Source organism: Lepisosteus platostomus, chromosome 3, assembly GCF_059453375.1.
Source record: "Lepisosteus platostomus isolate fLepPlt1 chromosome 3, fLepPlt1.hap1, whole genome shotgun sequence".
In the NCBI taxonomy this organism is placed as follows: domain Eukaryota; kingdom Metazoa; phylum Chordata; class Actinopteri; order Semionotiformes; family Lepisosteidae; genus Lepisosteus; species Lepisosteus platostomus.
In genome coordinates, this window is record NC_142613.1 from 26,440,216 (window position 1) to 26,584,394 (window position 144,179).

Consider the following 144,179-nt stretch of genomic DNA (forward strand, 5'->3'; position numbering starts at 1 on the left):
CAAAACGTGTTTTTCAGCAGAAATAAACATGCTTCTGCAAGTTTGGTCAACCCCATGTAACTTATGGGGCAGTAGCAGCACACTTCTCAAAACGTGTTTTTCAGCCCGAAATAAACACGTTTTTTCAGCCTACTGAAACCCAATGTAACTGCAAGGCTCAGAAGAGCCCACACACTCAGCTCTTAACCCCAGTGTGCAGAAAGTGTCAAAACGTGTTTTTCAGCAGAAATAAACATGTTTCTGCAAGTTTGGTCAACCCCATGTAACTTATGGGGCAGTAACAGCACACTTCTCAAAACGTGTTTTTCAGCCCGAAATAAACGCGTTTTTTCAGCCTACTGAAAACCAATGTAACTGCAAGGGTCAGAAGAGCCCACACACTCAGCTCTTAACCCCAGTGTGCAGAAAATGTCAAAACGTGTTTTTCAGCAGAAATAAACATGTTTCTGCAAGTTTGGTCAACCCCATGTAACTTATGGGGCAGTAACAGCACACTTCTCAAAACGTGTTTTTCAGCCCGAAATAAACGCGTTTTTTCAGCCTACTGAAACCCAATGTAACTGCAAGGCTCAGAAGAGCCCACACACTCAGCTCTTAACCCCAGTGTGCAGAAAGTGTCAAAACGTGTTTTTCAGCAGAAATAAACTTGTTTCTGCAAGTTTGGTCAACCCCATGTAACTCATGGGGCAGTAGCAGCACACTTCTCAAAACGTGTTTTTCAGCCCGAAATAAACACGTTTTTTCAGCCTACTGAAACCCAATGTAACTGCAAGGCTCAGAAGAGCCCACACACTCAGCTCTTAACCCCAGTGTGCAGAAAGTGTAAAAAAGTGTTTTTCAGCAGAAATAAACATGTTTCTGCAAGTTTGGTCAACCCCATGTAACTTATGGGGCAGTAGCAGCACACTTCTCAAAACGTGTTTTTCAGCCCGAAATAAACACGTTTTTTCAGCCTACTGAAACCCAATGTAACTGCAAGGCTCAGAAGAGCCCACACACTCAGCTCTTAACCCCAGTGTGCAGAAAGTGTCAAAACGTGTTTTTCAGCAGAAATAAACATGTTTCTGCAAGTTTGGTCAACCCCATGTAACTTATGGGGCAGTAGCAGCACACTTCTCAAAACGTGTTTTTCAGCCCGAAATAAACACTTTTTTTCAGCCTACTGAAACCCAATGTAACTGCAAGGCTCAGAAGAGCCCACACACTCAGCTCTTAACCCCAGTGTGCAGAAAGTGTCAAAACGTGTTTTTCAGCAGAAATAAACATGCTTCTGCAAGTTTGGTCAACCCCATGTAACTTATGGGGCAGTAGCAGCACACTTCTCAAAACGTGTTTTTCAGCCCGAAATAAACACGTTTTTTCAGCCTACTGAAACCCAATGTAACTGCAAGGCTCAGAAGAGCCCACACACTCAGCTCTTAACCCCAGTGTGCAGAAAGTGTCAAAACGTGTTTTTCAGCAGAAATAAACATGTTTCTGCAAGTTTGGTCAACCCCATGTAACTTATGGGGCAGTAACAGCACACTTCTCAAAACGTGTTTTTCAGCCCGAAATAAACGCGTTTTTTCAGCCTACTGAAAACCAATGTAACTGCAAGGGTCAGAAGAGCCCACACACTCAGCTCTTAACCCCAGTGTGCAGAAAGTGTCAAAACGTGTTTTTCAGCAGAAATAAACATGTTTCTGCAAGTTTGGTCAACCCCATGTAACTTATGGGGCAGTAACAGCACACTTCTCAAAACGTGTTTTTCAGCCCGAAATAAACGCGTTTTTTCAGCCTACTGAAACCCAATGTAACTGCAAGGCTCAGAAGAGCCCACACACTCAGCTCTTAACCCCAGTGTGCAGAAAGTGTCAAAACGTGTTTTTCAGCAGAAATAAACATGTTTCTGCAAGTTTGGTCAACCCCATGTAACTTATGGGGCAGTAGGAGCACACTTCTCAAAACGTGTTTTTCAGCCCGAAATAAACGCGTTTTTTCAGCCTACTGAAACCCAATGTAACTGCAAGGTTCAGAAGAGCCCACACACTCAGCTCTTAACCCCAGTGTGCAGAAAGTGTCAAAACGTGTTTTTCAGCAGAAATAAACTTGTTTCTGCAAGTTTGGTCAACCCCATGTAACTTATGGGGCAGTAGGAGCACACTTCTCAAAACGTGTTTTTCAGCCCGAAATAAACACGTTTTTTCAGCCTACTGAAACCCAATGTAACTGCAAGGCTCAGAAGAGCCCACACACTCAGCTCTTAACCCCATTGTGCAGAAAGTTTCAAAACGTGTTTTTCAGCAGAAATAAACATGTTTCTGCAAGTTTGGTCAACCCCATGTAACTTATGGGGCAGTAGCAGCACACTTCTCAAAACGTGTTTTTCAGCCCGAAATAAACACGTTTTTTCAGCCTACTGAAACCCAATGTAACTGCAAGGCTCAGAAGAGCCCACACACTCAGCTCTTAACCCCAGTGTGCAGAAAGTGTCAAAACGTGTTTTTCAGCAGAAATAAACATGTTTCTGCAAGTTTGGTCAACCCCATGTAACTTATGGGGCAGTAGCAGCACACTTCTCAAAACGTGTTTTTCAGCCCGAAATAAACGCGTTTTTTCAGCCTACTGAAACCCAATGTAACTGCAAGGTTCAGAAGAGCCCACACACTCAGCTCTTAACCCCAGTGTGCAGAAAGTGTCAAAACGTGTTTTTCAGCAGAAATAAACTTGTTTCTGCAAGTTTGGTCAACCCCATGTAACTCATGGGGCAGTAGCAGCACACTTCTCAAAACGTGTTTTTCAGCCCGAAATAAACACGTTTTTTCAGCCTACTGAAACCCAATGTAACTGCAAGGCTCAGAAGAGCCCACACACTCAGCTCTTAACCCCAGTGTGCAGAAAGTGTAAAAACGTGTTTTTCAGCAGAAATAAACATGTTTCTGCAAGTCTGGTCAACCCCATGTAACTTATGGGGCAGTAGCAGCACACTTCTCAAAACGTGTTTTTCAGCCCGAAATAAACACGTTTTTTCAGCCTACTGAAACCCAATGTAACTGCAAGGCTCAGAAGAGCCCACACACTCAGCTCTTAACCCCAGTGTGCAGAAAGTGTCAAAACGTGTTTTTCAGCAGAAATAAACATTTTTCTGCAAGTTTGGTCAACCCCATGTAACTTATGGGGCAGTAGCAGCACACTTCTCAAAACGTGTTTTCCAGCCCGAAATAAACACGTTTTTTCAGCCTACTGAAACCCAATGTAACTGCAAGGCTCAGAAGAGCCCACACACTCAGCTCTTAAACCCAGTGTGCAGAAAGTGTCAAAACGTGTTTTTCAGCAGAATTAAACATGTTTCTGCAAGTTTGGTCAACCCCATGTAACTTATGGGGCAGTAGCAGCACACTTCTCAAAACGTGTTTTTCAGCCCGAAATAAACACGTTTTTTCAGCCTACTGAAAACCAATGTAACTGCAAGGCTCAGAAGAGCCCACACACTCAGCTCTTAACCCCAGTGTGCAGAAAGTGTCAAAACGTGTTTTTCAGCAGAAATAAACATGTTTCTGCAAGTTTGGTCAACCCCATGTAACTTATGGGGCAGTAGCAGCACACTTCTCAAAACGTGTTTTTCAGCCCGAAATAAACGCGTTTTTTCAGCCTACTGAAACCCAATGTAACTGCAAGGTTCAGAAGAGCCCACACACTCAGCTCTTAACCCCAGTGTGCAGAAAGTGTCAAAACGTGTTTTTCAGCAGAAATAAACTTGTTTCTGCAAGTTTGGTCAACCCCATGTAACTCATGGGGCAGTAGCAGCACACTTCTCAAAACGTGTTTTTCAGCCCGAAATAAACACGTTTTTTCAGCCTACTGAAACCCAATGTAACTGCAAGGCTCAGAAGAGCCCACACACTCAGCTCTTAACCCCAGTGTGCAGAAAGTGTAAAAAAGTGTTTTTCAGCAGAAATAAACATGTTTCTGCAAGTTTGGTCAACCCCATGTAACTTATGGGGCAGTAGCAGCACACTTCTCAAAACGTGTTTTTCAGCCCGAAATAAACACGTTTTTTCAGCCTACTGAAACCCAATGTAACTGCAAGGCTCAGAAGAGCCCACACACTCAGCTCTTAACCCCAGTGTGCAGAAAGTGTCAAAACGTGTTTTTCAGCAGAAATAAACATGTTTCTGCAAGTTTGGTCAACCCCATGTAACTCATGGGGCAGTAGCAGCACACTTCTCAAAACGTGTTTTTCAGCCCGAAATAAACACGTTTTTTCAGCCTACTGAAACCCAATGTAACTGCAAGGCTCAGAAGAGCCCACACACTCAGCTCTTAACCCCAGTGTGCAGAAAGTGTAAAAACGTGTTTTTCAGCAGAAATAAACATGTTTCTGCAAGTTTGGTCAACCCCATGTAACTTATGGGGCAGTAGCAGCACACTTCTCAAAACGTGTTTTTCAGCCCGAAATAAACATGTTTTTTCAGCCTACTGAAACCCAATGTAACTGCAAGGCTCAGAAGAGCCCACACACTCAGCTCTTAACCCCAGTGTGCAGAAAGTGTCAAAACGTGTTTTTCAGCAGAAATAAACATGTTTCTGCAAGTTTGGTCAACCCCATGTAACTTATGGGGCAGTAACAGCACACTTCTCAAAACGTGTTTTTCAGCCCGAAATAAACGCGTTTTTTCAGCCTACTGAAACCCAATGTAACTGCAAGGCTCAGAAGAGCCCACACACTCAGCTCTTAACCCCAGTGTGCAGAAAGTGTCAAAACGTGTTTTTCAGCAGAAATAAACATGTTTCTGCAAGTTTGGTCAACCCCATGTAACTTATGGGGCAGTAGCAGCACACTTCACAAAACGTGTTTTTCAGCCCGAAATAAACGCGTTTTTTCAGCCTACTGAAACCCAATGTAACTGCAAGGTTCAGAAGAGCCCACACACTCAGCTCTTAACCCCAGTGTGCAGAAAGTGTCAAAACGTGTTTTTCAGCAGAAATAAACTTGTTTCTGCAAGTTTGGTCAACCCCATGTAACTCATGGGGCAGTAGCAGCACACTTCTCAAAACGTGTTTTTCAGCCCGAAATAAACACGTTTTTTCAGCCTACTGAAACCCAATGTAACTGCAAGGCTCAGAAGAGCCCACACACTCAGCTCTTAACCCCAGTGTGCAGAAAGTGTAAAAACGTGTTTTTCAGCAGAAATAAACATGTTTCTGCAAGTTTGGTCAACCCCATGTAACTTATGGGGCAGTAGCAGCACACTTCTCAAAACGTGTTTTTCAGCCCGAAATAAACACGTTTTTTCAGCCTACTGAAACCCAATGTAACTGCAAGGCTCAGAAGAGCCCACACACTCAGCTCTTAACCCCAGTGTGCAGAAAGTGTCAAAACGTGTTTTTCAGCAGAAATAAACATGTTTCTGCAAGTTTGGTCAACCCCATGTAACTTATGGGGCAGTAACAGCACACTTCTCAAAACGTGTTTTTCAGCCCGAAATAAACGCGTTTTTTCAGCCTACTGAAACCCAATGTAACTGCAAGGCTCAGAAGAGCCCACACACTCAGCTCTTAACCCCAGTGTGCAGAAAGTGTCAAAACGTGTTTTTCAGCAGAAATAAACATGTTTCTGCAAGTTTGGTCAACCCCATGTAACTTATGGGGCAGTAGGAGCACACTTCTCAAAACGTGTTTTTCAGCCCGAAATAAACGCGTTTTTTCAGCCTACTGAAACCCAATGTAACTGCAAGGTTCAGAAGAGCCCACACACTCAGCTCTTAACCCCAGTGTGCAGAAAGTGTCAAAACGTGTTTTTCAGCAGAAATAAACTTGTTTCTGCAAGTTTGGTCAACCCCATGTAACTCATGGGGCAGTAGCAGCACACTTCTCAAAACGTGTTTTTCAGCCCGAAATAAACACGTTTTTTCAGCCTACTGAAACCCAATGTAACTGCAAGGCTCAGAAGAGCCCACACACTCAGCTCTTAACCCCAGTGTGCAGAAAGTGTCAAAACGTGTTTTTCAGCAGAAATAAACATGTTTCTGCAAGTTTGGTCAACCCCATGTAACTTATGGGGCAGTAGCAGCACACTTCTCAAAACGTGTTTTTCAGCCCGAAATAAACATGTTTTTTCAGCCTACTGAAACCCAATGTAACTGCAAGGCTCAGAAGAGCCCACACACTCAGCTCTTAACCCCAGTGTGCAGAAAGTGTCAAAACGTGTTTTTCAGCAGAAATAAACATGTTTCTGCAAGTTTGGTCAACCCCATGTAACTTATGGGGCAGTAACAGCACACTTCTCAAAACGTGTTTTTCAGCCCGAAATAAACGCGTTTTTTCAGCCTACTGAAACCCAATGTAACTGCAAGGCTCAGAAGAGCCCACACACTCAGCTCTTAACCCCAGTGTGCAGAAAGTGTCAAAACGTGTTTTTCAGCAGAAATAAACATGTTTCTGCAAGTTTGGTCAACCCCATGTAACTTATGGGGCAGTAGCAGCACACTTCTCAAAACGTGTTTTTCAGCCCGAAATAAACACGTTTTTTCAGCCTACTGAAACCCAATGTAACTGCAAGGCTCAGAAGAGCCCACACACTCAGCTCTTAACCCCAGTGTGCAGAAAGTGTCAAAACGTGTTTTTCAGCAGAAATAAACATTTTTCTGCAAGTTTGGTCAACCCCATGTAACTCATGGGGCAGTAGCAGCACACTTCTCAAAACGTGTTTTTCAGCCCGAAATAAACACGTTTTTTCAGCCTACTGAAACCCAATGTAACTGCAAGGCTCAGAAGAGCCCACACACTCAGCTCTTAACCCCAGTGTGCAGAAAGTGTAAAAAAGTGTTTTTCAGCAGAAATAAACATGTTTCTGCAAGTTTGGTCAACCCCATGTAACTTATGGGGCAGTAGCAGCACACTTCACAAAACGTGTTTTTCAGCCCGAAATAAACGCGTTTTTTCAGCCTACTGAAACCCAATGTAACTGCAAGGTTCAGAAGAGCCCACACACTCAGCTCTTAACCCCAGTGTGCAGAAAGTGTCAAAACGTGTTTTTCAGCAGAAATAAACTTGTTTCTGCAAGTTTGGTCAACCCCATGTAACTCATGGGGCAGTAGCAGCACACTTCTCAAAACGTGTTTTTCAGCCCGAAATAAACACGTTTTTTCAGCCTACTGAAACCCAATGTAACTGCAAGGCTCAGAAGAGCCCACACACTCAGCTCTTAACCCCAGTGTGCAGAAAGTGTAAAAACGTGTTTTTCAGCAGAAATAAACATGTTTCTGCAAGTTTGGTCAACCCCATGTAACTTATGGGGCAGTAGCAGCACACTTCTCAAAACGTGTTTTTCAGCCCGAAATAAACGCGTTTTTTCAGCCTACTGAAACCCAATGTAACTGCAAGGTTCAGAAGAGCCCACACACTCAGCTCTTAACCCCAGTGTGCAGAAAGTGTCAAAACGTGTTTTTCAGCAGAAATAAACTTGTTTCTGCAAGTTTGGTCAACCCCATGTAACTTATGGGGCAGTAGGAGCACACTTCTCAAAACGTTTTTTTCAGCCCGAAATAAACGCGTTTTTTCAGCCTACTGAAACCCAATGTAACTGCAAGGCTCAGAAGAGCCCACACACTCAGCTCTTAACCCCAGTGTGCAGAAAGTGTCAAAACGTGTTTTTCAGCAGAAATAAACATGTTTCTGCAAGTTTGGTCAACCCCATGTAACATATGGGGCAGTAGGAGCACACTTCTCAAAACGTGTTTTTCAGCCCGAAATAAACGCGTTTTTTCAGCCTACTGAAACCCAATGTAACTGCAAGGTTCAGAAGAGCCCACACACTCAGCTCTTAACCCCAGTGTGCAGAAAGTGTCAAAACGTGTTTTTCAGCAGAAATAAACATGTTTCTGCAAGTTTGGTCAACCCCATGTAACTTATGGGGCAGTAGGAGCAAACTTCTCAAAACGTGTTTTTCAGCCCGAAATAAACACGTTTTTTCAGCCTACTGAAACCCAATGTAACTGCAAGGCTCAGAAGAGCCCACACACTCAGCTCTTAACCCCAGTGTGCAGAAAGTGTCAAAACGTGTTTTTCAGCAGAAATAAACATGTTTCTGCAAGTTTGGTCAACCCCATGTAACTTATGGGGCAGTAGCAGCACACTTCTCAAAACGTGTTTTTCAGCCCGAAATAAACGCGTTTTTTCAGCCTACTGAAACCCAATGTAACTGCAAGGTTCAGAAGAGCCCACACACTCAGCTCTTAACCCCAGTGTGCAGAAAGTGTCAAAACGTGTTTTTCAGCAGAAATAAACTTGTTTCTGCAAGTTTGGTCAACCCCATGTAACTTATGGGGCAGTAGCAGCACACTTCTCAAAACGTGTTTTTCAGCCCGAAATAAACACATTTTTTCAGCCTACTGAAACCCAATGTAACTGCAAGGCTCAGAAGAGCCCACACACTCAGCTCTTAACCCCAGTGTGCAGAAAGTGTCAAAACGTGTTTTTCAGCAGAAATAAACATGTTTCTGCAAGTTTGGTCAACCCCATGTAACTTATGGGGCAGTAGCAGCACACTTCTCAAAACGTGTTTTTCAGCCCGAAATAAACACGTTTTTTCAGCCTACTGAAACCCAATGTAACTGCAAGGCTCAGAAGAGCCCACACACTCAGCTCTTAACCCCAGTGTGCAGAAAGTGTCAAAACGTGTTTTTCAGCAGAAATAAACATGTTTCTGCAAGTTTGGTCAACCCCATGTAACTTATGGGGCAGTAGCAGCACACTTCTCAAAACGTGTTTTTCAGCCCGAAATAAACACGTTTTTTCAGCCTACTGAAACCCAATGTAACTGCAAGGCTCAGAAGAGCCCACACACTCAGCTCTTAACCCCAGTGTGCAGAAAGTGTCAAAACGTGTTTTTCAGCAGAAATAAACATGTTTCTGCAAGTTTGGTCACCCCCATGTAAGTTATGGGGCAGTAACAGCACACTTTTGAAAACGTGTTTTTCAGCCCGAAATAAACGCGTTTTTTCAGACAACTGAATACCTATGTAACTGAAAGGCTCAAAAGAGCCCACACACTCAGCTCTTAACCCCAGTGTGCAGAAAGTGTCAAAACGTGTTTTTCAGCAGAAATAAACATGTTTCTGCAAGTTTGGTCAACCCCATGTAACTTATGGGGCAGTAACAGCACACTTCTCAAAACGTGTTTTTCAGCCCGAAATAAACGCGTTTTTTCAGCCTACTGAAAACCAATGTAACTGCAAGGGTCAGAAGAGCCCACACACTCAGCTCTTAACCCCAGTGTGCAGAAAGTGTCAAAACGTGTTTTTCAGCAGAAATAAACATGTTTCTGCAAGTTTGGTCAACCCCATGTAACTTATGGGGCAGTAACAGCACACTTCTCAAAACGTGTTTTTCAGCCCGAAATAAACGCGTTTTTTCAGCCTACTGAAACCCAATGTAACTGCAAGGCTCAGAAGAGCCCACACACTCAGCTCTTAACCCCAGTGTGCAGAAAGTGTCAAAACGTGTTTTTCAGCAGAAATAAACATGTTTCTGCAAGTTTGGTCAACCCCATGTAACTTATGGGGCAGTAGGAGCACACTTCTCAAAACGTGTTTTTCAGCCCGAAATAAACGCGTTTTTTCAGCCTACTGAAACCCAATGTAACTGCAAGGTTCAGAAGAGCCCACACACTCAGCTCTTAACCCCAGTGTGCAGAAAGTGTCAAAACGTGTTTTTCAGCAGAAATAAACTTGTTTCTGCAAGTTTGGTCAACCCCATGTAACTTATGGGGCAGTAGGAGCACACTTCTCAAAACGTGTTTTTCAGCCCGAAATAAACACGTTTTTTCAGCCTACTGAAACCCAATGTAACTGCAAGGCTCAGAAGAGCCCACACACTCAGCTCTTAACCCCAGTGTGCAGAAAGTGTCAAAACGTGTTTTTCAGCAGAAATAAACATGTTTCTGCAAGTTTGGTCAACCCCATGTAACTTATGGGGCAGTAGCAGCACACTTCTCAAAACGTGTTTTTCAGCCCGAAATAAACGCGTTTTTTCAGCCTACTGAAACCCAATGTAACTGCAAGGCTCAGAAGAGCCCACACACTCAGCTCTTAACCCCAGTGTGCAGAAAGTGTCAAAACGTGTTTTTCAGCAGAAATAAACATGTTTCTGCAAGTTTGGTCAACCCCATGTAACTTATGGGGCAGTAGGAGCACACTTCTCAAAACGTGTTTTTCAGCCCGAAATAAACGCGTTTTTTCAGCCTACTGAAACCCAATGTAACTGCAAGGTTCAGAAGAGCCCACACACTCAGCTCTTAACCCCAGTGTGCAGAAAGTGTCAAAACGTGTTTTTCAGCAGAAATAAACTTGTTTCTGCAAGTTTGGTCAACCCCATGTAACTTATGGGGCAGTAGGAGCACACTTCTCAAAACGTGTTTTTCAGCCCGAAATAAACACGTTTTTTCAGCCTACTGAAACCCAATGTAACTGCAAGGCTCAGAAGAGCCCACACACTCAGCTCTTAACCCCAGTGTGCAGAAAGTGTCAAAACGTGTTTTTCAGCAGAAATAAACATGTTTCTGCAAGTTTGGTCAACCCCATGTAACTTATGGGGCAGTAGCAGCACACTTCTCAAAACGTGTTTTTCAGCCCGAAATAAACACGTTTTTTCAGCCTACTGAAACCCAATGTAACTGCAAGGCTCAGAAGAGCCCACACACTCAGCTCTTAACCCCAGTGTGCAGAAAGTGTCAAAACGTGTTTTTCAGCAGAAATAAACATGTTTCTGCAAGTTTGGTCAACCCCATGTAACTTATGGGGCAGTAGCAGCACACTTCTCAAAACGTGTTTTTCAGCCCGAAATAAACGCGTTTTTTCAGCCTACTGAAACCCAATGTAACTGCAAGGTTCAGAAGAGCCCACACACTCAGCTCTTAACCCCAGTGTGCAGAAAGTGTCAAAACGTGTTTTTCAGCAGAAATAAACTTGTTTCTGCAAGTTTGGTCAACCCCATGTAACTCATGGGGCAGTAGCAGCACACTTCTCAAAACGTGTTTTTCAGCCCGAAATAAACACGTTTTTTCAGCCTACTGAAACCCAATGTAACTGCAAGGCTCAGAAGAGCCCACACACTCAGCTCTTAACCCCAGTGTGCAGAAAGTGTAAAAACTTGTTTTTCAGCAGAAATAAACATGTTTCTGCAAGTTTGGTCAACCCCATGTAACTTATGGGGCAGTAGCAGCACACTTCTCAAAACGTGTTTTTCAGCCCGAAATAAACACGTTTTTTCAGCCTACTGAAACCCAATGTAACTGCAAGGCTCAGAAGAGCCCACACACTCAGCTCTTAACCCCAGTGTGCAGAAAGTGTCAAAACGTGTTTTTCAGCAGAAATAAACATGTTTCTGCAAGTTTGGTCAACCCCATGTAACTTATGGGGCAGTAGCAGCACACTTCTCAAAACGTGTTTTTCAGCCCGAAATAAACACGTTTTTTCAGCCTACTGAAACCCAATGTAACTGCAAGGCTCAGAAGAGCCCACACACTCAGCTCTTAACCCCAGTGTGCAGAAAGTGTCAAAACGTGTTTTTCAGCAGAAATAAACATTTTTCTGCAAGTTTGGTCAACCCCATGTAACTTATGGGGCAGTAGCAGCACACTTCTCAAAACGTGTTTTCCAGCCCGAAATAAACACGTTTTTTCAGCCTACTGAAACCCAATGTAACTGCAAGGCTCAGAAGAGCCCACACACTCAGCTCTTAAACCCAGTGTGCAGAAAGTGTCAAAACGTGTTTTTCAGCAGAATTAAACATGTTTCTGCAAGTTTGGTCAACCCCATGTAACTTATGGGGCAGTAGCAGCACACTTCTCAAAACGTGTTTTTCAGCCCGAAATAAACACGTTTTTTCAGCCTACTGAAACCCAATGTAACTGCAAGGCTCCGAAGAGCCCACACACTCAGCTCTTAACCCCAGTGTGCAGAAAGTGTCAAAACGTGTTTTTCAGCAGAAATAAACATGTTTCTGCAAGTTTGGTCAACCCCATGTAACTTATGGGGCAGTAGCAGCACACTTCTCAAAACGTGTTTTTCAGCCCGAAATAAACACGTTTTTTCAGCCTACTGAAACCCAATGTAACTGCAAGGCTCAGAAGAGCCCACACACTCAGCTCTTAACCCCAGTGTGCAGAAAGTGTCAAAACGTGTTTTTCAGCAGAAATAAACATGTTTCTGCAAGTTTGGTCAACCCCATGTAACTTATGGGGCAGTAGCAGCACACTTCTCAAAACGTGTTTTTCAGCCCGAAATAAACGCGTTTTTTCAGCCTACTGAAACCCAATGTAACTGCAAGGTTCAGAAGAGCCCACACACTCAGCTCTTAACCCCAGTGTGCAGAAAGTGTCAAAACGTGTTTTTCAGCAGAAATAAACTTGTTTCTGCAAGTTTGGTCAACCCCATGTAACTCATGGGGCAGTAGCAGCACACTTCTCAAAACGTGTTTTTCAGCCCGAAATAAACACGTTTTTTCAGCCTACTGAAACCCAATGTAACTGCAAGGCTCAGAAGAGCCCACACACTCAGCTCTTAACCCCAGTGTGCAGAAAGTGTAAAAAAGTGTTTTTCAGCAGAAATAAACATGTTTCTGCAAGTTTGGTCAACCCCATGTAACTTATGGGGCAGTAGCAGCACACTTCTCAAAACGTGTTTTTCAGCCCGAAATAAACACGTTTTTTCAGCCTACTGAAACCCAATGTAACTGCAAGGCTCAGAAGAGCCCACACACTCAGCTCTTAACCCCAGTGTGCAGAAAGTGTCAAAACGTGTTTTTCAGCAGAAATAAACATGTTTCTGCAAGTTTGGTCAACCCCATGTAACTTATGGGGCAGTAGCAGCACACTTCTCAAAACGTGTTTTTCAGCCCGAAATAAACGCGTTTTTTCAGCCTACTGAAACCCAATGTAACTGCAAGGTTCAGAAGAGCCCACACACTCAGCTCTTAACCCCAGTGTGCAGAAAGTGTCAAAACGTGTTCTTCAGCAGAAATAAACTTGTTTCTGCAAGTTTGGTCAACCCCATGTAACTCATGGGGCAGTAGCAGCACACTTCTCAAAACGTGTTTTTCAGCCCGAAATAAACACGTTTTTTCAGCCTACTGAAACCCAATGTAACTGCAAGGCTCAGAAGAGCCCACACACTCAGCTCTTAACCCCAGTGTGCAGAAAGTGTCAAAACGTGTTTTTCAGCAGAAATAAACATGTTTCTGCAAGTTTGGTCAACCCCATGTAACTTAAGGGGCAGTAGCAGCACACTTCTCAAAACGTGTTTTTCAGCCCGAAATAAACACGTTTTTTCAGCCTACTGAAACCCAATGTAACTGCAAGGCTCAGAAGAGCCCACACACTCAGCTCTTAACCCCAGTGTGCAGAAAGTGTCAAAACGTGTTTTTCAGCAGAAATAAACGTTTCTGCAAGTTTGGTCAACCCCATGTAACTTATGGGGCAGTAACAGCACACTTCTCAAAACGTGTTTTTCAGCCCGAAATAAACACGTTTTTTCAGCCTACTGAAACCCAATGTAACTGCAAGGCTCAGAAGAGCCCACACACTCAGCTCTTAACCCCAGTGTGCAGAAAGTGTCAAAACGTGTTTTTCAGCAGAAATAAACATGTTTCTGCAAGTTTGGTCAACCCCATGTAACTTATGGGGCAGTAGCAGCACACTTCTCAAAACGTGTTTTTCAGCCCGAAATAAACGCGTTTTTTCAGCCTACTGAAACCCAATGTAACTGCAAGGTTCAGAAGAGCCCACACACTCAGCTCTTAACCCCAGTGTGCAGAAAGTGTCAAAACGTGTTCTTCAGCAGAAATAAACTTGTTTCTGCAAGTTTGGTCAACCCCATGTAACTCATGGGGCAGTAGCAGCACACTTCTCAAAACGTGTTTTTCAGCCCGAAATAAACACGTTTTTTCAGCCTACTGAAACCCAATGTAACTGCAAGGCTCAGAAGAGCCCACACACTCAGCTCTTAACCCCAGTGTGCAGAAAGTGTCAAAACGTGTTTTTCAGCAGAAATAAACATGTTTCTGCAAGTTTGGTCAACCCCATGTAACTTATGGGGCAGTAGCAGCACACTTCTCAAAACGTGTTTTTCAGCCCGAAATAAACACGTTTTTTCAGCCTACTGAAACCCAATGTAACTGCAAGGCTCAGAAGAGCCCACACACTCAGCTCTTAACCCCAGTGTGCAGAAAGTGTCAAAACGTGTTTTTCAGCAGAAATAAACGTTTCTGCAAGTTTGGTCAACCCCATGTAACTTATGGGGCAGTAACAGCACACTTCTCAAAACGTGTTTTTCAGCCCGAAATAAACGCGTTTTTTCAGCCTACTGAAACCCAATGTAACTGCAAGGCTCAGAAGAGCCCACACACTCAGCTCTTAACCCCAGTGTGCAGAAAGTGTCAAAACGTGTTTTTCAGCAGAAATAAACTTGTTTCTGCAAGTTTGGTCAACCCCATGTAACTCATGGGGCAGTAGCAGCACACTTCTCAAAACGTGTTTTTCAGCCCGAAATAAACGCGTTTTTTCAGCCTACTGAAACCCAATGTAACTGCAAGGCTCAGAAGAGCCCACACACTCAGCTCTTAACCCCAGTGTGCAGAAAGTGTAAAAAAGTGTTTTTCAGCAGAAATAAACATGTTTCTGCAAGTTTGGTCAACCCCATGTAACTTATGGGGCAGTAGCAGCACACTTCTCAAAACGTGTTTTTCAGCCCGAAATAAACGCGTTTTTTCAGCCTACTGAAACCCAATGTAACTGCAAGGTTCAGAAGAGCCCACACACTCAGCTCTTAACCCCAGTGTGCAGAAAGTGTCAAAACGTGTTTTTCAGCAGAAATAAACTTGTTTCTGCAAGTTTGGTCAACCCCAGGTAACTCATGGGGCAGTAGCAGCACACTTCTCAAAACGTGTTTTTCAGCCCGAAATAAACACGTTTTTTCAGCCTACTGAAACCCAATGTAACTGCAAGGCTCAGAAGAGCCCACACACTCAGCTCTTAACCACAGTGTGCAGAAAGTGTAAAAACGTGTTTTTCAGCAGAAATAAACATGTTTCTGCAAGTTTGGTCAACCCCATGTAACTTATGGGGCAGTAGCAGCACACTTCTCAAAACGTGTTTTTCAGCCCGAAATAAACACGTTTTTTCAGCCTACTGAAACCCAATGTAACTGCAAGGCTCAGAAGAGCCCACACACTCAGCTCTTAACCCCAGTGTGCAGAAAGTGTCAAAACGTGTTTTTCAGCAGAAATAAACTTGTTTCTGCAAGTTTGGTCAACCCCATGTAACTCATGGGGCAGTAGCAGCACACTTCTCAAAACGTGTTTTTCAGCCCGAAATAAACACGTTTTTTCAGCCTACTGAAACCCAATGTAACTGCAAGGCTCAGAAGAGCCCACACACTCAGCTCTTAACCCCAGTGTGCAGAAAGTGTAAAAAAGTGTTTTTCAGCAGAAATAAACATGTTTCTGCAAGTTTGGTCAACCCCATGTAACTTATGGGGCAGTAGCAGCACACTTCTCAAAACGTGTTTTTCAGCCCGAAATAAACACGTTTTTTCAGCCTACTGAAACCCAATGTAACTGCAAGGCTCAGAAGAGCCCACACACTCAGCTCTTAACCCCAGTGTGCAGAAAGTGTCAAAACGTGTTTTTCAGCAGAAATAAACTTGTTTCTGCAAGTTTGGTCAACCCCATGTAACTCATGGGGCAGTAGCAGCACACTTCTCAAAACGTGTTTTTCAGCCCGAAATAAACACGTTTTTTCAGCCTACTGAAACCCAATGTAACTGCAAGGCTCAGAAGAGCCCACACACTCAGCTCTTAACCCCAGTGTGCAGAAGTGTCAAAACGTGTTTTTCAGCAGAAATAAACATGTTTCTGCAAGTTTGGTCAACCCCATGTAACTTATGGGGCAGTAGCAGCACACTTCTCAAAACGTGTTTTTCAGCCCGAAATAAACGCGTTTTTTCAGCCTACTGAAACCCAATGTAACTGCAAGGTTCAGAAGAGCCCACACACTCAGCTCTTAACCCCAGTGTGCAGAAAGTGTCAAAACGTGTTTTTCAGCAGAAATAAACTTGTTTCTGCAAGTTTGGTCAACCCCATGTAACTCATGGGGCAGTAGCAGCACACTTCTCAAAACGTGTTTTTCAGCCCAAAATAAACACGTTTTTTCAGCCTACTGACACCCAATGTAACTGCAAGGCTCAGAAGAGCCCACACACTCAGCTCTTAACCCCAGTGTGCAGAAAGTGTAAAAAAGTGTTTTTCAGCAGAAATAAACATGTTTCTGCAAGTTTGGTCAACCCCATGTAACTTATGGGGCAGTAGCAGCACACTTCTCAAAACGTGTTTTTCAGCCCGAAATAAACACGTTTTTTCAGCCTACTGAAACCCAATGTAACTGCAAGGCTCAGAAGAGCCCACACACTCAGCTCTTAACCCCAGTGTGCAGAAAGTGTCAAAACGTGTTTTTCAGCAGAAATAAACATGTTTCTGCAAGTTTGGTCAACCCCATGTAACTTATGGGGCAGTAGCAGCACACTTCTCAAAACGTGTTTTTCAGCCCGAAATAAACGCGTTTTTTCAGCCTACTGAAACCCAATGTAACTGCAAGGTTCAGAAGAGCCCACACACTCAGCTCTTAACCCCAGTGTGCAGAAAGTGTCAAAACGTGTTTTTCAGCAGAAATAAACTTGTTTCTGCAAGTTTGGTCAACCCCATGTAACTCATGGGGCAGTAGCAGCACACTTCTCAAAACGTGTTTTTCAGCCCGAAATAAACACGTTTTTTCAGCCTACTGAAACCCAATGTAACTGCAAGGCTCAGAAGAGCCCACACACTCAGCTCTTAACCCCAGTGTGCAGAAAGTGTAAAAACTTGTTTTTCAGCAGAAATAAACATGTTTCTGCAAGTTTGGTCAACCCCATGTAACTTATGGGGCAGTAGCAGCACACTTCTCAAAACGTGTTTTTCAGCCCGAAATAAACACGTTTTTTCAGCCTACTGAAACCCAATGTAACTGCAAGGCTCAGAAGAGCCCACACACTCAGCTCTTAACCCCAGTGTGCAGAAAGTGTCAAAACGTGTTTTTCAGCAGAAATAAACATGTTTCTGCAAGTTTGGTCAACCCCATGTAACTTATGGGGCAGTAGCAGCACACTTCTCAAAACGTGTTTTTCAGCCCGAAATAAACACGTTTTTTCAGCCTACTGAAACCCAATGTAACTGCAAGGCTCAGAAGAGCCCACACACTCAGCTCTTAACCCCAGTGTGCAGAAAGTGTCAAAACGTGTTTTTCAGCAGAAATAAACATTTTTCTGCAAGTTTGGTCAACCCCATGTAACTTATGGGGCAGTAGCAGCACACTTCTCAAAACGTGTTTTCCAGCCCGAAATAAACACGTTTTTTCAGCCTACTGAAACCCAATGTAACTGCAAGGCTCAGAAGAGCCCACACACTCAGCTCTTAAACCCAGTGTGCAGAAAGTGTCAAAACGTGTTTTTCAGCAGAATTAAACATGTTTCTGCAAGTTTGGTCAACCCCATGTAACTTATGGGGCAGTAGCAGCACACTTCTCAAAACGTGTTTTTCAGCCCGAAATAAACACGTTTTTTCAGCCTACTGAAACCCAATGTAACTGCAAGGCTCCGAAGAGCCCACACACTCAGCTCTTAACCCCAGTGTGCAGAAAGTGTCAAAACGTGTTTTTCAGCAGAAATAAACATGTTTCTGCAAGTTTGGTCAACCCCATGTAACTTATGGGGCAGTAGCAGCACACTTCTCAAAACGTGTTTTTCAGCCCGAAATAAACACGTTTTTTCAGCCTACTGAAACCCAATGTAACTGCAAGGCTCAGAAGAGCCCACACACTCAGCTCTTAACCCCAGTGTGCAGAAAGTGTCAAAACGTGTTTTTCAGCAGAAATAAACATGTTTCTGCAAGTTTGGTCAACCCCATGTAACTTATGGGGCAGTAGCAGCACACTTCTCAAAACGTGTTTTTCAGCCCGAAATAAACGCGTTTTTTCAGCCTACTGAAACCCAATGTAACTGCAAGGTTCAGAAGAGCCCACACACTCAGCTCTTAACCCCAGTGTGCAGAAAGTGTCAAAACGTGTTTTTCAGCAGAAATAAACTTGTTTCTGCAAGTTTGGTCAACCCCATGTAACTCATGGGGCAGTAGCAGCACACTTCTCAAAACGTGTTTTTCAGCCCGAAATAAACACGTTTTTTCAGCCTACTGAAACCCAATGTAACTGCAAGGCTCAGAAGAGCCCACACACTCAGCTCTTAACCCCAGTGTGCAGAAAGTGTAAAAAAGTGTTTTTCAGCAGAAATAAACATGTTTCTGCAAGTTTGGTCAACCCCATGTAACTTATGGGGCAGTAGCAGCACACTTCTCAAAACGTGTTTTTCAGCCCGAAATAAACACGTTTTTTCAGCCTACTGAATCCCCATGTAGCAGCAAGGCTCAGAAGAGCCCACACACTCAGATCTTAACCCCAGTGTGCTGAAAGTGTCAAAACTTGTTTTTCAGCAGAAATAAACATGTTTCTGCAAGTTTGGTCAACCCCATGTAAGTTATGGGGCAGTAACAGTACACTTTTCAAAACGTGTTTTTCAGCCCGAAATAAACGCGTTTTTTCAGACAACTGAATACCCATGTAGCAGCAAGGCTCAGAAGAGCCCACACACTCAGATCTTAACCCCAGTGTGCTGAAAGTGTCAAAACATGTTTTTCAGCAGAAATAAACATGTTTCTGCAAGTTTGGTCAACCCCATGTAAGTTATGGGGCAGTAACAGTACACTTTTCAAAACGTGTTTTTCAGCCCGAAATAAACGCGTTTTTTCAGACAACTGAATCCCCATGTAGCAACAAGGCTCAGAAGAGCCCACACACTCAGATCTTAACCCCAGTGTGCTGAAAGTGTCAAAACATGTTTTTCAGCAGAAATAAACATGTTTCTGCAAGTTTGGTCAACCCCATGTAAGTTATGGGGCAGTAACAGTACACTTTTCAAAACGTGTTTTTCAGCCCGAAATAAACGCGTTTTTTCAGACAACTGAATCCCCATGTAGCAGCAAGGCTTGACGAGCCCACACACTCAGATCTTAACCCCAGTGTGCAGAAAGGGTCAAAACGTGTTTTTCAGCAGAAATAAACATGTTTCTGCAAGTTTGGTCAACCCCATGTAAGTTATGGGGCAGTAACAGTACACTCTGCAAAACGTGTTTTTCAGCCCGAAATAAACGCGTTTTTTCAGACAACTGAATCCCCATGTAGCAGCAAGGCTCAGAAGAGCCCACACACTCAGATCTTAACCCCAGTGTGCTGAAAGTGTCAAAACATGTTTTTCAGCAGAAATAAACATGTTTCTGCAAGTTTGGTCAACCCCATGTAAGTTATGGGGCAGTAACAGTACACTTTTCAAAACGTGTTTTTCAGCCCGAAATAAACGCGTTTTTTCAGACAACTGAATCCCCATGTAGCAACAAGGCTCAGAAGAGCCCACACACTCAGATCTTAACCCCAGTGTGCTGAAAGTGTCAAAACATGTTTTTCAGCAGAAATAAACATGTTTCTGCAAGTTTGGTCAACCCCATGTAAGTTATGGGGCAGTAACAGTACACTTTTCAAAACGTGTTTTTCAGCCCGAAATAAACGCGTTTTTTCAGACAACTGAATCCCCATGTAGCAACAAGGCTCAGAAGAGCCCACACACTCAGATCTTAACCCCAGTGTGCTGAAAGTGTCAAAACATGTTTTTCAGCAGAAATAAACATGTTTCTGCAAGTTTGGTCAACCCCATGTAAGTTATGGGGCAGTAACAGTACACTTTTCAAAACGTGTTTTTCAGCCCGAAATAAACGCGTTTTTTCAGACAACTGAATCCCCATGTAGCAGCAAGGCTCAGAAGAGCCCACACACTCAGATCTTAACCCCAGTGTGCTGAAAGTGTCAAAACATGTTTTTCAGCAGAAATAAACATGTTTCTGCAAGTTTGGTCAACCCCATGTAAGTTATGGGGCAGTAACAGTACACTTTTCAAAACGTGTTTTTCAGCCCGAAATAAACGCGTTTTTTCAGACAACTGAATCCCCATGTAGCAACAAGGCTCAGAAGAGCCCACACACTCAGATCTTAACCCCAGTGTGCTGAAAGTGTCAAAACATTTTTTTCAGCAGAAATAAACATGTTTCTGCAAGTTTGGTCAACCCCATGTAAGTTATGGGGCAGTAACAGTACACTTTTCAAAACGTGTTTTTCAGCCCGAAATAAACGCGTTTTTTCAGACAACTGAATCCCCATGCAGCAACAAGGCTCAGAAGAGCCCACACACTCAGATCTTAACCCCAGTGTGCTGAAAGTGTCAAAACTTGTTTTTCAGCAGAAATAAACATGTTTCTGCAAGTTTGGTCAACCCCATGTAAGTTATGGGGCAGTAACAGTACACTTTTCAAAACGTGTTTTTCAGCCCGAAATAAACGCGTTTTTTCAGACAACTGAATACCCATGTAGCAGCAAGGCTCAGAAGAGCCCACACACTCAGATCTTAACCCCAGTGTGCAGAAAGGTTCAAAACATGTTTTTCAGCAGAAATAAACATGTTTCTGCAAGTTTGGTCAACCCCATGTAAGTTATGGGGCAGTAACAGTACACTTTTCAAAACGTGTTTTTCAGCCCGAAATAAACGCGTTTTTTCAGACAACTGAATCCCCATGTAGCAACAAGGCTCAGAAGAGCCCACACACTCAGATCTTAACCCCAGTGTGCTGAAAGTGTCAAAACATGTTTTTCAGCAGAAATAAACATGTTTCTGCAAGTTTGGTCAACCCCATGTAAGTTATGGGGCAGTAACAGTACACTTTTCAAAACGTGTTTTTCAGCCCGAAATAAACGCGTTTTTTCAGACAACTGAATCCCCATGTAGCAGCAAGGCTCAGAAGAGCCCACACACTCAGATCTTAACCCCAGTGTGCTGAAAGTGTCAAAACATGTTTTTCAGCAGAAATAAACATGTTTCTGCAAGTTTGGTCAACCCCATGTAAGTTATGGGGCAGTAACAGTACACTTTTCAAAACGTGTTTTTCAGCCCGAAATAAACGCGTTTTTTCAGACAACTGAATCCACATGTAGCAACAAGGCTCAGAAGAGCCCACACACTCAGATCTTAACCCCAGTGTGCTGAAAGTGTCAAAACATGTTTTTCAGCAGAAATAAACATGTTTCTGCAAGTTTGGTCAACCCCATGTAAGTTATGGGGCAGTAACAGTACACTTTTCAAAACGTGTTTTTCAGCCCGAAATAAACGCGTTTTTTCAGACAACTGAATCCCCATGCAGCAACAAGGCTCAGAAGAGCCCACACACTCAGATCTTAACCCCAGTGTGCTGAAAGTGTCAAAACTTGTTTTTCAGCAGAAATAAACATGTTTCTGCAAGTTTGGTCAACCCCATGTAAGTTATGGGGCAGTAACAGTACACTTTTCAAAACGTGTTTTTCAGCCCGAAATAAACGCGTTTTTTCAGACAACTGAATACCCATGTAGCAGCAAGGCTCAGAAGAGCCCACACACTCAGATCTTAACCCCAGTGTGCTGAAAGTGTCAAAACATGTTTTTCAGCAGAAATAAACATGTTTCTGCAAGTTTGGTCAACCCCATGTAAGTTATGGGGCAGTAACAGTACACTTTTCAAAACGTGTTTTTCAGCCCGAAATAAACGCGTTTTTTCAGACAACTGAATACCCATGTAGCAGCAAGGCTCAGACGAGCCCACACACTCAGATCTTAACCCCAGTGTGCAGAAAGGGTCAAAACGTGTTTTTCAGCAGAAATAAACATGTTTCTGCAAGTTTGGTCAACCCCATGTAAGTTATGGGGCAGTAACAGTACACTCTGCAAAACGTGTTTTTCAGCCCGAAATAAACGCGTTTTTTTCAGACAACTGAATCCCCATGTAGCAGCAAGGCTCAAAAGAGCCCACACACTCAGATCTTAACCCCAGTGTGCTGAAAGTGTCAAAACATGTTTTTCAGCAGAAATAAACATGTTTCTGCAAGTTTGGTCAACCCCATGTAAGTTATGGGGCAGTAACAGTACACTTTTCAAAACGTGTTTTTCAGCCCGAAATAAACGCGTTTTTTCAGACAACTGAATCCCCATGTAGCAACAAGGCTCAGAAGAGCCCACACACTCAGATCTTAACCCCAGTGTGCTGAAAGTGTCAAAACATGTTTTTCAGCAGAAATAAACATGTTTCTGCAAGTTTGGTCAACCCCATGTAAGTTATGGGGCAGTAACAGTACACTCTGCAAAACGTGTTTTTCAGCCCGAAATAAACGCGTTTTTTCAGACAACTGAATACCCATGTAGCAGCAAGGCTCAGAAGAGCCCACACACTCAGATCTTAACCCCAGTGTGCTGAAAGTGTCAAAACATGTTTTTCAGCAGAAATAAACATGTTTCTGCAAGTTTGGTCAACCCCATGTAAGTTATGGGGCAGTAACAGTACACTTTTCAAAACGTGTTTTTCAGCCCGAAATAAACGCGTTTTTTCAGACAACTGAATCCCCATGTAGCAGCAAGGCTCAGAAGAGCCCACACACTCAGATCTTAACCCCAGTGTGCTGAAAGTGTCAAAACATGTTTTTCAGCAGAAATAAACATGTTTCTGCAAGTTTGGTCAACCCCATGTAAGTTATGGGGCAGTAACAGTACACTTTTCAAAACGTGTTTTTCAGCCCGAAATAAACGCGTTTTTTCAGACAACTGAATCCCCATGTAGCAACAAGGCTCAGAAGAGCCCACACACTCAGATCTTAACCCCAGTGTGCTGAAAGTGTCAAAACATGTTTTTCAGCAGAAATAAACATGTTTCTGCAAGTTTGGTCAACCCCATGTAAGTTATGGGGCAGTAACAGTACACTTTTCAAAACGTGTTTTTCAGCCCGAAATAAACGCGTTTTTTCAGACAACTGAATCCCCATGCAGCAACAAGGCTCAGAAGAGCCCACACACTCAGATCTTAACCCCAGTGTGCTGAAAGTGTCAAAACTTGTTTTTCAGCAGAAATAAACATGTTTCTGCAAGTTTGGTCAACCCCATGTAAGTTATGGGGCAGTAACAGTACACTTTTCAAAACGTGTTTTTCAGCCCGAAATAAACGCGTTTTTTCAGACAACTGAATACCCATGTAGCAGCAAGGCTCAGAAGAGCCCACACACTCAGATCTTAACCCCAGTGTGCTGAAAGTGTCAAAACATGTTTTTCAGCAGAAATAAACATGTTTCTGCAAGTTTGGTCAACCCCATGTAAGTTATGGGGCAGTAACAGTACACTTTTCAAAACATGTTTTTCAGCCCGAAATAAACGCGTTTTTTCAGACAACTGAATCCCCATGTAGCAACAAGGCTCAGAAGAGCCCACACACTCAGATCTTAACCCCAGTGTGCTGAAAGTGTCAAAACATGTTTTTCAGCAGAAATAAACATGTTTCTGCAAGTTTGGTCAACCCCATGTAAGTTATGGGGCAGTAACAGTACACTTTTCAAAACGTGTTTTTCAGCCCGAAATAAACGCGTTTTTTCAGACAACTGAATACCCATGTAGCAGCAAGTCTCAGAAGAGCCCACACACTCAGCTCTTAACCCCAGTGTGCAGAAAGGGTCAAAACGTGTTTTTCAGCAGAAATAAACATGTTTCTGCAAGTTTGGTCAACCCCATGTAAGTTATGGGGCAGTAACAGTACACTCTGCAAAACGTGTTTTTCAGCCCGAAATAAACGCGTTTTTTCAGACAACTGAATCCCCATGTAGCAGCAAGGCTCAGAAGAGCCCACACACTCAGATCTTAACCCCAGTGTGCAGAAAGGTTCAAAACATGTTTTTCAGCAGAAATAAACATGTCTCTGCAAGTTTGGTCAACCCCATGTAAGTTATGGGGCAGTAACAGTACACTTTTCAAAACGTGTTTTTCAGCCCGAAATAAACGCGTTTTTCAGACAACTGAATCCCCATGTAGCAACAAGGCTCAGAAGAGCCCACACACTCAGATCTTAACCCCAGTGTGCTGAAAGTGTCAAAACATGTTTTTCAGCAGAAATAAACATGTTTCTGCAAGTTTGGTCAACCCCATGTAAGTTATGGGGCAGTAACAGTACACTTTTCAAAACGTGTTTTTCAGCCCGAAATAAACGCGTTTTTTCAGACAACTGAATCCCCATGTAGCAGCAAGGCTTGACGAGCCCACACACTCAGATCTTAACCCCAGTGTGCAGAAAGGGTCAAAACGTGTTTTTCAGCAGAAATAAACATGTTTCTGCAAGTTTGGTCAACCCCATGTAAGTTATGGGGCAGTAACAGTACACTCTGCAAAACGTGTTTTTCAGCCCGAAATAAACGCGTTTTTTCAGACAACTGAATCCCCATGTAGCAGCAAGGCTCAGAAGAGCCCACACACTCAGATCTTAACCCCAGTGTGCTGAAAGTGTCAAAACATGTTTTTCAGCAGAAATAAACATGTTTCTGCAAGTTTGGTCAACCCCATGTAAGTTATGGGGCAGTAACAGTACACTTTTCAAAACGTGTTTTTCAGCCCGAAATAAACGCGTTTTTTCAGACAACTGAATCCCCATGTAGCAACAAGGCTCAGAAGAGCCCACACACTCAGATCTTAACCCCAGTGTGCTGAAAGTGTCAAAACATGTTTTTCAGCAGAAATAAACATGTTTCTGCAAGTTTGGTCAACCCCATGTAAGTTATGGGGCAGTAACAGTACACTCTGCAAAACGTGTTTTTCAGCCCGAAATAAACGCGTTTTTTCAGACAACTGAATACCCATGTAGCAGCAAGGCTCAGAAGAGCCCACACACTCAGATCTTAACCCCAGTGTGCTGAAAGTGTCAAAACATGTTTTTCAGCAGAAATAAACATGTTTCTGCAAGTTTGGTCAACCCCATGTAAGTTATGGGGCAGTAACAGTACACTTTTCAAAACGTGTTTTTCAGCCCGAAATAAACGCGTTTTTTCAGACAACTGAATCCCCATGTAGCAGCAAGGCTCAGAAGAGCCCACACACTCAGATCTTAACCCCAGTGTGCTGAAAGTGTCAAAACATGTTTTTCAGCAGAAATAAACATGTTTCTGCAAGTTTGGTCAACCCCATGTAAGTTATGGGGCAGTAACAGTACACTTTTCAAAACGTGTTTTTCAGCCCGAAATAAACGCGTTTTTTCAGACAACTGAATCCCCATGTAGCAACAAGGCTCAGAAGAGCCCACACACTCAGATCTTAACCCCAGTGTGCTGAAAGTGTCAAAACATTTTTTTCAGCAGAAATAAACATGTTTCTGCAAGTTTGGTCAACCCCATGTAAGTTATGGGGCAGTAACAGTACACTTTTCAAAACGTGTTTTTCAGCCCGAAATAAACGCGTTTTTTCAGACAACTGAATCCCCATGCAGCAACAAGGCTCAGAAGAGCCCACACACTCAGATCTTAACCCCAGTGTGCTGAAAGTGTCAAAACTTGTTTTTCAGCAGAAATAAACATGTTTCTGCAAGTTTGGTCAACCCCATGTAAGTTATGGGGCAGTAACAGTACACTTTTCAAAACGTGTTTTTCAGCCCGAAATAAACGCGTTTTTTCAGACAACTGAATACCCATGTAGCAGCAAGGCTCAGAAGAGCCCACACACTCAGATCTTAACCCCAGTGTGCAGAAAGGTTCAAAACATGTTTTTCAGCAGAAATAAACATGTTTCTGCAAGTTTGGTCAACCCCATGTAAGTTATGGGGCAGTAACAGTACACTTTTCAAAACGTGTTTTTCAGCCCGAAATAAACGCGTTTTTTCAGACAACTGAATCCCCATGTAGCAACAAGGCTCAGAAGAGCCCACACACTCAGATCTTAACCCCAGTGTGCTGAAAGTGTCAAAACATGTTTTTCAGCAGAAATAAACATGTTTCTGCAAGTTTGGTCAACCCCATGTAAGTTATGGGGCAGTAACAGTACACTTTTCAAAACGTGTTTTTCAGCCCGAAATAAACGCGTTTTTTCAGACAACTGAATCCCCATGTAGCAGCAAGGCTCAGAAGAGCCCACACACTCAGATCTTAACCCCAGTGTGCTGAAAGTGTCAAAACATGTTTTTCAGCAGAAATAAACATGTTTCTGCAAGTTTGGTCAACCCCATGTAAGTTATGGGGCAGTAACAGTACACTTTTCAAAACGTGTTTTTCAGCCCGAAATAAACGCGTTTTTTCAGACAACTGAATCCACATGTAGCAACAAGGCTCAGAAGAGCCCACACACTCAGATCTTAACCCCAGTGTGCTGAAAGTGTCAAAACATGTTTTTCAGCAGAAATAAACATGTTTCTGCAAGTTTGGTCAACCCCATGTAAGTTATGGGGCAGTAACAGTACACTTTTCAAAACGTGTTTTTCAGCCCGAAATAAACGCGTTTTTTCAGACAACTGAATCCCCATGCAGCAACAAGGCTCAGAAGAGCCCACACACTCAGATCTTAACCCCAGTGTGCTGAAAGTGTCAAAACTTGTTTTTCAGCAGAAATAAACATGTTTCTGCAAGTTTGGTCAACCCCATGTAAGTTATGGGGCAGTAACAGTACACTTTTCAAAACGTGTTTTTCAGCCCGAAATAAACGCGTTTTTTCAGACAACTGAATACCCATGTAGCAGCAAGGCTCAGAAGAGCCCACACACTCAGATCTTAACCCCAGTGTGCTGAAAGTGTCAAAACATGTTTTTCAGCAGAAATAAACATGTTTCTGCAAGTTTGGTCAACCCCATGTAAGTTATGGGGCAGTAACAGTACACTTTTCAAAACGTGTTTTTCAGCCCGAAATAAACGCGTTTTTTCAGACAACTGAATACCCATGTAGCAGCAAGGCTCAGACGAGCCCACACACTCAGATCTTAACCCCAGTGTGCAGAAAGGGTCAAAACGTGTTTTTCAGCAGAAATAAACATGTTTCTGCAAGTTTGGTCAACCCCATGTAAGTTATGGGGCAGTAACAGTACACTCTGCAAAACGTGTTTTTCAGCCCGAAATAAACGCGTTTTTTTCAGACAACTGAATCCCCATGTAGCAGCAAGGCTCAAAAGAGCCCACACACTCAGATCTTAACCCCAGTGTGCTGAAAGTGTCAAAACATGTTTTTCAGCAGAAATAAACATGTTTCTGCAAGTTTGGTCAACCCCATGTAAGTTATGGGGCAGTAACAGTACACTTTTCAAAACGTGTTTTTCAGCCCGAAATAAACGCGTTTTTTCAGACAACTGAATCCCCATGTAGCAACAAGGCTCAGAAGAGCCCACACACTCAGATCTTAACCCCAGTGTGCTGAAAGTGTCAAAACATGTTTTTCAGCAGAAATAAACATGTTTCTGCAAGTTTGGTCAACCCCATGTAAGTTATGGGGCAGTAACAGTACACTCTGCAAAACGTGTTTTTCAGCCCGAAATAAACGCGTTTTTTCAGACAACTGAATACCCATGTAGCAGCAAGGCTCAGAAGAGCCCACACACTCAGATCTTAACCCCAGTGTGCTGAAAGTGTCAAAACATGTTTTTCAGCAGAAATAAACATGTTTCTGCAAGTTTGGTCAACCCCATGTAAGTTATGGGGCAGTAACAGTACACTTTTCAAAACGTGTTTTTCAGCCCGAAATAAACGCGTTTTTTCAGACAACTGAATCCCCATGTAGCAGCAAGGCTCAGAAGAGCCCACACACTCAGATCTTAACCCCAGTGTGCTGAAAGTGTCAAAACATGTTTTTCAGCAGAAATAAACATGTTTCTGCAAGTTTGGTCAACCCCATGTAAGTTATGGGGCAGTAACAGTACACTTTTCAAAACGTGTTTTTCAGCCCGAAATAAACGCGTTTTTTCAGACAACTGAATCCCCATGTAGCAACAAGGCTCAGAAGAGCCCACACACTCAGATCTTAACCCCAGTGTGCTGAAAGTGTCAAAACATGTTTTTCAGCAGAAATAAACATGTTTCTGCAAGTTTGGTCAACCCCATGTAAGTTATGGGGCAGTAACAGTACACTTTTCAAAACGTGTTTTTCAGCCCGAAATAAACGCGTTTTTTCAGACAACTGAATCCCCATGCAGCAACAAGGCTCAGAAGAGCCCACACACTCAGATCTTAACCCCAGTGTGCTGAAAGTGTCAAAACTTGTTTTTCAGCAGAAATAAACATGTTTCTGCAAGTTTGGTCAACCCCATGTAAGTTATGGGGCAGTAACAGTACACTTTTCAAAACGTGTTTTTCAGCCCGAAATAAACGCGTTTTTTCAGACAACTGAATACCCATGTAGCAGCAAGGCTCAGAAGAGCCCACACACTCAGATCTTAACCCCAGTGTGCTGAAAGTGTCAAAACATGTTTTTCAGCAGAAATAAACATGTTTCTGCAAGTTTGGTCAACCCCATGTAAGTTATGGGGCAGTAACAGTACACTTTTCAAAACGTGTTTTTCAGCCCGAAATAAACGCGTTTTTTCAGACAACTGAATCCCCATGTAGCAACAAGGCTCAGAAGAGCCCACACACTCAGATCTTAACCCCAGTGTGCTGAAAGTGTCAAAACATGTTTTTCAGCAGAAATAAACATGTTTCTGCAAGTTTGGTCAACCCCATGTAAGTTATGGGGCAGTAACAGTACACTTTTCAAAACGTGTTTTTCAGCCCGAAATAAACGCGTTTTTTCAGACAACTGAATACCCATGTAGCAGCAAGTCTCAGAAGAGCCCACACACTCAGCTCTTAACCCCAGTGTGCAGAAAGGGTCAAAACGTGTTTTTCAGCAGAAATAAACATGTTTCTGCAAGTTTGGTCAACCCCATGTAAGTTATGGGGCAGTAACAGTACACTCTGCAAAACGTGTTTTTCAGCCCGAAATAAACGCGTTTTTTCAGACAACTGAATCCCCATGTAGCAGCAAGGCTCAGAAGAGCCCACACACTCAGATCTTAACCCCAGTGTGCAGAAAGGTTCAAAACATGTTTTTCAGCAGAAATAAACATGTCTCTGCAAGTTTGGTCAACCCCATGTAAGTTATGGGGCAGTAACAGTACACTTTTCAAAACGTGTTTTTCAGCCCGAAATAAACGCGTTTTTCAGACAACTGAATCCCCATGTAGCAACAAGGCTCAGAAGAGCCCACACACTCAGATCTTAACCCCAGTGTGCTGAAAGTGTCAAAACATGTTTTTCAGCAGAAATAAACATGTTTCTGCAAGTTTGGTCAACCCCATGTAAGTTATGGGGCAGTAACAGTACACTTTTCAAAACGTGTTTTTCAGCCCGAAATAAACGCGTTTTTTCAGACAACTGAATCCCCATGTAGCAGCAAGGCTTGACGAGCCCACACACTCAGATCTTAACCCCAGTGTGCAGAAAGGGTCAAAACGTGTTTTTCAGCAGAAATAAACATGTTTCTGCAAGTTTGGTCAACCCCATGTAAGTTATGGGGCAGTAACAGTACACTCTGCAAAACGTGTTTTTCAGCCCGAAATAAACGCGTTTTTTCAGACAACTGAATCCCCATGTAGCAGCAAGGCTCAGAAGAGCCCACACACTCAGATCTTAACCCCAGTGTGCTGAAAGTGTCAAAACATGTTTTTCAGCAGAAATAAACATGTTTCTGCAAGTTTGGTCAACCCCATGTAAGTTATGGGGCAGTAACAGTACACTTTTCAAAACGTGTTTTTCAGCCCGAAATAAACGCGTTTTTTCAGACAACTGAATCCCCATGTAGCAACAAGGCTCAGAAGAGCCCACACACTCAGATCTTAACCCCAGTGTGCTGAAAGTGTCAAAACATGTTTTTCAGCAGAAATAAACATGTTTCTGCAAGTTTGGTCAACCCCATGTAAGTTATGGGGCAGTAACAGTACACTCTGCAAAACGTGTTTTTCAGCCCGAAATAAACGCGTTTTTTCAGACAACTGAATACCCATGTAGCAGCAAGGCTCAGAAGAGCCCACACACTCAGATCTTAACCCCAGTGTGCTGAAAGTGTCAAAACATGTTTTTCAGCAGAAATAAACATGTTTCTGCAAGTTTGGTCAACCCCATGTAAGTTATGGGGCAGTAACAGTACACTTTTCAAAACGTGTTTTTCAGCCCGAAATAAACGCGTTTTTTCAGACAACTGAATCCCCATGTAGCAGCAAGGCTCAGAAGAGCCCACACACTCAGATCTTAACCCCAGTGTGCTGAAAGTGTCAAAACATGTTTTTCAGCAGAAATAAACATGTTTCTGCAAGTTTGGTCAACCCCATGTAAGTTATGGGGCAGTAACAGTACACTTTTCAAAACGTGTTTTTCAGCCCGAAATAAACGCGTTTTTTCAGACAACTGAATCCCCATGTAGCAGCAAGGCTTGACGAGCCCACACACTCAGATCTTAACCCCAGTGTGCAGAAAGGGTCAAAACGTGTTTTTCAGCAGAAATAAACATGTTTCTGCAAGTTTGGTCAACCCCATGTAAGTTATGGGGCAGTAACAGTACACTCTGCAAAACGTGTTTTTCAGCCCGAAATAAACGCGTTTTTTCAGACAACTGAAATCCCCATGTAGCAGCAAGGCTCAGAAGAGCCCACACACTCAGATCTTAACCCCAGTGTGCTGAAAGTGTCAAAACATGTTTTTCAGCAGAAATAAACATGTTTCTGCAAGTTTGGTCAACCCCATGTAAGTTATGGGGCAGTAACAGTACACTTTTCAAAACGTGTTTTTCAGCCCGAAATAAACGCGTTTTTTCAGACAACTGAATCCCCATGTAGCAACAAGGCTCAGAAGAGCCCACACACTCAGATCTTAACCCCAGTGTGCTGAAAGTGTCAAAACATGTTTTTCAGCAGAAATAAACATGTTTCTGCAAGTTTGGTCAACCCCATGTAAGTTATGGGGCAGTAACAGTACACTCTGCAAAACGTGTTTTTCAGCCCGAAATAAACGCGTTTTTTCAGACAACTGAATACCCATGTAGCAGCAAGGCTCAGAAGAGCCCACACACTCAGATCTTAACCCCAGTGTGCTGAAAGTGTCAAAACATGTTTTTCAGCAGAAATAAACATGTTTCTGCAAGTTTGGTCAACCCCATGTAAGTTATGGGGCAGTAACAGTACACTTTTCAAAACGTGTTTTTCAGCCCGAAATAAACGCGTTTTTTCAGACAACTGAATCCCCATGTAGCAGCAAGGCTCAGAAGAGCAAACACACTCAGATCTTAACCCCAGTGTGCTGAAAGTGTCAAAACATGTTTTTCAGCAGAAATAAACATGTTTCTGCAAGTTTGGTCAACCCCATGTAAGTTATGGGGCAGTAACAGTACACTCTGCAAAACGTGTTTTTCAGCCCGAAATAAACGCGTTTTTTCAGACAACTGAAATCCCCATGTAGCAGCAAGGCTTGACGAGCCCACACACTCAGATCTTAACCCCAGTGTGCTGAAAGTGTCAAAACATGTTTTTCAGCAGAAATAAACATGTTTCTGCAAGTTTGGTCAACCCCATGTAAGTTATGGGGCAGTAACAGTACACTCTGCAAAACGTGTTTTTCAGCCCGAAATAAACGCGTTTTTTCAGACAACTGAATCCCCATGTAGCAGCAAGGCTTGACGAGCCCACACACTCAGATCTTAACCCCAGTGTGCAGAAAGGGTCAAAACGTGTTTTTCAGCAGAAATAAACATGTTTCTGCAAGTTTGGTCAACCCCATGTAAGTTATGGGGCAGTAACAGTACACTCTGCAAAACGTGTTTTTCAGCCCGAAATAAACGCGTTTTTTCAGACAACTGAAATCCCCATGTAGCAGCAAGGCTCAGAAGAGCCCACACACTCAGATCTTAACCCCAGTGTGCTGAAAGTGTCAAAACATGTTTTTCAGCAGAAATAAACATGTTTCTGCAAGTTTGGTCAACCCCATGTAAGTTATGGGGCAGTAACAGTACACTTTTCAAAACGTGTTTTTCAGCCCGAAATAAACGCGTTTTTTCAGACAACTGAATCCCCATGTAGCAACAAGGCTCAGAAGAGCCCACACACTCAGATCTTAACCCCAGTGTGCTGAAAGTGTCAAAACATGTTTTTCAGCAGAAATAAACATGTTTCTGCAAGTTTGGTCAACCCCATGTAAGTTATGGGGCAGTAACAGTACACTCTGCAAAACGTGTTTTTCAGCCCGAAATAAACGCGTTTTTTCAGACAACTGAATACCCATGTAGCAGCAAGGCTCAGAAGAGCCCACACACTCAGATCTTAACCCCAGTGTGCTGAAAGTGTCAAAACATGTTTTTCAGCAGAAATAAACATGTTTCTGCAAGTTTGGTCAACCCCATGTAAGTTATGGGGCAGTAACAGTACACTTTTCAAAACGTGTTTTTCAGCCCGAAATAAACGCGTTTTTTCAGACAACTGAATCCCCATGTAGCAGCAAGGCTCAGAAGAGCCCACACACTCAGATCTTAACCCCAGTGTGCTGAAAGTGTCAAAACATGTTTTTCAGCAGAAATAAACATGTTTTTGCAAGTTTGGTCAACCCCATGTAAGTTATGGGGCAGTAACAGTACACTTTTCAAAACGTGTTTTTCAGCCCGAAATAAACGCGTTTTTTCAGACAACTGAATCCCCATGTAGCAACAAGGCTCAGAAGAGCCCACACACTCAGATCTTAACCCCAGTGTGCTGAAAGTGTCAAAACATGTTTTTCAGCAGAAATAAACATGTTTCTGCAAGTTTGGTCAACCCCATGTAAGTTATGGGGCAGTAACAGTACACTTTTCAAAACGTGTTTTTCAGCCCGAAATAAACGCGTTTTTTCAGACAACTGAATCCCCATGCAGCAACAAGGCTCAGAAGAGCCCACACACTCAGATCTTAACCCCAGTGTGCTGAAAGTGTCAAAACTTGTTTTTCAGCAGAAATAAACATGTTTCTGCAAGTTTGGTCAACCCCATGTAAGTTATGGGGCAGTAACAGTACACTTTTCAAAACGTGTTTTTCAGCCCGAAATAAACGCGTTTTTTCAGACAACTGAATACCCATGTAGCAGCAAGGCTCAGAAGAGCCCACACACTCAGATCTTAACCCCAGTGTGCTGAAAGTGTCAAAACATGTTTTTCAGCAGAAATAAACATGTTTCTGCAAGTTTGGTCAACCCCATGTAAGTTATGGGGCAGTAACAGTACACTTTTCAAAACGTGTTTTTCAGCCCGAAATAAACGCGTTTTTTCAGACAACTGAATCCCCATGTAGCAACAAGGCTCAGAAGAGCCCACACACTCAGATCTTAACCCCAGTGTGCTGAAAGTGTCAAAACATGTTTTTCAGCAGAAATAAACATGTTTCTGCAAGTTTGGTCAACCCCATGTAAGTTATGGGGCAGTAACAGTACACTTTTCAAAACGTGTTTTTCAGCCCGAAATAAACGCGTTTTTTCAGACAACTGAATACCCATGTAGCAGCAAGTCTCAGAAGAGCCCACACACTCAGCTCTTAACCCCAGTGTGCAGAAAGGGTCAAAACGTGTTTTTCAGCAGAAATAAACATGTTTCTGCAAGTTTGGTCAACCCCATGTAAGTTATGGGGCAGTAACAGTACACTCTGCAAAACGTGTTTTTCAGCCCGAAATAAACGCGTTTTTTCAGACAACTGAATCCCCATGTAGCAGCAAGGCTCAGAAGAGCCCACACACTCAGATCTTAACCCCAGTGTGCAGAAAGGTTCAAAACATGTTTTTCAGCAGAAATAAACATGTTTCTGCAAGTTTGGTCAACCCCATGTAAGTTATGGGGCAGTAACAGTACACTTTTCAAAACGTGTTTTTCAGCCCGAAATAAACGCGTTTTTTCAGACAACTGAATCCCCATGTAGCAACAAGGCTCAGAAGAGCCCACACACTCAGATCTTAACCCCAGTGTGCTGAAAGTGTCAAAACATGTTTTTCAGCAGAAATAAACATGTTTCTGCAAGTTTGGTCAACCCCATGTAAGTTATGGGGCAGTAACAGTACACTTTTCAAAACGTGTTTTTCAGCCCGAAATAAACGCGTTTTTTCAGACAACTGAATCCCCATGTAGCAACAAGGCTCAGAAGAGCCCACACACTCAGATCTTAACCCCAGTGTGCTGAAAGTGTCAAAACATGTTTTTCAGCAGAAATAAACATGTTTCTGCAAGTTTGGTCAACCCCATGTAAGTTATGGGGCAGTAACAGTACACTTTTCAAAACGTGTTTTTCAGCCCGAAATAAACGCGTTTTTTCAGACAACTGAATCCCCATGCAGCAACAAGGCTCAGAAGAGCCCACAAACTCAGATCTTAACCCCAGTGTGCTGAAAGTGTCAAAACTTGTTTTTCAGCAGAAATAAACATGTTTCTGCAAGTTTGGTCAACCCCATGTAAGTTATGGGGCAGTAACAGTACACTTTTCAAAACGTGTTTTTCAGCCCGAAATAAACGCGTTTTTTCAGACAACTGAATACCCATGTAGCAGCAAGGCTCAGAAGAGCCCACACACTCAGATCTTAACCCCAGTGTGCTGAAAGTGTCAAAACATGTTTTTCAGCAGAAATAAACATGTTTCTGCAAGTTTGGTCAACCCCATGTAAGTTATGGGGCAGTAACAGTACACTTTTCAAAACGTGTTTTTCAGCCCGAAATAAACGCGTTTTTTCAGACAACTGAATACCCATGCAGCAGCAAGTCTCAGAAGAGCCCACACACTCAGCTCTTAACCCCAGTGTGCAGAAAGGGTCAAAACGTGTTTTTCAGCAGAAATAAACATGTTTCTGCAAGTTTGGTCAACCCCATGTAAGTTATGGGGCAGTAACAGTACACTCTGCAAAACGTGTTTTTCAGCCCGAAATAAACGCGTTTTTTCAGACAACTGAATCCCCATGTAGCAGCAAGGCTCAGAAGAGCCCACACACTCAGATCTTAACCCCAGTGTGCAGAAAGGTTCAAAACATGTTTTTCAGCAGAAATAAACATGTCTCTGCAAGTTTGGTCAACCCCATGTAAGTTATGGGGCAGTAACAGTACACTTTTCAAAACGTGTTTTTCAGCCCGAAATAAACGCGTTTTTTCAGACAACTGAATCCCCATGTAGCAACAAGGCTCAGAAGAGCCCACACACTCAGATCTTAACCCCAGTGTGCTGAAAGTGTCAAAACATGTTTTTCAGCAGAAATAAACATGTTTCTGCAAGTTTGGTCAACCCCATGTAAGTTATGGGGCAGTAACAGTACACTTTTCAAAACGTGTTTTTCAGCCCGAAATAAACGCGTTTTTTCAGACAACTGAATCCCCATGTAGCAGCAAGGCTTGACGAGCCCACACACTCAGATCTTAACCCCAGTGTGCAGAAAAGGTCAAAACGTGTTTTTCAGCAGAAATAAACATGTTTCTGCAAGTTTGGTCAACCCCATGTAAGTTATGGGGCAGTAACAGTACACTCTGCAAAACGTGTTTTTCAGCCCGAAATAAACGCGTTTTTTCAGACAACTGAAATCCCCATGTAGCAGCAAGGCTCAGAAGAGCCCACACACTCAGATCTTAACCCCAGTGTGCTGAAAGTGTCAAAACATGTTTTTCAGCAGAAATAAACATGTTTCTGCAAGTTTGGTCAACCCCATGTAAGTTATGGGGCAGTAACAGTACACTTTTCAAAACGTGTTTTTCAGCCCGAAATAAACGCGTTTTTTCAGACAACTGAATCCCCATGTAGCAACAAGGCTCAGAAGAGCCCACACACTCAGATCTTAACCCCAGTGTGCTGAAAGTGTCAAAACATGTTTTTCAGCAGAAATAAACATGTTTCTGCAAGTTTGGTCAACCCCATGTAAGTTATGGGGCAGTAACAGTACACTCTGCAAAACGTGTTTTTCAGCCCGAAATAAACGCGTTTTTTCAGACAACTGAATACCCATGTAGCAGCAAGGCTCAGAAGAGCCCACACACTCAGATCTTAACCCCAGTGTGCTGAAAGTGTCAAAACATGTTTTTCAGCAGAAATAAACATGTTTCTGCAAGTTTGGTCAACCCCATGTAAGTTATGGGGCAGTAACAGTACACTTTTCAAAACGTGTTTTTCAGCCCGAAATAAACGCGTTTTTTCAGACAACTGAATCCCCATGTAGCAGCAAGGCTCAGAAGAGCCCACACACTCAGATCTTAACCCCAGTGTGCTGAAAGTGTCAAAACATGTTTTTCAGCAGAAATAAACATGTTTCTGCAAGTTTGGTCAACCCCATGTAAGTTATGGGGCAGTAACAGTACACTTTTCAAAACGTGTTTTTCAGCCCGAAATAAACGCGTTTTTTCAGACAACTGAATCCCCATGTAGCAACAAGGCTCAGAAGAGCCCACACACTCAGATCTTAACCCCAGTGTGCTGAAAGTGTCAAAACATGTTTTTCAGCAGAAATAAACATGTTTCTGCAAGTTTGGTCAACCCCATGTAAGTTATGGGGCAGTAACAGTACACTTTTCAAAACGTGTTTTTCAGCCCGAAATAAACGCGTTTTTTCAGACAACTGAATCCCCATGCAGCAACAAGGCTCAGAAGAGCCCACAAACTCAGATCTTAACCCCAGTGTGCTGAAAGTGTCAAAACTTGTTTTTCAGCAGAAATAAACATGTTTCTGCAAGTTTGGTCAACCCCATGTAAGTTATGGGGCAGTAACAGTACACTTTTCAAAACGTGTTTTTCAGCCCGAAATAAACGCGTTTTTTCAGACAACTGAATACCCATGTAGCAGCAAGGCTCAGAAGAGCCCACACACTCAGATCTTAACCCCAGTGTGCTGAAAGTGTCAAAACATGTTTTTCAGCAGAAATAAACATGTTTCTGCAAGTTTGGTCAACCCCATGTAAGTTATGGGGCAGTAACAGTACACTTTTCAAAACGTGTTTTTCAGCCCGAAATAAACGCGTTTTTTCAGACAACTGAATACCCATGTAGCAGCAAGTCTCAGAAGAGCCCACACACTCAGCTCTTAACCCCAGTGTGCAGAAAGGGTCAAAACGTGTTTTTCAGCAGAAATAAACATGTTTCTGCAAGTTTGGTCAACCCCATGTAAGTTATGGGGCAGTAACAGTACACTCTGCAAAACGTGTTTTTCAGCCCGAAATAAACGCGTTTTTTCAGACAACTGAATCCCCATGTAGCAGCAAGGCTCAGAAGAGCCCACACACTCAGATCTTAACCCCAGTGTGCAGAAAGGTTCAAAACATGTTTTTCAGCAGAAATAAACATGTCTCTGCAAGTTTGGTCAACCCCATGTAAGTTATGGGGCAGTAACAGTACACTTTTCAAAACGTGTTTTTCAGCCCGAAATAAACGCGTTTTTTCAGACAACTGAATCCCCATGTAGCAACAAGGCTCAGAAGAGCCCACACACTCAGATCTTAACCCCAGTGTGCTGAAAGTGTCAAAACATGTTTTTCAGCAGAAATAAACATGTTTCTGCAAGTTTGGTCAACCCCATGTAAGTTATGGGGCAGTAACAGTACACTTTTCAAAACGTGTTTTTCAGCCCGAAATAAACGCGTTTTTTCAGACAACTGAATCCCCATGTAGCAGCAAGGCTTGACGAGCCCACACACTCAGATCTTAACCCCAGTGTGCAGAAAAGGTCAAAACGTGTTTTTCAGCAGAAATAAACATGTTTCTGCAAGTTTGGTCAACCCCATGTAAGTTATGGGGCAGTAACAGTACACTCTGCAAAACGTGTTTTTCAGCCCGAAATAAACGCGTTTTTTCAGACAACTGAAATCCCCATGTAGCAGCAAGGCTCAGAAGAGCCCACACACTCAGATCTTAACCCCAGTGTGCTGAAAGTGTCAAAACATGTTTTTCAGCAGAAATAAACATGTTTCTGCAAGTTTGGTCAACCCCATGTAAGTTATGGGGCAGTAACAGTACACTTTTCAAAACGTGTTTTTCAGCCCGAAATAAACGCGTTTTTTCAGACAACTGAATCCCCATGTAGCAACAAGGCTCAGAAGAGCCCACACACTCAGATCTTAACCCCAGTGTGCTGAAAGTGTCAAAACATGTTTTTCAGCAGAAATAAACATGTTTCTGCAAGTTTGGTCAACCCCATGTAAGTTATGGGGCAGTAACAGTACACTCTGCAAAACGTGTTTTTCAGCCCGAAATAAACGCGTTTTTTCAGACAACTGAATACCCATGTAGCAGCAAGGCTCAGAAGAGCCCACACACTCAGATCTTAACCCCAGTGTGCTGAAAGTGTCAAAACATGTTTTTCAGCAGAAATAAACATGTTTCTGCAAGTTTGGTCAACCCCATGTAAGTTATGGGGCAGTAACAGTACACTTTTCAAAACGTGTTTTTCAGCCCGAAATAAACGCGTTTTTTCAGACAACTGAATCCCCATGTAGCAGCAAGGCTCAGAAGAGCCCACACACTCAGATCTTAACCCCAGTGTGCTGAAAGTGTCAAAACATGTTTTTCAGCAGAAATAAACATGTTTCTGCAAGTTTGGTCAACCCCATGTAAGTTATGGGGCAGTAACAGTACACTTTTCAAAACGTGTTTTTCAGCCCGAAATAAACGCGTTTTTTCAGACAACTGAATCCCCATGCAGCAACAAGGCTCAGAAGAGCCCACACACTCAGATCTTAACCCCAGTGTGCTGAAAGTGTCAAAACTTGTTTTTCAGCAGAAATAAACATGTTTCTGCAAGTTTGGTCAACCCCATGTAAGTTATGGGGCAGTAACAGTACACTTTTCAAAACGTGTTTTTCAGCCCGAAATAAACGCGTTTTTTCAGACAACTGAATCCCCATGTAGCAGCAAGGCTTGACGAGCCCACACACTCAGATCTTAACCCCAGTGTGCAGAAAGGGTCAAAACGTGTTTTTCAGCAGAAATAAACATGTTTCTGCAAGTTTGGTCAACCCCATGTAAGTTATGGGGCAGTAACAGTACACTCTGCAAAACGTGTTTTTCAGCCCGAAATAAACGCGTTTTTTCAGACAACTGAAATCCCCATGTAGCAGCAAGGCTCAGAAGAGCCCACACACTCAGATCTTAACCCCAGTGTGCTGAAAGTGTCAAAACATGTTTTTCAGCAGAAATAAACATGTTTCTGCAAGTTTGGTCAACCCCATGTAAGTTATGGGGCAGTAACAGTACACTTTTCAAAACGTGTTTTTCAGCCCGAAATAAACGCGTTTTTTCAGACAACTGAATCCCCATGTAGCAACAAGGCTCAGAAGAGCCCACACACTCAGATCTTAACCCCAGTGTGCTGAAAGTGTCAAAACATGTTTTTCAGCAGAAATAAACATGTTTCTGCAAGTTTGGTCAACCCCATGTAAGTTATGGGGCAGTAACAGTACACTCTGCAAAACGTGTTTTTCAGCCCGAAATAAACGCGTTTTTTCAGACAACTGAATACCCATGTAGCAGCAAGGCTCAGAAGAGCCCACACACTCAGATCTTAACCCCAGTGTGCTGAAAGTGTCAAAACATGTTTTTCAGCAGAAATAAACATGTTTCTGCAAGTTTGGTCAACCCCATGTAAGTTATGGGGCAGTAACAGTACACTTTTCAAAACGTGTTTTTCAGCCCGAAATAAACGCGTTTTTTCAGACAACTGAATCCCCATGTAGCAGCAAGGCTCAGAAGAGCCCACACACTCAGATCTTAACCCCAGTGTGCTGAAAGTGTCAAAACATGTTTTTCAGCAGAAATAAACATGTTTTTGCAAGTTTGGTCAACCCCATGTAAGTTATGGGGCAGTAACAGTACACTTTTCAAAACGTGTTTTTCAGCCCGAAATAAACGCGTTTTTTCAGACAACTGAATCCCCATGTAGCAACAAGGCTCAGAAGAGCCCACACACTCAGATCTTAACCCCAGTGTGCTGAAAGTGTCAAAACATGTTTTTCAGCAGAAATAAACATGTTTCTGCAAGTTTGGTCAACCCCATGTAAGTTATGGGGCAGTAACAGTACACTTTTCAAAACGTGTTTTTCAGCCCGAAATAAACGCGTTTTTTCAGACAACTGAATCCCCATGCAGCAACAAGGCTCAGAAGAGCCCACACACTCAGATCTTAACCCCAGTGTGCTGAAAGTGTCAAAACTTGTTTTTCAGCAGAAATAAACATGTTTCTGCAAGTTTGGTCAACCCCATGTAAGTTATGGGGCAGTAACAGTACACTTTTCAAAACGTGTTTTTCAGCCCGAAATAAACGCGTTTTTTCAGACAACTGAATACCCATGTAGCAGCAAGGCTCAGAAGAGCCCACACACTCAGATCTTAACCCCAGTGTGCTGAAAGTGTCAAAACATGTTTTTCAGCAGAAATAAACATGTTTCTGCAAGTTTGGTCAACCCCATGTAAGTTATGGGGCAGTAACAGTACACTTTTCAAAACGTGTTTTTCAGCCCGAAATAAACGCGTTTTTTCAGACAACTGAATCCCCATGTAGCAACAAGGCTCAGAAGAGCCCACACACTCAGATCTTAACCCCAGTGTGCTGAAAGTGTCAAAACATGTTTTTCAGCAGAAATAAACATGTTTCTGCAAGTTTGGTCAACCCCATGTAAGTTATGGGGCAGTAACAGTACACTTTTCAAAACGTGTTTTTCAGCCCGAAATAAACGCGTTTTTTCAGACAACTGAATACCCATGTAGCAGCAAGTCTCAGAAGAGCCCACACACTCAGCTCTTAACCCCAGTGTGCAGAAAGGGTCAAAACGTGTTTTTCAGCAGAAATAAACATGTTTCTGCAAGTTTGGTCAACCCCATGTAAGTTATGGGGCAGTAACAGTACACTCTGCAAAACGTGTTTTTCAGCCCGAAATAAACGCGTTTTTTCAGACAACTGAATCCCCATGTAGCAGCAAGGCTCAGAAGAGCCCACACACTCAGATCTTAACCCCAGTGTGCAGAAAGGTTCAAAACATGTTTTTCAGCAGAAATAAACATGTTTCTGCAAGTTTGGTCAACCCCATGTAAGTTATGGGGCAGTAACAGTACACTTTTCAAAACGTGTTTTTCAGCCCGAAATAAACGCGTTTTTTCAGACAACTGAATCCCCATGTAGCAACAAGGCTCAGAAGAGCCCACACACTCAGATCTTAACCCCAGTGTGCTGAAAGTGTCAAAACATGTTTTTCAGCAGAAATAAACATGTTTCTGCAAGTTTGGTCAACCCCATGTAAGTTATGGGGCAGTAACAGTACACTTTTCAAAACGTGTTTTTCAGCCCGAAATAAACGCGTTTTTTCAGACAACTGAATCCCCATGTAGCAGCAAGGCTCAGACGAGCCCACACACTCAGATCTTAACCCCAGTGTGCAGAAAGGGTCAAAACGTGTTTTTCAGCAGAAATAAACATGTTTCTGCAAGTTTGGTCAACCCCATGTAAGTTATGGGGCAGTAACAGTACACTCTGCAAAACGTGTTTTTCAGCCCGAAATAAACGCGTTTTTTCAGACAACTGAATCCCCATGTAGCAGCAAGGCTCAGAAGAGCCCACACACTCAGATCTTAACCCCAGTGTGCTGAAAGTGTCAAAACATGTTTTTCAGCAGAAATAAACATGTTTCTGCAAGTTTGGTCAACCCCATGTAAGTTATGGGGCAGTAACTGTACACTTTTCAAAACGTGTTTTTCAGCCCGAAATAAACGCGTTTTTTCAGACAACTGAATCCCCATGTAGCAACAAGGCTCAGAAGAGCCCACACACTCAGATCTTAACCCCAGTGTTCTGAAAGTGTCAAAACATGTTTTTCAGCAGAAATAAACATGTTTCTGCAAGTTTGGTCAACCCCATGTAAGTTATGGGGCAGTAACAGTACACTTTTCAAAACGTGTTTTTCAGCCCGAAATAAACGCGTTTTTTCAGACAACTGAATCCCCATGTAGCAACAAGGCTCAGAAGAGCCCACACACTCAGATCTTAACCCCAGTGTGCTGAAAGTGTCAAAACATGTTTTTCAGCAGAAATAAACATGTTTCTGCAAGTTTGGTCAACCCCATGTAAGTTATGGGGCAGTAACAGTACACTTTTCAAAACGTGTTTTTCAGCCCGAAATAAACGCGTTTTTTCAGACAACTGAATCCCCATGCAGCAACAAGGCTCAGAAGAGCCCACAAACTCAGATCTTAACCCCAGTGTGCTGAAAGTGTCAAAACTTGTTTTTCAGCAGAAATAAACATGTTTCTGCAAGTTTGGTCAACCCCATGTAAGTTATGGGGCAGTAACAGTACACTTTTCAAAACGTGTTTTTCAGCCCGAAATAAACGCGTTTTTTCAGACAACTGAATACCCATGTAGCAGCAAGGCTCAGAAGAGCCCACACACTCAGATCTTAACCCCAGTGTGCTGAAAGTGTCAAAACATGTTTTTCAGCAGAAATAAACATGTTTCTGCAAGTTTGGTCAACCCCATGTAAGTTATGGGGCAGTAACAGTACACTTTTCAAAACGTGTTTTTCAGCCCGAAATAAACGCGTTTTTTCAGACAACTGAATACCCATGTAGCAGCAAGTCTCAGAAGAGCCCACACACTCAGCTCTTAACCCCAGTGTGCAGAAAGGGTCAAGACGTGTTTTTCAGCAGAAATAAACATGTTTCTGCAAGTTTGGTCAACCCCATGTAAGTTATGGGGCAGTAACAGTACACTCTGCAAAACGTGTTTTTCAGCCCGAAATAAACGCGTTTTTTCAGACAACTGAATCCCCATGTAGCAGCAAGGCTCAGAAGAGCCCACACACTCAGATCTTAACCCCAGTGTGCAGAAAGGTTCAAAACATGTTTTTCAGCAGAAATAAACATGTCTCTGCAAGTTTGGTCAACCCCATGTAAGTTATGGGGCAGTAACAGTACACTTTTCAAAACGTGTTTTTCAGCCCGAAATAAACGCGTTTTTTCAGACAACTGAATCCCCATGTAGCAACAAGGCTCAGAAGAGCCCACACACTCAGATCTTAACCCCAGTGTGCTGAAAGTGTCAAAACATGTTTTTCAGCAGAAATAAACATGTTTCTGCAAGTTTGGTCAACCCCATGTAAGTTATGGGGCAGTAACAGTACACTTTTCAAAACGTGTTTTTCAGCCCGAAATAAACGCGTTTTTTCAGACAACTGAATCCCCATGTAGCAGCAAGGCTTGACGAGCCCACACACTCAGATCTTAACCCCAGTGTGCAGAAAAGGTCAAAACGTGTTTTTCAGCAGAAATAAACATGTTTCTGCAAGTTTGGTCAACCCCATGTAAGTTATGGGGCAGTAACAGTACACTCTGCAAAACGTGTTTTTCAGCCCGAAATAAACGCGTTTTTTCAGACAACTGAAATCCCCATGTAGCAGCAAGGCTCAGAAGAGCCCACACACTCAGATCTTAACCCCAGTGTGCTGAAAGTGTCAAAACATGTTTTTCAGCAGAAATAAACATGTTTCTGCAAGTTTGGTCAACCCCATGTAAGTTATGGGGCAGTAACAGTACACTTTTCAAAACGTGTTTTTCAGCCCGAAATAAACGCGTTTTTTCAGACAACTGAATCCCCATGTAGCAACAAGGCTCAGAAGAGCCCACACACTCAGATCTTAACCCCAGTGTGCTGAAAGTGTCAAAACATGTTTTTCAGCAGAAATAAACATGTTTCTGCAAGTTTGGTCAACCCCATGTAAGTTATGGGGCAGTAACAGTACACTCTGCAAAACGTGTTTTTCAGCCCGAAATAAACGCGTTTTTTCAGACAACTGAATACCCATGTAGCAGCAAGGCTCAGAAGAGCCCACACACTCAGATCTTAACCCCAGTGTGCTGAAAGTGTCAAAACATGTTTTTCAGCAGAAATAAACATGTTTCTGCAAGTTTGGTCAACCCCATGTAAGTTATGGGGCAGTAACAGTACACTTTTCAAAACGTGTTTTTCAGCCCGAAATAAACGCGTTTTTTCAGACAACTGAATCCCCATGTAGCAGCAAGGCTCAGAAGAGCCCACACACTCAGATCTTAACCCCAGTGTGCTGAAAGTGTCAAAACATGTTTTTCAGCAGAAATAAACATGTTTCTGCAAGTTTGGTCAACCCCATGTAAGTTATGGGGCAGTAACAGTACACTTTTCAAAACGTGTTTTTCAGCCCGAAATAAACGCGTTTTTTCAGACAACTGAATCCCCATGTAGCAGCAAGGCTTGACGAGCCCACACACTCAGATCTTAACCCCAGTGTGCAGAAAGGGTCAAAACGTGTTTTTCAGCAGAAATAAACATGTTTCTGCAAGTTTGGTCAACCCCATGTAAGTTATGGGGCAGTAACAGTACACTCTGCAAAACGTGTTTTTCAGCCCGAAATAAACGCGTTTTTTCAGACAACTGAAATCCCCATGTAGCAGCAAGGCTCAGAAGAGCCCACACACTCAGATCTTAACCCCAGTGTGCTGAAAGTGTCAAAACATGTTTTTCAGCAGAAATAAACATGTTTCTGCAAGTTTGGTCAACCCCATGTAAGTTATGGGGCAGTAACAGTACACTTTTCAAAACGTGTTTTTCAGCCCGAAATAAACGCGTTTTTTCAGACAACTGAATCCCCATGTAGCAACAAGGCTCAGAAGAGCCCACACACTCAGATCTTAACCCCAGTGTGCTGAAAGTGTCAAAACATGTTTTTCAGCAGAAATAAACATGTTTCTGCAAGTTTGGTCAACCCCATGTAAGTTATGGGGCAGTAACAGTACACTCTGCAAAACGTGTTTTTCAGCCCGAAATAAACGCGTTTTTTCAGACAACTGAATACCCATGTAGCAGCAAGGCTCAGAAGAGCCCACACACTCAGATCTTAACCCCAGTGTGCTGAAAGTGTCAAAACATGTTTTTCAGCAGAAATAAACATGTTTCTGCAAGTTTGGTCAACCCCATGTAAGTTATGGGGCAGTAACAGTACACTTTTCAAAACGTGTTTTTCAGCCCGAAATAAACGCGTTTTTTCAGACAACTGAATCCCCATGTAGCAGCAAGGCTCAGAAGAGCCCACACACTCAGATCTTAACCCCAGTGTGCTGAAAGTGTCAAAACATGTTTTTCAGCAGAAATAAACATGTTTCTGCAAGTTTGGTCAACCCCATGTAAGTTATGGGGCAGTAACAGTACACTTTTCAAAACGTGTTTTTCAGCCCGAAATAAACGCGTTTTTTCAGACAACTGAATCCCCATGTAGCAACAAGGCTCAGAAGAGCCCACACACTCAGATCTTAACCCCAGTGTGCTGAAAGTGTCAAAACATGTTTTTCAGCAGAAATAAACATGTTTCTGCAAGTTTGGTCAACCCCATGTAAGTTATGGGGCAGTAACAGTACACTTTTCAAAACGTGTTTTTCAGCCCGAAATAAACGCGTTTTTTCAGACAACTGAATCCCCATGCAGCAACAAGGCTCAGAAGAGCCCACACACTCAGATCTTAACCCCAGTGTGCTGAAAGTGTCAAAACTTGTTTTTCAGCAGAAATAAACATGTTTCTGCAAGTTTGGTCAACCCCATGTAAGTTATGGGGCAGTAACAGTACACTTTTCAAAACGTGTTTTTCAGCCCGAAATAAACGCGTTTTTTCAGACAACTGAATACCCATGTAGCAGCAAGGCTCAGAAGAGCCCACACACTCAGATCTTAACCCCAGTGTGCTGAAAGTGTCAAAACATGTTTTTCAGCAGAAATAAACATGTTTCTGCAAGTTTGGTCAACCCCATGTAAGTTATGGGGCAGTAACAGTACACTTTTCAAAACGTGTTTTTCAGCCCGAAATAAACGCGTTTTTTCAGACAACTGAATCCCCATGTAGCAACAAGGCTCAGAAGAGCCCACACACTCAGATCTTAACCCCAGTGTGCTGAAAGTGTCAAAACATGTTTTTCAGCAGAAATAAACATGTTTCTGCAAGTTTGGTCAACCCCATGTAAGTTATGGGGCAGTAACAGTACACTTTTCAAAACGTGTTTTTCAGCCCGAAATAAACGCGTTTTTTCAGACAACTGAATACCCATGTAGCAGCAAGTCTCAGAAGAGCCCACACACTCAGCTCTTAACCCCAGTGTGCAGAAAGGGTCAAAACGTGTTTTTCAGCAGAAATAAACATGTTTCTGCAAGTTTGGTCAACCCCATGTAAGTTATGGGGCAGTAACAGTACACTCTGCAAAACGTGTTTTTCAGCCCGAAATAAACGCGTTTTTTCAGACAACTGAATCCCCATGTAGCAGCAAGGCTCAGAAGAGCCCACACACTCAGATCTTAACCCCAGTGTGCAGAAAGGTTCAAAACATGTTTTTCAGCAGAAATAAACATGTTTCTGCAAGTTTGGTCAACCCCATGTAAGTTATGGGGCAGTAACAGTACACTTTTCAAAACGTGTTTTTCAGCCCGAAATAAACGCGTTTTTTCAGACAACTGAATCCCCATGTAGCAACAAGGCTCAGAAGAGCCCACACACTCAGATCTAACCCCAGTGTGCTGAAAGTGTCAAAACATGTTTTTCAGCAGAAATAAACATGTTTCTGCAAGTTTGGTCAACCCCATGTAAGTTATGGGGCAGTAACAGTACACTTTTCAAAACGTGTTTTTCAGCCCGAAATAAACGCGTTTTTTCAGTCAACTGAATCCCCATGTAGCAGCAAGGCTCAGAAGAGCCCACACACTCAGATCTTAACCCCAGTGTGCTGAAAGTGTCAAAACATGTTTTTCAGCAGAAATAAACATGTTTCTGCAAGTTTGGTCAACCCCATGTAAGTTATGGGGCAGTAACAGTACACTTTTCAAAACGTGTTTTTCAGCCCGAAATAAACGCGTTTTTTCAGACAACTGAATCCCCATGTAGCAACAAGGCTCAGAAGAGCCCACACACTCAGATCTTAACCCCAGTGTGCTGAAAGTGTCAAAACATGTTTTTCAGCAGAAATAAACATGTTTCTGCAAGTTTGGTCAACCCCATGTAAGTTATGGGGCAGTAACAGTACACTTTTCAAAACGTGTTTTTCAGCCCGAAATAAACGCGTTTTTTCAGACAACTGAATCCCCATGCAGCAACAAGGCTCAGAAGAGCCCACACACTCAGATCTTAACCCCAGTGTGCTGAAAGTGTCAAAACTTGTTTTTCAGCAGAAATAAACATGTTTCTGCAAGTTTGGTCAACCCCATGTAAGTTATGGGGCAGTAACAGTACACTTTTCAAAACGTGTTTTTCAGCCCGAAATAAACGCGTTTTTTCAGACAACTGAATACCCATGTAGCAGCAAGGCTCAGAAGAGCCCACACACTCAGATCTTAACCCCAGTGTGCTGAAAGTGTCAAAACATGTTTTTCAGCAGAAATAAACATGTTTCTGCAAGTTTGGTCAACCCCATGTAAGTTATGGGGCAGTAACAGTACACTTTTCAAAACGTGTTTTTCAGCCCGAAATAAACGCGTTTTTTCAGACAACTGAATACCCATGTAGCAGCAAGGCTCAGAAGAGCCCACACACTCAGATCTTAACCCCAGTGTGCTGAAAGTGTCAAAACATGTTTTTCAGCAGAAATAAACATGTTTCTGCAAGTTTGGTCAACCCCATGTAAGTTATGGGGCAGTAACAGTACACTTTTCAAAACGTGTTTTTCAGCCCGAAATAAACGCGTTTTTTCAGACAACTGAATCCCCATGTAGCAACAAGGCTCAGAAGAGCCCACACACTCAGATCTTAACCCCAGTGTGCTGAAAGTGTCAAAACATGTTTTTCAGCAGAAATAAACATGTTTCTGCAAGTTTGGTCAACCCCATGTAAGTTATGGGGCAGTAACAGTACACTTTTCAAAACGTGTTTTTCAGCCCGAAATAAACGCGTTTTTTCAGACAACTGAATACCCATGTAGCAGCAAGTCTCAGAAGAGCCCACACACTCAGCTCTTAACCCCAGTGTGCAGAAAGGGTCAAAACGTGTTTTTCAGCAGAAATAAACATGTTTCTGCAAGTTTGGTCAACCCCATGTAAGTTATGGGGCAGTAACAGTACACTCTGCAAAACGTGTTTTTCAGCCCGAAATAAACGCGTTTTTTCAGACAACTGAATCCCCATGTAGCAGCAAGGCTCAGAAGAGCCCACACACTCAGATCTTAACCCCAGTGTGCAGAAAGGTTCAAAACATGTTTTTCAGCAGAAATAAACATGTTTCTGCAAGTTTGGTCAACCCCATGTAAGTTATGGGGCAGTAACAGTACACTTTTCAAAACGTGTTTTTCAGCCCGAAATAAACGCGTTTTTTCAGACAACTGAATCCCCATGTAGCAACAAGGCTCAGAAGAGCCCACACACTCAGATCTAACCCCAGTGTGCTGAAAGTGTCAAAACATGTTTTTCAGCAGAAATAAACATGTTTCTGCAAGTTTGGTCAACCCCATGTAAGTTATGGGGCAGTAACAGTACACTTTTCAAAACGTGTTTTTCAGCCCGAAATAAACGCGTTTTTTCAGTCAACTGAATCCCCATGTAGCAGCAAGGCTCAGAAGAGCCCACACACTCAGATCTTAACCCCAGTGTGCTGAAAGTGTCAAAACATGTTTTTCAGCAGAAATAAACATGTTTCTGCAAGTTTGGTCAACCCCATGTAAGTTATGGGGCAGTAACAGTACACTTTTCAAAACGTGTTTTTCAGCCCGAAATAAACGCGTTTTTTCAGACAACTGAATCCCCATGTAGCAACAAGGCTCAGAAGAGCCCACACACTCAGATCTTAACCCCAGTGTGCTGAAAGTGTCAAAACATGTTTTTCAGCAGAAATAAACATGTTTCTGCAAGTTTGGTCAACCCCATGTAAGTTATGGGGCAGTAACAGTACACTTTTCAAAACGTGTTTTTCAGCCCGAAATAAACGCGTTTTTTCAGACAACTGAATCCCCATGCAGCAACAAGGCTCAGAAGAGCCCACACACTCAGATCTTAACCCCAGTGTGCTGAAAGTGTCAAAACTTGTTTTTCAGCAGAAATAAACATGTTTCTGCAAGTTTGGTCAACCCCATGTAAGTTATGGGGCAGTAACAGTACACTTTTCAAAACGTGTTTTTCAGCCCGAAATAAACGCGTTTTTTCAGACAACTGAATACCCATGTAGCAGCAAGGCTCAGAAGAGCCCACACACTCAGATCTTAACCCCAGTGTGCTGAAAGTGTCAAAACATGTTTTTCAGCAGAAATAAACATGTTTCTGCAAGTTTGGTCAACCCCATGTAAGTTATGGGGCAGTAACAGTACACTTTTCAAAACGTGTTTTTCAGCCCGAAATAAACGCGTTTTTTCAGACAACTGAATACCCATGTAGCAGCAAGTCTCAGAAGAGCCCACACACTCAGCTCTTAACCCCAGTGTGCAGAAAGGGTCAAAACGTGTTTTACAGCAGAAATAAACATGTTTCTGCAAGTTTGGTCAACCCCATGTAAGTTATGGGGCAGTAACAGTACACTCTGCAAAACGTGTTTTTCAGCCCGAAATAAACGCGTTTTTTCAGACAACTGAATCCCCATGTAGCAACAAGGCTCAGAAGAGCCCACACACTCAGATCTTAACCCCAGTGTGCTGAAAGTGTCAAAACATGTTTTTCAGCAGAAATAAACATGTTTCTGCAAGTTTGGTCAACCCCATGTAAGTTATGGGGCAGTAACAGTACACTTTTCAAAACGTGTTTTTCAGCCCGAAATAAACGCGTTTTTTCAGACAACTGAATCCCCATGCAGCAACAAGGCTCAGAAGAGCCCACAAACTCAGATCTTAACCCCAGTGTGCTGAAAGTGTCAAAACTTGTTTTTCAGCAGAAATAAACATGTTTCTGCAAGTTTGGTCAACCCCATGTAAGTTATGGGGCAGTAACAGTACACTTTTCAAAACGTGTTTTTCAGCCCGAAATAAACGCGTTTTTTCAGACAACTGAATACCCATGTAGCAGCAAGGCTCAGAAGAGCCCACACACTCAGATCTTAACCCCAGTGTGCTGAAAGTGTCAAAACATGTTTTTCAGCAGAAATAAACATGTTTCTGCAAGTTTGGTCAACCCCATGTAAGTTATGGGGCAGTAACAGTACACTTTTCAAAACGTGTTTTTCAGCCCGAAATAAACGCGTTTTTTCAGACAACTGAATACCCATGTAGCAGCAAGTCTCAGAAGAGCCCACACACTCAGCTCTTAACCCCAGTGTGCAGAAAGGGTCAAAACGTGTTTTTCAGCAGAAATAAACATGTTTCTGCAAGTTTGGTCAACCCCATGTAAGTTATGGGGCAGTAACAGTACACTCTGCAAAACGTGTTTTTCAGCCCGAAATAAACGCGTTTTTTCAGACAACTGAATCCCCATGTAGCAGCAAGGCTCAGAAGAGCCCACACACTCAGATCTTAACCCCAGTGTGCAGAAAGGTTCAAAACATGTTTTTCAGCAGAAATAAACATGTCTCTGCAAGTTTGGTCAACCCCATGTAAGTTATGGGGCAGTAACAGTACACTTTTCAAAACGTGTTTTTCAGCCCGAAATAAACGCGTTTTTTCAGACAACTGAATCCCCATGTAGCAACAAGGCTCAGAAGAGCCCACACACTCAGATCTTAACCCCAGTGTGCTGAAAGTGTCAAAACATGTTTTTCAGCAGAAATAAACATGTTTCTGCAAGTTTGGTCAACCCCATGTAAGTTATGGGGCAGTAACAGTACACTTTTCAAAACGTGTTTTTCAGCCCGAAATAAACGCGTTTTTTCAGACAACTGAATCCCCATGTAGCAGCAAGGCTTGACGAGCCCACACACTCAGATCTTAACCCCAGTGTGCAGAAAAGGTCAAAACGTGTTTTTCAGCAGAAATAAACATGTTTCTGCAAGTTTGGTCAACCCCATGTAAGTTATGGGGCAGTAACAGTACACTCTGCAAAACGTGTTTTTCAGCCCGAAATAAACGCGTTTTTTCAGACAACTGAAATCCCCATGTAGCAGCAAGGCTCAGAAGAGCCCACACACTCAGATCTTAACCCCAGTGTGCTGAAAGTGTCAAAACATGTTTTTCAGCAGAAATAAACATGTTTCTGCAAGTTTGGTCAACCCCATGTAAGTTATGGGGCAGTAACAGTACACTTTTCAAAACGTGTTTTTCAGCCCGAAATAAACGCGTTTTTTCAGACAACTGAATCCCCATGTAGCAACAAGGCTCAGAAGAGCCCACACACTCAGATCTTAACCCCAGTGTGCTGAAAGTGTCAAAACATGTTTTTCAGCAGAAATAAACATGTTTCTGCAAGTTTGGTCAACCCCATGTAAGTTATGGGGCAGTAACAGTACACTCTGCAAAACGTGTTTTTCAGCCCGAAATAAACGCGTTTTTTCAGACAACTGAATACCCATGTAGCAGCAAGGCTCAGAAGAGCCCACACACTCAGATCTTAACCCCAGTGTGCTGAAAGTGTCAAAACATGTTTTTCAGCAGAAATAAACATGTTTCTGCAAGTTTGGTCAACCCCATGTAAGTTATGGGGCAGTAACAGTACACTTTTCAAAACGTGTTTTTCAGCCCGAAATAAACGCGTTTTTTCAGACAACTGAATCCCCATGTAGCAGCAAGGCTCAGAAGAGCCCACACACTCAGATCTTAACCCCAGTGTGCTGAAAGTGTCAAAACATGTTTTTCAGCAGAAATAAACATGTTTCTGCAAGTTTGGTCAACCCCATGTAAGTTATGGGGCAGTAACAGTACACTTTTCAAAACGTGTTTTTCAGCCCGAAATAAACGCGTTTTTTCAGACAACTGAATCCCCATGTAGCAGCAAGGCTTGACGAGCCCACACACTCAGATCTTAACCCCAGTGTGCAGAAAGGGTCAAAACGTGTTTTTCAGCAGAAATAAACATGTTTCTGCAAGTTTGGTCAACCCCATGTAAGTTATGGGGCAGTAACAGTACACTCTGCAAAACGTGTTTTTCAGCCCGAAATAAACGCGTTTTTTCAGACAACTGAAATCCCCATGTAGCAGCAAGGCTCAGAAGAGCCCACACACTCAGATCTTAACCCCAGTGTGCTGAAAGTGTCAAAACATGTTTTTCAGCAGAAATAAACATGTTTCTGCAAGTTTGGTCAACCCCATGTAAGTTATGGGGCAGTAACAGTACACTTTTCAAAACGTGTTTTTCAGCCCGAAATAAACGCGTTTTTTCAGACAACTGAATCCCCATGTAGCAACAAGGCTCAGAAGAGCCCACACACTCAGATCTTAACCCCAGTGTGCTGAAAGTGTCAAAACATGTTTTTCAGCAGAAATAAACATGTTTCTGCAAGTTTGGTCAACCCCATGTAAGTTATGGGGCAGTAACAGTACACTCTGCAAAACGTGTTTTTCAGCCCGAAATAAACGCGTTTTTTCAGACAACTGAATACCCATGTAGCAGCAAGGCTCAGAAGAGCCCACACACTCAGATCTTAACCCCAGTGTGCTGAAAGTGTCAAAACATGTTTTTCAGCAGAAATAAACATGTTTCTGCAAGTTTGGTCAACCCCATGTAAGTTATGGGGCAGTAACAGTACACTTTTCAAAACGTGTTTTTCAGCCCGAAATAAACGCGTTTTTTCAGACAACTGAATCCCCATGTAGCAGCAAGGCTCAGAAGAGCCCACACACTCAGATCTTAACCCCAGTGTGCTGAAAGTGTCAAAACATGTTTTTCAGCAGAAATAAACATGTTTCTGCAAGTTTGGTCAACCCCATGTAAGTTATGGGGCAGTAACAGTACACTTTTCAAAACGTGTTTTTCAGCCCGAAATAAACGCGTTTTTTCAGACAACTGAATCCCCATGTAGCAACAAGGCTCAGAAGAGCCCACACACTCAGATCTTAACCCCAGTGTGCTGAAAGTGTCAAAACATGTTTTTCAGCAGAAATAAACATGTTTCTGCAAGTTTGGTCAACCCCATGTAAGTTATGGGGCAGTAACAGTACACTTTTCAAAACGTGTTTTTCAGCCCGAAATAAACGCGTTTTTTCAGACAACTGAATCCCCATGCAGCAACAAGGCTCAGAAGAGCCCACACACTCAGATCTTAACCCCAGTGTGCTGAAAGTGTCAAAACTTGTTTTTCAGCAGAAATAAACATGTTTCTGCAAGTTTGGTCAACCCCATGTAAGTTATGGGGCAGTAACAGTACACTTTTCAAAACGTGTTTTTCAGCCCGAAATAAACGCGTTTTTTCAGACAACTGAATCCCCATGTAGCAGCAAGGCTCAGAAGAGCCCACACACTCAGATCTTAACCCCAGTGTGCTGAAAGTGTCAAAACATGTTTTTCAGCAGAAATAAACATGTTTCTGCAAGTTTGGTCAACCCCATGTAAGTTATGGGGCAGTAACAGTACACTTTTCAAAACGTGTTTTTCAGCCCGAAATAAACGCGTTTTTTCAGACAACTGAATCCCCATGTAGCAACAAGGCTCAGAAGAGCCCACACACTCAGATCTTAACCCCAGTGTGCTGAAAGTGTCAAAACATGTTTTTCAGCAGAAATAAACATGTTTCTGCAAGTTTGGTCAACCCCATGTAAGTTATGGGGCAGTAACAGTACACTTTTCAAAACGTGTTTTTCAGCCCGAAATAAACGCGTTTTTTCAGACAACTGAATCCCCATGTAGCAGCAAGGCTCAGAAGAGCCCACACACTCAGATCTTAACCCCAGTGTGCAGAAAGGTTCAAAACATGTTTTTCAGCAGAAATAAACATGTTTCTGCAAGTTTGGTCAACCCCATGTAAGTTATGGGGCAGTAACAGTACACTTTTCAAAACGTGTTTTTCAGCCCGAAATAAACGCGTTTTTTCAGACAACTGAATCCCCATGTAGCAACAAGGCTCAGAAGAGCCCACACACTCAGATCTTAACCCCAGTGTGCTGAAAGTGTCAAAACATGTTTTTCAGCAGAAATAAACATGTTTCTGCAAGTTTGGTCAACCCCATGTAAGTTATGGGGCAGTAACAGTACACTTTTCAAAACGTGTTTTTCAGCCCGAAATAAACGCGTTTTTTCAGACAACTGAATACCCATGTAGCAGCAAGTCTCAGAAGAGCCCACACACTCAGCTCTTAACCCCAGTGTGCAGAAAGGGTCAAAACGTGTTTTTCAGCAGAAATAAACATGTTTCTGCAAGTTTGGTCAACCCCATGTAAGTTATGGGGCAGTAACAGTACACTCTGCAAAACGTGTTTTTCAGCCCGAAATAAACGCGTTTTTTCAGACAACTGAATCCCCATGTAGCAGCAAGGCTCAGAAGAGCCCACACACTCAGATCTTAACCCCAGTGTGCTGAAAGTGTCAAAACATGTTTTTCAGCAGCAATAAACATGTTTCTGCAAGTTTGGTCAACCCCATGTAAGTTATGGGGCAGTAACAGTACACTTTTCAAAACGTGTTTTTCAGCCCGAAATAAACGCGTTTTTTCAGACAACTGAATACCCATGTAGCAGCAAGGCTCAGAAGAGCCCACACACTCAGATCTTAACCCCAGTGTGCTGAAAGTGTCAAAACATGTTTTTCAGCAGAAATAAACGTTTCTGCAAGTTTGGTCAACCCCATGTAAGTTATGGGGCAGTAACAGTACACTTTTCAAAACGTGTTTTTCAGCCCGAAATAAACGCGTTTTTTCAGACAACTGAATCCCCATGTAGCAACAAGGCTCAGAAGAGCCCACACACTCAGATCTTAACCCCAGTGTGCTGAAAGTGTCAAAACATGTTTTTCAGCAGAAATAAACATGTTTCTGCAAGTTTGGTCAACCCCATGTAAGTTATGGGGCAGTAACAGTACACTTTTCAAAACGTGTTTTTCAGCCCAAAATAAACGCGTTTTTTCAGACAACTGAATCCCCATGCAGCAACAAGGCTCAGAAGAGCCCACACACTCAGATCTTAACCCCAGTGTGCTGAAAGTGTCAAAACTTGTTTTTCAGCAGAAATAAACATGTTTCTGCAAGTTTGGTCAACCCCATGTAAGTTATGGGGCAGTAACAGTACACTTTTCAAAACGTGTTTTTCAGCCCGAAATAAACGCGTTTTTTCAGACAACTGAATACCCATGTAGCAGCAAGTCTCAGAAGAGCCCACACACTCAGCTCTTAACCCCAGTGTGCAGAAAGGGTCAAAACGTGTTTTTCAGCAGAAATAAACATGTTTCTGCAAGTTTGGTCAACCCCATGTAAGTTATGGGGCAGTAACAGTACACTCTGCAAAACGTGTTTTTCAGCCCGAAATAAACGCGTTTTTTCAGACAACTGAATCCCCATGTAGCAGCAAGGCTCAGAAGAGCCCACACACTCAGATCTTAACCCCAGTGTGCTGAAAGTGTCAAAACATGTTTTTCAGCAGCAATAAACATGTTTCTGCAAGTTTGGTCAACCCCATGTAAGTTATGGGGCAGTAACAGTACACTTTTCAAAACGTGTTTTTCAGCCCGAAATAAACGCGTTTTTTCAGACAACTGAATACCCATGTAGCAGCAAGGCTCAGAAGAGCCCACACACTCAGATCTTAACCCCAGTGTGCTGAAAGTGTCAAAACATGTTTTTCAGCAGAAATAAACGTTTCTGCAAGTTTGGTCAACCCCATGTAAGTTATGGGGCAGTAACAGTACACTTTTCAAAACGTGTTTTTCAGCCCGAAATAAACGCGTTTTTTTCAGACAACTGAATCCCCATGTAGCAACAAGGCTCAGAAGAGCCCACACACTCAGATCTTAACCCCAGTGTGCTGAAAGTGTCAAAACATGTTTTTCAGCAGAAATAAACATGTTTCTGCAAGTTTGGTCAACCCCATGTAAGTTATGGGGCAGTAACAGTACACTTTTCAAAACGTGTTTTTCAGCCCGAAATAAACGCGTTTTTTCAGACAACTGAATCCCCATGCAGCAACAAGGCTCAGAAGAGCCCACACACTCAGATCTTAACCCCAGTGTGCTGAAAGTGTCAAAACTTGTTTTTCAGCAGAAATAAACATGTTTCTGCAAGTTTGGTCAACCCCATGTAAGTTATGGGGCAGTAACAGTACACTTTTCAAAACGTGTTTTTCAGCCCGAAATAAACGCGTTTTTTCAGACAACTGAATACCCATGTAGCAGCAAGGCTCAGAAGAGCCCACACACTCAGATCTTAACCCCAGTGTGCTGAAAGTGTCAAAACATGTTTTTCAGCAGAAATAAACATGTTTCTGCAAGTTTGGTCAACCCCATGTAAGTTATGGGGCAGTAACAGTACACTTTTCAAAACGTGTTTTTCAGCCCGAAATAAACGCGTTTTTTCAGACAACTGAATCCCCCTGTAGCAACAAGGCTCAGAAGAGCCCACACACTCAGATCTTAACCCCAGTGTGCTGAAAGTGTCAAAACATGTTTTTCAGCAGAAATAAACATGTTTCTGCAAGTTTGGTCAACCCCATGTAAGTTATGGGGCAGTAACAGTACACTTTTCAAAACGTGTTTTTCAGCCCGAAATAAACGCGTTTTTTCAGACAACTGAATCCCCATGCAGCAACAAGGCTCAGAAGAGCCCACACACTCAGATCTTAACCCCAGTGTGCTGAAAGTGTCAAAACTTGTTTTTCAGCAGAAATAAACATGTTTCTGCAAGTTTGGTCAACCCCATGTAAGTTATGGGGCAGTAACAGTACACTCTGCAAAACGTGTTTTTCAGCCCGAAATAAACGCGTTTTTTCAGACAACTGAATACCCATGTAGCAGCAAGGCTCAGAAGAGCCCACACACTCAGATCTTAACCCCAGTGTGCTGAAAGTGTCAAAACATGTTTTTCAGCAGAAATAAACATGTTTCTGCAAGTTTGGTCAACCCCATGTAAGTTATGGGGCAGTAACAGTACACTTTTCAAAACGTGTTTTTCAGCCCGAAATAAACGCGTTTTTTCAGACAACTGAATCCCCATGTAGCAACAAGGCTCAGAAGAGCCCACACACTCAGATCTTAACCCCAGTGTGCTGAAAGTGTCAAAACATGTTTTTCAGCAGAAATAAACATGTTTCTGCAAGTTTGGTCAACCCCATGTAAGTTATGGGGCAGTAACAGTACACTTTTCAAAACGTGTTTTTCAGCCCGAAATAAACGCGTTTTTTCAGCCAACTGAATCCCCATGTAGCAACAAGGCTCAGAAGAGCCCACACACTCAGATCTTAACCCCAGTGTGCTGAAAGTGTCAAAACATGTTTTTCAGCAGAAATAAACATGTTTCTGCAAGTTTGGTCAACCCCATGTAAGTTATGGGGCAGTAACAGTACACTTTTCAAAACGTGTTTTTCAGCCCGAAATAAACGCGTTTTTTCAGACAACTGAATACCCATGTAGCAGCAAGTCTCAGAAGAGCCCACACACTCAGCTCTTAACCCCAGTGTGCAGAAAGGGTCAAAACGTGTTTTTCAGCAGACATAAACATGTTTCTGCAAGTTTGGTCAACCCCATGTAAGTTATGGGGCAGTAACAGTACACTCTGCAAAACGTGTTTTTCAGCCCGAAATAAACGCGTTTTTTCAGACAACTGAATCCCCATGTAGCAGCAAGGCTCAGAAGAGCCCACACACTCAGATCTTAACCCCAGTGTGCTGAAAGTGTCAAAACATGTTTTTCAGCAGAAATAAACATGTTTCTGCAAGTTTGGTCAACCCCATGTAAGTTATGGGGCAGTAACAGTACACTTTTCAAAACGTGTTTTTCAGCCCGAAATAAACGCGTTTTTTCAGACAACTGAATACCCATGTAGCAGCAAGTCTCAGAAGAGCCCACACAGTCAGCTCTTAACCCCAGTGTGCAGAAAGGGTCAAAACGTGTTTTTCAGCAGAAATAAACATGTTTCTGCAAGTTTGGTCAACCCCATGTAAGTTATGGGGCAGTAACAGTACACTCTGCAAAACGTGTTTTTCAGCCCGAAATAAATGCGTTTTTTCAGACAACTGAATCCCCATGTAGCAGCAAGGCTCAGAAGAGCCCACACACTCAGATCTTAACCCCAGTGTGCAGAAAGGTTCAAAACATGTTTTTCAGCAGAAATAAACATGTTTCTGCAAGTTTGGTCAACCCCATGTAAGTTATGGGGCAGTAACAGTACACTTTTCAAAACGTGTTTTTCAGCCCGAAATAAACGCGTTTTTTCAGACAACTGAATCCCCATGTAGCAACAAGGCTCAGAAGAGCCCACACACTCAGATCTTAACCCCAGTGTGCAGAAAGGGTCAAAACTTGTTTTTCAGCAGAAATAAACATGTTTCTGCAAGTTTGGTCAACCCCATGTAAGTTATGGGGCAGTAACAGTACACTTTTCAAAACGTGTTTTTCAGCCCGAAATAAACGCGTTTTTTCAGACAACTGAATCCCCATGTAGCAGCAAGGCTCAGAAGAGCCCACACACTCAGATCTTAACCCCAGTGTGCAGAAAGGTTCAAAACATGTTTTTCAGCAGAAATAAACATGTTTCTGCAAGTTTGGTCAACCCCATGTAAGTTATGGGGCAGTAACAGTACACTTTTCAAAACGTGTTTTTCAGCCCGAAATAAACGCGTTTTTTCAGACAACTGAATCCCCATGTAGCAACAAGGCTCAGAAGAGCCCACACACTCAGATCTTAACCCCAGTGTGCTGAAAGTGTCAAAACATGTTTTTCAGCAGAAATAAACATGTTTCTGCAAGTTTGGTCAACCCCATGTAAGTTATGGGGCAGTAACAGTACACTTTTCAAAACGTGTTTTTCAGCCCGAAATAAACGCGTTTTTTCAGACAACTGAATCCCCATGTAGCAACAAGGCTCAGAAGAGCCCACACACTCAGATCTTAACCCCAGTGTGCTGAAAGTGTCAAAACATGTTTTTCAGCAGAAATAAACATGTTTCTGCAAGTTTGGTCAACCCCATGTAAGTTATGGGGCAGTAACAGTACACTTTTCAAAACGTGTTTTTCAGCCCGAAATAAACGCGTTTTTTCAGACAACTGAATCCCCATGTAGCAACAAGGCTCAGAAGAGCCCACACACTCAGATCTTAACCCCAGTGTGCTGAAAGTGTCAAAACATGTTTTTCAGCAGAAATAAACATGTTTCTGCAAGTTTGGTCAACCCCATGTAAGTTATGGGGCAGTAACAGTACACTTTTCAAAACGTGTTTTTCAGCCCAAAATAAACGCGTTTTTTCAGACAACTGAATACCCATGTAGCAGCAAGTCTCAGAAGAGCCCACACACTCAGCTCTTAACCCTAGTGTGCAGAAAGGGTCAAAACGTGTTTTTCAGCAGAAATAAACATGTTTCTGCAAGTTTGGTCAACCCCATGTAAGTTATGGGGCAGTAACAGTACACTCTGCAAAACGTGTTTTTCAGCCCGAAATAAACGCGTTTTTTCAGACAACTGAATCCCCATGTAGCAGCAAGGCTCAGAAGAGCCCACACACTCAGCTCTTAACCCCAGTGTGCAGAAAGGGTCAAAACGTGTTTTTCAGCAGAAATAAACATGTTTCTGCAAGTTTGGTCAACCCCATGTAAGTTATGGGGCAGTAACAGTACACTCTGCAAAACGTGTTTTTCAGCCCGAAATAAACGCGTTTTTTCAGACAACTGAATCCCCATGTAGCAGCAAGGCTCAGAAGAGCCCACACACTCAGATCTTAACCCCAGTGTGCAGAAAGGTTCAAAACATGTTTTTCAGCAGAAATAAACATGTTTCTGCAAGTTTGGTCAACCCCATGTAAGTTATGGGGCAGTAACAGTACACTTTTCAAAACGTGTTTTTCAGCCCGAAATAAACGTGTTTTTTCAGACAACTGAATCCCCATGTAGCAACAAGGCTCAGAAGAGCCCACACACTCAGATCTTAACCCCAGTGTGCTGAAAGTGTCAAAACATGTTTTTCAGCAGAAATAAACATGTTTCTGCAAGTTTGGTCAACCCCATGTAAGTTATGGGGCAGTAACAGTACACTTTTCAAAACGTGTTTTTCAGCCCGAAATAAACGCGTTTTTTCAGACAACTGAATCCCCATGTAGCAACAAGGCTCAGAAGAGCCCACGCACTCAGATCATAACCCCAGTGTGCTGAAGGTGTCAAAACATGTTTTTCAGCAGAAATAAACATGTTTCTGCAAGTTTGGTCAACCCCATGTAAGTTATGGGGCAGTAACAGTACACTTTTCAAAACGTGTTTTTCAGCCCGAAATAAACGCGTTTTTTCAGACAACTGAATCCCCATGTAGCAACAAGGCTCAGAAGAGCCCACACACTCAGATCTTAACCCCAGTGTGCTGAAAGTGTCAAAACATGTTTTTCAGCAGAAATAAACATGTTTCTGCAAGTTTGGTCAACCCCATGTAAGTTATGGGGCAGTAACAGTACACTTTTCAAAACGTGTTTTTCAGCCCGAAATAAACGCGTTTTTTCAGCCAACTGAATCCCCATGTAGCAACAAGGCTCAGAAGAGCCCACACACTCAGATCTTAACCCCAGTGTGCTGAAAGTGTCAAAACATGTTTTTCAGCAGAAATAAACATGTTTCTGCAAGTTTGGTCAACCCCATGTAAGTTATGGGGCAGTAACAGTACACTTTTCAAAACGTGTTTTTCAGCCCGAAATAAACGCGTTTTTTCAGACAACTGAATACCCATGTAGCAGCAAGTCTCAGAAGAGCCCACACACTCAGCTCTTAACCCCAGTGTGCAGAAAGGGTCAAAACGTGTTTTTCAGCAGACATAAACATGTTTCTGCAAGTTTGGTCAACCCCATGTAAGTTATGGGGCAGTAACAGTACACTCTGCAAAACGTGTTTTTCAGCCCGAAATAAACGCGTTTTTTCAGACAACTGAATCCCCATGTAGCAGCAAGGCTCAGAAGAGCCCACACACTCAGATCTTAACCCCAGTGTGCTGAAAGTGTCAAAACATGTTTTTCAGCAGAAATAAACATGTTTCTGCAAGTTTGGTCAACCCCATGTAAGTTATGGGGCAGTAACAGTACACTTTTCAAAACGTGTTTTTCAGCCCGAAATAAACGCGTTTTTTCAGACAACTGAATCCCCATGCAGCAACAAGGCTCAGAAGAGCCCACACACTCAGATCTTAACCCCAGTGTGCTGAAAGTGTCAAAACTTGTTTTTCAGCAGAAATAAACATGTTTCTGCAAGTTTGGTCAACCCCATGTAAGTTATGGGGCAGTAACAGTACACTTTTCAAAACGTGTTTTTCAGCCCGAAATAAACGCGTTTTTTCAGACAACTGAATACCCATGTAGCAGCAAGGCTCAGAAGAGCCCACACACTCAGATCTTAACCCCAGTGTGCTGAAAGTGTCAAAACATGTTTTTCAGCAGAAATAAACATGTTTCTGCAAGTTTGGTCAACCCCATGTAAGTTATGGGGCAGTAACAGTACACTTTTCAAAACGTGTTTTTCAGCCCGAAATAAACGCGTTTTTTCAGACAACTGAATCCCCATGTAGCAACAAGGCTCAGAAGAGCCCACACACTCAGATCTTAACCCCAGTGTGCTGAAAGTGTCAAAACATGTTTTTCAGCAGAAATAAACATGTTTCTGCAAGTTTGGTCAACCCCATGTAAGTTATGGGGCAGTAACAGTACACTTTTCAAAACGTGTTTTTCAGCCCGAAATAAACGCGTTTTTTCAGACAACTGAATCCCCATGCAGCAACAAGGCTCAGAAGAGCCCACACACTCAGATCTTAACCCCAGTGTGCTGAAAGTGTCAAAACTTGTTTTTCAGCAGAAATAAACATGTTTCTGCAAGTTTGGTCAACCCCATGTAAGTTATGGGGCAGTAACAGTACACTTTTCAAAACGTGTTTTTCAGCCCGAAATAAACGCGTTTTTTCAGACAACTGAATCCCCATGTAGCAGCAAGGCTCAGAAGAGCCCACACACTCAGATCTTAACCCCAGTGTGCTGAAAGTGTCAAAACATGTTTTTCAGCAGCAATAAACATGTTTCTGCAAGTTTGGTCAACCCCATGTAAGTTATGGGGCAGTAACAGTACACTTTTCAAAACGTGTTTTTCAGCCCGAAATAAACGCGTTTTTTCAGACAACTGAATACCCATGTAGCAGCAAGGCTCAGAAGAGCCCACACACTCAGATCTTAACCCCAGTGTGCTGAAAGTGTCAAAACATGTTTTTCAGCAGAAATAAACGTTTCTGCAAGTTTGGTCAACCCCATGTAAGTTATGGGGCAGTAACAGTACACTTTTCAAAACGTGTTTTTCAGCCCGAAATAAACGCGTTTTTTCAGACAACTGAATCCCCATGTAGCAACAAGGCTCAGAAGAGCCCACACACTCAGATCTTAACCCCAGTGTGCTGAAAGTGTCAAAACATGTTTTTCAGCAGAAATAAACATGTTTCTGCAAGTTTGGTCAACCCCATGTAAGTTATGGGGCAGTAACAGTACACTTTTCAAAACGTGTTTTTCAGCCCGAAATAAACGCGTTTTTTCAGACAACTGAATCCCCATGCAGCAACAAGGCTCAGAAGAGCCCACACACTCAGATCTTAACCCCAGTGTGCTGAAAGTGTCAAAACTTGTTTTTCAGCAGAAATAAACATGTTTCTGCAAGTTTGGTCAACCCCATGTAAGTTATGGGGCAGTAACAGTACACTTTTCAAAACGTGTTTTTCAGCCCGAAATAAACGCGTTTTTTCAGACAACTGAATACCCATGTAGCAGCAAGTCTCAGAAGAGCCCACACACTCAGCTCTTAACCCCAGTGTGCAGAAAGGGTCAAAACGTGTTTTTCAGCAGAAATAAACATGTTTCTGCAAGTTTGGTCAACCCCATGTAAGTTATGGGGCAGTAACAGTACACTCTGCAAAACGTGTTTTTCAGCCCGAAATAAACGCGTTTTTTCAGACAACTGAATCCCCATGTAGCAGCAAGGCTCAGAAGAGCCCACACACTCAGATCTTAACCCCAGTGTGCTGAAAGTGTCAAAACATGTTTTTCAGCAGCAATAAACATGTTTCTGCAAGTTTGGTCAACCCCATGTAAGTTATGGGGCAGTAACAGTACACTTTTCAAAACGTGTTTTTCAGCCCGAAATAAACGCGTTTTTTCAGACAACTGAATACCCATGTAGCAGCAAGGCTCAGAAGAGCCCACACACTCAGATCTTAACCCCAGTGTGCTGAAAGTGTCAAAACATGTTTTTCAGCAGAAATAAACGTTTCTGCAAGTTTGGTCAACCCCATGTAAGTTATGGGGCAGTAACAGTACACTTTTCAAAACGTGTTTTTCAGCCCGAAATAAACGCGTTTTTTCAGACAACTGAATCCCCATGTAGCAACAAGGCTCAGAAGAGCCCACACACTCAGATCTTAACCCCAGTGTGCTGAAAGTGTCAAAACATGTTTTTCAGCAGAAATAAACATGTTTCTGCAAGTTTGGTCAACCCCATGTAAGTTATGGGGCAGTAACAGTACACTTTTCAAAACGTGTTTTTCAGCCCGAAATAAACGCGTTTTTTCAGACAACTGAATCCCCATGCAGCAACAAGGCTCAGAAGAGCCCACACACTCAGATCTTAACCCCAGTGTGCTGAAAGTGTCAAAACTTGTTTTTCAGCAGAAATAAACATGTTTCTGCAAGTTTGGTCAACCCCATGTAAGTTATGGGGCAGTAACAGTACACTTTTCAAAACGTGTTTTTCAGCCCGAAATAAACGCGTTTTTTCAGACAACTGAATACCCATGTAGCAGCAAGGCTCAGAAGAGCCCACACACTCAGATCTTAACCCCAGTGTGCTGAAAGTGTCAAAACATGTTTTTCAGCAGAAATAAACATGTTTCTGCAAGTTTGGTCAACCCCATGTAAGTTATGGGGCAGTAACAGTACACTTTTCAAAACGTGTTTTTCAGCCCGAAATAAACGCGTTTTTTCAGACAACTGAATCCCCATGTAGCAACAAGGCTCAGAAGAGCCCACACACTCAGATCTTAACCCCAGTGTGCTGAAAGTGTCAAAACATGTTTTTCAGCAGAAATAAACATGTTTCTGCAAGTTTGGTCAACCCCATGTAAGTTATGGGGCAGTAACAGTACACTTTTCAAAACGTGTTTTTCAGCCCGAAATAAACGCGTTTTTTCAGACAACTGAATCCCCATGCAGCAACAAGGCTCAGAAGAGCCCACACACTCAGATCTTAACCCCAGTGTGCTGAAAGTGTCAAAACTTGTTTTTCAGCAGAAATAAACATGTTTCTGCAAGTTTGGTCAACCCCATGTAAGTTATGGGGCAGTAACAGTACACTTTTCAAAACGTGTTTTTCAGCCCGAAATAAACGCGTTTTTTCAGACAACTGAATACCCATGTAGCAGCAAGGCTCAGAAGAGCCCACACACTCAGATCTTAACCCCAGTGTGCTGAAAGTGTCAAAACATGTTTTTCAGCAGAAATAAACATGTTTCTGCAAGTTTGGTCAACCCCATGTAAGTTATGGGGCAGTAACAGTACACTTTTCAAAACGTGTTTTTCAGCCCGAAATAAACGCGTTTTTTCAGACAACTGAATCCCCATGTAGCAACAAGGCTCAGAAGAGCCCACACACTCAGATCTTAACCCCAGTGTGCTGAAAGTGTCAAAACATGTTTTTCAGCAGAAATAAACATGTTTCTGCAAGTTTGGTCAACCCCATGTAAGTTATGGGGCAGTAACAGTACACTTTTCAAAACGTGTTTTTCAGCCCGAAATAAACGCGTTTTTTCAGACAACTGAATCCCCATGCAGCAACAAGGCTCAGAAGAGCCCACACACTCAGATCTTAACCCCAGTGTGCTGAAAGTGTCAAAACTTGTTTTTCAGCAGAAATAAACATGTTTCTGCAAGTTTGGTCAACCCCATGTAAGTTATGGGGCAGTAACAGTACACTTTTCAAAACGTGTTTTTCAGCCCGAAATAAACGCGTTTTTTCAGACAACTGAATACCCATGTAGCAGCAAGTCTCAGAAGAGCCCACACACTCAGCTCTTAACCCCAGTGTGCAGAAAGGGTCAAAACGTGTTTTTCAGCAGAAATAAACATGTTTCTGCAAGTTTGGTCAACCCCATGTAAGTTATGGGGCAGTAACAGTACACTCTGCAAAACGTGTTTTTCAGCCCGAAATAAACGCGTTTTTTCAGACAACTGAATCCCCATGTAGCAGCAAGGCTCAGAAGAGCCCACACACTCAGATCTTAACCCCAGTGTGCTGAAAGTGTCAAAACATGTTTTTCAGCAGCAATAAACATGTTTCTGCAAGTTTGGTCAACCCCATGTCAGTTATGGGGCAGTAACAGTACACTTTTCAAAACGTGTTTTTCAGCCCGAAATAAACGCGTTTTTTCAGACAACTGAATACCCATGTAGCAGCAAGGCTCAGAAGAGCCCACACACTCAGATCTTAACCCCAGTGTGCTGAAAGTGTCAAAACATGTTTTTCAGCAGAAATAAACGTTTCTGCAAGTTTGGTCAACCCCATGTAAGTTATGGGGCAGTAACAGTACACTTTTCAAAACGTGTTTTTCAGCCCGAAATAAACGCGTTTTTTCAGACAACTGAATCCCCATGTAGCAACAAGGCTCAGAAGAGCCCACACACTCAGATCTTAACCCCAGTGTGCTGAAAGTGTCAAAACATGTTTTTCAGCAGAAATAAACATGTTTCTGCAAGTTTGGTCAACCCCATGTAAGTTATGGGGCAGTAACAGTACACTTTTCAAAACGTGTTTTTCAGCCCGAAATAAACGCGTTTTTTCAGACAACTGAATCCCCATGCAGCAACAAGGCTCAGAAGAGCCCACACACTCAGATCTTAACCCCAGTGTGCTGAAAGTGTCAAAACTTGTTTTTCAGCAGAAATAAACATGTTTCTGCAAGTTTGGTCAACCCCATGTAAGTTATGGGGCAGTAACAGTACACTTTTCAAAACGTGTTTTTCAGCCCGAAATAAACGCGTTTTTTCAGACAACTGAATACCCATGTAGCAGCAAGTCTCAGAAGAGCCCACACACTCAGCTCTTAACCCCAGTGTGCAGAAAGGGTCAAAACGTGTTTTTCAGCAGAAATAAACATGTTTCTGCAAGTTTGGTCAACCCCATGTAAGTTATGGGGCAGTAACAGTACACTCTGCAAAACGTGTTTTTCAGCCCGAAATAAACGCGTTTTTTCAGACAACTGAATCCCCATGTAGCAGCAAGGCTCAGAAGAGCCCACACACTCAGATCTTAACCCCAGTGTGCTGAAAGTGTCAAAACATGTTTTTCAGCAGCAATAAACATGTTTCTGCAAGTTTGGTCAACCCCATGTAAGTTATGGGGCAGTAACAGTACACTTTTCAAAACGTGTTTTTCAGCCCGAAATAAACGCGTTTTTTCAGACAACTGAATACCCATGTAGCAGCAAGGCTCAGAAGAGCCCACACACTCAGATCTTAACCCCAGTGTGCTGAAAGTGTCAAAACATGTTTTTCAGCAGAAATAAACGTTTCTGCAAGTTTGGTCAACCCCATGTAAGTTATGGGGCAGTAACAGTACACTTTTCAAAACGTGTTTTTCAGCCCGAAATAAACGCTTTTTTCAGACAACTGAATCCCCATGTAGCAACAAGGCTCAGAAGAGCCCACACACTCAGATCTTAACCCCAGTGTGCTGAAAGTGTCAAAACATGTTTTTCAGCAGAAATAAACATGTTTCTGCAAGTTTGGTCAACCCCATGTAAGTTATGGGGCAGTAACAGTACACTTTTCAAAACGTGTTTTTCAGCCCGAAATAAACGCGTTTTTTCAGACAACTGAATCCCCATGCAGCAACAAGGCTCAGAAGAGCCCACACACTCAGATCTTAACCCCAGTGTGCTGAAAGTGTCAAAACTTGTTTTTCAGCAGAAATAAACATGTTTCTGCAAGTTTGGTCAACCCCATGTAAGTTATGGGGCAGTAACAGTACACTTTTCAAAACGTGTTTTTCAGCCCGAAATAAACGCGTTTTTTCAGACAACTGAATACCCATGTAGCAGCAAGGCTCAGAAGAGCCCACACACTCAGATCTTAACCCCAGTGTGCTGAAAGTGTCAAAACATGTTTTTCAGCAGAAATAAACATGTTTCTGCAAGTTTGGTCAACCCCATGTAAGTTATGGGGCAGTAACAGTACACTTTTCAAAACGTGTTTTTCAGCCCGAAATAAACGCGTTTTTTCAGACAACTGAATCCCCATGTAGCAACAAGGCTCAGAAGAGCCCACACACTCAGATCTTAACCCCAGTGTGCTGAAAGTGTCAAAACATGTTTTTCAGCAGAAATAAACATGTTTCTGCAAGTTTGGTCAACCCCATGTAAGTTATGGGGCAGTAACAGTACACTTTTCAAAACGTGTTTTTCAGCCCGAAATAAACGCGTTTTTTCAGACAACTGAATCCCCATGCAGCAACAAGGCTCAGAAGAGCCCACACACTCAGATCTTAACCCCAGTGTGCTGAAAGTGTCAAAACTTGTTTTTCAGCAGAAATAAACATGTTTCTGCAAGTTTGGTCAACCCCATGTAAGTTATGGGGCAGTAACAGTACACTTTTCAAAACGTGTTTTTCAGCCCGAAATAAACGCGTTTTTTCAGACAACTGAATACCCATGTAGCAGCAAGGCTCAGAAGAGCCCACACACTCAGATCTTAACCCCAGTGTGCTGAAAGTGTCAAAACTTGTTTTTCAGCAGAAATAAACATGTTTCTGCAAGTTTGGTCAACCCCATGTAAGTTATGGGGCAGTAACAGTACACTTTTCAAAACGTGTTTTTCAGCCCGAAATAAACGCGTTTTTTCAGACAACTGAATACCCATGTAGCAGCAAGGCTCAGAAGAGCCCACACACTCAGATCTTAACCCCAGTGTGCTGAAAGTGTCAAAACATGTTTTTCAGCAGAAATAAACATGTTTCTGCAAGTTTGGTCAACCCCATGTAAGTTATGGGGCAGTAACAGTACACTTTTCAAAACGTGTTTTTCAGCCCGAAATAAACGCGTTTTTTCAGACAACTGAATCCCCATGTAGCAACAAGGCTCAGAAGAGCCCACACACTCAGATCTTAACCCCAGTGTGCTGAAAGTGTCAAAACATGTTTTTCAGCAGAAAAAACATGTTTCTGCAAGTTTGGTCAACCCCATGTAAGTTATGGGACAGTAACAGTACACTTTTCAAAACGTGTTTTTCAGCCCGAAATAAACGCGTTTTTTCAGACAGCTGAATACCCATGTAGCAGCAAGTCTCAGAAGAGCCCACACACTCAGCTCTTAACCCCAGTGTGCAGAAAGGGTCAAAACGTGTTTTTCAGCAGAAATAAACATGTTTCTGCAAGTTTGGTCAACCCCATGTAAGTTATGGGGCAGTAACAGTACACTCTGCAAAACGTGTTTTTCAGCCCGAAATAAACGCGTTTTTTCAGACAACTGAATCCCCATGTAGCAGCAAGGCTCAGAAGAGCCCACACACTCAGCTCTTAACCCCAGTGTGCAGAAAGGGTCAAAACGTGTTTTTCAGCAGAAATAAACATGTTTCTGCAAGTTTGGTCAACCCCATGTAAGTTATGGGGCAGTAACAGTACACTCTGCAAAACGTGTTTTTCAGCCCGAAATAAACGCGTTTTTTCAGACAACTGAATCCCCATGTAGCAACAAGGCTCAGAAGAGCCCACACACTCAGATCTTAACCCCAGTGTGCAGAAAGGGTCAAAACTTGTTTTTCAGCAGAAATAAACATGTTTCTGCAAGTTTGGTCAACCCCATGTAAGTTATGGGGCAGTAACAGTACACTTTTCAAAACGTGTTTTTCAGCCCGAAATAAACGCGTTTTTTCAGACAACTGAATCCCCATGTAGCAGCAAGGCTCAGAAGAGCCCACACACTCAGATCTTAACCCCAGTGTGCAGAAAGGTTCAAAACATGTTTTTCAGCAGAAATAAACATGTTTCTGCAAGTTTGGTCAACCCCATGTAAGTTATGGGGCAGTAACAGTACACTTTTCAAAACGTGTTTTTCAGCCCGAAATAAACGCGTTTTTTCAGACAACTGAATCCCCATGTAGCAACAAGGCTCAGAAGAGCCCACACACTCAGATCTTAACCCCAGTGTGCTGAAAGTGTCAAAACATGTTTTTCAGCAGAAATAAACATGTTTCTGCAAGTTTGGTCAACCCCATGTAAGTTATGGGGCAGTAACAGTACACTTTTCAAAACGTGTTTTTCAGCCCGAAATAAACGCGTTTTTTCAGACAACTGAATCCCCATGTAGCAACAAGGCTCAGAAGAGCCCACACACTCAGATCTTAACCCCAGTGTGCTGAAAGTGTCAAAACATGTTTTTCAGCAGAAATAAACATGTTTCTGCAAGTTTGGTCAACCCCATGTAAGTTATGGGGCAGTAACAGTACACTTTTCAAAACGTGTTTTTCAGCCCGAAATAAACGCGTTTTTTCAGACAACTGAATCCCCATGTAGCAACAAGGCTCAGAAGAGCCCACACACTCAGATCTTAACCCCAGTGTGCTGAAAGTGTCAAAACATGTTTTTCAGCAGAAATAAACATGTTTCTGCAAGTTTGGTCAACCCCATGTAAGTTATGGGGCAGTAACAGTACACTTTTCAAAACGTGTTTTTCAGCCCGAAATAAACGCGTTTTTTCAGACAACTGAATACCCATGTAGCAGCAAGTCTCAGAAGAGCCCACACACTCAGCTCTTAACCCTAGTGTGCAGAAAGGGTCAAAACGTGTTTTTCAGCAGAAATAAACATGTTTCTGCAAGTTTGGTCAACCCCATGTAAGTTATGGGGCAGTAACAGTACACTCTGCAAAACGTGTTTTTCAGCCCGAAATAAACGCGTTTTTTCAGACAACTGAATCCCCATGTAGCAGCAAGGCTCAGAAGAGCCCACACACTCAGCTCTTAACCCCAGTGTGCAGAAAGGGTCAAAACGTGTTTTTCAGCAGAAATAAACATGTTTCTGCACTTTTGGTCAACCCCATGTAAGTTATGGGGCAGTAACAGTACACTCTGCAAAACGTGTTTTTCAGCCCGAAATAAACGCGTTTTTTCAGACAACTGAATCCCCATGTACCAGCAAGGCTCAGAAGAGCCCACACACTCAGATCTTAACCCCAGTGTGCAGAAAGGTTCAAAACATGTTTTTCAGCAGAAATAAACATGTTTCTGCAAGTTTGGTCAACCCCATGTAAGTTATGGGGCAGTAACAGTACACTTTTCAAAACGTGTTTTTCAGCCCGAAATAAACGTGTTTTTTCAGACAACTGAATCCCCATGTAGCAACAAGGCTCAGAAGAGCCCACACACTCAGATCTTAACCCCAGTGTGCTGAAAGTGTCAAAACATGTTTTTCAGCAGAAATAAACATGTTTCTGCAAGTTTGGTCAACCCCATGTAAGTTATGGGGCAGTAACAGTACACTTTTCAAAACGTGTTTTTCAGCCCGAAATAAACGCGTTTTTTCAGACAACTGAATCCCCATGTAGCAACAAGGCTCAGAAGAGCCCACACACTCAGATCTTAACCCCAGTGTGCTGAAGGTGTCAAAACATGTTTTTCAGCAGAAATAAACATGTTTCTGCAAGTTTGGTCAACCCCATGTAAGTTATGGGGCAGTAACAGTACACTTTTCAAAACGTGTTTTTCAGCCCGAAATAAACGCGTTTTTTCAGACAACTGAATCCCCATGTAGCAACAAGGCTCAGAAGAGCCCACACACTCAGATCTTAACCCCAGTGTGCTGAAAGTGTCAAAACATGTTTTTCAGCAGAAATAAACATGTTTCTGCAAGTTTGGTCAACCCCATGTAAGTTATGGGGCAGTAACAGTACACTTTTCAAAACGTGTTTTTCAGCCCGAAATAAACGCGTTTTTTCAGACAACTGAATCCCCATGTAGCAACAAGGCTCAGAAGAGCCCACACACTCAGATCTTAACCCCAGTGTGCTGAAAGTGTCAAAACATGTTTTTCAGCAGAAATAAACATGTTTCTGCAAGTTTGGTCAACCCCATGTAAGTTATGGGGCAGTAACAGTACACTTTTCAAAACGTGTTTTTCAGCCCGAAATAAACGCGTTTTTTCAGACAACTGAATACCCATGTAGCAGCAAGTCTCAGAAGAGCCAACACACTCAGCTCTTAACCCCAGTGTGCAGAAAGGGTCAAAACGTGTTTTTCAGCAGACATAAACATGTTTCTGCAAGTTTGGTCAACCCCATGTAAGTTATGGGGCAGTAACAGTACACTCTGCAAAACGTGTTTTTCAGCACGAAATAAACGCGTTTTTTCAGACAACTGAATCCCCATGTAGCAGCAAGGCTCAGAAGAGCCCACACACTCAGATCTTAACCCCAGTGTGCTGAAAGTGTCAAAACATGTTTTTCAGCAGAAATAAACATGTTTCTGCAAGTTTGGTCAACCCCATGTAAGTTATGGGGCAGTAACAGTACACTTTTCAAAACGTGTTTTTCAGCCCGAAATAAACGCGTTTTTTCAGACAACTGAATCCCCATGTAGCAGCAAGGCTCAGAAGAGCCCACACACTCAGATCTTAACCCCAGTGTGCTGAAAGTGTCAAAACATGTTTTTCAGCAGAAATAAACATGTTTCTGCAAGTTTGGTCAACCCCATGTAAGTTATGGGGCAGTAACAGTACACTTTTCAAAACGTGTTTTTCAGCCCGAAATAAACGCGTTTTTTCAGACAACTGAATACCCATGTAGCAGCAAGGCTCAGAAGAGCCCACACACTCAGATCTTAACCCCAGTGTGCTGAAAGTGTCAAAACATGTTTTTCAGCAGAAATAAACGTTTCTGCAAGTTTGGTCAACCCCATGTAAGTTATGGGGCAGTAACAGTACACTTTTCAAAACGTGTTTTTCAGCCCGAAATAAACGCGTTTTTTCAGACAACTGAATCCCCATGTAGCAACAAGGCTCAGAAGAGCCCACACACTCAGATCTTAACCCCAGTGTGCTGAAAGTGTCAAAACATGTTTTTCAGCAGAAATAAACATGTTTCTGCAAGTTTGGTCAACCCCATGTAAGTTATGGGGCAGTAACAGTACACTTTTCAAAACGTGTTTTTCAGCCCGAAATAAACGCGTTTTTTCAGACAACTGAATCCCCATGCAGCAACAAGGCTCAGAAGAGCCCACACACTCAGATCTTAACCCCAGTGTGCTGAAAGTGTCAAAACTTGTTTTTCAGCAGAAATAAACATGTTTCTGCAAGTTTGGTCAACCCCATGTAAGTTATGGGGCAGTAACAGTACACTTTTCAAAACGTGTTTTTCAGCCCGAAATAAACGCGTTTTTTCAGACAACTGAATACCCATGTAGCAGCAAGGCTCAGAAGAGCCCACACACTCAGATCTTAACCCCAGTGTGCTGAAAGTGTCAAAACATGTTTTTCAGCAGAAATAAACATGTTTCTGCAAGTTTGGTCAACCCCATGTAAGTTATGGGGCAGTAACAGTACACTTTTCAAAACGTGTTTTTCAGCCCGAAATAAACGCGTTTTTTCAGACAACTGAATCCCCATGTAGCAACAAGGCTCAGAAGAGCCCACACACTCAGATCTTAACCCCAGTGTGCTGAAAGTGTCAAAACATGTTTTTCAGCAGAAATAAACATATTTCTGCAAGTTTGGTCAACCCCATGTAAGTTATGGGGCAGTAACAGTACACTTTTCAAAACGTGTTTTTCAGCCCGAAATAAACGCGTTTTTTCAGACAACTGAATCCCCATGCAGCAACAAGGCTCAGAAGAGCCCACACACTCAGATCTTAACCCCAGTGTGCTGAAAGTGTCAAAACTTGTTTTTCAGCAGAAATAAACATGTTTCTGCAAGTTTGGTCAACCCCATGTAAGTTATGGGGCAGTAACAGTACACTTTTCAAAACGTGTTTTTCAGCCCGAAATAAACGCGTTTTTTCAGACAACTGAATACCCATGTAGCAGCAAGGCTCAGAAGAGCCCACACACTCAGATCTTAACCCCAGTGTGCTGAAAGTGTCAAAACTTGTTTTTCAGCAGAAATAAACATGTTTCTGCAAGTTTGGTCAACCCCATGTAAGTTATGGGGCAGTAACAGTACACTTTTCAAAACGTGTTTTTCAGCCCGAAATAAACGCGTTTTTTCAGACAACTGAATACCCATGTAGCAGCAAGGCTCAGAAGAGCCCACACACTCAGATCTTAACCCCAGTGTGCTGAAAGTGTCAAAACATGTTTTTCAGCAGAAATAAACATGTTTCTGCAAGTTTGGTCAACCCCATGTAAGTTATGGGGCAGTAACAGTACACTTTTCAAAACGTGTTTTTCAGCCCGAAATAAACGCGTTTTTTCAGACAACTGAATCCCCATGTAGCAACAAGGCTCAGAAGAGCCCACACACTCAGATCTTAACCCCAGTGTGCTGAAAGTGTCAAAACATGTTTTTCAGCAGAAAAAACATGTTTCTGCAAGTTTGGTCAACCCCATGTAAGTTATGGGACAGTAACAGTACACTTTTCAAAACGTGTTTTTCAGCCCGAAATAAACGCGTTTTTTCAGACAGCTGAATACCCATGTAGCAGCAAGTCTCAGAAGAGCCCACACACTCAGCTCTTAACCCCAGTGTGCAGAAAGGGTCAAAACGTGTTTTTCAGCAGAAATAAACATGTTTCTGCAAGTTTGGTCAACCCCATGTAAGTTATGGGGCAGTAACAGTACACTCTGCAAAACGTGTTTTTCAGCCCGAAATAAACGCGTTTTTTCAGACAACTGAATCCCCATGTAGCAGCAAGGCTCAGAAGAGCCCACACACTCAGATCTTAACCCCAGTGTGCAGAAAGGTTCAAAACATGTTTTTCAGCAGAAATAAACATGTTTCTGCAAGTTTGGTCAACCCCATGTAAGTTATGGGGCAGTAACAGTACACTTTTCAAAACGTGTTTTTCAGCCCGAAATAAACGCGTTTTTTCAGACAACTGAATCCCCATGTAGCAACAAGGCTCAGAAGAGCCCACACACTCAGATCTTAACCCCAGTGTGCAGAAAGGGTCAAAACTTGTTTTTCAGCAGAAATAAACATGTTTCTGCAAGTTTGGTCAACCCCATGTAAGTTATGGGGCAGTAACAGTACACTTTTCAAAACGTGTTTTTCAGCCCGAAATAAACGCGTTTTTTCAGACAACTGAATCCCCATGTAGCAGCAAGGCTCAGAAGAGCCCACACACTCAGATCTTAACCCCAGTGTGCAGAAAGGTTCAAAACATGTTTTTCAGCAGAAATAAACATGTTTCTGCAAGTTTGGTCAACCCCATGTAAGTTATGGGGCAGTAACAGTACACTTTTCAAAACGTGTTTTTCAGCCCGAAATAAACGCGTTTTTTCAGACAACTGAATCCCCATGTAGCAACAAGGCTCAGAAGAGCCCACACACTCAGATCTTAACCCCAGTGTGCTGAAAGTGTCAAAACATGTTTTTCAGCAGAAATAAACATGTTTCTGCAAGTTTGGTCAACCCCATGTAAGTTATGGGGCAGTAACAGTACACTTTTCAAAACGTGTTTTTCAGCCCGAAATAAACGCGTTTTTTCAGACAACTGAATCCCCATGTAGCAACAAGGCTCAGAAGAGCCCACACACTCAGATCTTAACCCCAGTGTGCTGAAAGTGTCAAAACATGTTTTTCAGCAGAAATAAACATGTTTCTGCAAGTTTGGTCAACCCCATGTAAGTTATGGGGCAGTAACAGTACACTTTTCAAAACGTGTTTTTCAGCCCGAAATAAACGCGTTTTTTCAGACAACTGAATCCCCATGTAGCAACAAGGCTCAGAAGAGCCCACACACTCAGATCTTAACCCCAGTGTGCTGAAAGTGTCAAAACATGTTTTTCAGCAGAAATAAACATGTTTCTGCAAGTTTGGTCAACCCCATGTAAGTTATGGGGCAGTAACAGTACACTTTTCAAAACGTGTTTTTCAGCCCGAAATAAACGCGTTTTTTCAGACAACTGAATACCCATGTAGCAGCAAGTCTCAGAAGAGCCCACACACTCAGCTCTTAACCCTAGTGTGCAGAAAGGGTCAAAACGTGTTTTTCAGCAGAAATAAACATGTTTCTGCAAGTTTGGTCAACCCCATGTAAGTTATGGGGCAGTAACAGTACACTCTGCAAAACGTGTTTTTCAGCCCGAAATAAACGCGTTTTTTCAGACAACTGAATCCCCATGTAGCAGCAAGGCTCAGAAGAGCCCACACACTCAGCTCTTAACCCCAGTGTGCAGAAAGGGTCAAAACGTGTTTTTCAGCAGAAATAAACATGTTTCTGCACTTTTGGTCAACCCCATGTAAGTTATGGGGCAGTAACAGTACACTCTGCAAAACGTGTTTTTCAGCCCGAAATAAACGCGTTTTTTCAGACAACTGAATCCCCATGTACCAGCAAGGCTCAGAAGAGCCCACACACTCAGATCTTAACCCCAGTGTGCAGAAAGGTTCAAAACATGTTTTTCAGCAGAAATAAACATGTTTCTGCAAGTTTGGTCAACCCCATGTAAGTTATGGGGCAGTAACAGTACACTTTTCAAAACGTGTTTTTCAGCCCGAAATAAACGTGTTTTTTCAGACAACTGAATCCCCATGTAGCAACAAGGCTCAGAAGAGCCCACACACTCAGATCTTAACCCCAGTGTGCTGAAAGTGTCAAAACATGTTTTTCAGCAGAAATAAACATGTTTCTGCAAGTTTGGTCAACCCCATGTAAGTTATGGGGCAGTAACAGTACACTTTTCAAAACGTGTTTTTCAGCCCGAAATAAACGCGTTTTTTCAGACAACTGAATCCCCATGTAGCAACAAGGCTCAGAAGAGCCCACACACTCAGATCTTAACCCCAGTGTGCTGAAGGTGTCAAAACATGTTTTTCAGCAGAAATAAACATGTTTCTGCAAGTTTGGTCAACCCCATGTAAGTTATGGGGCAGTAACAGTACACTTTTCAAAACGTGTTTTTCAGCCCGAAATAAACGCGTTTTTTCAGACAACTGAATCCCCATGTAGCAACAAGGCTCAGAAGAGCCCACACACTCAGATCTTAACCCCAGTGTGCTGAAAGTGTCAAAACATGTTTTTCAGCAGAAATAAACATGTTTCTGCAAGTTTGGTCAACCCCATGTAAGTTATGGGGCAGTAACAGTACACTTTTCAAAACGTGTTTTTCAGCCCGAAATAAACGCGTTTTTTCAGACAACTGAATCCCCATGTAGCAACAAGGCTCAGAAGAGCCCACACACTCAGATCTTAACCCCAGTGTGCTGAAAGTGTCAAAACATGTTTTTCAGCAGAAATAAACATGTTTCTGCAAGTTTGGTCAACCCCATGTAAGTTATGGGGCAGTAACAGTACACTTTTCAAAACGTGTTTTTCAGCCCGAAATAAACGCGTTTTTTCAGACAACTGAATACCCATGTAGCAGCAAGTCTCAGAAGAGCCCACACACTCAGCTCTTAACCCCAGTGTGCAGAAAGGGTCAAAACGGGTTTTTCAGCAGAAATAAACATGTTTCTGCAAGTTTGGTCAACCCCATGTAAGTTATGGGGCAGTAACAGTACACTCTGCAAAACGTGTTTTTCAGCCCGAAATAAACGCGTTTTTTCAGACAACTGAATCCCCATGTAGCAGCAAGGCTCAGAAGAGCCCACACACTCAGATCTTAACCCCAGTGTGCTGAAAGTGTCAAAACATGTTTTTCAGCAGCAATAAACATGTTTCTGCAAGTTTGGTCAACCCCATGTAAGCTATGGGGCAGTAACAGTACACTTTTCAAAACGTGTTTTTCAGCCCGAAATAAACGCGTTTTTTCAGACAACTGAATACCCATGTAGCAGCAAGGCTCAGAAGAGCCCACACACTCAGATCTTAACCCCAGTGTGCTGAAAGTGTCAAAACATGTTTTTCAGCAGAAATAAACATGTTTCTGCAAGTTTGGTCAACCCCATGTAAGTTATGGGGCAGTAACAGTACACTTTTCAAAACGTGTTTTTCAGCCCGAAATAAACGCGTTTTTTCAGACAACTGAATCCCCATGTAGCAACAAGGCTCAGAAGAGCCCACACACTCAGATCTTAACCCCAGTGTGCTGAAAGTGTCAAAACATGTTTTTCAGCAGAAATAAACATGTTTCTGCAAGTTTGGTCAACCCCATGTAAGTTATGGGGCAGTAACAGTACACTTTTCAAAACGTGTTTTTCAGCCCGAAATAAACGCGTTTTTTCAGACAACTGAATCCCCATGCAGCAACAAGGCTCAGAAGAGCCCACACACTCAGATCTTAACCCCAGTGTGCTGAAAGTGTCAAAACTTGTTTTTCAGCAGAAATAAACATGTTTCTGCAAGTTTGGTCAACCCCATGTAAGTTATGGGGCAGTAACAGTACACTTTTCAAAACGTGTTTTTCAGCCCGAAATAAACGCGTTTTTTCAGACAACTGAATACCCATGTAGCAGCAAGGCTCAGAAGAGCCCACACACTCAGATCTTAACCCCAGTGTGCTGAAAGTGTCAAAACATGTTTTTCAGCAGAAATAAACATGTTTCTGCAAGTTTGGTCAACCCCATGTAAGTTATGGGGCAGTAACAGTACACTTTTCAAAACGTGTTTTTCAGCCCGAAATAAACGCGTTTTTTCAGACAACTGAATCCCCATGTAGCAACAAGGCTCAGAAGAGCCCACACACTCAGATCTTAACCCCAGTGTGCTGAAAGTGTCAAAACATGTTTTTCAGCAGAAATAAACATGTTTCTGCAAGTTTGGTCAACCCCATGTAAGTTATGGGACAGTAACAGTACACTTTTCAAAACGTGTTTTTCAGCCCGAAATAAACGCGTTTTTTCAGACAGCTGAATACCCATGTAGCAGCAAGTCTCAGAAGAGCCCACACACTCAGCTCTTAACCCCAGTGTGCAGAAAGGGTCAAAACGTGTTTTTCAGCAGAAATAAACATGTTTCTGCAAGTTTGGTCAACCCCATGTAAGTTATGGGGCAGTAACAGTACACTCTGCAAAACGTGTTTTTCAGCCCGAAATAAACGCGTTTTTTCAGACAACTGAATCCCCATGTAGCAGCAAGGCTCAGAAGAGCCCACACACTCAGATCTTAACCCCAGTGTGCAGAAAGGTTCAAAACATGTTTTTCAGCAGAAATAAACATGTTTCTGCAAGTTTGGTCAACCCCATGTAAGTTATGGGGCAGTAACAGTACACTTTTCAAAACGTGTTTTTCAGCCCGAAATAAACGCGTTTTTTCAGACAACTGAATCCCCATGTAGCAACAAGGCTCAGAAGAGCCCACACACTCAGATCTTAACCCCAGTGTGCAGAAAGGGTCAAAACTTGTTTTTCAGCAGAAATAAACATGTTTCTGCAAGTTTGGTCAACCCCATGTAAGTTATGGGGCAGTAACAGTACACTTTTCAAAACGTGTTTTTCAGCCCGAAATAAACGCGTTTTTTCAGACAACTGAATCCCCATGTAGCAGCAAGGCTCAGAAGAGCCCACACACTCAGATCTTAACCCCAGTGTGCAGAAAGGTTCAAAACATGTTTTTCAGCAGAAATAAACATGTTTCTGCAAGTTTGGTCAACCCCATGTAAGTTATGGGGCAGTAACAGTACACTTTTCAAAACGTGTTTTTCAGCCCGAAATAAACGCGTTTTTTCAGACAACTGAATCCCCATGTAGCAACAAGGCTCAGAAGAGCCCACACACTCAGATCTTAACCCCAGTGTGCTGAAAGTGTCAAAACATGTTTTTCAGCAGAAATAAACATGTTTCTGCAAGTTTGGTCAACCCCATGTAAGTTATGGGGCAGTAACAGTACACTTTTCAAAACGTGTTTTTCAGCCCGAAATAAACGCGTTTTTTCAGACAACTGAATCCCCATGTAGCAACAAGGCTCAGAAGAGCCCACACACTCAGATCTTAACCCCAGTGTGCTGAAAGTGTCAAAACATGTTTTTCAGCAGAAATAAACATGTTTCTGCAAGTTTGGTCAACCCCATGTAAGTTATGGGGCAGTAACAGTACACTTTTCCAAACGTGTTTTTCAGCCCGAAATAAACGCGTTTTTTCAGACAACTGAATCCCCATGTAGCAACAAGGCTCAGAAGAGCCCACACACTCAGATCTTAACCCCAGTGTGCTGAAAGTGTCAAAACATGTTTTTCAGCAGAAATAAACATGTTTCTGCAAGTTTGGTCAACCCCATGTAAGTTATGGGGCAGTAACAGTACACTTTTCAAAACGTGTTTTTCAGCCCGAAATAAACGCGTTTTTTCAGACAACTGAATACCCATGTAGCAGCAAGTCTCAGAAGAGCCCACACACTCAGCTCTTAACCCTAGTGTGCAGAAAGGGTCAAAACGTGTTTTTCAGCAGAAATAAACATGTTTCTGCAAGTTTGGTCAACCCCATGTAAGTTATGGGGCAGTAACAGTACACTCTGCAAAACGTGTTTTTCAGCCCGAAATAAACGCGTTTTTTCAGACAACTGAATCCCCATGTAGCAGCAAGGCTCAGAAGAGCCCACACACTCAGCTCTTAACCCCAGTGTGCAGAAAGGGTCAAAACGTGTTTTTCAGCAGAAATAAACATGTTTCTGCAAGTTTGGTCAACCCCATGTAAGTTATGGGGCAGTAACAGTACACTCTGCAAAACGTGTTTTTCAGCCCGAAATAAACGCGTTTTTTCAGACAACTGAATCCCCATGTACCAGCAAGGCTCAGAAGAGCCCACACACTCAGATCTTAACCCCAGTGTGCAGAAAGGTTCAAAACATGTTTTTCAGCAGAAATAAACATGTTTCTGCAAGTTTGGTCAACCCCATGTAAGTTATGGGGCAGTAACAGTACACTTTTCAAAACGTGTTTTTCAGCCCGAAATAAACGTGTTTTTTCAGACAACTGAATCCCCATGTAGCAACAAGGCTCAGAAGAGCCCACACACTCAGATCTTAACCCCAGTGTGCTGAAAGTGTCAAAACATGTTTTTCAGCAGAAATAAACATGTTTCTGCAAGTTTGGTCAACCCCATGTAAGTTATGGGGCAGTAACAGTACACTTTTCAAAACGTGTTTTTCAGCCCGAAATAAACGCGTTTTTTCAGACAACTGAATCCCCATGTAGCAACAAGGCTCAGAAGAGCCCACACACTCAGATCTTAACCCCAGTGTGCTGAAGGTGTCAAAACATGTTTTTCAGCAGAAATAAACATGTTTCTGCAAGTTTGGTCAACCCCATGTAAGTTATGGGGCAGTAACAGTACACTTTTCAAAACGTGTTTTTCAGCCCGAAATAAACGCGTTTTTTCAGACAACTGAATCCCCATGTAGCAACAAGGCTCAGAAGAGCCCACACACTCAGATCTTAACCCCAGTGTGCTGAAAGTGTCAAAACATGTTTTTCAGCAGAAATAAACATGTTTCTGCAAGTTTGGTCAACCCCATGTAAGTTATGGGGCAGTAACAGTACACTTTTCAAAACGTGTTTTTCAGCCCGAAATAAACGCGTTTTTTCAGACAACTGAATCCCCATGTAGCAACAAGGCTCAGAAGAGCCCACACACTCAGATCTTAACCCCAGTGTGCTGAAAGTGTCAAAACATGTTTTTCAGGAGAAATAAACATGTTTCTGCAAGTTTGGTCAACCCCATGTAAGTTATGGGGCAGTAACAGTACACTTTTCAAAACGTGTTTTTCAGCCCGAAATAAACGCGTTTTTTCAGACAACTGAATACCCATGTAGCAGCAAGTCTCAGAAGAGCCAACACACTCAGCTCTTAACCCCAGTGTGCAGAAAGGGTCAAAACGTGTTTTTCAGCAGACATAAACATGTTTCTGCAAGTTTGGTCAACCCCATGTAAGTTATGGGGCAGTAACAGTACACTCTGCAAAACGTGTTTTTCAGCACGAAATAAACGCGTTTTTTCAGACAACTGAATCCCCATGTAGCAGCAAGGCTCAGAAGAGCCCACACACTCAGATCTTAACCCCAGTGTGCTGAAAGTGTCAAAACATGTTTTTCAGCAGAAATAAACATGTTTCTGCAAGTTTGGTCAACCCCATGTAAGTTATGGGGCAGTAACAGTACACTTTTCAAAACGTGTTTTTCAGCCCGAAATAAACGCGTTTTTTCAGACAACTGAATCCCCATGTAGCAGCAAGGCTCAGAAGAGCCCACACACTCAGATCTTAACCCCAGTGTGCTGAAAGTGTCAAAACATGTTTTTCAGCAGAAATAAACATGTTTCTGCAAGTTTGGTCAACCCCATGTAAGTTATGGGGCAGTAACAGTACACTTTTCAAAACGTGTTTTTCAGCCCGAAATAAACGCGTTTTTTCAGACATCTGAATCCCCATGTAGCAGCAAGGCTCAGAAGAGCCCACACACTCAGATCTTAACCCCAGTGTGCAGAAAGGTTCAAAACATGTTTTTCAGCAGAAATAAACATGTTTCTGCAAGTTTGGTCAACCCCATGTAAGTTATGGGGCAGTAACAGTACACTTTTCAAAACGTGTTTTTCAGCCCGAAATAAACGCGTTTTTTCAGACAACTGAATCCCCATGTAGCAACAAGGCTCAGAAGAGCCCACACACTCAGATCTTAACCCCAGTGTGCTGAAAGTGTCAAAACATGTTTTTCAGCAGAAATAAACATGTTTCTGCAAGTTTGGTCAACCCCATGTAAGTTATGGGGCAGTAACAGTACACTTTTCAAAACGTGTTTTTCAGCCCGAAATAAACGCGTTTTTTCAGACAACTGAATACCCATGTAGCAGCAAGTCTCAGAAGAGCCCACACACTCAGCTCTTAACCCCAGTGTGCAGAAAGGGTCAAAACGTGTTTTTCAGCAGAAATAAACATGTTTCTGCAAGTTTGGTCAACCCCATGTAAGTTATGGGGCAGTAACAGTACACTCTGCAAAACGTGTTTTTCAGCCCGAAATAAACGCGTTTTTTCAGACAACTGAATCCCCATGTAGCAGCAAGGCTCAGAAGAGCCCACACACTCAGATCTTAACCCCAGTGTGCTGAAAGTGTCAAAACATGTTTTTCAGCAGCAATAAACATGTTTCTGCAAGTTTGGTCAACCCCATGTAAGTTATGGGGCAGTAACAGTACACTTTTCAAAACGTGTTTTTCAGCCCGAAATAAACGCGTTTTTTCAGACAACTGAATCCCCATGTAGCAACAAGGCTCAGAAGAGCCCACACACTCAGATCTTAACCCCAGTGTGCTGAAAGTGTCAAAACATGTTTTTCAGCAGAAATAAACATGTTTCTGCAAGTTTGGTCAACCCCATGTAAGTTATGGGGCAGTAACAGTACACTTTTCAAAACGTGTTTTTCAGCCCGAAATAAACGCGTTTTTTCAGACAACTGAATCCCCATGCAGCAACAAGGCTCAGAAGAGCCCACACACTCAGATCTTAACCCCAGTGTGCTGAAAGTGTCAAAACTTGTTTTTCAGCAGAAATAAACATGTTTCTGCAAGTTTGGTCAACCCCATGTAAGTTATGGGGCAGTAACAGTACACTTTTCAAAACGTGTTTTTCAGCCCGAAATAAACGCGTTTTTTCAGACAACTGAATACCCATGTAGCAGCAAGGCTCAGAAGAGCCCACACACTCAGATCTTAACCCCAGTGTGCTGAAAGTGTCAAAACATGTTTTTCAGCAGAAATAAACATGTTTCTGCAAGTTTGGTCAACCCCATGTAAGTTATGGGGCAGTAACAGTACACTTTTCAAAACGTGTTTTTCAGCCCGAAATAAGCGCGTTTTTTCAGACAACTGAATCCCCATGTAGCAACAAGGCTCAGAAGAGCCCACACACTCAGATCTTAACCCCTGTGTGCTGAAAGTGTCAAAACATGTTTTTCAGCAGAAATAAACATGTTTCTGCAAGTTTGGTCAACCCCATGTAAGTTATGGGGCAGTAACAGTACACTTTTCAAAACGTGTTTTTCAGCCCGAAATAAACGCGTTTTTTCAGACAACTGAATACCCATGTAGCAGCAAGTCTCAGAAGAGCCCACACACTCAGCTCTTAACCCCAGTGTGCAGAAAGGGTCAAAACGTGTTTTTCAGCAGAAATAAACATGTTTCTGCAAGTTTGGTCAACCCCATGTAAGTTATGGGGCAGTAACAGTACACTCTGCAAAACGTGTTTTTCAGCCCGAAATAAACGCGTTTTTTCAGACAACTGAATCCCCATGTAGCAGCAAGGCTCAGAAGAGCCCACACACTCAGATCTTAACCCCAGTGTGCAGAAAGGTTCAAAACATGTTTTTCAGCAGAAATAAACATGTTTCTGCAAGTTTGGTCAACCCCATGTAAGTTATGGGGCAGTAACAGTACACTTTTCAAAACGTGTTTTTCAGTCCGAAATAAACGCGTTTTTTCAGACAACTGAATCCCCATATAGCAACAAGGCTCAGAAGAGCCCACACACTCAGATCTTAACCCCAGTGTGCAGAAAGGGTCAAAACTTGTTTTTCAGCAGAAATAAACATGTTTCTGCAAGTTTGGTCAACCCCATGTAAGTTATGGGGCAGTAACAGTACACTTTTCAAAACGTGTTTTTCAGCCCGAAATAAACGCGTTTTTTCAGACAACTGAATACCCATGTAGCAGCAAGGCTCAGAAGAGCCCACACACTCAGATCTTAACCCCAGTGTGCTGAAAGTGTCAAAACATGTTTTTCAGCAGAAATAAACATGTTTCTGCAAGTTTGGTCAACCCCATGTAAGTTATGGGGCAGTAACAGTACACTTTTCAAAACGTGTTTTTCAGCCCGAAATAAACGCGTTTTTTCAGACAACTGAATCCCCATGTAGCAGCAAGGCTCAGAAGAGCCCACACACTCAGATCTTAACCCCAGTGTGCTGAAAGTGTCAAAACATGTTTTTCAGCAGAAATAAACATGTTTCTGCAAGTTTGGTCAACCCCATGTAAGTTATGGGGCAGTAACAGTACACTTTTCAAAACGTGTTTTTCAGCCCGAAATAAACGCGTTTTTTCAGACAACTGAATCCCCATGTAGCAACAAGGCTCAGAAGAGCCCACACACTCAGATCTTAACCCCAGTGTGCTGAAAGTGTCAAAACATGTTTTTCAGCAGAAATAAACATGTTTCTGCAAGTTTGGTCAACCCCATGTAAGTTATGGGGCAGTAACAGTACACTTTTCAAAACGTGTTTTTCAGCCCGAAATAAACGCGTTTTTTCAGACAACTGAATCCCCATGCAGCAACAAGGCTCAGAAGAGCCCACACACTCAGATCTTAACCCCAGTGTGCTGAAAGTGTCAAAACTTGTTTTTCAGCAGAAATAAACATGTTTCTGCAAGTTTGGTCAACCCCATGTAAGTTATGGGGCAGTAACAGTACACTTTTCAAAACGTGTTTTTCAGCCCGAAATAAACGCGTTTTTTCAGACAACTGAATACCCATGTAGCAGCAAGGCTCAGAAGAGCCCACACACTCAGATCTTAACCCAAGTGTGCTGAAAGTGTCAAAACATGTTTTTCAGCAGAAATAAACATGTTTCTGCAAGTTTGGTCAACCCCATGTAAGTTATGGGGCAGTAACAGTACACTTTTCAAAACGTGTTTTTCAGCCCGAAATAAACGCGTTTTTTCAGACACCTGAATCCCCATGTAGCAACAAGGCTCAGAAGAGCCCACACACTCAGATCTTAACCCCAGTGTGCTGAAAGTGTCAAAACGTTTTTCAGCAGAAATAAACATGTTTCTGCAAGTTTGGTCAACCCCATGTAAGTTATGGGGCAGTAACAGTACACTTTTCAAAACGTGTTTTTCAGCCCGAAATAAACGCGTTTTTTCAGACAACTGAATCCCCATGTAGCAGCAAGGCTCAGAAGAGCCCACACACTCAGATCTTAACCCCAGTGTGCTGAAAGTGTCAAAACATGTTTTTCAGCAGAAATAAACATGTTTCTGCAAGTTTGGTCAACCCCATGTAAGTTATGGGGCAGTAACAGTACACTTTTCAAAACGTGTTTTTCAGCCCGAAATAAACGCGTTTTTTCAGACAACTGAATCCCCATGTAGCAGCAAGGCTCAGAAGAGCCCACACACTCAGATCTTAACCCCAGTGTGCTGAAAGTGTCAAAACATGTTTTTCAGCAGAAATAAACATGTTTCTGCAAGTTTGGTCAACCCCATGTAAGTTAAGGGGCAGTAACAGTACACTTTTCAAAACGTGTTTTTCAGCCCGAAATAAACGCGTTTTTTCAGACAACTGAATCCCCATGTAGCAACAAGGCTCAGAAGAGCCCACACACTCAGATCTTAACCCCAGTGTGCTGACAGTGTCAAAACATGTTTTTCAGCAGAAATAAACATGTTTCTGCAAGTTTGGTCAACCCCATGTAAGTTATGGGGCAGTAACAGTACACTTTTCAAAACGTGTTTTTCAGCCCGAAATAAACGCGTTTTTTCAGACAACTGAATCCCCATGCAGCAACAAGGCTCAGAAGAGCCCACACACTCAGATCTTAACCCCAGTGTGCTGAAAGTGTCAAAACTTGTTTTTCAGCAGAAATAAACATGTTTCTGCAAGTTTGGTCAACCCCATGTAAGTTATGGGGCAGTAACAGTACACTTTTCAAAACGTGTTTTTCAGCCCGAAATAAACGCGTTTTTTCAGACAACTGAATACCCATGTAGCAGCAAGGCTCAGAAGAGCCCACACACTCAGATCTTAACCCCAGTGTGCTGAAAGTGTCAAAACATGTTTTTCAGCAGAAATAAACGTTTCTGCAAGTTTGGTCAACCCCATGTAAGTTATGGGGCAGTAACAGTACACTTTTCAAAACGTGTTTTTCAGCCCGAAATAAACGCGTTTTTTCAGACAACTGAATCCCCATGTAGCAACAAGGCTCAGAAGAGCCCACACACTCAGATCTTAACCCCAGTGTGCTGAAAGTGTCAAAACATGTTTTTCAGCAGAAATAAACATGTTTCTGCAAGTTTGGTCAACCCCATGTAAGTTATGGGGCAGTAACAGTACACTTTTCAAAACGTGTTTTTCAGCCCGAAATAAACGCGTTTTTTCAGACAACTGAATCCCCATGCAGCAACAAGGCTCAGAAGAGCCCACACACTCAGATCTTAACCCCAGTGTGCTGAAAGTGTCAAAACTTGTTTTTCAGCAGAAATAAACATGTTTCTGCAAGTTTGGTCAACCCCATGTAAGTTATGGGGCAGTAACAGTACACTTTTCAAAACGTGTTTTTCAGCCCGAAATAAACGCGTTTTTTCAGACAACTGAATACCCATGTAGCAGCAAGGCTCAGAAGAGCCCACACACTCAGATCTTAACCCCAGTGTGCTGAAAGTGTCAAAACATGTTTTTCAGCAGAAATAAACATGTTTCTGCAAGTTTGGTCAACCCCATGTAAGTTATGGGGCAGTAACAGTACACTTTTCAAAACGTGTTTTTCAGCCCGAAATAAACGCGTTTTTTCAGACAACTGAATCCCCATGTAGCAACAAGGCTCAGAAGAGCCCACACACTCAGATCTTAACCCCAGTGTGCTGAAAGTGTCAAAACATGTTTTTCAGCAGAAATAAACATATTTCTGCAAGTTTGGTCAACCCCATGTAAGTTATGGGGCAGTAACAGTACACTTTTCAAAACGTGTTTTTCAGCCCGAAATAAACGCGTTTTTTCAGACAACTGAATCCCCATGCAGCAACAAGGCTCAGAAGAGCCCACACACTCAGATCTTAACCCCAGTGTGCTGAAAGTGTCAAAACTTGTTTTTCAGCAGAAATAAACATGTTTCTGCAAGTTTGGTCAACCCCATGTAAGTTATGGGGCAGTAACAGTACACTTTTCAAAACGTGTTTTTCAGCCCGAAATAAACGCGTTTTTTCAGACAACTGAATACCCATGTAGCAGCAAGGCTCAGAAGAGCCCACACACTCAGATCTTAACCCCAGTGTGCTGAAAGTGTCAAAACTTGTTTTTCAGCAGAAATAAACATGTTTCTGCAAGTTTGGTCAACCCCATGTAAGTTATGGGGCAGTAACAGTACACTTTTCAAAACGTGTTTTTCAGCCCGAAATAAACGCGTTTTTTCAGACAACTGAATACCCATGTAGCAGCAAGGCTCAGAAGAGCCCACACACTCAGATCTTAACCCCAGTGTGCTGAAAGTGTCAAAACATGTTTTTCAGCAGAAATAAACATGTTTCTGCAAGTTTGGTCAACCCCATGTAAGTTATGGGGCAGTAACAGTACACTTTTCAAAACGTGTTTTTCAGCCCGAAATAAACGCGTTTTTTCAGACAACTGAATCCCCATGTAGCAACAAGGCTCAGAAGAGCCCACACACTCAGATCTTAACCCCAGTGTGCTGAAAGTGTCAAAACATGTTTTTCAGCAGAAAAAACATGTTTCTGCAAGTTTGGTCAACCCCATGTAAGTTATGGGACAGTAACAGTACACTTTTCAAAACGTGTTTTTCAGCCCGAAATAAACGCGTTTTTTCAGACAGCTGAATACCCATGTAGCAGCAAGTCTCAGAAGAGCCCACACACTCAGCTCTTAACCCCAGTGTGCAGAAAGGGTCAAAACGTGTTTTTCAGCAGAAATAAACATGTTTCTGCAAGTTTGGTCAACCCCATGTAAGTTATGGGGCAGTAACAGTACACTCTGCAAAACGTGTTTTTCAGCCCGAAATAAACGCGTTTTTTCAGACAACTGAATCCCCATGTAGCAGCAAGGCTCAGAAGAGCCCACACACTCAGATCTTAACCCCAGTGTGCAGAAAGGTTCAAAACATGTTTTTCAGCAGAAATAAACATGTTTCTGCAAGTTTGGTCAACCCCATGTAAGTTATGGGGCAGTAACAGTACACTTTTCAAAACGTGTTTTTCAGCCCGAAATAAACGCGTTTTTTCAGACAACTGAATCCCCATGTAGCAACAAGGCTCAGAAGAGCCCACACACTCAGATCTTAACCCCAGTGTGCAGAAAGGGTCAAAACTTGTTTTTCAGCAGAAATAAACATGTTTCTGCAAGTTTGGTCAACCCCATGTAAGTTATGGGGCAGTAACAGTACACTTTTCAAAACGTGTTTTTCAGCCCGAAATAAACGCGTTTTTTCAGACAACTGAATCCCCATGTAGCAGCAAGGCTCAGAAGAGCCCACACACTCAGATCTTAACCCCAGTGTGCAGAAAGGTTCAAAACATGTTTTTCAGCAGAAATAAACATGTTTCTGCAAGTTTGGTCAACCCCATGTAAGTTATGGGGCAGTAACAGTACACTTTTCAAAACGTGTTTTTCAGCCCGAAATAAACGCGTTTTTTCAGACAACTGAATCCCCATGTAGCAACAAGGCTCAGAAGAGCCCACACACTCAGATCTTAACCCCAGTGTGCTGAAAGTGTCAAAACATGTTTTTCAGCAGAAATAAACATGTTTCTGCAAGTTTGGTCAACCCCATGTAAGTTATGGGGCAGTAACAGTACACTTTTCAAAACGTGTTTTTCAGCCCGAAATAAACGCGTTTTTTCAGACAACTGAATCCCCATGTAGCAACAAGGCTCAGAAGAGCCCACACACTCAGATCTTAACCCCAGTGTGCTGAAAGTGTCAAAACATGTTTTTCAGCAGAAATAAACATGTTTCTGCAAGTTTGGTCAACCCCATGTAAGTTATGGGGCAGTAACAGTACACTTTTCAAAACGTGTTTTTCAGCCCGAAATAAACGCGTTTTTTCAGACAACTGAATCCCCATGTAGCAACAAGGCTCAGAAGAGCCCACACACTCAGATCTTAACCCCAGTGTGCTGAAAGTGTCAAAACATGTTTTTCAGCAGAAATAAACATGTTTCTGCAAGTTTGGTCAACCCCATGTAAGTTATGGGGCAGTAACAGTACACTTTTCAAAACGTGTTTTTCAGCCCGAAATAAACGCGTTTTTTCAGACAACTGAATACCCATGTAGCAGCAAGTCTCAGAAGAGCCCACACACTCAGCTCTTAACCCTAGTGTGCAGAAAGGGTCAAAACGTGTTTTTCAGCAGAAATAAACATGTTTCTGCAAGTTTGGTCAACCCCATGTAAGTTATGGGGCAGTAACAGTACACTCTGCAAAACGTGTTTTTCAGCCCGAAATAAACGCGTTTTTTCAGACAACTGAATCCCCATGTAGCAGCAAGGCTCAGAAGAGCCCACACACTCAGCTCTTAACCCCAGTGTGCAGAAAGGGTCAAAACGTGTTTTTCAGCAGAAATAAACATGTTTCTGCACTTTTGGTCAACCCCATGTAAGTTATGGGGCAGTAACAGTACACTCTGCAAAACGTGTTTTTCAGCCCGAAATAAACGCGTTTTTTCAGACAACTGAATCCCCATGTACCAGCAAGGCTCAGAAGAGCCCACACACTCAGATCTTAACCCCAGTGTGCAGAAAGGTTCAAAACATGTTTTTCAGCAGAAATAAACATGTTTCTGCAAGTTTGGTCAACCCCATGTAAGTTATGGGGCAGTAACAGTACACTTTTCAAAACGTGTTTTTCAGCCCGAAATAAACGTGTTTTTTCAGACAACTGAATCCCCATGTAGCAACAAGGCTCAGAAGAGCCCACACACTCAGATCTTAACCCCAGTGTGCTGAAAGTGTCAAAACATGTTTTTCAGCAGAAATAAACATGTTTCTGCAAGTTTGGTCAACCCCATGTAAGTTATGGGGCAGTAACAGTACACTTTTCAAAACGTGTTTTTCAGCCCGAAATAAACGCGTTTTTTCAGACAACTGAATCCCCATGTAGCAACAAGGCTCAGAAGAGCCCACACACTCAGATCTTAACCCCAGTGTGCTGAAGGTGTCAAAACATGTTTTTCAGCAGAAATAAACATGTTTCTGCAAGTTTGGTCAACCCCATGTAAGTTATGGGGCAGTAACAGTACACTTTTCAAAACGTGTTTTTCAGCCCGAAATAAACGCGTTTTTTCAGACAACTGAATCCCCATGTAGCAACAAGGCTCAGAAGAGCCCACACACTCAGATCTTAACCCCAGTGTGCTGAAAGTGTCAAAACATGTTTTTCAGCAGAAATAAACATGTTTCTGCAAGTTTGGTCAACCCCATGTAAGTTATGGGGCAGTAACAGTACACTTTTCAAAACGTGTTTTTCAGCCCGAAATAAACGCGTTTTTTCAGACAACTGAATCCCCATGTAGCAACAAGGCTCAGAAGAGCCCACACACTCAGATCTTAACCCCAGTGTGCTGAAAGTGTCAAAACATGTTTTTCAGCAGAAATAAACATGTTTCTGCAAGTTTGGTCAACCCCATGTAAGTTATGGGGCAGTAACAGTACACTTTTCAAAACGTGTTTTTCAGCCCGAAATAAACGCGTTTTTTCAGACAACTGAATACCCATGTAGCAGCAAGTCTCAGAAGAGCCCACACACTCAGCTCTTAACCCCAGTGTGCAGAAAGGGTCAAAACGGGTTTTTCAGCAGAAATAAACATGTTTCTGCAAGTTTGGTCAACCCCATGTAAGTTATGGGGCAGTAACAGTACACTCTGCAAAACGTGTTTTTCAGCCCGAAATAAACGCGTTTTTTCAGACAACTGAATCCCCATGTAGCAGCAAGGCTCAGAAGAGCCCACACACTCAGATCTTAACCCCAGTGTGCTGAAAGTGTCAAAACATGTTTTTCAGCAGCAATAAACATGTTTCTGCAAGTTTGGTCAACCCCATGTAAGCTATGGGGCAGTAACAGTATACTTTTCAAAACGTGTTTTTCAGCCCGAAATAAACGCGTTTTTTCAGACAACTGAATACCCATGTAGCAGCAAGGCTCAGAAGAGCCCACACACTCAGATCTTAACCCCAGTGTGCTGAAAGTGTCAAAACATGTTTTTCAGCAGAAATAAACATGTTTCTGCAAGTTTGGTCAACCCCATGTAAGTTATGGGGCAGTAACAGTACACTTTTCAAAACGTGTTTTTCAGCCCGAAATAAACGCGTTTTTTCAGACAACTGAATCCCCATGTAGCAACAAGGCTCAGAAGAGCCCACACACTCAGATCTTAACCCCAGTGTGCTGAAAGTGTCAAAACATGTTTTTCAGCAGAAATAAACATGTTTCTGCAAGTTTGGTCAACCCCATGTAAGTTATGGGGCAGTAACAGTACACTTTTCAAAACGTGTTTTTCAGCCCGAAATAAACGCGTTTTTTCAGACAACTGAATCCCCATGCAGCAACAAGGCTCAGAAGAGCCCACACACTCAGATCTTAACCCCAGTGTGCTGAAAGTGTCAAAACTTGTTTTTCAGCAGAAATAAACATGTTTCTGCAAGTTTGGTCAACCCCATGTAAGTTATGGGGCAGTAACAGTACACTTTTCAAAACGTGTTTTTCAGCCCGAAATAAACGCGTTTTTTCAGACAACTGAATACCCATGTAGCAGCAAGGCTCAGAAGAGCCCACACACTCAGATCTTAACCCCAGTGTGCTGAAAGTGTCAAAACATGTTTTTCAGCAGAAATAAACATGTTTCTGCAAGTTTGGTCAACCCCATGTAAGTTATGGGGCAGTAACAGTACACTTTTCAAAACGTGTTTTTCAGCCCGAAATAAACGCGTTTTTTCAGACAACTGAATCCCCATGTAGCAACAAGGCTCAGAAGAGCCCACACACTCAGATCTTAACCCCAGTGTGCTGAAAGTGTCAAAACATGTTTTTCAGCAGAAATAAACATGTTTCTGCAAGTTTGGTCAACCCCATGTAAGTTATGGGACAGTAACAGTACACTTTTCAAAACGTGTTTTTCAGCCCGAAATAAACGCGTTTTTTCAGACAGCTGAATACCCATGTAGCAGCAAGTCTCAGAAGAGCCCACACACTCAGCTCTTAACCCCAGTGTGCAGAAAGGGTCAAAACGTGTTTTTCAGCAGAAATAAACATGTTTCTGCAAGTTTGGTCAACCCCATGTAAGTTATGGGGCAGTAACAGTACACTCTGCAAAACGTGTTTTTCAGCCCGAAATAAACGCGTTTTTTCAGACAACTGAATCCCCATGTAGCAGCAAGGCTCAGAAGAGCCCACACACTCAGATCTTAACCCCAGTGTGCAGAAAGGTTCAAAACATGTTTTTCAGCAGAAATAAACATGTTTCTGCAAGTTTGGTCAACCCCATGTAAGTTATGGGGCAGTAACAGTACACTTTTCAAAACGTGTTTTTCAGCCCGAAATAAACGCGTTTTTTCAGACAACTGAATCCCCATGTAGCAACAAGGCTCAGAAGAGCCCACACACTCAGATCTTAACCCCAGTGTGCAGAAAGGGTCAAAACTTGTTTTTCAGCAGAAATAAACATGTTTCTGCAAGTTTGGTCAACCCCATGTAAGTTATGGGGCAGTAACAGTACACTTTTCAAAACGTGTTTTTCAGCCCGAAATAAACGCGTTTTTTCAGACAACTGAATCCCCATGTAGCAGCAAGGCTCAGAAGAGCCCACACACTCAGATCTTAACCCCAGTGTGCAGAAAGGTTCAAAACATGTTTTTCAGCAGAAATAAACATGTTTCTGCAAGTTTGGTCAACCCCATGTAAGTTATGGGGCAGTAACAGTACACTTTTCAAAACGTGTTTTTCAGCCCGAAATAAACGCGTTTTTTCAGACAACTGAATCCCCATGTAGCAACAAGGCTCAGAAGAGCCCACACACTCAGATCTTAACCCCAGTGTGCTGAAAGTGTCAAAACATGTTTTTCAGCAGAAATAAACATGTTTCTGCAAGTTTGGTCAACCCCATGTAAGTTATGGGGCAGTAACAGTACACTTTTCAAAACGTGTTTTTCAGCCCGAAATAAACGCGTTTTTTCAGACAACTGAATCCCCATGTAGCAACAAGGCTCAGAAGAGCCCACACACTCAGATCTTAACCCCAGTGTGCTGAAAGTGTCAAAACATGTTTTTCAGCAGAAATAAACATGTTTCTGCAAGTTTGGTCAACCCCATGTAAGTTATGGGGCAGTAACAGTACACTTTTCCAAACGTGTTTTTCAGCCCGAAATAAACGCGTTTTTTCAGACAACTGAATCCCCATGTAGCAACAAGGCTCAGAAGAGCCCACACACTCAGATCTTAACCCCAGTGTGCTGAAAGTGTCAAAACATGTTTTTCAGCAGAAATAAACATGTTTCTGCAAGTTTGGTCAACCCCATGTAAGTTATGGGGCAGTAACAGTACACTTTTCAAAACGTGTTTTTCAGCCCGAAATAAACGCGTTTTTTCAGACAACTGAATACCCATGTAGCAGCAAGTCTCAGAAGAGCCCACACACTCAGCTCTTAACCCTAGTGTGCAGAAAGGGTCAAAACGTGTTTTTCAGCAGAAATAAACATGTTTCTGCAAGTTTGGTCAACCCCATGTAAGTTATGGGGCAGTAACAGTACACTCTGCAAAACGTGTTTTTCAGCCCGAAATAAACGCGTTTTTTCAGACAACTGAATCCCCATGTAGCAGCAAGGCTCAGAAGAGCCCACACACTCAGCTCTTAACCCCAGTGTGCAGAAAGGGTCAAAACGTGTTTTTCAGCAGAAATAAACATGTTTCTGCAAGTTTGGTCAACCCCATGTAAGTTATGGGGCAGTAACAGTACACTCTGCAAAACGTGTTTTTCAGCCCGAAATAAACGCGTTTTTTCAGACAACTGAATCCCCATGTACCAGCAAGGCTCAGAAGAGCCCACACACTCAGATCTTAACCCCAGTGTGCAGAAAGGTTCAAAACATGTTTTTCAGCAGAAATAAACATGTTTCTGCAAGTTTGGTCAACCCCATGTAAGTTATGGGGCAGTAACAGTACACTTTTCAAAACGTGTTTTTCAGCCCGAAATAAACGTGTTTTTTCAGACAACTGAATCCCCATGTAGCAACAAGGCTCAGAAGAGCCCACACACTCAGATCTTAACCCCAGTGTGCTGAAAGTGTCAAAACATGTTTTTCAGCAGAAATAAACATGTTTCTGCAAGTTTGGTCAACCCCATGTAAGTTATGGGGCAGTAACAGTACACTTTTCAAAACGTGTTTTTCAGCCCGAAATAAACGCGTTTTTTCAGACAACTGAATCCCCATGTAGCAACAAGGCTCAGAAGAGCCCACACACTCAGATCTTAACCCCAGTGTGCTGAAGGTGTCAAAACATGTTTTTCAGCAGAAATAAACATGTTTCTGCAAGTTTGGTCAACCCCATGTAAGTTATGGGGCAGTAACAGTACACTTTTCAAAACGTGTTTTTCAGCCCGAAATAAACGCGTTTTTTCAGACAACTGAATCCCCATGTAGCAACAAGGCTCAGAAGAGCCCACACACTCAGATCTTAACCCCAGTGTGCTGAAAGTGTCAAAACATGTTTTTCAGCAGAAATAAACATGTTTCTGCAAGTTTGGTCAACCCCATGTAAGTTATGGGGCAGTAACAGTACACTTTTCAAAACGTGTTTTTCAGCCCGAAATAAACGCGTTTTTTCAGACAACTGAATCCCCATGTAGCAACAAGGCTCAGAAGAGCCCACACACTCAGATCTTAACCCCAGTGTGCTGAAAGTGTCAAAACATGTTTTTCAGGAGAAATAAACATGTTTCTGCAAGTTTGGTCAACCCCATGTAAGTTATGGGGCAGTAACAGTACACTTTTCAAAACGTGTTTTTCAGCCCGAAATAAACGCGTTTTTTCAGACAACTGAATACCCATGTAGCAGCAAGTCTCAGAAGAGCCAACACACTCAGCTCTTAACCCCAGTGTGCAGAAAGGGTCAAAACGTGTTTTTCAGCAGACATAAACATGTTTCTGCAAGTTTGGTCAACCCCATGTAAGTTATGGGGCAGTAACAGTACACTCTGCAAAACGTGTTTTTCAGCACGAAATAAACGCGTTTTTTCAGACAACTGAATCCCCATGTAGCAGCAAGGCTCAGAAGAGCCCACACACTCAGATCTTAACCCCAGTGTGCTGAAAGTGTCAAAACATGTTTTTCAGCAGAAATAAACATGTTTCTGCAAGTTTGGTCAACCCCATGTAAGTTATGGGGCAGTAACAGTACACTTTTCAAAACGTGTTTTTCAGCCCGAAATAAACGCGTTTTTTCAGACAACTGAATCCCCATGTAGCAGCAAGGCTCAGAAGAGCCCACACACTCAGATCTTAACCCCAGTGTGCTGAAAGTGTCAAAACATGTTTTTCAGCAGAAATAAACATGTTTCTGCAAGTTTGGTCAACCCCATGTAAGTTATGGGGCAGTAACAGTACACTTTTCAAAACGTGTTTTTCAGCCCGAAATAAACGCGTTTTTTCAGACATCTGAATCCCCATGTAGCAGCAAGGCTCAGAAGAGCCCACACACTCAGATCTTAACCCCAGTGTGCAGAAAGGTTCAAAACATGTTTTTCAGCAGAAATAAACATGTTTCTGCAAGTTTGGTCAACCCCATGTAAGTTATGGGGCAGTAACAGTACACTTTTCAAAACGTGTTTTTCAGCCCGAAATAAACGCGTTTTTTCAGACAACTGAATCCCCATGTAGCAACAAGGCTCAGAAGAGCCCACACACTCAGATCTTAACCCCAGTGTGCTGAAAGTGTCAAAACATGTTTTTCAGCAGAAATAAACATGTTTCTGCAAGTTTGGTCAACCCCATGTAAGTTATGGGGCAGTAACAGTACACTTTTCAAAACGTGTTTTTCAGCCCGAAATAAACGCGTTTTTTCAGACAACTGAATACCCATGTAGCAGCAAGTCTCAGAAGAGCCCACACACTCAGCTCTTAACCCCAGTGTGCAGAAAGGGTCAAAACGTGTTTTTCAGCAGAAATAAACATGTTTCTGCAAGTTTGGTCAACCCCATGTAAGTTATGGGGCAGTAACAGTACACTCTGCAAAACGTGTTTTTCAGCCCGAAATAAACGCGTTTTTTCAGACAACTGAATCCCCATGTAGCAGCAAGGCTCAGAAGAGCCCACACACTCAGATCTTAACCCCAGTGTGCTGAAAGTGTCAAAACATGTTTTTCAGCAGCAATAAACATGTTTCTGCAAGTTTGGTCAACCCCATGTAAGTTATGGGGCAGTAACAGTACACTTTTCAAAACGTGTTTTTCAGCCCGAAATAAACGCGTTTTTTCAGACAACTGAATCCCCATGTAGCAACAAGGCTCAGAAGAGCCCACACACTCAGATCTTAACCCCAGTGTGCTGAAAGTGTCAAAACATGTTTTTCAGCAGAAATAAACATGTTTCTGCAAGTTTGGTCAACCCCATGTAAGTTATGGGGCAGTAACAGTACACTTTTCAAAACGTGTTTTTCAGCCCGAAATAAACGCGTTTTTTCAGACAACTGAATCCCCATGCAGCAACAAGGCTCAGAAGAGCCCACACACTCAGATCTTAACCCCAGTGTGCTGAAAGTGTCAAAACTTGTTTTTCAGCAGAAATAAACATGTTTCTGCAAGTTTGGTCAACCCCATGTAAGTTATGGGGCAGTAACAGTACACTTTTCAAAACGTGTTTTTCAGCCCGAAATAAACGCGTTTTTTCAGACAACTGAATACCCATGTAGCAGCAAGGCTCAGAAGAGCCCACACACTCAGATCTTAACCCCAGTGTGCTGAAAGTGTCAAAACATGTTTTTCAGCAGAAATAAACATGTTTCTGCAAGTTTGGTCAACCCCATGTAAGTTATGGGGCAGTAACAGTACACTTTTCAAAACGTGTTTTTCAGCCCGAAATAAGCGCGTTTTTTCAGACAACTGAATCCCCATGTAGCAACAAGGCTCAGAAGAGCCCACACACTCAGATCTTAACCCCTGTGTGCTGAAAGTGTCAAAACATGTTTTTCAGCAGAAATAAACATGTTTCTGCAAGTTTGGTCAACCCCATGTAAGTTATGGGGCAGTAACAGTACACTTTTCAAAACGTGTTTTTCAGCCCGAAATAAACGCGTTTTTTCAGACAACTGAATACCCATGTAGCAGCAAGTCTCAGAAGAGCCCACACACTCAGCTCTTAACCCCAGTGTGCAGAAAGGGTCAAAACGTGTTTTTCAGCAGAAATAAACATGTTTCTGCAAGTTTGGTCAACCCCATGTAAGTTATGGGGCAGTAACAGTACACTCTGCAAAACGTGTTTTTCAGCCCGAAATAAACGCGTTTTTTCAGACAACTGAATCCCCATGTAGCAGCAAGGCTCAGAAGAGCCCACACACTCAGATCTTAACCCCAGTGTGCAGAAAGGTTCAAAACATGTTTTTCAGCAGAAATAAACATGTTTCTGCAAGTTTGGTCAACCCCATGTAAGTTATGGGGCAGTAACAGTACACTTTTCAAAACGTGTTTTTCAGTCCGAAATAAACGCGTTTTTTCAGACAACTGAATCCCCATATAGCAACAAGGCTCAGAAGAGCCCACACACTCAGATCTTAACCCCAGTGTGCAGAAAGGGTCAAAACTTGTTTTTCAGCAGAAATAAACATGTTTCTGCAAGTTTGGTCAACCCCATGTAAGTTATGGGGCAGTAACAGTACACTTTTCAAAACGTGTTTTTCAGCCCGAAATAAACGCGTTTTTTCAGACAACTGAATACCCATGTAGCAGCAAGGCTCAGAAGAGCCCACACACTCAGATCTTAACCCCAGTGTGCTGAAAGTGTCAAAACATGTTTTTCAGCAGAAATAAACATGTTTCTGCAAGTTTGGTCAACCCCATGTAAGTTATGGGGCAGTAACAGTACACTTTTCAAAACGTGTTTTTCAGCCCGAAATAAACGCGTTTTTTCAGACAACTGAATCCCCATGTAGCAGCAAGGCTCAGAAGAGCCCACACACTCAGATCTTAACCCCAGTGTGCTGAAAGTGTCAAAACATGTTTTTCAGCAGAAATAAACATGTTTCTGCAAGTTTGGTCAACCCCATGTAAGTTATGGGGCAGTAACAGTACACTTTTCAAAACGTGTTTTTCAGCCCGAAATAAACGCGTTTTTTCAGACAACTGAATCCCCATGTAGCAACAAGGCTCAGAAGAGCCCACACACTCAGATCTTAACCCCAGTGTGCTGAAAGTGTCAAAACATGTTTTTCAGCAGAAATAAACATGTTTCTGCAAGTTTGGTCAACCCCATGTAAGTTATGGGGCAGTAACAGTACACTTTTCAAAACGTGTTTTTCAGCCCGAAATAAACGCGTTTTTTCAGACAACTGAATCCCCATGCAGCAACAAGGCTCAGAAGAGCCCACACACTCAGATCTTAACCCCAGTGTGCTGAAAGTGTCAAAACTTGTTTTTCAGCAGAAATAAACATGTTTCTGCAAGTTTGGTCAACCCCATGTAAGTTATGGGGCAGTAACAGTACACTTTTCAAAACGTGTTTTTCAGCCCGAAATAAACGCGTTTTTTCAGACAACTGAATACCCATGTAGCAGCAAGGCTCAGAAGAGCCCACACACTCAGATCTTAACCCAAGTGTGCTGAAAGTGTCAAAACATGTTTTTCAGCAGAAATAAACATGTTTCTGCAAGTTTGGTCAACCCCATGTAAGTTATGGGGCAGTAACAGTACACTTTTCAAAACGTGTTTTTCAGCCCGAAATAAACGCGTTTTTTCAGACACCTGAATCCCCATGTAGCAACAAGGCTCAGAAGAGCCCACACACTCAGATCTTAACCCCAGTGTGCTGAAAGTGTCAAAACGTTTTTCAGCAGAAATAAACATGTTTCTGCAAGTTTGGTCAACCCCATGTAAGTTATGGGGCAGTAACAGTACACTTTTCAAAACGTGTTTTTCAGCCCGAAATAAACGCGTTTTTTCAGACAACTGAATCCCCATGTAGCAGCAAGGCTCAGAAGAGCCCACACACTCAGATCTTAACCCCAGTGTGCTGAAAGTGTCAAAACATGTTTTTCAGCAGAAATAAACATGTTTCTGCAAGTTTGGTCAACCCCATGTAAGTTATGGGGCAGTAACAGTACACTTTTCAAAACGTGTTTTTCAGCCCGAAATAAACGCGTTTTTTCAGACAACTGAATCCCCATGTAGCAGCAAGGCTCAGAAGAGCCCACACACTCAGATCTTAACCCCAGTGTGCTGAAAGTGTCAAAACATGTTTTTCAGCAGAAATAAACATGTTTCTGCAAGTTTGGTCAACCCCATGTAAGTTAAGGGGCAGTAACAGTACACTTTTCAAAACGTGTTTTTCAGCCCGAAATAAACGCGTTTTTTCAGACAACTGAATCCCCATGTAGCAACAAGGCTCAGAAGAGCCCACACACTCAGATCTTAACCCCAGTGTGCTGACAGTGTCAAAACATGTTTTTCAGCAGAAATAAACATGTTTCTGCAAGTTTGGTCAACCCCATGTAAGTTATGGGGCAGTAACAGTACACTTTTCAAAACGTGTTTTTCAGCCCGAAATAAACGCGTTTTTTCAGACAACTGAATCCCCATGCAGCAACAAGGCTCAGAAGAGCCCACACACTCAGATCTTAACCCCAGTGTGCTGAAAGTGTCAAAACTTGTTTTTCAGCAGAAATAAACATGTTTCTGCAAGTTTGGTCAACCCCATGTAAGTTATGGGGCAGTAACAGTACACTTTTCAAAACGTGTTTTTCAGCCCGAAATAAACGCGTTTTTTCAGACAACTGAATACCCATGTAGCAGCAAGGCTCAGAAGAGCCCACACACTCAGATCTTAACCCCAGTGTGCTGAAAGTGTCAAAACATGTTTTTCAGCAGAAATAAACATGTTTCTGCAAGTTTGGTCAACCCCATGTAAGTTATGGGGCAGTAACAGTACACTTTTCAAAACGTGTTTTTCAGCCCGAAATAAACGCGTTTTTTCAGACAACTGAATACCCATGTAGCAGCAAGTCTCAGAAGAGCCCACACACTCAGCTCTTAACCCCAGTGTGCAGAAAGGGTCAAAACGTGTTTTTCAGCAGAAATAAACATGTTTCTGCAAGTTTGGTCAACCCCATGTAAGTTATGGGGCAGTAACAGTACACTCTGCAAAACGTGTTTTTCAGCCCGAAATAAACGCGTTTTTTCAGACAACTGAATCCCCATGTAGCAGCAAGGCTCAGAAGAGCCCACACACTCAGATCTTAACCCCAGTGTGCAGAAAGGTTCAAAACATGTTTTTCAGCAGAAATAAACATGTCTCTGCAAGTTTGGTCAACCCCATGTAAGTTATGGGGCAGTAACAGTACACTTTTCAAAACGTGTTTTTCAGCCCGAAATAAACGCGTTTTTTCAGACAACTGAATCCCCATGTAGCAACAAGGCTCAGAAGAGCCCACACACTCAGATCTTAACCCCAGTGTGCTGAAAGTGTCAAAACATGTTTTTCAGCAGAAATAAACATGTTTCTGCAAGTTTGGTCAACCCCATGTAAGTTATGGGGCAGTAACAGTACACTTTTCAAAACGTGTTTTTCAGCCCGAAATAAACGCGTTTTTTCAGACAACTGAATCCCCATGTAGCAGCAAGGCTCAGACGAGCCCACACACTCAGATCTTAACCCCAGTGTGCAGAAAGGGTCAAAACGTGTTTTTCAGCAGAAATAAACATGTTTCTGCAAGTTTGGTCAACCCCATGTAAGTTATGGGGCAGTAACAGTACACTTTTCAAAACGTGTTTTTCAGCCCGAAATAAACGCGTTTTTTCAGACAACTGAATACCCATGTAGCAGCAAGGCTCAGAAGAGCCCACACACTCAGATCTTAACCCCAGTGTGCTGAAAGTGTCAAAACATGTTTTTCAGCAGAAATAAACATGTTTCTGCAAGTTTGGTCAACCCCATGTAAGTTATGGGGCAGTAACAGTACACTTTTCAAAACGTGTTTTTCAGCCCGAAATAAACGCGTTTTTTCAGACAACTGAATCCCCATGTAGCAACAAGGCTCAGAAGAGCCCACACACTCAGATCTTAACCCCAGTGTGCTGAAAGTGTCAAAACATGTTTTTCAGCAGAAATAAACATGTTTCTGCAAGTTTGGTCAACCCCATGTAAGTTATGGGGCAGTAACAGTACACTTTTCAAAACGTGTTTTTCAGCCCGAAATAAACGCGTTTTTTCAGACAACTGAATCCCCATGCAGCAACAAGGCTCAGAAGAGCCCACACACTCAGATCTTAACCCCAGTGTGCTGAAAGTGTCAAAACTTGTTTTTCAGCAGAAATAAACATGTTTCTGCAAGTTTGGTCAACCCCATGTAAGTTATGGGGCAGTAACAGTACACTTTTCAAAACGTGTTTTTCAGCCCGAAATAAACGCGTTTTTTCAGACAACTGAATCCCCATGCAGCAACAAGGCTCAGAAGAGCCCACACACTCAGATCTTAACCCCAGTGTGCTGAAAGTGTCAAAACTTGTTTTTCAGCAGAAATAAACATGTTTCTGCAAGTTTGGTCAACCCCATGTAAGTTATGGGGCAGTAACAGTACACTTTTCAAAACGTGTTTTTCAGCCCGAAATAAACGCGTTTTTTCAGACAACTGAATACCCATGTAGCAGCAAGGCTCAGAAGAGCCCACACACTCAGATCTTAACCCAAGTGTGCTGAAAGTGTCAAAACATGTTTTTCAGCAGAAATAAACATGTTTCTGCAAGTTTGGTCAACCCCATGTAAGTTATGGGGCAGTAACAGTACACTTTTCAAAACGTGTTTTTCAGCCCGAAATAAACGCGTTTTTTCAGACACCTGAATCCCCATGTAGCAACAAGGCTCAGAAGAGCCCACACACTCAGATCTTAACCCCAGTGTGCTGAAAGTGTCAAAACGTTTTTCAGCAGAAATAAACATGTTTCTGCAAGTTTGGTCAACCCCATGTAAGTTATGGGGCAGTAACAGTACACTTTTCAAAACGTGTTTTTCAGCCCGAAATAAACGCGTTTTTTCAGACAACTGAATCCCCATGTAGCAGCAAGGCTCAGAAGAGCCCACACACTCAGATCTTAACCCCAGTGTGCTGAAAGTGTCAAAACATGTTTTTCAGCAGAAATAAACATGTTTCTGCAAGTTTGGTCAACCCCATGTAAGTTATGGGGCAGTAACAGTACACTTTTCAAAACGTGTTTTTCAGCCCGAAATAAACGCGTTTTTTCAGACAACTGAATCCCCATGTAGCAGCAAGGCTCAGAAGAGCCCACACACTCAGATCTTAACCCTAGTGTGCTGAAAGTGTCAAAACATGTTTTTCAGCAGAAATAAACATGTTTCTGCAAGTTTGGTCAACCCCATGTAAGTTATGGGGCAGTAACAGTACACTTTTCAAAACGTGTTTTTCAGGCCGAAATAAACGCGTTTTTTCAGACAACTGAATCCCCATGTAGCAACAAGGCTCAGAAGAGCCCACACACTCAGATCTTAACCCCAGTGTGCTGACAGTGTCAAAACATGTTTTTCAGCAGAAATAAACATGTTTCTGCAAGTTTGGTCAACCCCATGTAAGTTATGGGGCAGTAACAGTACACTTTTCAAAACGTGTTTTTCAGCCCGAAATAAACGCGTTTTTTCAGACAACTGAATCCCCATGCAGCAACAAGGCTCAGAAGAGCCCACACACTCAGATCTTAACCCCAGTGTGCTGAAAGTGTCAAAACTTGTTTTTCAGCAGAAATAAACATGTTTCTGCAAGTTTGGTCAACCCCATGTAAGTTATGGGGCAGTAACAGTACACTTTTCAAAACGTGTTTTTCAGCCCGAAATAAACGCGTTTTTTCAGACAACTGAATACCCATGTAGCAGCAAGGCTCAGAAGAGCCCACACACTCAGATCTTAACCCCAGTGTGCTGAAAGTGTCAAAACATGTTTTTCAGCAGAAATAAACATGTTTCTGCAAGTTTGGTCAACCCCATGTAAGTTATGGGGCAGTAACAGTACACTTTTCAAAACGTGTTTTTCAGCCCGAAATAAACGCGTTTTTTCAGACAACTGAATACCCATGTAGCAGCAAGTCTCAGAAGAGCCCACACACTCAGCTCTTAACCCCAGTGTGCAGAAAGGGTCAAAACGTGTTTTTCAGCAGAAATAAACATGTTTCTGCAAGTTTGGTCAACCCCATGTAAGTTATGGGGCAGTAACAGTACACTCTGCAAAACGTGTTTTTCAGCCCGAAATAAACGCGTTTTTTCAGACAACTGAATCCCCATGTAGCAGCAAGGCTCAGAAGAGCCCACACACTCAGATCTTAACCCCAGTGTGCAGAAAGGTTCAAAACATGTTTTTCAGCAGAAATAAACATGTCTCTGCAAGTTTGGTCAACCCCATGTAAGTTATGGGGCAGTAACAGTACACTTTTCAAAACGTGTTTTTCAGCCCGAAATAAACGCGTTTTTTCAGACAACTGAATCCCCATGTAGCAACAAGGCTCAGAAGAGCCCACACACTCAGATCTTAACCCCAGTGTGCTGAAAGTGTCAAAACATGTTTTTCAGCAGAAATAAACATGTTTCTGCAAGTTTGGTCAACCCCATGTAAGTTATGGGGCAGTAACAGTACACTTTTCAAAACGTGTTTTTCAGCCCGAAATAAACGCGTTTTTTCAGACAACTGAATCCCCATGTAGCAGCAAGGCTCAGACGAGCCCACACACTCAGATCTTAACCCCAGTGTGCAGAAAGGGTCAAAACGTGTTTTTCAGCAGAAATAAACATGTTTCTGCAAGTTTGGTCAACCCCATGTAAGTTATGGGGCAGTAACAGTACACTCTGCAAAACGTGTTTTTCAGCCCGAAATAAACGCGTTTTTTCAGACAACTGAATCCCCATGTAGCAGCAAGGCTCAGAAGAGCCCACACACTCAGATCTTAACCCCAGTGTGCTGAAAGTGTCAAAACATGTTTTTCAGCAGAAATAAACATGTTTCTGCAAGTTTGGTCAACCCCATGTAAGTTATGGGGCAGTAACAGTACACTTTTCAAAACGTGTTTTTCAGCCCGAAATAAACGCGTTTTTTCAGACAACTGAATCCCCATGTAGCAACAAGGCTCAGAAGAGCCCACACACTCAGATCTTAACCCCAGTGTGCTGAAAGTGTCAAAACATGTTTTTCAGCAGAAATAAACATGTTTCTGCAAGTTTGGTCAACCCCATGTAAGTTATGGGGCAGTAACAGTACACTATGCAAAACGTGTTTTTCAGCCCGAAATAAACGCGTTTTTTCAGACAACTGAATACCCATGTAGCAGCAAGGCTCAGAAGAGCCCACACACTCAGATCTTAACCCCAGTGTGCTGAAAGTGTCAAAACATGTTTTTCAGCAGAAATAAACATGTTTCTGCAAGTTTGGTCAACCCCATGTAAGTTATGGGGCAGTAACAGTACACTTTTCAAAACGTGTTTTTCAGCCCGAAATAAACGCGTTTTTTCAGACAACTGAATCCCCATGTAGCAACAAGGCTCAGAAGAGCCCACACACTCAGATCTTAACCCCAGTGTGCTGAAAGTGTCAAAACATGTTTTTCAGCAGAAATAAACATGTTTCTGCAAGTTTGGTCAACCCCATGTAAGTTATGGGGCAGTAACAGTACACTTTTCAAAACGTGTTTTTCAGCCCGAAATAAACGCGTTTTTTCAGACAACTGAATACCCATGTAGCAGCAAGTCTCAGAAGAGCCCACACACTCAGCTCTTAACCCCAGTGTGCAGAAAGGGTCAAAACGTGTTTTTCAGCAGAAATAAACATGTTTCTGCAAGTTTGGTCAACCCCATGTAAGTTATGGGGCAGTAACAGTACACTCTGCAAAACGTGTTTTTCAGCCCGAAATAAACGCGTTTTTTCAGACAACTGAATCCCCATGTAGCAGCAAGGCTCAGAAGAGCCCACACACTCAGATCTTAACCCCAGTGTGCTGAAAGTGTCAAAACATGTTTTTCAGCAGCAATAAACATGTTTCTGCAAGTTTGGTCAACCCCATGTAAGTTATGGGGCAGTAACAGTACACTTTTCAAAACGTGTTTTTCAGCCCGAAATAAACGCGTTTTTTCAGACAACTGAATCCCCATGTAGCAACAAGGCTCAGAAGAGCCCACACACTCAGATCTTAACCCCAGTGTGCTGAAAGTGTCAAAACATGTTTTTCAGCAGAAATAAACATGTTTCTGCAAGTTTGGTCAACCCCATGTAAGTTATGGGGCAGTAACAGTACACTTTTCAAAACGTGTTTTTCAGCCCGAAATAAACGCGTTTTTTCAGACAACTGAATCCCCATGCAGCAACAAGGCTCAGAAGAGCCCACACACTCAGATCTTAACCCCAGTGTGCTGAAAGTGTCAAAACTTGTTTTTCAGCAGAAATAAACATGTTTCTGCAAGTTTGGTCAACCCCATGTAAGTTATGGGGCAGTAACAGTACACTTTTCAAAACGTGTTTTTCAGCCCGAAATAAACGCGTTTTTTCAGACAACTGAATACCCATGTAGCAGCAAGGCTCAGAAGAGCCCACACACTCAGATCTTAACCCCAGTGTGCTGAAAGTGTCAAAACATGTTTTTCAGCAGAAATAAACATGTTTCTGCAAGTTTGGTCAACCCCATGTAAGTTATGGGGCAGTAACAGTACACTTTTCAAAACGTGTTTTTCAGCCCGAAATAAGCGCGTTTTTTCAGACAACTGAATCCCCATGTAGCAACAAGGCTCAGAAGAGCCCACACACTCAGATCTTAACCCCTGTGTGCTGAAAGTGTCAAAACATGTTTTTCAGCAGAAATAAACATGTTTCTGCAAGTTTGGTCAACCCCATGTAAGTTATGGGGCAGTAACAGTACACTTTTCAAAACGTGTTTTTCAGCCCGAAATAAACGCGTTTTTTCAGACAACTGAATACCCATGTAGCAGCAAGTCTCAGAAGAGCCCACACACTCAGCTCTTAACCCCAGTGTGCAGAAAGGGTCAAAACGTGTTTTTCAGCAGAAATAAACATGTTTCTGCAAGTTTGGTCAACCCCATGTAAGTTATGGGGCAGTAACAGTACACTCTGCAAAACGTGTTTTTCAGCCCGAAATAAACGCGTTTTTTCAGACAACTGAATCCCCATGTAGCAGCAAGGCTCAGAAGAGCCCACACACTCAGATCTTAACCCCAGTGTGCAGAAAGGTTCAAAACATGTTTTTCAGCAGAAATAAACATGTTTCTGCAAGTTTGGTCAACCCCATGTAAGTTATGGGGCAGTAACAGTACACTTTTCAAAACGTGTTTTTCAGTCCGAAATAAACGCGTTTTTTCAGACAACTGAATCCCCATATAGCAACAAGGCTCAGAAGAGCCCACACACTCAGATCTTAACCCCAGTGTGCAGAAAGGGTCAAAACTTGTTTTTCAGCAGAAATAAACATGTTTCTGCAAGTTTGGTCAACCCCATGTAAGTTATGGGGCAGTAACAGTACACTTTTCAAAACGTGTTTTTCAGCCCGAAATAAACGCGTTTTTTCAGACAACTGAATACCCATGTAGCAGCAAGGCTCAGAAGAGCCCACACACTCAGATCTTAACCCCAGTGTGCTGAAAGTGTCAAAACATGTTTTTCAGCAGAAATAAACATGTTTCTGCAAGTTTGGTCAACCCCATGTAAGTTATGGGGCAGTAACAGTACACTTTTCAAAACGTGTTTTTCAGCCCGAAATAAACGCGTTTTTTCAGACAACTGAATCCCCATGTAGCAGCAAGGCTCAGAAGAGCCCACACACTCAGATCTTAACCCCAGTGTGCTGAAAGTGTCAAAACATGTTTTTCAGCAGAAATAAACATGTTTCTGCAAGTTTGGTCAACCCCATGTAAGTTATGGGGCAGTAACAGTACACTTTTCAAAACGTGTTTTTCAGCCCGAAATAAACGCGTTTTTTCAGACAACTGAATCCCCATGTAGCAGCAAGGCTCAGACGAGCCCACACACTCAGATCTTAACCCCAGTGTGCAGAAAGGGTCAAAACGTGTTTTTCAGCAGAAATAAACATGTTTCTGCAAGTTTGGTCAACCCCATGTAAGTTATGGGGCAGTAACAGTACACTTTTCAAAACGTGTTTTTCAGCCCGAAATAAACGCGTTTTTTCAGACAACTGAATACCCATGTAGCAGCAAGGCTCAGAAGAGCCCACACACTCAGATCTTAACCCCAGTGTGCTGAAAGTGTCAAAACATGTTTTTCAGCAGAAATAAACATGTTTCTGCAAGTTTGGTCAACCCCATGTAAGTTATGGGGCAGTAACAGTACACTTTTCAAAACGTGTTTTTCAGCCCGAAATAAACGCGTTTTTTCAGACAACTGAATCCCCATGTAGCAACAAGGCTCAGAAGAGCCCACACACTCAGATCTTAACCCCAGTGTGCTGAAAGTGTCAAAACATGTTTTTCAGCAGAAATAAACATGTTTCTGCAAGTTTGGTCAACCCCATGTAAGTTATGGGGCAGTAACAGTACACTTTTCAAAACGTGTTTTTCAGCCCGAAATAAACGCGTTTTTTCAGACAACTGAATCCCCATGCAGCAACAAGGCTCAGAAGAGCCCACACACTCAGATCTTAACCCCAGTGTGCTGAAAGTGTCAAAACTTGTTTTTCAGCAGAAATAAACATGTTTCTGCAAGTTTGGTCAACCCCATGTAAGTTATGGGGCAGTAACAGTACACTTTTCAAAACGTGTTTTTCAGCCCGAAATAAACGCGTTTTTTCAGACAACTGAATCCCCATGCAGCAACAAGGCTCAGAAGAGCCCACACACTCAGATCTTAACCCCAGTGTGCTGAAAGTGTCAAAACTTGTTTTTCAGCAGAAATAAACATGTTTCTGCAAGTTTGGTCAACCCCATGTAAGTTATGGGGCAGTAACAGTACACTTTTCAAAACGTGTTTTTCAGCCCGAAATAAACGCGTTTTTTCAGACAACTGAATACCCATGTAGCAGCAAGGCTCAGAAGAGCCCACACACTCAGATCTTAACCCAAGTGTGCTGAAAGTGTCAAAACATGTTTTTCAGCAGAAATAAACATGTTTCTGCAAGTTTGGTCAACCCCATGTAAGTTATGGGGCAGTAACAGTACACTTTTCAAAACGTGTTTTTCAGCCCGAAATAAACGCGTTTTTTCAGACACCTGAATCCCCATGTAGCAACAAGGCTCAGAAGAGCCCACACACTCAGATCTTAACCCCAGTGTGCTGAAAGTGTCAAAACGTTTTTCAGCAGAAATAAACATGTTTCTGCAAGTTTGGTCAACCCCATGTAAGTTATGGGGCAGTAACAGTACACTTTTCAAAACGTGTTTTTCAGCCCGAAATAAACGCGTTTTTTCAGACAACTGAATCCCCATGTAGCAGCAAGGCTCAGAAGAGCCCACACACTCAGATCTTAACCCCAGTGTGCTGAAAGTGTCAAAACATGTTTTTCAGCAGAAATAAACATGTTTCTGCAAGTTTGGTCAACCCCATGTAAGTTATGGGGCAGTAACAGTACACTTTTCAAAACGTGTTTTTCAGCCCGAAATAAACGCGTTTTTTCAGACAACTGAATCCCCATGTAGCAGCAAGGCTCAGAAGAGCCCACACACTCAGATCTTAACCCTAGTGTGCTGAAAGTGTCAAAACATGTTTTTCAGCAGAAATAAACATGTTTCTGCAAGTTTGGTCAACCCCATGTAAGTTATGGGGCAGTAACAGTACACTTTTCAAAACGTGTTTTTCAGGCCGAAATAAACGCGTTTTTTCAGACAACTGAATCCCCATGTAGCAACAAGGCTCAGAAGAGCCCACACACTCAGATCTTAACCCCAGTGTGCTGACAGTGTCAAAACATGTTTTTCAGCAGAAATAAACATGTTTCTGCAAGTTTGGTCAACCCCATGTAAGTTATGGGGCAGTAACAGTACACTTTTCAAAACGTGTTTTTCAGCCCGAAATAAACGCGTTTTTTCAGACAACTGAATCCCCATGCAGCAACAAGGCTCAGAAGAGCCCACACACTCAGATCTTAACCCCAGTGTGCTGAAAGTGTCAAAACTTGTTTTTCAGCAGAAATAAACATGTTTCTGCAAGTTTGGTCAACCCCATGTAAGTTATGGGGCAGTAACAGTACACTTTTCAAAACGTGTTTTTCAGCCCGAAATAAACGCGTTTTTTCAGACAACTGAATACCCATGTAGCAGCAAGGCTCAGAAGAGCCCACACACTCAGATCTTAACCCCAGTGTGCTGAAAGTGTCAAAACATGTTTTTCAGCAGAAATAAACATGTTTCTGCAAGTTTGGTCAACCCCATGTAAGTTATGGGGCAGTAACAGTACACTTTTCAAAACGTGTTTTTCAGCCCGAAATAAACGCGTTTTTTCAGACAACTGAATACCCATGTAGCAGCAAGTCTCAGAAGAGCCCACACACTCAGCTCTTAACCCCAGTGTGCAGAAAGGGTCAAAACGTGTTTTTCAGCAGAAATAAACATGTTTCTGCAAGTTTGGTCAACCCCATGTAAGTTATGGGGCAGTAACAGTACACTCTGCAAAACGTGTTTTTCAGCCCGAAATAAACGCGTTTTTTCAGACAACTGAATCCCCATGTAGCAGCAAGGCTCAGAAGAGCCCACACACTCAGATCTTAACCCCAGTGTGCAGAAAGGTTCAAAACATGTTTTTCAGCAGAAATAAACATGTCTCTGCAAGTTTGGTCAACCCCATGTAAGTTATGGGGCAGTAACAGTACACTTTTCAAAACGTGTTTTTCAGCCCGAAATAAACGCGTTTTTTCAGACAACTGAATCCCCATGTAGCAACAAGGCTCAGAAGAGCCCACACACTCAGATCTTAACCCCAGTGTGCTGAAAGTGTCAAAACATGTTTTTCAGCAGAAATAAACATGTTTCTGCAAGTTTGGTCAACCCCATGTAAGTTATGGGGCAGTAACAGTACACTTTTCAAAACGTGTTTTTCAGCCCGAAATAAACGCGTTTTTTCAGACAACTGAATCCCCATGTAGCAGCAAGGCTCAGACGAGCCCACACACTCAGATCTTAACCCCAGTGTGCAGAAAGGGTCAAAACGTGTTTTTCAGCAGAAATAAACATGTTTCTGCAAGTTTGGTCAACCCCATGTAAGTTATGGGGCAGTAACAGTACACTCTGCAAAACGTGTTTTTCAGCCCGAAATAAACGCGTTTTTTCAGACAACTGAATCCCCATGTAGCAGCAAGGCTCAGAAGAGCCCACACACTCAGATCTTAACCCCAGTGTGCTGAAAGTGTCAAAACATGTTTTTCAGCAGAAATAAACATGTTTCTGCAAGTTTGGTCAACCCCATGTAAGTTATGGGGCAGTAACAGTACACTTTTCAAAACGTGTTTTTCAGCCCGAAATAAACGCGTTTTTTCAGACAACTGAATCCCCATGTAGCAACAAGGCTCAGAAGAGCCCACACACTCAGATCTTAACCCCAGTGTGCTGAAAGTGTCAAAACATGTTTTTCAGCAGAAATAAACATGTTTCTGCAAGTTTGGTCAACCCCATGTAAGTTATGGGGCAGTAACAGTACACTATGCAAAACGTGTTTTTCAGCCCGAAATAAACGCGTTTTTTCAGACAACTGAATACCCATGTAGCAGCAAGGCTCAGAAGAGCCCACACACTCAGATCTTAACCCCAGTGTGCTGAAAGTGTCAAAACATGTTTTTCAGCAGAAATAAACATGTTTCTGCAAGTTTGGTCAACCCCATGTAAGTTATGGGGCAGTAACAGTACACTTTTCAAAACGTGTTTTTCAGCCCGAAATAAACGCGTTTTTTCAGACAACTGAATCCCCATGTAGCAACAAGGCTCAGAAGAGCCCACACACTCAGATCTTAACCCCAGTGTGCTGAAAGTGTCAAAACATGTTTTTCAGCAGAAATAAACATGTTTCTGCAAGTTTGGTCAACCCCATGTAAGTTATGGGGCAGTAACAGTACACTTTTCAAAACGTGTTTTTCAGCCCGAAATAAACGCGTTTTTTCAGACAACTGAATACCCATGTAGCAGCAAGTCTCAGAAGAGCCCACACACTCAGCTCTTAACCCCAGTGTGCAGAAAGGGTCAAAACGTGTTTTTCAGCAGAAATAAACATGTTTCTGCAAGTTTGGTCAACCCCATGTAAGTTATGGGGCAGTAACAGTACACTCTGCAAAACGTGTTTTTCAGCCCGAAATAAACGCGTTTTTTCAGACAACTGAATCCCCATGTAGCAGCAAGGCTCAGAAGAGCCCACACACTCAGATCTTAACCCCAGTGTGCTGAAAGTGTCAAAACATGTTTTTCAGCAGCAATAAACATGTTTCTGCAAGTTTGGTCAACCCCATGTAAGTTATGGGGCAGTAACAGTACACTTTTCAAAACGTGTTTTTCAGCCCGAAATAAACGCGTTTTTTCAGACAACTGAATCCCCATGTAGCAACAAGGCTCAGAAGAGCCCACACACTCAGATCTTAACCCCAGTGTGCTGAAAGTGTCAAAACATGTTTTTCAGCAGAAATAAACATGTTTCTGCAAGTTTGGTCAACCCCATGTAAGTTATGGGGCAGTAACAGTACACTTTTCAAAACGTGTTTTTCAGCCCGAAATAAACGCGTTTTTTCAGACAACTGAATCCCCATGCAGCAACAAGGCTCAGAAGAGCCCACACACTCAGATCTTAACCCCAGTGTGCTGAAAGTGTCAAAACTTGTTTTTCAGCAGAAATAAACATGTTTCTGCAAGTTTGGTCAACCCCATGTAAGTTATGGGGCAGTAACAGTACACTTTTCAAAACGTGTTTTTCAGCCCGAAATAAACGCGTTTTTTCAGACAACTGAATACCCATGTAGCAGCAAGGCTCAGAAGAGCCCACACACTCAGATCTTAACCCCAGTGTGCTGAAAGTGTCAAAACATGTTTTTCAGCAGAAATAAACATGTTTCTGCAAGTTTGGTCAACCCCATGTAAGTTATGGGGCAGTAACAGTACACTTTTCAAAACGTGTTTTTCAGCCCGAAATAAGCGCGTTTTTTCAGACAACTGAATCCCCATGTAGCAACAAGGCTCAGAAGAGCCCACACACTCAGATCTTAACCCCTGTGTGCTGAAAGTGTCAAAACATGTTTTTCAGCAGAAATAAACATGTTTCTGCAAGTTTGGTCAACCCCATGTAAGTTATGGGGCAGTAACAGTACACTTTTCAAAACGTGTTTTTCAGCCCGAAATAAACGCGTTTTTTCAGACAACTGAATACCCATGTAGCAGCAAGTCTCAGAAGAGCCCACACACTCAGCTCTTAACCCCAGTGTGCAGAAAGGGTCAAAACGTGTTTTTCAGCAGAAATAAACATGTTTCTGCAAGTTTGGTCAACCCCATGTAAGTTATGGGGCAGTAACAGTACACTCTGCAAAACGTGTTTTTCAGCCCGAAATAAACGCGTTTTTTCAGACAACTGAATCCCCATGTAGCAGCAAGGCTCAGAAGAGCCCACACACTCAGATCTTAACCCCAGTGTGCAGAAAGGTTCAAAACATGTTTTTCAGCAGAAATAAACATGTTTCTGCAAGTTTGGTCAACCCCATGTAAGTTATGGGGCAGTAACAGTACACTTTTCAAAACGTGTTTTTCAGTCCGAAATAAACGCGTTTTTTCAGACAACTGAATCCCCATATAGCAACAAGGCTCAGAAGAGCCCACACACTCAGATCTTAACCCCAGTGTGCAGAAAGGGTCAAAACTTGTTTTTCAGCAGAAATAAACATGTTTCTGCAAGTTTGGTCAACCCCATGTAAGTTATGGGGCAGTAACAGTACACTTTTCAAAACGTGTTTTTCAGCCCGAAATAAACGCGTTTTTTCAGACAACTGAATACCCATGTAGCAGCAAGGCTCAGAAGAGCCCACACACTCAGATCTTAACCCCAGTGTGCTGAAAGTGTCAAAACATGTTTTTCAGCAGAAATAAACATGTTTCTGCAAGTTTGGTCAACCCCATGTAAGTTATGGGGCAGTAACAGTACACTTTTCAAAACGTGTTTTTCAGCCCGAAATAAACGCGTTTTTTCAGACAACTGAATCCCCATGTAGCAGCAAGGCTCAGAAGAGCCCACACACTCAGATCTTAACCCCAGTGTGCTGAAAGTGTCAAAACATGTTTTTCAGCAGAAATAAACATGTTTCTGCAAGTTTGGTCAACCCCATGTAAGTTATGGGGCAGTAACAGTACACTTTTCAAAACGTGTTTTTCAGCCCGAAATAAACGCGTTTTTTCAGACAACTGAATCCCCATGTAGCAACAAGGCTCAGAAGAGCCCACACACTCAGATCTTAACCCCAGTGTGCTGAAAGTGTCAAAACATGTTTTTCAGCAGAAATAAACATGTTTCTGCAAGTTTGGTCAACCCCATGTAAGTTATGGGGCAGTAACAGTACACTTTTCAAAACGTGTTTTTCAGCCCGAAATAAACGCGTTTTTTCAGACAACTGAATCCCCATGCAGCAACAAGGCTCAGAAGAGCCCACACACTCAGATCTTAACCCCAGTGTGCTGAAAGTGTCAAAACTTGTTTTTCAGCAGAAATAAACATGTTTCTGCAAGTTTGGTCAACCCCATGTAAGTTATGGGGCAGTAACAGTACACTTTTCAAAACGTGTTTTTCAGCCCGAAATAAACGCGTTTTTTCAGACAACTGAATACCCATGTAGCAGCAAGGCTCAGAAGAGCCCACACACTCAGATCTTAACCCAAGTGTGCTGAAAGTGTCAAAACATGTTTTTCAGCAGAAATAAACATGTTTCTGCAAGTTTGGTCAACCCCATGTAAGTTATGGGGCAGTAACAGTACACTTTTCAAAACGTGTTTTTCAGCCCGAAATAAACGCGTTTTTTCAGACACCTGAATCCCCATGTAGCAACAAGGCTCAGAAGAGCCCACACACTCAGATCTTAACCCCAGTGTGCTGAAAGTGTCAAAACGTTTTTCAGCAGAAATAAACATGTTTCTGCAAGTTTGGTCAACCCCATGTAAGTTATGGGGCAGTAACAGTACACTTTTCAAAACGTGTTTTTCAGCCCGAAATAAACGCGTTTTTTCAGACAACTGAATCCCCATGTAGCAGCAAGGCTCAGAAGAGCCCACACACTCAGATCTTAACCCCAGTGTGCTGAAAGTGTCAAAACATGTTTTTCAGCAGAAATAAACATGTTTCTGCAAGTTTGGTCAACCCCATGTAAGTTATGGGGCAGTAACAGTACACTTTTCAAAACGTGTTTTTCAGCCCGAAATAAACGCGTTTTTTCAGACAACTGAATCCCCATGTAGCAGCAAGGCTCAGAAGAGCCCACACACTCAGATCTTAACCCCAGTGTGCTGAAAGTGTCAAAACATGTTTTTCAGCAGAAATAAACATGTTTCTGCAAGTTTGGTCAACCCCATGTAAGTTAAGGGGCAGTAACAGTACACTTTTCAAAACGTGTTTTTCAGCCCGAAATAAACGCGTTTTTTCAGACAACTGAATCCCCATGTAGCAACAAGGCTCAGAAGAGCCCACACACTCAGATCTTAACCCCAGTGTGCTGACAGTGTCAAAACATGTTTTTCAGCAGAAATAAACATGTTTCTGCAAGTTTGGTCAACCCCATGTAAGTTATGGGGCAGTAACAGTACACTTTTCAAAACGTGTTTTTCAGCCCGAAATAAACGCGTTTTTTCAGACAACTGAATCCCCATGCAGCAACAAGGCTCAGAAGAGCCCACACACTCAGATCTTAACCCCAGTGTGCTGAAAGTGTCAAAACTTGTTTTTCAGCAGAAATAAACATGTTTCTGCAAGTTTGGTCAACCCCATGTAAGTTATGGGGCAGTAACAGTACACTTTTCAAAACGTGTTTTTCAGCCCGAAATAAACGCGTTTTTTCAGACAACTGAATACCCATGTAGCAGCAAGGCTCAGAAGAGCCCACACACTCAGATCTTAACCCCAGTGTGCTGAAAGTGTCAAAACATGTTTTTCAGCAGAAATAAACATGTTTCTGCAAGTTTGGTCAACCCCATGTAAGTTATGGGGCAGTAACAGTACACTTTTCAAAACGTGTTTTTCAGCCCGAAATAAACGCGTTTTTTCAGACAACTGAATACCCATGTAGCAGCAAGTCTCAGAAGAGCCCACACACTCAGCTCTTAACCCCAGTGTGCAGAAAGGGTCAAAACGTGTTTTTCAGCAGAAATAAACATGTTTCTGCAAGTTTGGTCAACCCCATGTAAGTTATGGGGCAGTAACAGTACACTCTGCAAAACGTGTTTTTCAGCCCGAAATAAACGCGTTTTTTCAGACAACTGAATCCCCATGTAGCAGCAAGGCTCAGAAGAGCCCACACACTCAGATCTTAACCCCAGTGTGCAGAAAGGTTCAAAACATGTTTTTCAGCAGAAATAAACATGTCTCTGCAAGTTTGGTCAACCCCATGTAAGTTATGGGGCAGTAACAGTACACTTTTCAAAACGTGTTTTTCAGCCCGAAATAAACGCGTTTTTTCAGACAACTGAATCCCCATGTAGCAACAAGGCTCAGAAGAGCCCACACACTCAGATCTTAACCCCAGTGTGCTGAAAGTGTCAAAACATGTTTTTCAGCAGAAATAAACATGTTTCTGCAAGTTTGGTCAACCCCATGTAAGTTATGGGGCAGTAACAGTACACTTTTCAAAACGTGTTTTTCAGCCCGAAATAAACGCGTTTTTTCAGACAACTGAATCCCCATGTAGCAGCAAGGCTCAGACGAGCCCACACACTCAGATCTTAACCCCAGTGTGCAGAAAGGGTCAAAACGTGTTTTTCAGCAGAAATAAACATGTTTCTGCAAGTTTGGTCAACCCCATGTAAGTTATGGGGCAGTAACAGTACACTTTTCAAAACGTGTTTTTCAGCCCGAAATAAACGCGTTTTTTCAGACAACTGAATACCCATGTAGCAGCAAGGCTCAGAAGAGCCCACACACTCAGATCTTAACCCCAGTGTGCTGAAAGTGTCAAAACATGTTTTTCAGCAGAAATAAACATGTTTCTGCAAGTTTGGTCAACCCCATGTAAGTTATGGGGCAGTAACAGTACACTTTTCAAAACGTGTTTTTCAGCCCGAAATAAACGCGTTTTTTCAGACAACTGAATCCCCATGTAGCAACAAGGCTCAGAAGAGCCCACACACTCAGATCTTAACCCCAGTGTGCTGAAAGTGTCAAAACATGTTTTTCAGCAGAAATAAACATGTTTCTGCAAGTTTGGTCAACCCCATGTAAGTTATGGGGCAGTAACAGTACACTTTTCAAAACGTGTTTTTCAGCCCGAAATAAACGCGTTTTTTCAGACAACTGAATCCCCATGCAGCAACAAGGCTCAGAAGAGCCCACACACTCAGATCTTAACCCCAGTGTGCTGAAAGTGTCAAAACTTGTTTTTCAGCAGAAATAAACATGTTTCTGCAAGTTTGGTCAACCCCATGTAAGTTATGGGGCAGTAACAGTACACTTTTCAAAACGTGTTTTTCAGCCCGAAATAAACGCGTTTTTTCAGACAACTGAATCCCCATGCAGCAACAAGGCTCAGAAGAGCCCACACACTCAGATCTTAACCCCAGTGTGCTGAAAGTGTCAAAACTTGTTTTTCAGCAGAAATAAACATGTTTCTGCAAGTTTGGTCAACCCCATGTAAGTTATGGGGCAGTAACAGTACACTTTTCAAAACGTGTTTTTCAGCCCGAAATAAACGCGTTTTTTCAGACAACTGAATACCCATGTAGCAGCAAGGCTCAGAAGAGCCCACACACTCAGATCTTAACCCAAGTGTGCTGAAAGTGTCAAAACATGTTTTTCAGCAGAAATAAACATGTTTCTGCAAGTTTGGTCAACCCCATGTAAGTTATGGGGCAGTAACAGTACACTTTTCAAAACGTGTTTTTCAGCCCGAAATAAACGCGTTTTTTCAGACACCTGAATCCCCATGTAGCAACAAGGCTCAGAAGAGCCCACACACTCAGATCTTAACCCCAGTGTGCTGAAAGTGTCAAAACGTTTTTCAGCAGAAATAAACATGTTTCTGCAAGTTTGGTCAACCCCATGTAAGTTATGGGGCAGTAACAGTACACTTTTCAAAACGTGTTTTTCAGCCCGAAATAAACGCGTTTTTTCAGACAACTGAATCCCCATGTAGCAGCAAGGCTCAGAAGAGCCCACACACTCAGATCTTAACCCCAGTGTGCTGAAAGTGTCAAAACATGTTTTTCAGCAGAAATAAACATGTTTCTGCAAGTTTGGTCAACCCCATGTAAGTTATGGGGCAGTAACAGTACACTTTTCAAAACGTGTTTTTCAGCCCGAAATAAACGCGTTTTTTCAGACAACTGAATCCCCATGTAGCAGCAAGGCTCAGAAGAGCCCACACACTCAGATCTTAACCCTAGTGTGCTGAAAGTGTCAAAACATGTTTTTCAGCAGAAATAAACATGTTTCTGCAAGTTTGGTCAACCCCATGTAAGTTATGGGGCAGTAACAGTACACTTTTCAAAACGTGTTTTTCAGGCCGAAATAAACGCGTTTTTTCAGACAACTGAATCCCCATGTAGCAACAAGGCTCAGAAGAGCCCACACACTCAGATCTTAACCCCAGTGTGCTGACAGTGTCAAAACATGTTTTTCAGCAGAAATAAACATGTTTCTGCAAGTTTGGTCAACCCCATGTAAGTTATGGGGCAGTAACAGTACACTTTTCAAAACGTGTTTTTCAGCCCGAAATAAACGCGTTTTTTCAGACAACTGAATCCCCATGCAGCAACAAGGCTCAGAAGAGCCCACACACTCAGATCTTAACCCCAGTGTGCTGAAAGTGTCAAAACTTGTTTTTCAGCAGAAATAAACATGTTTCTGCAAGTTTGGTCAACCCCATGTAAGTTATGGGGCAGTAACAGTACACTTTTCAAAACGTGTTTTTCAGCCCGAAATAAACGCGTTTTTTCAGACAACTGAATACCCATGTAGCAGCAAGGCTCAGAAGAGCCCACACACTCAGATCTTAACCCCAGTGTGCTGAAAGTGTCAAAACATGTTTTTCAGCAGAAATAAACATGTTTCTGCAAGTTTGGTCAACCCCATGTAAGTTATGGGGCAGTAACAGTACACTTTTCAAAACGTGTTTTTCAGCCCGAAATAAACGCGTTTTTTCAGACAACTGAATAGCCATGTAGCAGCAAGTCTCAGAAGAGCCCACACACTCAGCTCTTAACCCCAGTGTGCAGAAAGGGTCAAAACGTGTTTTTCAGCAGAAATAAACATGTTTCTGCAAGTTTGGTCAACCCCATGTAAGTTATGGGGCAGTAACAGTACACTCTGCAAAACGTGTTTTTCAGCCCGAAATAAACGCGTTTTTTCAGACAACTGAATCCCCATGTAGCAGCAAGGCTCAGAAGAGCCCACACACTCAGATCTTAACCCCAGTGTGCAGAAAGGTTCAAAACATGTTTTTCAGCAGAAATAAACATGTCTCTGCAAGTTTGGTCAACCCCATGTAAGTTATGGGGCAGTAACAGTACACTTTTCAAAACGTGTTTTTCAGCCCGAAATAAACGCGTTTTTTCAGACAACTGAATCCCCATGTAGCAACAAGGCTCAGAAGAGCCCACACACTCAGATCTTAACCCCAGTGTGCTGAAAGTGTCAAAACATGTTTTTCAGCAGAAATAAACATGTTTCTGCAAGTTTGGTCAACCCCATGTAAGTTATGGGGCAGTAACAGTACACTTTTCAAAACGTGTTTTTCAGCCCGAAATAAACGCGTTTTTTCAGACAACTGAATCCCCATGTAGCAGCAAGGCTCAGACGAGCCCACACACTCAGATCTTAACCCCAGTGTGCAGAAAGGGTCAAAACGTGTTTTTCAGCAGAAATAAACATGTTTCTGCAAGTTTGGTCAACCCCATGTAAGTTATGGGGCAGTAACAGTACACTCTGCAAAACGTGTTTTTCAGCCCGAAATAAACGCGTTTTTTCAGACAACTGAATCCCCATGTAGCAGCAAGGCTCAGAAGAGCCCACACACTCAGATCTTAACCCCAGTGTGCTGAAAGTGTCAAAACATGTTTTTCAGCAGAAATAAACATGTTTCTGCAAGTTTGGTCAACCCCATGTAAGTTATGGGGCAGTAACAGTACACTTTTCAAAACGTGTTTTTCAGCCCGAAATAAACGCGTTTTTTCAGACAACTGAATCCCCATGTAGCAACAAGGCTCAGAAGAGCCCACACACTCAGATCTTAACCCCAGTGTGCTGAAAGTGTCAAAACATGTTTTTCAGCAGAAATAAACATGTTTCTGCAAGTTTGGTCAACCCCATGTAAGTTATGGGGCAGTAACAGTACACTATGCAAAACGTGTTTTTCAGCCCGAAATAAACGCGTTTTTTCAGACAACTGAATACCCATGTAGCAGCAAGGCTCAGAAGAGCCCACACACTCAGATCTTAACCCCAGTGTGCTGAAAGTGTCAAAACATGTTTTTCAGCAGAAATAAACGTTTCTGCAAGTTTGGTCAACCCCATGTAAGTTATGGGGCAGTAACAGTACACTTTTCAAAACGTGTTTTTCAGCCCGAAATAAACGCGTTTTTTCAGACAACTGAATCCCCATGTAGCAGCAAGGCTCAGAAGAGCCCACACACTCAGATCTTAACCCCAGTGTGCTGAAAGTGTCAAAACATGTTTTTCAGCAGAAATAAACATGTTTCTGCAATTTTGGTCAACCCCATGTAAGTTATGGGGCAGTAACAGTACACTTTTCAAAACGTGTTTTTCAGCCCGAAATAAACGCGTTTTTTCAGACAACTGAATCCCCATGTAGCAGCAAGGCTCAGAAGAGCCCACACACTCAGATCTTAACCCCAGTGTGCTGAAAGTGTCAAAACATGTTTTTCAGCAGAAATAAACATGTTTCTGCAATTTTGGTCAACCCCATGTAAGTTATGGGGCAGTAACAGTACACTTTTCAAAACGTGTTTTTCAGCCCGAAATAAACGCGTTTTTTCAGACAACTGAATCCCCATGTAGCAACAAGGCTCAGAAGAGCCCACACACTCAGATCTTAACCCCAGTGTGCTGAAAGTGTCAAAACATGTTTTTCAGCAGAAATAAACATGTTTCTGCAAGTTTGGTCAACCCCATGTAAGTTATGGGGCAGTAACAGTACACTTTTCAAAACGTGTTTTTCAGCCCGAAATAAACGCGTTTTTTCAGACAACTGAATCCCCATGCAGCAACAAGGCTCAGAAGAGCCCACACACTCAGATCTTAACCCCAGTGTGCTGAAAGTGTCAAAACTTGTTTTTCAGCAGAAATAAACATGTTTCTGCAAGTTTGGTCAACCCCATGTAAGTTATGGGGCAGTAACAGTACACTTTTCAAAACGTGTTTTTCAGCCCGAAATAAACGCGTTTTTTCAGACAACTGAATACCCATGTAGCAGCAAGGCTCAGAAGAGCCCACACACTCAGATCTTAACCCCAGTGTGCTGAAAGTGTCAAAACATGTTTTTCAGCAGAAATAAACATGTTTCTGCAAGTTTGGTCAACCCCATGTAAGTTATGGGGCAGTAACAGTACACTTTTCAAAACGTGTTTTTCAGCCCGAAATAAACGCGTTTTTTCAGACAACTGAATCCCCATGTAGCAACAAGGCTCAGAAGAGCCCACACACTCAGATCTTAACCCCAGTGTGCTGAAAGTGTCAAAACATGTTTTTCAGCAGAAATAAACATGTTTCTGCAAGTTTGGTCAACCCCATGTAAGTTATGGGGCAGTAACAGTACACTTTTCAAAACGTGTTTTTCAGCCCGAAATAAACGCGTTTTTTCAGACAACTGAATACCCATGTAGCAGCAAGTCTCAGAAGAGCCCACACACTCAGCTCTTAACCCCAGTGTGCAGAAAGGGTCAAAACGTGTTTTTCAGCAGAAATAAACATGTTTCTGCAAGTTTGGTCAACCCCATGTAAGTTATGGGGCAGTAACAGTACACTCTGCAAAACGTGTTTTTCAGCCCGAAATAAACGCGTTTTTTCAGACAACTGAATCCCCATGTAGCAGCAAGGCTCAGAAGAGCCCACACACTCAGATCTTAACCCCAGTGTGCAGAAAGGTTCAAAACATGTTTTTCAGCAGAAATAAACATGTTTCTGCAAGTTTGGTCAACCCCATGTAAGTTATGGGGCAGTAACAGTACACTTTTCAAAACGTGTTTTTCAGCCCGAAATAAACGCGTTTTTTCAGACAACTGAATCCCCATGTAGCAACAAGGCTCAGCAGAGCCCACACACTCAGATCTTAACCCCAGTGTGCAGAAAGGGTCAAAACTTGTTTTTCAGCAGAAATAAACATGTTTCTGCAAGTCTGGTCAACCCCATGTAAGTTATGGGGCAGTAACAGTACACTCTGCAAAACGTGTTTTTCAGCCCGAAATAAACGCGTTTTTTCAGACAACTGAATCCCCATGTAGCAACAAGGCTCAGAAGAGCCCACACACTCAGATCTTAACCCCAGTGTGCTGAAAGTGTCAAAACATGTTTTTCAGCAGAAATAAACATGTTTCTGCAAGTTTGGTCAACCCCATGTAAGTTATGGGGCAGTAACAGTACACTTTTCAAAACGTGTTTTTCAGCCCGAAATAAACGCGTTTTTTCAGACAACTGAATACCCATGTAGCAGCAAGTCTCAGAAGAGCCCACACACTCAGCTCTTAACCCCAGTGTGCAGAAAGGGTCAAAACGTGTTTTTCAGCAGACATAAACATGTTTCTGCAAGTTTGGTCAACCCCATGTAAGTTATGGGGCAGTAACAGTACACTCTGCAAAACGTGTTTTTCAGCCCGAAATAAACGCGTTTTTTCAGACAACTGAATCCCCATGTAGCAGCAAGGCTCAGAAGAGCCCACACACTCAGATCTTAACCCCAGTGTGCTGAAAGTGTCAAAACATGTTTTTCAGCAGAAATAAACATGTTTCTGCAAGTTTGGTCAACCCCATGTAAGTTATGGGGCAGTAACAGTACACTTTTCAAAACGTGTTTTTCAGCCCGAAATAAACGCGTTTTTTCAGACAACTGAATCCCCATGTAGCAGCAAGGCTCAGAAGAGCCCACACACTCAGATCTTAACCCCAGTGTGCTGAAAGTGTCAAAACATGTTTTTCAGCAGAAATAAACATGTTTCTGCAAGTTTGGTCAACCCCATGTAAGTTATGGGGCAGTAACAGTACACTTTTCAAAACGTGTTTTTCAGCCCGAAATAAACGCGTTTTTTCAGACAACTGAATCCCCATGTAGCAACAAGGCTCAGAAGAGCCCACACACTCAGATCTTAACCCCAGTGTGCTGAAAGTGTCAAAACATGTTTTTCAGCAGAAATAAACATGTTTCTGCAAGTTTGGTCAACCCCATGTAAGTTATGGGGCAGTAACAGTACACTTTTCAAAACGTGTTTTTCAGCCCGAAATAAACGCGTTTTTTCAGACAACTGAATCCCCATGTAGCAACAAGGCTCAGAAGAGCCCACACACTCAGATCTTAACCCCAGTGTGCTGAAAGTGTCAAAACATGTTTTTCAGCAGAAATAAACATGTTTCTGCAAGTTTGGTCAACCCCATGTAAGTTATGGGGCAGTAACAGTACACTTTTCAAAACGTGTTTTTCAGCCCGAAATAAACGCGTTTTTTCAGACAACTGAATACCCATGTAGCAGCAAGTCTCAGAAGAGCCCACACACTCAGCTCTTAACCCCAGTGTGCAGAAAGGGTCAAAACGTGTTTTTCAGCAGACATAAACATGTTTCTGCAAGTTTGGTCAACCCCATGTAAGTTATGGGGCAGTAACAGTACACTCTGCAAAACGTGTTTTTCAGCCCGAAATAAACGCGTTTTTTCAGACAACTGAATCCCCATGTAGCAGCAAGGCTCAGAAGAGCCCACACACTCAGATCTTAACCCCAGTGTGCTGAAAGTGTCAAAACATGTTTTTCAGCAGAAATAAACATGTTTCTGCAAGTTTGGTCAACCCCATGTAAGTTATGGGGCAGTAACAGTACACTTTTCAAAACGTGTTTTTCAGCCCGAAATAAACGCGTTTTTTCAGACAACTGAATCCCCATGTAGCAGCAAGGCTCAGAAGAGCCCACACACTCAGATCTTAACCCCAGTGTGCTGAAAGTGTCAAAACATGTTTTTCAGCAGAAATAAACATGTTTCTGCAAGTTTGGTCAACCCCATGTAAGTTATGGGGCAGTAACAGTACACTTTTCAAAACGTGTTTTTCAGCCCGAAATAAACGCGTTTTTTCAGACAACTGAATCCCCATGTAGCAACAAGGCTCAGAAGAGCCCACACACTCAGATCTTAACCCCAGTGTGCTGAAAGTGTCAAAACATGTTTTTCAGCAGAAATAAACATGTTTCTGCAAGTTTGGTCAACCCCATGTAAGTTATGGGGCAGTAACAGTACACTTTTCAAAACGTGTTTTTCAGCCCGAAATAAACGCGTTTTTTCAGACAACTGAATCCCCATGTAGCAGCAAGGCTCAGAAGAGCCCACACACTCAGATCTTAACCCCAGTGTGCAGAAAGGTTCAAAACATGTTTTTCAGCAGAAATAAACATGTTTCGTCAACCCCATGTAAGTTATGGGGCAGTAACAGTACACTTTTCAAAACGTGTTTTTCAGCCCGAAATAAACGCGTTTTTTCAGACAACTGAATCCCCATGTAGCAACAAGGCTCAGAAGAGCCCACACACTCAGATCTTAACCCCAGTGTGCTGAAAGTGTCAAAACATGTTTTTCAGCAGAAATAAACATGTTTCTGCAAGTTTGGTCAACCCCATGTAAGTTATGGGGCAGTAACAGTACACTTTTCAAAACGTGTTTTTCAGCCCGAAATAAACGCGTTTTTTCAGACAACTGAATACCCATGTAGCAGCAAGTCTCAGAAGAGCCCACACACTCAGCTCTTAACCCCAGTGTGCAGAAAGGGTCAAAACGTGTTTTTCAGCAGAAATAAACATGTTTCTGCAAGTTTGGTCAACCCCATGTAAGTTATGGGGCAGTAACAGTACACTCTGCAAAACGTGTTTTTCAGCCCGAAATAAACGCGTTTTTTCAGACAACTGAATCCCCATGTAGCAGCAAGGCTCAGAAGAGCCCACACACTCAGATCTTAACCCCAGTGTGCTGAAAGTGTCAAAACATGTTTTTCAGCAGCAATAAACATGTTTCTGCAAGTTTGGTCAACCCCATGTAAGTTATGGGGCAGTAACAGTACACTTTTCAAAACGTGTTTTTCAGCCCGAAATAAACGCGTTTTTTCAGACAACTGAATACCCATGTAGCAGCAAGGCTCAGAAGAGCCCACACACTCAGATCTTAACCCCAGTGTGCTGAAAGTGTCAAAACATGTTTTTCAGCAGAAATAAACGTTTCTGCAAGTTTGGTCAACCCCATGTAAGTTATGGGGCAGTAACAGTACACTTTTCAAAACGTGTTTTTCAGCCCGAAATAAACGCGTTTTTTCAGACAACTGAATCCCCATGTAGCAACAAGGCTCAGAAGAGCCCACACACTCAGATCTTAACCCCAGTGTGCTGAAAGTGTCAAAACATGTTTTTCAGCAGAAATAAACATGTTTCTGCAAGTTTGGTCAACCCCATGTAAGTTATGGGGCAGTAACAGTACACTTTTCAAAACGTGTTTTTCAGCCCGAAATAAACGCGTTTTTTCAGACAACTGAATCCCCATGCAGCAACAAGGCTCAGAAGAGCCCACACACTCAGATCTTAACCCCAGTGTGCTGAAAGTGTCAAAACTTGTTTTTCAGCAGAAATAAACATGTTTCTGCAAGTTTGGTCAACCCCATGTAAGTTATGGGGCAGTAACAGTACACTTTTCAAAACGTGTTTTTCAGCCCGAAATAAACGCGTTTTTTCAGACAACTGAATCCCCATGTAGCAGCAAGGCTCAGAAGAGCCCACACACTCAGATCTTAACCCCAGTGTGCAGAAAGGTTCAAAACATGTTTTTCAGCAGAAATAAACATGTTTCGTCAACCCCATGTAAGTTATGGGGCAGTAACAGTACACTTTTCAAAACGTGTTTTTCAGCCCGAAATAAACGCGTTTTTTCAGACAACTGAATCCCCATGTAGCAACAAGGCTCAGAAGAGCCCACACACTCAGATCTTAACCCCAGTGTGCTGAAAGTGTCAAAACATGTTTTTCAGCAGAAATAAACATGTTTCTGCAAGTTTGGTCAACCCCATGTAAGTTATGGGGCAGTAACAGTACACTTTTCAAAACGTGTTTTTCAGCCCGAAATAAACGCGTTTTTTCAGACAACTGAATACCCATGTAGCAGCAAGTCTCAGAAGAGCCCACACACTCAGCTCTTAACCCCAGTGTGCAGAAAGGGTCAAAACGTGTTTTTCAGCAGAAATAAACATGTTTCTGCAAGTTTGGTCAACCCCATGTAAGTTATGGGGCAGTAACAGTACACTCTGCAAAACGTGTTTTTCAGCCCGAAATAAACGCGTTTTTTCAGACAACTGAATCCCCATGTAGCAGCAAGGCTCAGAAGAGCCCACACACTCAGATCTTAACCCCAGTGTGCTGAAAGTGTCAAAACATGTTTTTCAGCAGCAATAAACATGTTTCTGCAAGTTTGGTCAACCCCATGTAAGTTATGGGGCAGTAACAGTACACTTTTCAAAACGTGTTTTTCAGCCCGAAATAAACGCGTTTTTTCAGACAACTGAATACCCATGTAGCAGCAAGGCTCAGAAGAGCCCACACACTCAGATCTTAACCCCAGTGTGCTGAAAGTGTCAAAACATGTTTTTCAGCAGAAATAAACGTTTCTGCAAGTTTGGTCAACCCCATGTAAGTTATGGGGCAGTAACAGTACACTTTTCAAAACGTGTTTTTCAGCCCGAAATAAACGCGTTTTTTCAGACAACTGAATCCCCATGTAGGAACAAGGCTCAGAAGAGCCCACACACTCAGATCTTAACCCCAGTGTGCTGAAAGTGTCAAAACATGTTTTTCAGCAGAAATAAACATGTTTCTGCAAGTTTGGTCAACCCCATGTAAGTTATGGGGCAGTAACAGTACACTTTTCAAAACGTGTTTTTCAGCCCGAAATAAACGCGTTTTTTCAGACAACTGAATCCCCATGCAGCAACAAGGCTCAGAAGAGCCCACACACTCAGATCTTAACCCCAGTGTGCTGAAAGTGTCAAAACTTGTTTTTCAGCAGAAATAAACATGTTTCTGCAAGTTTGGTCAACCCCATGTAAGTTATGGGGCAGTAACAGTACACTTTTCAAAACGTGTTTTTCAGCCCGAAATAAACGCGTTTTTTCAGACAACTGAATACCCATGTAGCAGCAAGGCTCAGAAGAGCCCACACACTCAGATCTTAACCCCAGTGTGCTGAAAGTGTCAAAACATGTTTTTCAGCAGAAATAAACATGTTTCTGCAAGTTTGGTCAACCCCATGTAAGTTATGGGGCAGTAACAGTACACTTTTCAAAACGTGTTTTTCAGCCCGAAATAAGCGCGTTTTTTCAGACAACTGAATCCCCATGTAGCAACAAGGCTCAGAAGAGCCCACACACTCAGATCTTAACCCCAGTGTGCTGAAAGTGTCAAAACATGTTTTTCAGCAGAAATAAACATGTTTCTGCAAGTTTGGTCAACCCCATGTAAGTTATGGGGAAGTAACAGTACACTTTTCAAAACGTGTTTTTCAGCCCGAAATAAACGCGTTTTTTCAGACAACTGAATCCCCATGTAGCAACAAGGCTCAGAAGAGCCCACACACTCAGATCTTAACCCCAGTGTGCTGAAAGTGTCAAAACATGTTTTTCAGCAGAAATAAACATGTTTCTGCAAGTTTGGTCAACCCCATGTAAGTTATGGGGCAGTAACAGTACACTTTTCAAAACGTGTTTTTCAGCCCGAAATAAACGCGTTTTTTCAGACAACTGAATCCCCATGCAGCAACAAGGCTCAGAAGAGCCCACACACTCAGATCTTAACCCCAGTGTGCTGAAAGTGTCAAAACTTGTTTTTCAGCAGAAATAAACATGTTTCTGCAAGTTTGGTCAACCCCATGTAAGTTATGGGGCAGTAACAGTACACTTTTCAAAACGTGTTTTTCAGCCCGAAATAAACGCGTTTTTTCAGACAACTGAATCCCCATGTAGCAGCAAGGCTCAGAAGAGCCCACACACTCAGATCTTAACCCCAGTGTGCAGAAAGGTTCAAAACATGTTTTTCAGCAGAAATAAACATGTTTCTGCAAGTTTGGTCAACCCCATGTAAGTTATGGGGCAGTAACAGTACACTTTTCAAAACGTGTTTTTCAGCCCGAAATAAACGCGTTTTTTCAGACAACTGAATCCCCATGTAGCAACAAGGCTCAGAAGAGCCCACACACTCAGATCTTAACCCCAGTGTGCTGAAAGTGTCAAAACATGTTTTTCAGCAGAAATAAACATGTTTCTGCAAGTTTGGTCAACCCCATGTAAGTTATGGGGCAGTAACAGTACACTTTTCAAAACGTGTTTTTCAGCCCGAAATAAACGCGTTTTTTCAGACAACTGAATCCCCATGTAGCAACAAGGCTCAGAAGAGCCCACACACTCAGATCTTAACCCCAGTGTGCTGAAAGTGTCAAAACATGTTTTTCAGCAGAAATAAACATGTTTCTGCAAGTTTGGTCAACCCCATGTAAGTTATGGGGCAGTAACAGTACACTTTTCAAAACGTGTTTTTCAGCCCGAAATAAACGCGTTTTTTTCAGACAACTGAATCCCCATGTAGCAACAAGGCTCAGAAGAGCCCACACACTCAGATCTTAACCCCAGTGTGCTGAAAGTGTCAAAACATGTTTTTCAGCAGAAATAAACATGTTTCTGCAAGTTTGGTCAACCCCATGTAAGTTATGGGGCAGTAACAGTACACTTTTCAAAACGTGTTTTTCAGCCCGAAATAAACGCGTTTTTTCAGACAACTGAATACCCATGTAGCAGCAAGTCTCAGAAGAGCCCACACACTCAGCTCTTAACCCTAGTGTGCAGAAAGGGTCAAAACGTGTTTTTCAGCAGAAATAAACATGTTTCTGCAAGTTTGGTCAACCCCATGTAAGTTATGGGGCAGTAACAGTACACTCTGCAAAACGTGTTTTTCAGCCCGAAATAAACGCGTTTTTTCAGACAACTGAATCCCCATGTAGCAGCAAGGCTCAGAAGAGCCCACACACTCAGCTCTTAACCCCAGTGTGCAGAAAGGGTCAAAACGTGTTTTTCAGCAGAAATAAACATGTTTCTGCAAGTTTGGTCAACCCCATGTAAGTTATGGGGCAGTAACAGTACACTCTGCAAAACGTGTTTTTCAGCCCGAAATAAACGCGTTTTTTCAGACAACTGAATCCCCATGTAGCAGCAAGGCTCAGAAGAGCCCACACACTCAGATCTTAACCCCAGTGTGCAGAAAGGTTCAAAACATGTTTTTCAGCAGAAATAAACATGTTTCTGCAAGTTTGGTCAACCCCATGTAAGTTATGGGGCAGTAACAGTACACTTTTCAAAACGTGTTTTTCAGCCCGAAATAAACGCGTTTTTTCAGACAACTGAATCCCCATGTAGCAACAAGGCTCAGAAGAGCCCACACACTCAGATCTTAACCCCAGTGTGCTGAAGGTGTCAAAACATGTTTTTCAGCAGAAATAAACATGTTTCTGCAAGTTTGGTCAACCCCATGTAAGTTATGGGGCAGTAACAGTACACTTTTCAAAACGTGTTTTTCAGCCCGAAATAAACGCGTTTTTTCAGACAACTGAATCCCCATGTAGCAACAAGGCTCAGAAGAGCCCACACACTCAGATCTTAACCCCAGTGTGCTGAAAGTGTCAAAACATGTTTTTCAGCAGAAATAAACATGTTTCTGCAAGTTTGGTCAACCCCATGTAAGTTATGGGGCAGTAACAGTACACTTTTCAAAACGTGTTTTTCAGCCCGAAATAAACGCGTTTTTTCAGACAACTGAATCCCCATGTAGCAGCAAGGCTCAGAAGAGCCCACACACTCAGATCTTAACCCCAGTGTGCAGAAAGGTTCAAAACATGTTTTTCAGCAGAAATAAACATGTTTCGTCAACCCCATGTAAGTTATGGGGCAGTAACAGTACACTTTTCAAAACGTGTTTTTCAGCCCGAAATAAACGCGTTTTTTCAGACAACTGAATCCCCATGTAGCAACAAGGCTCAGAAGAGCCCACACACTCAGATCTTAACCCCAGTGTGCTGAAAGTGTCAAAACATGTTTTTCAGCAGCAATAAACATGTTTCTGCAAGTTTGGTCAACCCCATGTAAGTTATGGGGCAGTAACAGTACACTTTTCAAAACGTGTTTTTCAGCCCGAAATAAACGCGTTTTTTCAGACAACTGAATCCCCATGCAGCAACAAGGCTCAGAAGAGCCCACACACTCAGATCTTAACCCCAGTGTGCTGAAAGTGTCAAAACTTGTTTTTCAGCAGAAATAAACATGTTTCTGCAAGTTTGGTCAACCCCATGTAAGTTATGGGGCAGTAACAGTACACTTTTCAAAACGTGTTTTTCAGCCCGAAATAAACGCGTTTTTTCAGACAACTGAATCCCCATGTAGCAGCAAGGCTCAGAAGAGCCCACACACTCAGATCTTAACCCCAGTGTGCAGAAAGGTTCAAAACATGTTTTTCAGCAGAAATAAACATGTTTCGTCAACCCCATGTAAGTTATGGGGCAGTAACAGTACACTTTTCAAAACGTGTTTTTCAGCCCGAAATAAACGCGTTTTTTCAGACAACTGAATCCCCATGTAGCAACAAGGCTCAGAAGAGCCCACACACTCAGATCTTAACCCCAGTGTGCTGAAAGTGTCAAAACATGTTTTTCAGCAGAAATAAACATGTTTCTGCAAGTTTGGTCAACCCCATGTAAGTTATGGGGCAGTAACAGTACACTTTTCAAAACGTGTTTTTCAGCCCGAAATAAACGCGTTTTTTCAGACAACTGAATACCCATGTAGCAGCAAGTCTCAGAAGAGCCCACACACTCAGCTCTTAACCCCAGTGTGCAGAAAGGGTCAAAACGTGTTTTTCAGCAGAAATAAACATGTTTCTGCAAGTTTGGTCAACCCCATGTAAGTTATGGGGCAGTAACAGTACACTCTGCAAAACGTGTTTTTCAGCCCGAAATAAACGCGTTTTTTCAGACAACTGAATCCCCATGTAGCAGCAAGGCTCAGAAGAGCCCACACACTCAGATCTTAACCCCAGTGTGCTGAAAGTGTCAAAACATGTTTTTCAGCAGCAATAAACATGTTTCTGCAAGTTTGGTCAACCCCATGTAAGTTATGGGGCAGTAACAGTACACTTTTCAAAACGTGTTTTTCAGCCCGAAATAAACGCGTTTTTTCAGACAACTGAATCCCCATGTAGCAACAAGGCTCAGAAGAGCCCACACACTCAGATCTTAACCCCAGTGTGCTGAAAGTGTCAAAACATGTTTTTCAGCAGAAATAAACATGTTTCTGCAAGTTTGGTCAACCCCATGTAAGTTATGGGGCAGTAACAGTACACTTTTCAAAACGTGTTTTTCAGCCCGAAATAAACGCGTTTTTTTCAGACAACTGAATCCCCATGTAGCAACAAGGCTCAGAAGAGCCCACACACTCAGATCTTAACCCCAGTGTGCTGAAAGTGTCAAAACATGTTTTTCAGCAGAAATAAACATGTTTCTGCAAGTTTGGTCAACCCCATGTAAGTTATGGGGCAGTAACAGTACACTTTTCAAAACGTGTTTTTCAGCCCGAAATAAACGCGTTTTTTCAGACAACTGAATACCCATGTAGCAGCAAGTCTCAGAAGAGCCCACACACTCAGCTCTTAACCCTAGTGTGCAGAAAGGGTCAAAACGTGTTTTTCAGCAGAAATAAACATGTTTCTGCAAGTTTGGTCAACCCCATGTAAGTTATGGGGCAGTAACAGTACACTCTGCAAAACGTGTTTTTCAGCCCGAAATAAACGCGTTTTTTCAGACAACTGAATCCCCATGTAGCAGCAAGGCTCAGAAGAGCCCACACACTCAGCTCTTAACCCCAGTGTGCAGAAAGGGTCAAAACGTGTTTTTCAGCAGAAATAAACATGTTTCTGCAAGTTTGGTCAACCCCATGTAAGTTATGGGGCAGTAACAGTACACTCTGCAAAACGTGTTTTTCAGCCCGAAATAAACGCGTTTTTTCAGACAACTGAATCCCCATGTAGCAGCAAGGCTCAGAAGAGCCCACACACTCAGATCTTAACCCCAGTGTGCAGAAAGGTTCAAAACATGTTTTTCAGCAGAAATAAACATGTTTCTGCAAGTTTGGTCAACCCCATGTAAGTTATGGGGCAGTAACAGTACACTTTTCAAAACGTGTTTTTCAGCCCGAAATAAACGCGTTTTTTCAGACAACTGAATCCCCATGTAGCAACAAGGCTCAGAAGAGCCCACACACTCAGATCTTAACCCCAGTGTGCTGAAGGTGTCAAAACATGTTTTTCAGCAGAAATAAACATGTTTCTGCAAGTTTGGTCAACCCCATGTAAGTTATGGGGCAGTAACAGTACACTTTTCAAAACGTGTTTTTCAGCCCGAAATAAACGCGTTTTTTCAGACAACTGAATCCCCATGTAGCAACAAGGCTCAGAAGAGCCCACACACTCAGATCTTAACCCCAGTGTGCTGAAAGTGTCAAAACATGTTTTTCAGCAGAAATAAACATGTTTCTGCAAGTTTGGTCAACCCCATGTAAGTTATGGGGCAGTAACAGTACACTTTTCAAAACGTGTTTTTCAGCCCGAAATAAACGCGTTTTTTCAGACAACTGAATCCCCATGTAGCAGCAAGGCTCAGAAGAGCCCACACACTCAGATCTTAACCCCAGTGTGCAGAAAGGTTCAAAACATGTTTTTCAGCAGAAATAAACATGTTTCGTCAACCCCATGTAAGTTATGGGGCAGTAACAGTACACTTTTCAAAACGTGTTTTTCAGCCCGAAATAAACGCGTTTTTTCAGACAACTGAATCCCCATGTAGCAACAAGGCTCAGAAGAGCCCACACACTCAGATCTTAACCCCAGTGTGCTGAAAGTGTCAAAACATGTTTTTCAGCAGCAATAAACATGTTTCTGCAAGTTTGGTCAACCCCATGTAAGTTATGGGGCAGTAACAGTACACTTTTCAAAACGTGTTTTTCAGCCCGAAATAAACGCGTTTTTTCAGACAACTGAATCCCCATGCAGCAACAAGGCTCAGAAGAGCCCACACACTCAGATCTTAACCCCAGTGTGCTGAAAGTGTCAAAACTTGTTTTTCAGCAGAAATAAACATGTTTCTGCAAGTTTGGTCAACCCCATGTAAGTTATGGGGCAGTAACAGTACACTTTTCAAAACGTGTTTTTCAGCCCGAAATAAACGCGTTTTTTCAGACAACTGAATACCCATGTAGCAGCAAGTCTCAGAAGAGCCCACACACTCAGCTCTTAACCCTAGTGTGCAGAAAGGGTCAAAACGTGTTTTTCAGCAGAAATAAACATGTTTCTGCAAGTTTGGTCAACCCCATGTAAGTTATGGGGCAGTAACAGTACACTCTGCAAAACGTGTTTTTCAGCCCGAAATAAACGCGTTTTTTCAGACAACTGAATCCCCATGTAGCAGCAAGGCTCAGAAGAGCCCACACACTCAGCTCTTAACCCCAGTGTGCAGAAAGGGTCAAAACGTGTTTTTCAGCAGAAATAAACATGTTTCTGCAAGTTTGGTCAACCCCATGTAAGTTATGGGGCAGTAACAGTACACTCTGCAAAACGTGTTTTTCAGCCCGAAATAAACGCGTTTTTTCAGACAACTGAATCCCCATGTAGCAGCAAGGCTCAGAAGAGCCCACACACTCAGATCTTAACCCCAGTGTGCAGAAAGGTTCAAAACATGTTTTTCAGCAGAAATAAACATGTTTCTGCAAGTTTGGTCAACCCCATGTAAGTTATGGGGCAGTAACAGTACACTTTTCAAAACGTGTTTTTCAGCCCGAAATAAACGCGTTTTTTCAGACAACTGAATCCCCATGTAGCAACAAGGCTCAGAAGAGCCCACACACTCAGATCTTAACCCCAGTGTGCTGAAGGTGTCAAAACATGTTTTTCAGCAGAAATAAACATGTTTCTGCAAGTTTGGTCAACCCCATGTAAGTTATGGGGCAGTAACAGTACACTTTTCAAAACGTGTTTTTCAGCCCGAAATAAACGCGTTTTTTCAGACAACTGAATCCCCATGTAGCAGCAAGGCTCAGAAGAGCCCACACACTCAGATCTTAACCCCAGTGTGCAGAAAGGTTCAAAACATGTTTTTCAGCAGAAATAAACATGTTTCGTCAACCCCATGTAAGTTATGGGGCAGTAACAGTACACTTTTCAAAACGTGTTTTTCAGCCCGAAATAAACGCGTTTTTTCAGACAACTGAATCCCCATGTAGCAACAAGGCTCAGAAGAGCCCACACACTCAGATCTTAACCCCAGTGTGCTGAAAGTGTCAAAACATGTTTTTCAGCAGCAATAAACATGTTTCTGCAAGTTTGGTCAACCCCATGTAAGTTATGGGGCAGTAACAGTACACTTTTCAAAACGTGTTTTTCAGCCCGAAATAAACGCGTTTTTTCAGACAACTGAATCCCCATGCAGCAACAAGGCTCAGAAGAGCCCACACACTCAGATCTTAACCCCAGTGTGCTGAAAGTGTCAAAACTTGTTTTTCAGCAGAAATAAACATGTTTCTGCAAGTTTGGTCAACCCCATGTAAGTTATGGGGCAGTAACAGTACACTTTTCAAAACGTGTTTTTCAGCCCGAAATAAACGCGTTTTTTCAGACAACTGAATCCCCATGTAGCAGCAAGGCTCAGAAGAGCCCACACACTCAGATCTTAACCCCAGTGTGCAGAAAGGTTCAAAACATGTTTTTCAGCAGAAATAAACATGTTTCGTCAACCCCATGTAAGTTATGGGGCAGTAACAGTACACTTTTCAAAACGTGTTTTTCAGCCCGAAATAAACGCGTTTTTTCAGACAACTGAATCCCCATGTAGCAACAAGGCTCAGAAGAGCCCACACACTCAGATCTTAACCCCAGTGTGCTGAAAGTGTCAAAACATGTTTTTCAGCAGCAATAAACATGTTTCTGCAAGTTTGGTCAACCCCATGTAAGTTATGGGGCAGTAACAGTACACTTTTCAAAACGTGTTTTTCAGCCCGAAATAAACGCGTTTTTTCAGACAACTGAATCCCCATGCAGCAACAAGGCTCAGAAGAGCCCACACACTCAGATCTTAACCCCAGTGTGCTGAAAGTGTCAAAACTTGTTTTTCAGCAGAAATAAACATGTTTCTGCAAGTTTGGTCAACCCCATGTAAGTTATGGGGCAGTAACAGTACACTTTTCAAAACGTGTTTTTCAGCCCGAAATAAACGCGTTTTTTCAGACAACTGAATCCCCATGTAGCAGCAAGGCTCAGAAGAGCCCACACACTCAGATCTTAACCCCAGTGTGCAGAAAGGTTCAAAACATGTTTTTCAGCAGAAATAAACATGTTTCGTCAACCCCATGTAAGTTATGGGGCAGTAACAGTACACTTTTCAAAACGTGTTTTTCAGCCCGAAATAAACGCGTTTTTTCAGACAACTGAATCCCCATGTAGCAACAAGGCTCAGAAGAGCCCACACACTCAGATCTTAACCCCAGTGTGCTGAAAGTGTCAAAACATGTTTTTCAGCAGAAATAAACATGTTTCTGCAAGTTTGGTCAACCCCATGTAAGTTATGGGGCAGTAACAGTACACTTTTCAAAACGTGTTTTTCAGCCCGAAATAAACGCGTTTTTTCAGACAACTGAATACCCATGTAGCAGCAAGTCTCAGAAGAGCCCACACACTCAGCTCTTAACCCCAGTGTGCAGAAAGGGTCAAAACGTGTTTTTCAGCAGAAATAAACATGTTTCTGCAAGTTTGGTCAACCCCATGTAAGTTATGGGGCAGTAACAGTAAACTCTTCAAAACGTGTTTTTCAGCCCGAAATAAACGCGTTTTTTCAGACAACTGAATCCCCATGTAGCAACAAGGCTCAGAAGAGCCCACACACTCAGATCTTAACCCCAGTGTGCTGAAAGTGTCAAAACATGTTTTTCAGCAGCAATAAACATGTTTCTGCAAGTTTGGTCAACCCCATGTAAGTTATGGGGCAGTAACAGTACACTTTTCAAAACGTGTTTTTCAGCCCGAAATAAACGCGTTTTTTCAGACAACTGAATCCCCATGCAGCAACAAGGCTCAGAAGAGCCCACACACTCAGATCTTAACCCCAGTGTGCTGAAAGTGTCAAAACTTGTTTTTCAGCAGAAATAAACATGTTTCTGCAAGTTTGGTCAACCCCATGTAAGTTATGGGGCAGTAACAGTACACTTTTCAAAACGTGTTTTTCAGCCCGAAATAAACGCGTTTTTTCAGACAACTGAATCCCCATGTAGCAGCAAGGCTCAGAAGAGCCCACACACTCAGATCTTAACCCCAGTGTGCAGAAAGGTTCAAAACATGTTTTTCAGCAGAAATAAACATGTTTCGTCAACCCCATGTAAGTTATGGGGCAGTAACAGTACACTTTTCAAAACGTGTTTTTCAGCCCGAAATAAACGCGTTTTTTCAGACAACTGAATCCCCATGTAGCAACAAGGCTCAGAAGAGCCCACACACTCAGATCTTAACCCCAGTGTGCTGAAAGTGTCAAAACATGTTTTTCAGCAGCAATAAACATGTTTCTGCAAGTTTGGTCAACCCCATGTAAGTTATGGGGCAGTAACAGTACACTTTTCAAAACGTGTTTTTCAGCCCGAAATAAACGCGTTTTTTCAGACAACTGAATCCCCATGCAGCAACAAGGCTCAGAAGAGCCCACACACTCAGATCTTAACCCCAGTGTGCTGAAAGTGTCAAAACTTGTTTTTCAGCAGAAATAAACATGTTTCTGCAAGTTTGGTCAACCCCATGTAAGTTATGGGGCAGTAACAGTACACTTTTCAAAACGTGTTTTTCAGCCCGAAATAAACGCGTTTTTTCAGACAACTGAATCCCCATGTAGCAGCAAGGCTCAGAAGAGCCCACACACTCAGATCTTAACCCCAGTGTGCAGAAAGGTTCAAAACATGTTTTTCAGCAGAAATAAACATGTTTCGTCAACCCCATGTAAGTTATGGGGCAGTAACAGTACACTTTTCAAAACGTGTTTTTCAGCCCGAAATAAACGCGTTTTTTCAGACAACTGAATCCCCATGTAGCAACAAGGCTCAGAAGAGCCCACACACTCAGATCTTAACCCCAGTGTGCTGAAAGTGTCAAAACATGTTTTTCAGCAGAAATAAACATGTTTCTGCAAGTTTGGTCAACCCCATGTAAGTTATGGGGCAGTAACAGTACACTTTTCAAAACGTGTTTTTCAGCCCGAAATAAACGCGTTTTTTCAGACAACTGAATACCCATGTAGCAGCAAGTCTCAGAAGAGCCCACACACTCAGCTCTTAACCCCAGTGTGCAGAAAGGGTCAAAACGTGTTTTTCAGCAGAAATAAACATGTTTCTGCAAGTTTGGTCAACCCCATGTAAGTTATGGGGCAGTAACAGTACACTCTGCAAAACGTGTTTTTCAGCCCGAAATAAACGCGTTTTTTCAGACAACTGAATCCCCATGTAGCAGCAAGGCTCAGAAGAGCCCACACACTCAGATCTTAACCCCAGTGTGCTGAAAGTGTCAAAACATGTTTTTCAGCAGCAATAAACATGTTTCTGCAAGTTTGGTCAACCCCATGTAAGTTATGGGGCAGTAACAGTACACTTTTCAAAACGTGTTTTTCAGCCCGAAATAAACGCGTTTTTTCAGACAACTGAATCCCCATGTAGCAACAAGGCTCAGAAGAGCCCACACACTCAGATCTTAACCCCAGTGTGCTGAAAGTGTCAAAACATGTTTTTCAGCAGAAATAAACATGTTTCTGCAAGTTTGGTCAACCCCATGTAAGTTATGGGGCAGTAACAGTACACTTTTCAAAACGTGTTTTTCAGCCCGAAATAAACGCGTTTTTTTCAGACAACTGAATCCCCATGTAGCAACAAGGCTCAGAAGAGCCCACACACTCAGATCTTAACCCCAGTGTGCTGAAAGTGTCAAAACATGTTTTTCAGCAGAAATAAACATGTTTCTGCAAGTTTGGTCAACCCCATGTAAGTTATGGGGCAGTAACAGTACACTTTTCAAAACGTGTTTTTCAGCCCGAAATAAACGCGTTTTTTCAGACAACTGAATACCCATGTAGCAGCAAGTCTCAGAAGAGCCCACACACTCAGCTCTTAACCCTAGTGTGCAGAAAGGGTCAAAACGTGTTTTTCAGCAGAAATAAACATGTTTCTGCAAGTTTGGTCAACCCCATGTAAGTTATGGGGCAGTAACAGTACACTCTGCAAAACGTGTTTTTCAGCCCGAAATAAACGCGTTTTTTCAGACAACTGAATCCCCATGTAGCAGCAAGGCTCAGAAGAGCCCACACACTCAGCTCTTAACCCCAGTGTGCAGAAAGGGTCAAAACGTGTTTTTCAGCAGAAATAAACATGTTTCTGCAAGTTTGGTCAACCCCATGTAAGTTATGGGGCAGTAACAGTACACTCTGCAAAACGTGTTTTTCAGCCCGAAATAAACGCGTTTTTTCAGACAACTGAATCCCCATGTAGCAGCAAGGCTCAGAAGAGCCCACACACTCAGATCTTAACCCCAGTGTGCAGAAAGGTTCAAAACATGTTTTTCAGCAGAAATAAACATGTTTCTGCAAGTTTGGTCAACCCCATGTAAGTTATGGGGCAGTAACAGTACACTTTTCAAAACGTGTTTTTCAGCCCGAAATAAACGCGTTTTTTCAGACAACTGAATCCCCATGTAGCAACAAGGCTCAGAAGAGCCCACACACTCAGATCTTAACCCCAGTGTGCTGAAGGTGTCAAAACATGTTTTTCAGCAGAAATAAACATGTTTCTGCAAGTTTGGTCAACCCCATGTAAGTTATGGGGCAGTAACAGTACACTTTTCAAAACGTGTTTTTCAGCCCGAAATAAACGCGTTTTTTCAGACAACTGAATCCCCATGTAGCAACAAGGCTCAGAAGAGCCCACACACTCAGATCTTAACCCCAGTGTGCTGAAAGTGTCAAAACATGTTTTTCAGCAGAAATAAACATGTTTCTGCAAGTTTGGTCAACCCCATGTAAGTTATGGGGCAGTAACAGTACACTTTTCAAAACGTGTTTTTCAGCCCGAAATAAACGCGTTTTTTCAGACAACTGAATCCCCATGTAGCAGCAAGGCTCAGAAGAGCCCACACACTCAGATCTTAACCCCAGTGTGCAGAAAGGTTCAAAACATGTTTTTCAGCAGAAATAAACATGTTTCGTCAACCCCATGTAAGTTATGGGGCAGTAACAGTACACTTTTCAAAACGTGTTTTTCAGCCCGAAATAAACGCGTTTTTTCAGACAACTGAATCCCCATGTAGCAACAAGGCTCAGAAGAGCCCACACACTCAGATCTTAACCCCAGTGTGCTGAAAGTGTCAAAACATGTTTTTCAGCAGCAATAAACATGTTTCTGCAAGTTTGGTCAACCCCATGTAAGTTATGGGGCAGTAACAGTACACTTTTCAAAACGTGTTTTTCAGCCCGAAATAAACGCGTTTTTTCAGACAACTGAATCCCCATGCAGCAACAAGGCTCAGAAGAGCCCACACACTCAGATCTTAACCCCAGTGTGCTGAAAGTGTCAAAACTTGTTTTTCAGCAGAAATAAACATGTTTCTGCAAGTTTGGTCAACCCCATGTAAGTTATGGGGCAGTAACAGTACACTTTTCAAAACGTGTTTTTCAGCCCGAAATAAACGCGTTTTTTCAGACAACTGAATACCCATGTAGCAGCAAGTCTCAGAAGAGCCCACACACTCAGCTCTTAACCCTAGTGTGCAGAAAGGGTCAAAACGTGTTTTTCAGCAGAAATAAACATGTTTCTGCAAGTTTGGTCAACCCCATGTAAGTTATGGGGCAGTAACAGTACACTCTGCAAAACGTGTTTTTCAGCCCGAAATAAACGCGTTTTTTCAGACAACTGAATCCCCATGTAGCAGCAAGGCTCAGAAGAGCCCACACACTCAGCTCTTAACCCCAGTGTGCAGAAAGGGTCAAAACGTGTTTTTCAGCAGAAATAAACATGTTTCTGCAAGTTTGGTCAACCCCATGTAAGTTATGGGGCAGTAACAGTACACTCTGCAAAACGTGTTTTTCAGCCCGAAATAAACGCGTTTTTTCAGACAACTGAATCCCCATGTAGCAGCAAGGCTCAGAAGAGCCCACACACTCAGATCTTAACCCCAGTGTGCAGAAAGGTTCAAAACATGTTTTTCAGCAGAAATAAACATGTTTCTGCAAGTTTGGTCAACCCCATGTAAGTTATGGGGCAGTAACAGTACACTTTTCAAAACGTGTTTTTCAGCCCGAAATAAACGCGTTTTTTCAGACAACTGAATCCCCATGTAGCAACAAGGCTCAGAAGAGCCCACACACTCAGATCTTAACCCCAGTGTGCTGAAGGTGTCAAAACATGTTTTTCAGCAGAAATAAACATGTTTCTGCAAGTTTGGTCAACCCCATGTAAGTTATGGGGCAGTAACAGTACACTTTTCAAAACGTGTTTTTCAGCCCGAAATAAACGCGTTTTTTCAGACAACTGAATCCCCATGTAGCAACAAGGCTCAGAAGAGCCCACACACTCAGATCTTAACCCCAGTGTGCTGAAAGTGTCAAAACATGTTTTTCAGCAGAAATAAACATGTTTCTGCAAGTTTGGTCAACCCCATGTAAGTTATGGGGCAGTAACAGTACACTTTTCAAAACGTGTTTTTCAGCCCGAAATAAACGCGTTTTTTCAGACAACTGAATCCCCATGTAGCAGCAAGGCTCAGAAGAGCCCACACACTCAGATCTTAACCCCAGTGTGCAGAAAGGTTCAAAACATGTTTTTCAGCAGAAATAAACATGTTTCGTCAACCCCATGTAAGTTATGGGGCAGTAACAGTACACTTTTCAAAACGTGTTTTTCAGCCCGAAATAAACGCGTTTTTTCAGACAACTGAATCCCCATGTAGCAACAAGGCTCAGAAGAGCCCACACACTCAGATCTTAACCCCAGTGTGCTGAAAGTGTCAAAACATGTTTTTCAGCAGCAATAAACATGTTTCTGCAAGTTTGGTCAACCCCATGTAAGTTATGGGGCAGTAACAGTACACTTTTCAAAACGTGTTTTTCAGCCCGAAATAAACGCGTTTTTTCAGACAACTGAATCCCCATGCAGCAACAAGGCTCAGAAGAGCCCACACACTCAGATCTTAACCCCAGTGTGCTGAAAGTGTCAAAACTTGTTTTTCAGCAGAAATAAACATGTTTCTGCAAGTTTGGTCAACCCCATGTAAGTTATGGGGCAGTAACAGTACACTTTTCAAAACGTGTTTTTCAGCCCGAAATAAACGCGTTTTTTCAGACAACTGAATCCCCATGTAGCAGCAAGGCTCAGAAGAGCCCACACACTCAGATCTTAACCCCAGTGTGCAGAAAGGTTCAAAACATGTTTTTCAGCAGAAATAAACATGTTTCGTCAACCCCATGTAAGTTATGGGGCAGTAACAGTACACTTTTCAAAACGTGTTTTTCAGCCCGAAATAAACGCGTTTTTTCAGACAACTGAATCCCCATGTAGCAACAAGGCTCAGAAGAGCCCACACACTCAGATCTTAACCCCAGTGTGCTGAAAGTGTCAAAACATGTTTTTCAGCAGCAATAAACATGTTTCTGCAAGTTTGGTCAACCCCATGTAAGTTATGGGGCAGTAACAGTACACTTTTCAAAACGTGTTTTTCAGCCCGAAATAAACGCGTTTTTTCAGACAACTGAATCCCCATGCAGCAACAAGGCTCAGAAGAGCCCACACACTCAGATCTTAACCCCAGTGTGCTGAAAGTGTCAAAACTTGTTTTTCAGCAGAAATAAACATGTTTCTGCAAGTTTGGTCAACCCCATGTAAGTTATGGGGCAGTAACAGTACACTTTTCAAAACGTGTTTTTCAGCCCGAAATAAACGCGTTTTTTCAGACAACTGAATCCCCATGTAGCAGCAAGGCTCAGAAGAGCCCACACACTCAGATCTTAACCCCAGTGTGCAGAAAGGTTCAAAACATGTTTTTCAGCAGAAATAAACATGTTTCGTCAACCCCATGTAAGTTATGGGGCAGTAACAGTACACTTTTCAAAACGTGTTTTTCAGCCCGAAATAAACGCGTTTTTTCAGACAACTGAATCCCCATGTAGCAACAAGGCTCAGAAGAGCCCACACACTCAGATCTTAACCCCAGTGTGCTGAAAGTGTCAAAACATGTTTTTCAGCAGAAATAAACATGTTTCTGCAAGTTTGGTCAACCCCATGTAAGTTATGGGGCAGTAACAGTACACTTTTCAAAACGTGTTTTTCAGCCCGAAATAAACGCGTTTTTTCAGACAACTGAATACCCATGTAGCAGCAAGTCTCAGAAGAGCCCACACACTCAGCTCTTAACCCCAGTGTGCAGAAAGGGTCAAAACGTGTTTTTCAGCAGAAATAAACATGTTTCTGCAAGTTTGGTCAACCCCATGTAAGTTATGGGGCAGTAACAGTACACTCTGCAAAACGTGTTTTTCAGCCCGAAATAAACGCGTTTTTTCAGACAACTGAATCCCCATGTAGCAGCAAGGCTCAGAAGAGCCCACACACTCAGATCTTAACCCCAGTGTGCTGAAAGTGTCAAAACATGTTTTTCAGCAGCAATAAACATGTTTCTGCAAGTTTGGTCAACCCCATGTAAGTTATGGGGCAGTAACAGTACACTTTTCAAAACGTGTTTTTCAGCCCGAAATAAACGCGTTTTTTCAGACAACTGAATCCCCATGTAGCAACAAGGCTCAGAAGAGCCCACACACTCAGATCTTAACCCCAGTGTGCTGAAAGTGTCAAAACATGTTTTTCAGCAGAAATAAACATGTTTCTGCAAGTTTGGTCAACCCCATGTAAGTTATGGGGCAGTAACAGTACACTTTTCAAAACGTGTTTTTCAGCCCGAAATAAACGCGTTTTTTTCAGACAACTGAATCCCCATGTAGCAACAAGGCTCAGAAGAGCCCACACACTCAGATCTTAACCCCAGTGTGCTGAAAGTGTCAAAACATGTTTTTCAGCAGAAATAAACATGTTTCTGCAAGTTTGGTCAACCCCATGTAAGTTATGGGGCAGTAACAGTACACTTTTCAAAACGTGTTTTTCAGCCCGAAATAAACGCGTTTTTTCAGACAACTGAATACCCATGTAGCAGCAAGTCTCAGAAGAGCCCACACACTCAGCTCTTAACCCTAGTGTGCAGAAAGGGTCAAAACGTGTTTTTCAGCAGAAATAAACATGTTTCTGCAAGTTTGGTCAACCCCATGTAAGTTATGGGGCAGTAACAGTACACTCTGCAAAACGTGTTTTTCAGCCCGAAATAAACGCGTTTTTTCAGACAACTGAATCCCCATGTAGCAGCAAGGCTCAGAAGAGCCCACACACTCAGCTCTTAACCCCAGTGTGCAGAAAGGGTCAAAACGTGTTTTTCAGCAGAAATAAACATGTTTCTGCAAGTTTGGTCAACCCCATGTAAGTTATGGGGCAGTAACAGTACACTCTGCAAAACGTGTTTTTCAGCCCGAAATAAACGCGTTTTTTCAGACAACTGAATCCCCATGTAGCAGCAAGGCTCAGAAGAGCCCACACACTCAGATCTTAACCCCAGTGTGCAGAAAGGTTCAAAACATGTTTTTCAGCAGAAATAAACATGTTTCTGCAAGTTTGGTCAACCCCATGTAAGTTATGGGGCAGTAACAGTACACTTTTCAAAACGTGTTTTTCAGCCCGAAATAAACGCGTTTTTTCAGACAACTGAATCCCCATGTAGCAACAAGGCTCAGAAGAGCCCACACACTCAGATCTTAACCCCAGTGTGCTGAAGGTGTCAAAACATGTTTTTCAGCAGAAATAAACATGTTTCTGCAAGTTTGGTCAACCCCATGTAAGTTATGGGGCAGTAACAGTACACTTTTCAAAACGTGTTTTTCAGCCCGAAATAAACGCGTTTTTTCAGACAACTGAATCCCCATGTAGCAACAAGGCTCAGAAGAGCCCACACACTCAGATCTTAACCCCAGTGTGCTGAAAGTGTCAAAACATGTTTTTCAGCAGAAATAAACATGTTTCTGCAAGTTTGGTCAACCCCATGTAAGTTATGGGGCAGTAACAGTACACTTTTCAAAACGTGTTTTTCAGCCCGAAATAAACGCGTTTTTTCAGACAACTGAATCCCCATGTAGCAGCAAGGCTCAGAAGAGCCCACACACTCAGATCTTAACCCCAGTGTGCAGAAAGGTTCAAAACATGTTTTTCAGCAGAAATAAACATGTTTCGTCAACCCCATGTAAGTTATGGGGCAGTAACAGTACACTTTTCAAAACGTGTTTTTCAGCCCGAAATAAACGCGTTTTTTCAGACAACTGAATCCCCATGTAGCAACAAGGCTCAGAAGAGCCCACACACTCAGATCTTAACCCCAGTGTGCTGAAAGTGTCAAAACATGTTTTTCAGCAGCAATAAACATGTTTCTGCAAGTTTGGTCAACCCCATGTAAGTTATGGGGCAGTAACAGTACACTTTTCAAAACGTGTTTTTCAGCCCGAAATAAACGCGTTTTTTCAGACAACTGAATCCCCATGCAGCAACAAGGCTCAGAAGAGCCCACA